The following is a 144,179-nucleotide window of genomic DNA, read 5'->3' as shown; positions in this document are numbered from 1 at the left end:
ACGTTAGCAGACTATTAGTTTGTACAGTGAATACTTTTAAGATGTGTACATAGACAACACTAAAGTATTTTTGGAATACTAAACATTAATTTAGAGGAATGTTGTAATTTTAATGAACTTTTTCTTAGAGTGGTTTTTTTTTAAACTTTTTCTGGTTAAAGAGTTTGTTGAGCTTTTTATTTCCCCGCTTTAAAAACTGAAAATGTCTGGGAATTTTTTTCCTTAAAATCTACAATGGTTTACTATGTTTTAAATCAAGTTTTGATATAATGTTTTCTATGAAAAAGATCACAGAATCAAAGAATCACAGAATTTACTCGGTTGGAAAGAGTTTTCATATCAAGTCCAAACTCTCACTTAACACCACCTTATCAACTAAACCATGGCACTGAGTGCCACATCCAGACTTTTTTAAAACACTTCTAGGGACAGAAACTCCATCACTCCCTGGGCAGCCCATTTCAATGTCCAATCACTCTCTGAAGAACTTTTTCCTAGTGTCCAGCCTAAATCTCCCCTGGCCCAGCTTAAGACTGTGTTCTCTTGTCCTGTCTCTGGTTCCCTGGGAGAAGAGGCCAGCCCCCACCTGGCTACAGCCTGCTTTCAGGTGGTTGTAGAGTGATGAGGTCTCCCCTGAGCCTCCTCTTCTCCAGGCTAAGCAACCCCAGCTCCCTTAGCTGCCCTTCACAGGACTTGTGTTCCAGACCCTTCACCAGCCTTACTGCCCTACTCTGGACATGCTCCAGCATCCCAGCATCCTTCCTAAACTGGGGCCCCAGAGCTGGACACAGCACTCAGGGTGTGGCCTCACCAGTGCCAGGTACAGGGGAAGGATGGATGGATGACCTCCCTGCTCCTGCTGGCCACACCATTGCTGATCCAGGCCAGGATGCCACTGGCCCTCTTGGGCACCTGGGCACTGGTTCACGTTCGGTCTGCTGTCCTTCAGTACCCCCAGGGCCTTTTCTGCCTGGCCACTGTCCAGCCACTCTGTCCCCAGCCTGTAGCACTGGATGGGGTTATTGTGACCAAAGTGTAGGACACAGCACTTGGTCCTGCTAAGCCTCATATTGCTGGATTTGGCCCATCTTTCCAGCCTGTCCAGGCCCCTCTGCAGAGCCCTACTACTCTCCAGCACACCAACACTCGCACCCAACTTGGTGTCATCTGCAAAATTTGCTGGTGGTGGACTCAATCCCCTCATCACTAGAAATATTAAAAATGACTGATCACAGCACTGATCCCTGATGGACACCACCAGAGACTGGCTGCCTACTGGATGCAATAACATTCACCACCACCCTCTGGGCCCAGCTGTCCACCCAGCTTTTAACCCAGCAAAGAGTGGATCTCAAACAATTAAAATTTTGATGCACTAGTACTGAATTTACAGCAGGCTTAGTGTTTTTCACTAATGACCTGTTTACGAAAGAATTAAGCCAAGACTTTCTTTTAAGCACGTGTTTAAGTCTCATTGACTACTGCTCTCAGAACCCTGCATATGCTTTCAAGACTTTCACTGCAGTAAGTCATAAATCAATTTGCAGGCTCATACAGGCTGACTATGAATGTATGTACAATTAGTCTCTTTTAAAGCCAAAGGAAATAATGAAAATGAACTGGTGGCATAATGAGCCCATTTACATGGAAGACATGTTGATTTCATCCCTATGCTGGCATCTTACACTGGGGACAGTGTTAATTCCCCATGCAACAGCTATCTTAAGCACCAACTGTCTGAAAGAAAGAAAAGATGGTAAAACCAAACAATAAACCCCCAACATATACCAAACTGAGAGAATCAACTGAGTTTTTTGGAGGAATTCCAAAGACAATTTTTTATTGCTGCTAGAGTGACAGTGCAGCTCAGTCACTGACCACGAGGAAAAATAAAAGCAGAAATACAGGAAGCAAACACAGGTGCCAAGTGACTGATGTCTCAGTAGGTAAACAGGCAAAAGGAAAGTTTCAAAAGAAAAACATTCAGAGCAGGGGTATGATCAGAGAGCCATGTGGATACACATGCACTGGCATGCTTCAGCCTACTTAGGCTTGGTTCCTGCAGTCCACAAGTCATTCTCTCCCTCCTCCCCTTCCCTGGGTGGCACCACTGTTTGTACAGCTGCGTGGTGAACACAGTCAGGGACCTAGACCCAGTAAAAAATGACCCACCAGAAACGGATCAGTTCCTCTTCTGATTTACTTCAGAGGCCCACAACTGGTTTTGCTGGCATGGCAGAGGTTATGATGTGGGAACAAGATTGTGCAGCTGAGGAGAGGAGAAGCTGTTGAGGGAAGCCCTATCAGCCACATAGCAGGGTCGCATCCCAGGGCTCGGAAAACTCTGTGTGGCTGTCCCTCCCCCACACTGCCCCCTCCCTGATAGTGTGTCTCTGCTACTGGAAGTCTTTTTTTTTTTTTTAATTTGGGCACATAAATCAGCATCCAGTGCCTAGAGCATGGAACTTGGTTTCCTATATTGTTCTATTCAGAGATAGAGGAATCTTTTTCAATTGCTGAAATATAGGCCTCTAAGTGTCCTCTGAAAATTCCAAAATAACATACCTGATCTCTGCCAGCTAGGTCCAGAAAGATATCTATCCATCACATCAGACATATCAGCCTTCTCTAGATGCTGTAGACAGCCAAAGGACCCTCAAATGGTGCTAGTCATCTATGTTTATGCAGCTGAACTTAATGTCCAAGGTGGCATGAAAACACCCAAACAGAAATTTTCAATTAGACCTCTACAAGTAGAAGCTCCCATGAGGCAATAGCACCATTCCATTGCCTATGTAGTATATGGATCATCTGCTTTTTGAGGTGCCTTCAGATCTTTATTTGTGGCTAGAAAATTCTCCACAGAACCTATGGGATACCTGTGCCTTTTAGAAGAGTAGTGGTCAGACAGGAAGTCCTAGGACATCTCAGATGGCAGGAGGCCCAAGTCAGCTAGACTCTACTCTTTGTTTAATTTTTTGTTGGCTCAGGATCAGTTTCCATTTATTCCTTCTTCAAATACTGTCAGTTCTTATCAGCATCTCCCTATTTATTTATGGCTAATGCAGATGATCATTATGGCCAATGCAATAGACATTGCATGGCCTTGCTCATGGGATTTGACTAGATGGTTTCCTTACATTCCAACAGTGCATGAGTTTTAATGGCCTTCATCAGTGTTTTATGTATTTCTTTGAAAAGGCACTAAAAAATTCCCCTCAGACTTGCTGAACTTTAAGGCACGAGAAAGAAAATGGATATAATCTGTTTCACCAGGTTTCTTACAATTAAATTAAGATGATAATTTCTTTTTAATCTGAAAGGGACCCTTAGAGAAGAAGGCAGACTATCTCAAGGAGCTGATTTGTCAGGTAGTAAAAACAAAATAAAACAAAAAAGCACAGTAGCCTTGTCACATTCCCATTACCTTTAACAAGTACTTTCATAAACCCATGGATTATGATCTTGTAATGAGACCTCTGCTACCAAAAATAACTGTGAAAAAGGGTAACTGAATGATGAACTACTGACATGCCTTTCTGAGGACCCACAGCTGCACTGCTTCTTTTGAAAAGACATGGGAACACGTCCTATAGATATCTAATTTAAGTCTCAAACACATTTAACTAGTGACTGTAAGGAGAGCCAGCATTTTCAATCATTGAATATTGTCTATTCTGACTACATTTTTTGTTATCCTGAGTTTATAAATTATATTAATCTCAAAACCTAAATTAAATATCCATACACACAAACTAAGCATTGGTGCCAGCATATGGAGCTTTCATCACATCTAGTTTTCACTCCTCACCCTTTCCAATTAACCTGAATATAGGATTTATTGAGGAATCCAAATTTTACCTTTTTATCTCAAGAAATAATTCCCCCACCATGACCAGTGCACACAGAGGAAACAATATGCAGCAGAAAAACAGGAAAATGGAAATAATGTAAGATGAAGAGTATCAGCTATGGGGAATCAGGGCAAAAGAAGATGTTTTCTGTTAGAATTCAGGCTGCTTTTAATGAGGGTCTTGTGAAATAGCTCATTCAAAGATCAGCATGGACAAGGCTACTGCAGCTTTCAGCTACTTGCAGGGTGTTCAGAGGCACATTGTCTCTTTTCAACCTTCAGTAACAAAATTCAAGTGATCTAAAACTGATAGTCTAATTCTGCATTTAAATGTAATTGTAATTTTATTTTATTTGTTTTTATCTTTTCTAAAGCACTCTAAGAGGTCCTAAAGAAAGGTGTTACACAATTGTAAGTGCTGGAGTGATTGACAGAGTATTTTACAACTGGCACTTATTATTCCTTTTATTAAGAATAAAGTGGCTTTTAGACTAAAAACAATAGGGTGAAAAGGGGTCTTTTATGCACTCATTATAAGTAGAAAATTGGAAGGAAAAAGTTGTAATAAAAAACCTAAATGATTTTGGCATGATATATGTTTCTTTCTTTGTATGTTCAGTACTATATACATCGAAACCACTGGACATACAATAGCCTTCTAGATGTGGAAGGGAAAATGGAAAGTGGAGATTAAAATTGCCAAAGTGCTGCAAGTAATAGCCATCTTTTCTTATTTTTGTTATGAGTAAAAAGAAGTCTTTATGCAGCAAAAAGGAATAACATTGTTATATTTTACCTTTGAATTTAAATTCAGAGGAAGTGACAGAGGACTTGAAGCAGATTGTCTATTATATGCTCTGTTCCAAGATGACAGATGATTGTTCCCCAAGTTGCTGTAAGGTTTTCCCTTCTGTTTTATTCAGTGCAATCCTCTTTTACCTAAAAATCAGCATGTGCCAAATGCCTGTGAACCTTCGGTCATTTTTGTAAATGCGATGCAGTTTCACAGAGACAGTTTTAAAATTTCACAGATTACCCAAGACAGCAGACCTTGGAATCTCCTGGATTAAACCTGCACTGGGTGGTGGTACTTATTTAATTCTGGATCACACTATATATTAATAAAAGCAATTGAATCCCCAGCTTGAACCCCCAGATTGCAAATGGCTTATTTACAGCTTTCTACTTAGTCCATTAGAGAGGGTTTTGTGGCTCTGTGTCAGGTGCAATTTCTCTGGTTAGCTCTTTCTGGAGTCACTGTCCCTACAACACCAAGGGTATTTCACACTCCAAGTCAGAGTCCTACAGTCCCTGGTTCTGGTGCAATTTGACCAGTTCAAGATCTGCAAGGACTTTCCAATCAAAAAAGGCAAACGTTCCCTGGTGAGAACATAGTCACTTATTCTAAGCCTTATGTTGAGATATGAAGGTCTCACTGTAATCTACTGGTGTGTCAGAATTTTGTGTCTGTGAAGTGAGTATACTCACCAAGCAGAGATGAAGGACCTTTCGTGTTTGATCAAGAGCATAAACCAACTTTAAATAAGTTCCTGTTTCATCTTGGAAAAGTTATTTGTCATGGCAAAGTGTATCGGTCAGCTGGACCTCAAACTTGTGCAACAGCAAAGTTGTTTGGACACAGAGAGGTAAATTTTCTGAGGAATCCTTGGTGTTGTGCCGTGGTTATGGCACAGCATTATGTAGGGTGTCATGGTGAGGGTTCTTCATGGCAGCTCTGGACTCTGCTTTCTCAGCAACTGATTGGTTTCACCCCCCATCAAAATCCAGGGACAAGTGAGGGAAAGGCTGGTAACATATTAAGCATAGCCAACAATAGAAACCTGAGATCAGTGCTTACATGACTTGACTTGACCTGACTTTGGTAAGTAACTAAATGTATCCAAGGACCTCATTTTTAGTGAAATAAGTATGATGAGTCTTCCACCTGTTACGCTGTTTTTGTCTTTTCAGAGCATAATCTTATGAGAACACGGATTTTTTGACACATATATGTACAATGACCAAACGTTGTAATTTGGACTCGATGGCCTAGGAAATCTTTCCCAATGCAATTCCAACCTGATATAAATAGCATACAATGTAAATAAGAAAATAATTCTCAAATCAAAATTTAGTTCTCGTTACCTATTAGGTTACTTTGATATAATAACACAAATATGGGGGAGATGGAAGAAGATTTCACTGGAAATTCTAGATCTTAAGGCACAGTGAAAAAGGCCTTTTCCCAAAATTTCTCTTAAAGAGTTTGTGTGGGGTTTTTTTAGTATTTTCAATATGGAAAATAAGAAGAAATGCATTATACCTTAAATATACTCTGTGTGAAGGAGAAAAGAGGAGAAAGGAGAGCAATAGTGACAAAGAGCCAGAGAGAAGGAGAGAACAGGAGATTAGTGAGGAAGAAAGAATGAAAGAATAAAGCGTTGAGAGGGAAGAAAGAGAAAGAAAACAGAAAGAAAATGAAAAAAACAACAAATATTTAAAAGTCAACCCTTTCCATTTTTATGTCTACCAGGAGTGTCAGGAATAGTAATTTATAAGAAAGAACGGATGACTACTGTGTATATAAGCACTCTCACCTTGAAAGTGTAATATTTATATTTGTCTCTTTCAGGAATCTTAATTATCTGAACTTAAACACTCTAGAATATCCCTAGACTGTATGAATCTGAGATGATTTCCATCCTCTGACAACAGAAAAACAGGCACAGCATATTCATTTAAAAGAATAAAAACAAAAATAGCCCTCATGACCAAATATTTTGTATAAATACTCCAAGGTGCTCTTGTTGGACAAGTTGCATAGAGGAGAAATTACTCCAAGAATAAATAGTACAGAAAATTTGTTATTTTCCACAAGGTTTAATTGTTCTTATTTTTCATGTCAAAGTCTTCATTGTTCAGGACCCATCTCTAGTAATATAAATTTATTTGAATAAGATGTTTTGTTGTAGCAGCACACATAAGATAATCTGTATTTAAAAGGCTGCAGATATCCCAGTAATACCTGCCATATTAGTCTACTTCTATTTGTGTATTGTGTTTATTTCCTAGGTGTTGGCCAGCCAAGAGTCTGACACAATCATTCTCTGAGATTTCATATCACTTCTCACCAACATTCCAGTTAATTTTGACAATATTTCATTATTTAGTCCCAGGCAAGTATCATAGAATGAGAAATGTACTGAAGGGAGAAAGAACATTCCCATGATGTAATATGCTGGAATAAATAAAAATAATAATTACCAATTATATGTTCTTTCTTAAAAAAAATGTTATAAGGCAGTTCAGTTTGCCTGCAACGTAATTAAACCATCTAAATTGTAATAAAAATCATTACAAATTCTAAACACTTTCTTAAAATTGAAACGTGTAAAGCAAATTGACATTTGATTCCCTAAAACCTTGGGATAAAATGCCTGATAAGATTCAGTAAAGAAACTTGATAGCCACAGGGTTAGAAATGCAGTACTGCCATGGATTAAAATTTGTTTTAAAAATCGAAAGGCAAGAATGGGAGTAAATGCTGAGTTTTTTGTGAAATTAGGCTATTTATTAGTGGTATTCCTAAGATCAGAACTAAAACCTGCACTGTTCATTACAGCTGTGAATAATTTAGGAGGATATGAATGCTGATGCTTATTGACAACCCCTGTTACCATCTATCTTACACAGCAAAATGTGGCTTTTTTATTCTTGAAGTCGTGTTTCTTCTCTTTCCTTCTCTACTAAGCCTTTCTTTGGTGGGCAGGGATTACCACTTGCCATCAGCTGTATGTCACAACTGGCTTCATCCTTACTGAAGCCTCAGCACAATTCCATTGTGGAGTGCTAATAGGCAGTATTAACTCTGGGCCATTAGCATATGCAACTCAGTACCAATCTTAAAAACCACTCAGTATTGGCAACAGTAATTCTTTAGATTTTTGGTAAGAATATGACAGAACCAGGTAACAAAAAATATACAACAGGAAAATACTAAGATACCATTGCACACAATGTAATGTTACATAATAATGCACAATTTAAAGGTAAAATATATCTTCCTTATAGAATTACTGTAAGTACTGTCAGGTCTAATTTTGAGAAAACAGTTATAGGAGAAAAATATTAGATTAAGGACAATTAAAAAGTCTTAGGCTGGGGGAGGAAATTTTCACAGAACAGATATTCCCTCCTAGGTTGATCCTGTGAAATACAGGGGAAGGACAATAAAGTTTAAGTATCTCAACAAATAGAAATTTTCATAGGTTTGAGTAGACCCAACCCTGTTAATGTCTCTGCATTCCAATCTATGGGGAATATGAGAATATCACCTTTGGAAACAGTAATAAAAGAACTGTTTCTATATTGCGGATGAGAGTGATCAGAAACCAGCAATTCCTCTTATTTGCACATGTATCTTAACAACGCATCTTCACACACTATTATATCATGAGGTCTTCCAAATAAGTCAGAAGAAAGGCTTCTAATGGATAAAAATTGTCAATTTGTCTTAGCATTGTCATATATTAGAAAAGCTGTTCCTAGAAGTGACAATTTATGTCAGCGCAGGACCCTGTGGGGGGAAAAAAACTTCTCCAACCTTAGACATTTCAAAATTCAGATAAATAAAATAATAGGAAATATTAACAAATCTTATAGCTTAATATTGCCCTATTGGTTCTGGTCATGATTTCCAAAAGTTTCTTCTCAAAAGATTTCACAGGGATTGTTGTTGGCTTTGGGTTGCTTAGGTAGGTGCACAGAATTGAAACTGTCCTTGTTTCGTTCATTGTGAAGCTCCTTGGAAAGGCTCTTTCTGTATCTGGGCATTCTCAAACTGGGCTGTGCATCCACAAAAAAGCTTCACCTGCAAATGGACAATATGCCTTTCTTTTTGTGAATTGTGCCAATCACTCCAAATTTGTTATCACCACCAGATTCACATGGTTTTCTTTTACCTGTATGTTTTCCTGTAAAATTGTTGCATTGTGCTAGCAGGAAGTGTCCATCAGTTTATATCTGTCCTCACTTTCATATGAAACAGAGGGTGTTCTGAAGTAAGTATAATTCTGCCATGAGTTGCTGGAGATAATAATATAATATAATAAAATATAATAAAATATAATAAAATATAATAAAATAAAATATAATATAATATAATATAATATAATATAATATAATATAATATAATATAATAATGTAATATAATTATATTATATTATATTATATTATATTATATTATATTATATTATATTATATTATATTATATTATATTTATTATATTCAACAGATTAAAAACATGTAAGTGTGCCATTCTACTGTCTAAAACTTCCAGCCTCTGTCACAAACCACATGTAAGTATGGCTGTGAACAAATCTAAACTTCACAGATAAAGAGACAAGAAAAATATCTGCTTACTCATAAAACTATTGCTTGCACTTACGAGAGAAAGGTGTGTGAGCCAGTGCAGTGATTATAGGTTTGAGCACAAGCCTTTTTCTCTGAGTTGCAATGCACTGGACAACCAGAATGAGGTACATACAGTGTCAAGCTCTGGAAGTGTGCTCTTTCCAAGGTTTTATCATTGGGGGGCTTTTAAAATTTTTATTACTACAACTACATTTTTGAGCCTTTGATCACCCCCAAAAGGGTAGGAAGGGCATATGAGCCCTTAGAGGCAAGTGCAATTGGGTCATAATTCTTTCTTTTCCAATTTTTACTTCCTTTTCCTTGTTATATAATCTTTATAGCAGAAAACTGTTCTTCCTCTTTCAATTTGCCTGTTATGTAGAGCAAATTATTTTAAATAATTTTTCATTCCATTATGTAAATGAAATTAAAAATATAGCAAATTGAATTGGAATTTCAACAGTGATGCTAGAGGAATTTCCATCTAAATCAAGATAATCAGAATTATTTTTATTTAAGAATAATTTTTACCTTTCAGATCCTTACCTTGTGTAATTTATACAGTGCTGGCCTCTATATCTTTGTAAAGGTTTAATTGCTCTTCAGGGGAGCAGTGTAGAGCAATTATACAAATGATACCAGATATCAACGATTTAAGTTATAAGGAAAGACTGAGAAAGTTGAGCATATTCTCAGTGGAAAAGAAGAGACTTCATGTAACCCAACTGAAGTTTTAAAAATTATGAAGACTGATAAAATTGATCCAAGCAGGCTCTTTACACTTGCAAGACCACAGAAGTTAGAAGACATGATCTAAAAATTAGAAAGTTTGGAACAAGAAATAAATGCTAAGGCATAACTATCTTACACAGAAGGATTAGAAGTGTATGGAATAAATTACTATAAAGGGCCCCTGAAGCAAGAAGCATCATGGAATTCAAGAGGGAATGAGATGAATTTCTAAACAAAAGGAGCGGATAGCGGGGTGGCAGAGGAAATATTCAAATGAAAATAAGGGAGACAATAAGAAAGAAGCAAGGAGAGCATAAGACCCTTTTCCTCTCATTTCTCTGATTCTTATTGCTGATACTGCTTTTTGGAAATTTATTTACTATTATCTAAAATAATGGGGGAACCCCATAGTACAAGTCAGTCAGTCTTTTGTCAGAGATTATTTTAAAACATTTGTTTCTGTACTTAGGGGGTTCCTGGATTCTAGACCCTGTCATCTTTGATGATAACTTTAAAATGGACCAGTTGTTGACCATAGCCTACTTAGACATATTGGAAAACTATGTATTAAGGAACCACCTGTCAATGAGACGTGGTCATACAAACTGATCAGATCTTTTCCCTTCCAGAGTTCCAGCTACTGCTGGCAAGTGCAAGTTATTGAAATACCCAGCACTCTTTTCCTGGGATATTGGTCTGCTTAGGAGCTGGAGTTCTCAGAGCTGCCTTTTACTAATAGACACAGTGAATGAAGCAACATGAAGTTTTTTTTCTAGAGAAAAGTCCAATTTATGAAATTCCAGTTTCCAACCATGGCTGCACATTTCAGACCCTACATGATAATTTACTGTATTCCCAGGAAACACCAGCAGAAATTTGAGGTTATCTTACAGATTCTGATTATATATGTTGTTTTAATTTTTCCTGTGACTGTGCAAACCAATAGGAAATAGCAAAAGTTCTGAAGCTGCACATACTCAGGAAGACATGGTTCCATTGATTTACTTTCAGACAGGTGTATTCAGAATGACAGCTTTAATTACACAGGAATGAATGGCTGGAAAGCCCAAATGCACCTAAGAAAACTTCTTGGGTTTCATTGTTGACTGATACCTACATCCACTTTTGAATCCTAATTATTTCTCAACAATATTAAATATTTAAAACCTAATTATTGCTCAGTTGCTCAATTCACTTCTAGTCTCCTCTACCTGTTTATAATTTTTACATATCATGCACGTTATCATGTCAGAAAAACCCAGCATGTGAACAATAACACATTGAAATCCTAGAGTTTGCCTAATTAATTGCCTTATAGCTTTCAGAAATGCACCAAAACTGACAAAAAGCTTGGTCTATATGGTAAATAGTAATAATATAATCTTTTTTGTTTTCTTGGGAAGTGGGGGATGTTTGAAAGGATTAGGCACTTACAGCTTGAATTTATTTTTTTTCTTGAAGAAAATGTACAGTTTTTTTCCTCTGCATTTTAAACATTAATTTCCAAGGTATCAACGGCTAATTATTCAGCAGTTACTTTAATGTTTCAGATAGGGAATAAGTAGCCTTGGGGAGAACATATCCTGCTTTTAAAGTCTAGCTATAGTAAAGGATTATTAGTAGAAGATATCCACTGCATATAATCATTGCTATTTCTTTCTATGTTCAAAGATGGAATGCAGAATGGGAAAATTAAATTTCATAAGAAAAAATAAAAACAAACCAACCTAATCTAGATGTTGCCTAATAGCCCTATGACCATCGTTGTGGTTCTGGAGTACAGAAGGATTTATTGCCATCAGTTGTCAACCCCAACTCATGCTGGGGGCGGTGGAAAGGGAAATTCATTTGCTCTTTCCTACCTGAGTCACACTGCAGAATCTTTCTTGACCCTGTCTGGTCTTTGGGGAAATCCTGAACTATTAGCTGGACAGCTGGCAGCAGCACAGGTTAGGGCCCTAAGGGAAGGCCTTGGAGCACCCCAATGGCAAGCTCTCTAGGCCCAGGACTACCAGAGGATTGCAAGTAAAGAAGAAAACTGAAATGATATTTCAAAGGAAAAATTAACACTTTCATGTGCTTATATAATGGATTACAGCCTCCCACAAAAGTAAGCCATCCAGGCGGTCCTTTGTAGCATGCACCTGTTACAAAACTGTTAAATGAGAAGTAACACACATCTAAATTCTGCTCAACAACAATCCTATTGGATTGTTTCCATGTGAAAAAAGAAATGTCAAATGACAGTGACAGCAACCCTCACTAGGAAATGGAATTCTTCCTAATCCTTGTAATGGACAACTCATGTCCTCTCCATTGCTCTGTCAGACAGAGAAAACAGCAGGGACCATGGCCCAGCTGCAGGTGCTTGGTCAAGCTGTGCCCCCTGATTCCATTTCCACTACATAGATTCTGGATCTCCTCTGGGGTCACTGAATGCCACAGTCATGAGACACGCTGATTACCTGGGGAGTGCTTTCCTCATTTCAAAGTTCATGAAATAATGTGAACACTTCTCCGCAGCCTCGCTGACTGGCAGGATTTTAGTCCAGCACAGGTTACTTATTTTCACACCTTCCCATGTGCGATTAGAACAAGCGGGTCTTTGGAGATTACAAAGGTGTTTGGGTTGTGTTGGAGGACTGTAGCATGGAAAAGAAGCTAGTTATGTTGTAAAGCTTTTCATACTCCCTTTTTGGGGTAGTCTCTGACCTGTGCTTGTTCTAAGGAAGTTTCTGGAGATGCTTGGGAAAGTGCTAGGTGGCAAAAGTTGAAAGTGTACAAGGCCATGAGTGACAGCGGGCCACAATTTAAGTCTGTGAACTGGACCTACTACAGCAGGAACTACCATAAAACCAAGATTACTTAAATATTTTCCTGGAATACTTCTGTGTATTCCATTTTGATATATGGTTTCCAACTTATGTCAGCATTCATTATTGTGTGGAGGTATTTTGGTTAAATATCTGTGAAAGAAAGCAAGCATTATAAGTTTAATAATAAAATACATCGGTAAAATCATAGCTATATCTGGTTTATAGCAACTGGTTTCCTTACATTTAGCTTACTAATGCAGACATAGCCTCTGAGTTTGGGATGGGAGTTCCAAGAGAGGAAAAAATCTCTGCTCAGATGTCTTTCCAAATTTGGACAAGGATTTCAGGTCAGGGTTGGAGCCTGCTTTTCCCTTCTGCTAGACCTTATGATATGTTGATTATAGAACCATAAAATTGTTTAGCTTGGACAAGACCTTTAAGACCAATAAGTCCAACCATAAACTTAATAGTGCCAAATCCTCCACTAAACTATGTCCCTAAATGCCACATATACATGATATTTAAATACCCCTGGGGATGATGACTTTACCACTTCCCTGGGTAGCCTGTTCCAGTGCTTGGCAGCTCTTTCTGTGAATAATTTTTTCCTAATATCCAATACAAATCTCCCTGGTGCAACTTGAGGCAATTTTCTCTTTCCCTATCACTTGTTACTTGGGAGAAGAGAATTGACGCCACCTTGCTATAACCCCCTTTCAGGCAGTTGTAGAGAGAGGTAAGGTCTCCTCCTATCATTCAAACTAAACATCTTTCTTCTAGTGAGGTGCCCAAAACTGAACACAAAATTCAAGGTACAGCCTCACTAGTGCTGAATACAGAGTGACAACCATTTCCCTAGTCCTGCTGTCCACACAATTTCTGACACAATCTGTGATGCCATTGATCTTCTTGGCCACCTTGGCACACTCTGGCTCAAGTTCACCTACCTGTTGACCAGCATCCCCAGGTCCTTTTCCAGCAGGCAGATTCCCAGCTACTCATCTCCCAGCTTGTAACACTGCATGTGGTTGTTGTGACCCAGCAACCACAGGTGCAGAACCCAGTATTTTGCCTTACTGAACCTCATACAGCTAACCTCAATCCATCAGTCCAGTCAGTCCAGATCTCTCTGTGGAGCCTTCCTGCCCTTCAGCAGATCAACACACCCACCTTGGTGTCATCTGCAAATGGAAGGAGCATCCTGTGTCCAGGCCATTAATAATATATAGAGTATAGAGTCCTGGTAGCCAGCCATCAGCTGTACTTTGTTCATCACCATTCTCTGCACGTTTTTATAGATATGTGCCCTTAGCTCATTTTGGGTCTCAGCTTGAGGGCTAGTGAAGACTCTTTTCCATGGAGCAGACGTTGCAGAGGAATGCAGGAGGGTAGTTGGATGCCTGTAACCCTCCTGTGATCCCCAAATAGTGGAAGAATCCTGCAAGGGGTCACCAAAGGACAAGGATCTTATACAGGATGCCAGAAAACAGGGGAAGACTGTTCCCCTCGCTGCTCCTGCGTCCACAGTTAGATTCATAAATCTAAAGCTTGAATAGAAATTTTGCTTTACGTTTTCCTGTGTTCTCACATCCATTCCCTCTTCCATTATAAACATTTATTAAATGGTGTAATGTCCAAATGACCATAATCTAACCATAATCTAAGGTACTAGAGTACCCTTCTAGTCTGAGAATCAACACATTGACACGTTGGTCTGTTTCTCTTTAATTACCTGACAAAGAGGAACGTAATGATACTATAAATGTAGAAGAAGTTGAATTTTTAGGAGTACTGGTTCTCCAATCTATTGTTAAGCAGCACATGTAAGTGTTTAGTATAGGCTGAGACTAATTTTCAATACGCAGCTTCCCTTGGGATATTTATATTCTTCCAATAAGCATAGAACTGTCCATCAAAAGTAACTTTATATACCCACACAGCACACACACATACGCACACACACACACACACAAAATCATTCAATCATTGCCACAAACTTTTTTGGGGTCTCTTCTCTGAAGAGCTGCAAATATGGGTAACATTTTCTCTGCACACTGTCCTGTTAAAGTAGGTGGGTGCTCATTTCAACAGGCAATTGTAATAGAAGTAATCATTTTTTAATTCCTTTTTTTCCCTGCCTTTCACTTTTGCAAACAGTTAAGTTAAAAATCTCTTTTCTGAGAGGTAGAAACTATTAATGCAAAGGGGGAAAAATAATTTCATAAGAGATGCTTCAGAGTCCAGCCTATTTTGATTTTCTTACTCAAATCATTTACTTCTAATTAGATAAGAGAACAAAAAAAAAAATTCCAAAGGGGAAAATACTTTTTTTTCCCCACAAATTGCTTCCATCGTTTCTGAACTCTGCTAAGCATTTTTAATAGATATGTGCCCTTAGCTCATCTTTTGCATGCTAACAATTTAATCTGAATACCAATATAGACACAAAATAAACGATTGTTTCCTGCCAGAGGTATCTGCAGAAGAAATCTTGGAGTAAAACATTGTCTTTGCAGCTCATTGTGTCTCTAATTAGACTGGAAGGAGGCAGAAGCTTGCTGGTGTCAGTCTGTGTTTAGCATGCCCTGGAGCTTCAAGCTCCTGTGGGTATCAAAGTGCACTAATTAAATGAGGGGTCCACAATACCGCACTAAACATCAGAGTGAGAGAAAGAGTCCAGTGTCCTCAGTGCCTTTGAGAATCCATGGCCCACGCTAATTACCCATTGTTGAATTGACTTCCCATTCTACAAGGAATGAATGGTGCCTCTCTCCCCCCCTTTCCCTGTCCTCCCCCTGCCTTCCCCCACACCCCCCCCCCGCCCTTAGATTTTACCATCTTTGCTTTGGCCGCCTAATTAATCTTATGGAAATCTCCCGAAGCCAGATTCCAGCAAGGTTGCCCCGATGTTTATAATTTGATTTGTGATGATAAAAGTGAAGACACCCGGTGATGGAACAGTGTCATTTCCAACACTCTTGAGAATCGAAGAGGCTATCAATCTTTCCCACGTGCATGGCAAACTGATATCCTAGAAAATTAACTTCAATTAATAACAGAAATCCCCAGACGCTCAGGGAAGTAGAGACGCTTTGAAAGAGAACCTTCAAAGATGTCTCTGGATTGTCTTTTATATGCAGGCTCTTCTTTTTATATAGAAGAGATTCTCAATAAGGGAACGTGTGGTGAAGGGGGGAGTTCCCCCTCTCCCCTTTTAATCTGAGCAAGATGAGGTAACATTTTATATTTAGTTTAGGAAGAAGTTAACCAAAGGTCTGTAGGTTAAATCTGTTTTTATTTCCTCTCTGTAGATAGGATTGGATAGAACAGGTTATGCTACACACATCACTGAAGAAAGAAAATGTAAAATAAAAGTGCTTTTACCATTATGCTCCACCCCCACACCCCCCACCACCCCCCCACCACTCCAAAAAAAAAAGTGCTAGGAAGTTAGGGGTTGGACTGCTTGTCATTGCCAGTTGTCTTTGCCTTGAAAGGTTTTGTGATCTAATGTGGAATATTCTATCAGGAAAAAGAGACTTGTTAAGGTTTTACATGTTCTAATAACTGCAATGACAAAGATAGTAAAGACTCTTGTAAAAGCCAGTCTAATTTCTGTGAAACTGTGCAACACATGAATTTTACTCTACAAATAATCTGCCATGTCTATATTTGTGAGTGGCATTTCTATATTGCTATTATTTGGACTAGTTGATAAGACTTCAGACAACTTCAGTTTGCTACTAGAAAAATAGAAATATATGTAACACTTCCTCACCTGCTACATCAAGAAACTCCTTGCTAAACAAAAAAAAAAAAAAAAAAACCCAAAAAAAAAAAAAACAAATGCACAAACTTTAAAACAAATTTCTGGTTTGGTTTGGAGATTTTTGTGTGTATGTCATAGAAACCAAATTAAAAATTCTGGTTAACAATTACTTTGAGGTGATGCATAAGCAAAACTTACTACCCTGTATCTTTCCTAATAATTTTCAAGGTACCATGAAACAAAGCTAAGGTACAGTCTTAGCTTAGCAGCAAGAATGGGTTAAGTTTATTGCATTTCAGGTTCTTGTTATAATCGCAGTCACGTGAATGAATTCATGTTGTGCCATTTCTTGCTCTCATTACAACCTTTGTTACGAGAATAAGGTATTAGGGTTTTAAAGCCTCATATATTCTGTGAATTATGTTAGTGTGCTGTACTACTTTGACCTTTTAAGTATTCTGTAATTTGATTGGCTGGTAATGCTAGTCCTTTTCCTGTTGACAGCCTCAATAACCTTTCAGACAAAAGTGGAATGGCAATGCAATCAAAATACAGAATATTTGAGGGTACAAAATACGTGGTATAAAGGATAGCTATAATTCTTTGGGAGAAGACAAAATTTTAATTCTTCTGGTGCTTAAAAATTGGGAAGTAAATAGAAAACAGAACCTATAATGCACTCCAAGGATAAATCTTAGGATAACACATCAGAGTGATAAGATGGGAATTTTTAAACTTACCTTGTGATATCTTTTGATATTTTCTTGGGTAACTCTACTTGTTTTAATATTGCCATATCATAAGAAATTTTATGATATGCAAGTTTTATTTCACATCATCAGTATTTAGATCTATTTTTTAATATTTTTATCAAATTTTGAAATCAGTAAATAAGTATACACTAAGACCGAACACCTGAATACTTTTTCAAGGTTAGCAGCGGTAAAACTAATTCATATATCATATGCCTGGTGTACAAAGTACCATGAAAACCTAAAAAAGTTTATGTCTGTTATTATTTGGCACTATCATTTGTACATTCACATCTGATGATTGGAGAAGGTTATCTAATTGTCAGAAACTGCAATTTGGGTCTGGGGTTTTTTTGAATGACACATTTTGTGTAAAAATTTCCCTCAATGAAAAATAGTACTAATTAGAATGAATACACACTTAGATTTTCATTTTATGAAAAAGAGAAAGCAAAATAATTTCACAGAACCTAGTAAACTTTAAACCAAAAAAAGCCAGTTCTTTTCTCCTAATGAATTCTTCCTCTGAATCCCAAATGAATTTTTCCCTGAAATCCTTGTTTATAAAAAAAAGTAAGTTTTTTTAAATCATCTGTAAATATATTTTTTCCTTCTTTTTAAACTGGTGGTTTTGGGGTGTTTTAGTTTTTTTCTTTTCAGGGCTTGTTTTTGTTTGGGTTTTTTTGTTTGTCTTTTGCTTTGTTTAGGGGTTGGTTGGTTGGTTGGTTGATTTTTGGGGAGTTTTTGGTGGTTTTTTGGTTTTTTAACCTTTAATAGAATTTTTATGGAGAGCCCACATAAACAGTGAAAAACCTTCAAGAAGATTTCTGATTTAATATCTTTTAAAATCTCTCCTGATGCTATGGCAAACCTAATTTGATATAATTTGAGGTTGACTTGCTGTAACTATACCTATAGGTAGATACAGTTTACCTCTTTTTTTTTGTTTTGCTATTTCAAGTACAAAGCTTTTTTGATTAGCAGTTGTAGCTAGCTTTCAGTTTTGTCCATGAACTCTGTATGAGGGTTGAAGTGGCATACAGTTTTAATGCCACTTCAGGGAATTCTTTCTTTCTCAATGAAGGAAATAAAAGAATGGATTCTTCTCTTTTCCATGAGGCCACTTACCAGGTGTATTTAGAGAAGGAAGGATCCTCTCAGGATTTGTAGATGAATGAGGCAGAAATTTCCAGCCACCTGAATTTTTGTATTCTTCAACTTGGCAAAGAACAACTTAGGTCAGCTCCAGGAACCACAGGTTAAAAATTTGAGGAACATTAAAGGGTGTACCATTGATTTCTACAGTGCATGTCTATGAAGAGAAAGACTTCAGATATATACCACTTTCAGCATATCCCCTTAGTATGATGTGGCAGATTTCACACAGCATAATGTGGAGCCAAAATAAGACAGATACACAAGTTGTTCAGTAAACTTCAGCCTTAGTTTTGTAGAGTTATTTGGAATCCTCTGAATAATCAACAGAAATGTCAGTAATAGAAAATATAACACCACATTATCAGTCTGTAAATTTTGGAATTTTAAAAGCCTGATCAATATTTTCTGGCATGATAATGTGACTAAGAAGTGGCAGCAAAATAATTTTCTCTCTGTATAATTCTGTAAGTCTCTCCAACTGATGTAGGTGTTTCTGTGGAAAGACTTAGCAGAGTTGTCCTCATCCTCATCAAAGGCATCTACTGCTCTTTGAAACATCCTGGATTATTTGAGACATTCAGGACTGGAAAAAGCCACACTAGAGGCGTTCTCTGAATTTAAACAATGGGGTGGGATTCCTTGCCTTGATGAAGATACTGAATTGTGGTCTTCACAGAAAGATCTTGATGGATGTCTGCTTTTGCAGTCAATGCATTCAAGAGTACAGTTCAGCTCCCCAAAGGAGGTTGCAGGGTGAGTAGAGTATGTAATAGGCTGTAGTGATTATTTGATTGTTTTGGCTAGGAACTCAAGTCAGGTTCCAACATATAGGTATCACAAACTGTTTCAGATACTTAATTTGGGACTGACATTGGCAATGGTTTTATATTTACACCTAGGACCACTTTTGCAAGAATGGAAGGAGTTATTGAGCCTCCATCAGTTTTTCTCATCATCACTGCTTTCCCATAGTGGTTACACCTTGACTTCCTTTTATTGATTAATTAGGCTGTTGTTTATCAGTATACAAATATTTATCAATATACAATCTATACACGTGGGCCATTTATTCTAATCTGAGCATGTTCATCTTACTACATAATTTAATACAGAATTTTTAAAAACAATTCTAATATGGATGTCAAATTACTTCTCTCAATAAAGTATCAGAATTATTTTTTTGAAGATACCAACATATTCAATGACTATGTGTTTTAGTATTGATGGAATTGACTCTTTCTTCTAATCTAAAACATGAATTTTCATGTCCAAATGCAATGTTTTCCCCATTTTGCCAGCAGGAGGTCACCTCCACTGAAATTAAGGCAGTTTAATAAACTGAAAATTAAATAAAAAGGAATAATGTGTTGTAGTAAAAAGCTTTATATTCAGTAAGATAACCACTGTACTGCATGTACTCCTTCTCTAAATTGCTTGTTCCTGTCCTCCAGAGGTCACCTGTAAGTAGTCTAGCAATTATATTCTAAACTTCATACTTTGTTCCCTTAACAACTACCAATTTATGTATTTTTCTGTGCTGGTATGTGATAATGCAAATCAGTTCCATGTAAGTAATGGGAACCTTGCAAGAAAATCTGGATCAATCTTTCTTCTCAAAACTGACTGTTGAAAGAACTTAGAGTCAAGAACTTCAGAAGTCAGTGAAGGCAGAAGACTCAGAATAGAGAAAGTGACCAACAGAACAAGACAATTCAAACACATTTCCTCTGACAGAATGGTTGCTTCATTCCTTTCTCATTTACATTAGGAACCAATCCACTCGTGTCATTGAAGTTATACTAATTAAAAAACAACCAACAAAAAACAACAAATTTGACTTTTCAATTGGCTTCAAATTGGACACTAAATTACATAATTTTTTGGTCCAGGGAAATTATCACCTACCTTTTCATTGACCCATCTGACGGATAAGTAATACCTCATATTACAGTTCAAAGAAAGAGGAAAGAAAACAAAAACAAAACCAAAACTATTTTGCATTTATTAGGAATTGGGACCTCGGCTCTGATCTTAGTTTCAGATAATAATATGGAGGTCAGAGACTTTATAGTCAGATAGTTCAGATGAAAGGTGAAGTTCCTAGATATATAAACAAGTTATCTAAGGGTAACATATTCCTGTGTACCCCTTGGTAACTTCAAAAGTTCATACCACTGGTCCATTCAGGCCTCATTACTCCCTATGACTCACTTTCTGAAGATCTGATTTGATAAGTGCACCATTCATAGCTGTGTTGAGGTGCACAAGTGGCCTCCACAACACAGTCAGGAAGACCTCATTTCGCCAACTTGATGCTTTTCAAGGTATTTTCTTCCATGCACAGAGACTGCCTTTGTATTTAAACCCATGATGTCTCCAGAGAAGTTACCCAGTTGCTCCATACATAACACATTCTTCACTGCCTTTCAGCAGTGAGAGAAAAACCTGAGCCTGTGGGATTAGAAGCACTTGCCCCCGCCTCTTCTGCCACTCTCTTCTGAAAAATATGTGTGTGCCCACAGGAACTGCTCCATCAGGAACACCTGTGATGCTTCACGTTGTGGGACTATGGACAACGGAAAACCGGTCGATATTTCACATTTGTCCCCGAAGAAGAAAAAATTCTCATCAAAAATTAGCAGATAAATCTCAGTAAAGGTGGATAAATTTCTCTTCCATCTACCCACACATAGCAGCACAGAAGTGCCATAATGTCAGAAGTCACACACCATTTTAAAAATAAAGGAGTACATGAGTCATGACAGCTGTGATAGACATTTTCACTTGTACTGATGAAGAATTAAAAGGCTGGAAATGTGGGGGTTTGAGTGTTTAATTCATATCCTTTTTTTTTTTTTTTTTACAATAGTTTTTTCAAACTATTTAATACTCTAGAAAATGTATTGCCCACTGAGTGTTCAAACTGGAGTACACAGCAACCACAGACACTTCACAAATAACTGCATTCTTGATGGGACACATAAGAATATAATCAGAAGTAAGGCCTATAGGAGGAGAAATAAGCTGAATTTTGTTAATGAAACAAACATTTTGGTTAGAACTACTGCCGCCAATCCTTGAAGTATCACTTTCAGGAAAAGCATTCTAAAATCAAAGATCAGAAGAGCTACAAGTTCAGGTGCTTATCACAGTCTCTAGGCATACTTATTCCGGCTTGCATCTTAATATCTACGATCCTTAAGCTGCAGTCCGTGCAAATAAAATTCTTTTCAAAATCAGAGAGTTCAGTGACCTTGTTTTGATAGTTACTTTCATAGACTTCTGTATTTGAAAAAACTCGACATTTTTTACTGCTTACCCAATTTCTGCTTCTCCATTGCAGTCCCAAACGAATCACATTGAAGGGAAGTATTTACTTAGTCATCTGTCAGGAAAGACCTCATCTGATTGCAGCTGTAAATGAGATCAGATCCGGCAAAATAAAATCAGTTGGCAAAACCATTTTACCAGTTAGGATTTGGAAAAAAAAAAAAAGTAAATCCATACCATAAAGCCATCTCTAAATTTTGCTGGATACTATGTGGAGACTATAGATGAATCGTGATGGGCCAGCTGTATGTTTCATGTTACATTCAGAACACCAAGATACTAAGTTTAAAACAGTCTGATTAATCCTGTTTCAGGTTGGACTTTAGAAAGTGACAAACTACCACTTTTAATCTTCAGACAATCCTTGATAAAACCTTTATTACATAAGCAAACAAAGCAGTTAAAACTTCTCAAAAGAGCATTAACTGGCAGGAAGAACAATTATAGGTGTTTTTATTCCTTTTCTTATGTAGAGTACTAAAGAGTTCCTCTTTTGTGGAAACTCTGAGGTTTTAATTGGAATAGAATAAAATATATTAAAGAGACAGTGACTTTAAGATATTCTGGAGGTGCAAAAGGGCAAAAAGGATTTCTTGGTATCAAAATCAGTTTCACTGAAACAATTACTCTTTGCATTTTTTTTTCCCATTGTGCCTTATTGTAAGTTCAACAAGTACACTATAATATCTCAGAATAGGTCCCTGTGACCCATTTGGTTTTCAAGTATTATCTTCCTGATGAATACCTCAATTTCATATTCTCTTCATCTCAAAATGTGCTAATCTGTATTTTTCTGCTTTGTCTCTCACCTATGTGAACCTATTTTTACTACATTTTACCAAATTTCATAGATCCTATATTATTTTTCTGTCCTTACGTTTACTTGCAGCATCTTTTAATTTTGTATAATTTTCAAATGTTAAGTCTTATTGATGTCGTTTAGAAGAATTAGAGTTAAACATAATTACATAACCTCTGTCTATAAAGTAAAGCTCCATGTTTATCAAACGACTCCAATCTAGTGCTAAGGTGATTGAAGAGCAATATCAATTCTCCTGCATCTCAATTCCAAAATGGAGGCATTGACAGGTTTAGAAAAAGTAAAGCAAATTTAGAACCAGGAGAGTAAGCAATGAACTCAGAATATCCACTATTACTATTTCTTCAATACAGTTTGGTGAAATGCAGTCATTCCCTGCCCAAGCACAAACCCATAAAGATTTTTACCTCCAGCTCAGACAAGAAGAAAGAGCCATGAGGTTTCCAAGGACAAGGGGGCAGTTTCAGAGACCTGGTTGTGCACAGATGCAGCAGTCAGCCCCCATCCATGTTCTAGACAAAGCAGCCCACAATAGAAGAAAGAATTACACATGAGCCTGGTTTTGAGCTTAGTTACATTAATAATACATTATCACATATCACAATAGCAATTGTTGGCATATGCTTTTCAGAAAACAAGGTTATTGCACATGGCTTTACAAAGAATTGAAAAGAGAAAAAGTTTCCTTCTGAGACTGTAAATTGATTGCAAAATATTCAGCCAATAATCTGCCTTTATATACTATGGCTGTTTTACTTAACATACTGAGATAATAAATATCTTCAGCTCAACTTCATACAAACATGACTTTACCACTGGAAACAAAAATTAACAAAGTAAATGAAAACTATCCCACAGAAGCACAGTGGTGTTTGAACATCAATTTGACAGGTACTGTAATTTCCCTGTTTAGGGGTTGTGAATATCATACAGGAGTATGCTGCTGCAACACTATAAGAATTCTCACAGAAGTCATCTGAAAAAGAAATGTTTTAGTACAAAGCAAAGATGGGATTGGAAGATGGATGCAGTCTGATGAATGTGAATGATGCTCCAAAACCATGACCTTGACTTATTTCTGTTTAACGCACATCTATTATTACCCAAACCAGTAACAAACAGGAAAGTTAAATCTGTAACAGATTCCCTCTAAGCAGTGCTATGTCATCAACACACATTTGTATGCAAGTCACTAGAATGAAAACATGTTTAGTTCTCATCTATGCCTTCCTTACCATTTTATGTCTAGGGAAAAGATGACAAAAGTGTGCACTACAGTCTTTGCAGATCCCTCTGTAGTAGAAGTCATGAATGCAAAAGATGACACACATTTTATTAATCTTCTCTCAACACCTTCTTTTATAATGTATTCAGACTTTTGCCTTTTCCATATTTAAATAGTAAAAAATGATTTGGGCAGTGAAGAAGGGCTGGGGGGGTGGTGGTGGGGCGGCAGCTGCAAGCTTTTTATTCTTTCCACAGAGATTTTTCCTTCTCATTCTGCTTGATAGTGTGCCAAGAGAGAAACTCATAAAGACACAAGCATTTGCTTCTTCTGCAGCATATCTCACTACTGAGGGAATAGGCCTTTGACTAAATTAATCTTCATCCTCAGAATACTCACTGCTGATGGCTATCAAAATTTTTAGAGTCTAGTATATACATACATACATGCATACATACATATATATATTCATCCCATTTATTATTTCCAGAAATTTGAGTCTCGTGTTAAACCTCATGTCTGAACTTGCCATAGAGAGCACAGTAACTCCACAGGCTTTGTGATTCCATAAGAGCACAGAAAAAGATGACAGCTTCTCTCCGTCAAAGGTCTCTTGCGGCAGATGGCAGCAGGCCATTTTTAAACAACACAGCTCCCTGGGAACACAACTGGTGATCTGCTTTGCAAGCTGGCATTCTCCATCCTAACACTAAATTCAAAGATAAAAGTCCATCCTGATTCTTACAGTCTCCTCCAGGAATCTGGAAAGTTATCTGAGAGATTCTACTTTCCCCTTCAGAAAGAAATGCCTCATACTACAAGCAAAAGATCGCAAGCCCTGGAAAATGAGGTCTTAAGGATCATGGGAGATCCTGTGAATTCATTCACAACAATCATGTAAACAAAAGGGGGTTTTGAAAATGAGGTGCCCATATTTTTTCAATTCAGCTGTCCTTAATGAACCCATTATTTTACACAAGTATGCGTCTATAGCTGACTAATGCACACAGGCATACACAAACCTATCAACTGCTTCAAGGCTGAGAAAAAAATAATAACAGAAATGTAGGATTTTTTACCTCCTTTTAAAAAGCTAAAGGGGATCCTTGGAGACATATGAGCCGTACGCACCTAGATAGACCAATAGACTTGCTGACTGGTTAGATAATATTCCTAATGCTTTATTTTTTTCTTGCAGGACTGGAAAAAAAGCACTGTTTAAAACAACACCAAACTTTGTTGAAATGCAGAATATGATGGCAGTTGCAACTGACCATGTTTTTAAAATATAGGTCTTAGATATTTAAAAATTGTTGGCTTACATTAGAAGTAACAGTCTGGGATTTTCCCATGTAAATTGTCTGTCTGAAATTGGCTAAACATTGCTAAGGATTGAAAGCTTTTAAAAACTCAATTTTTTGAATTACTTTTGGGAATAAATTATGATTCCCTATCACATTTCCTTATAAAGCAGGCATATGGTAAAATTAATATGGTGCAAATGAAACCTGGCAAGATTTAGATTAAATTCTAAGGGAAACAGAAAGTGAACGAACATGGAAATCAGCTTATAGTGTTTCAATCCCTTGTAAATTAAGAATGGAACAGACATTTGGAAGATTATTTAGGAAGCATGCTCTTCTGCATGAACTTCACTTAAAATCAACAGTCACTGTAGAGCACCTTCCAAAGTCCTTAACCACAGATATGAAGGGACTATCCTTTTAAGAGGCTGCAGTACTGTTCAAACAGAAAAGAATGCAACACTTCTGAATGAACACTTGGTCAGTGAAAATGATATGAATTTTAGACCCACAATGCCAGAAGAGAATCTGCTGAATCTGTTCAACCTTTCCCAAGTGAGTCAAAGAGCAAAAGTATTGTGAAATGTTCTTTTTCCTTCCTTGCCTCTTCCTTTTCACTCTCCCTGCCTCTTTTCATACCCCTCCTTCCTTCCTTCCTTCCTTCCTTCCTTCCTTCCTTCCTTCCTTCCTTCCTTCCTTCCTTCCTTCCTTCCTTCCTTCCTTCCTTCCTTCCTTCCTTCCTTCCTTCCTTCCTTCCTTCCTTCCTTCCTTCCTTCCTTCCTTCCTTCCTTCCTTCCTTCCTTCCTTCCTTCCTTCCTTCCTTCCTTCCTTCCTTCCTTCCTTCCTTCCTTCCTTCCTTCCTTCCTTCCTTCCTTCCTTCCTTCCTATGTAAAAAAAGATCCTGTGGCCATTGAATGAAATATGATATGACTGAAGCCAGACTCAAAAATTCTGGCTTCATTTTAAAAGGCACATTTACATCAGTCTGATGCACTTTGCTCTGACACAATTTGAAGTCCTGAACAAGAGAAGAGTTGACTTTGAAATGTGGTTTAGAAATATTTTTCAACATTTTCAAGAATCAGGAATGACTAGAACACAAAGCTGACAGCACATCCTCTAGATATTTGAAAAATATATACATATATTATATATAAATAATATATCTGAAAAAATACATATAATCTTCTTTTTCCTATTGTAATTTTATTTTAGGACATTAAATTCAGAAAAGAACTTCCCTGAGGCATTCAGGTTTTGGGACAGCTTCTGTGCATGCTGTTACTCAGCCACAATGTTTTTCCCAAAAGAAAAATCATGCCAACTTTCTTGCAGACACTCTGCAGGTTCTTGGACTGATCAGAGAGGAAAAACTAGGCCTTAGGGTCCTGTCATACCAGCAACAGGTTCGTAATACCTTTCCTAAAGTAGTAGTTTCTCTGGAATAAAGACAAGCCACTACAGAGACATAACCCAAGAGATTAATAGAGATTTTTGGGCCACAAATCATAAGACTTGCATCATATCAGGTTCATCTAATAACTCACTATTTAGAAGCAGAAGAGAGCAAGACTAATTGCCTTATAATATTTAACAGTTAATACAAATAATATTCTACTACATCAAAGGTGAATTCATACAGCAGTTAAGTATACAAATGACTTCTAATAAAGTGGTAATTTTTCTGTAGTGTATAAATGCAATCATATTAAATTCAAATCAGTGAAATGCTAATTCACTTTTTAATGAGTTCCTTTCCTATTTCATATTTTTAAGCAACTTTCAACTGGTTTGGTTAAGCACAGTTAATAAGATGAAAAGAGTGTTTTTTTAATTAACTCAGAGAAAATATTCCATTGTATATATGCGAGTTTTTAAGGCAATGTAAAGTATGATTAGAATTCAGGTTTTATTCTATTTCATCTTCTTGTGAGCTCTGGAATTTGAATACAGCTATCTGAGGCTGTAGAGGAGAGGTATCTTATTCTCTTCTCTGAAATTTTTGTTTCTGAGGAGAGCTCTTAGTTTTCCTTTCGGACATGACTGCATTATTCTTGGCCAGGACATATTCTTCTTTCTAATCCATGAGAAAGCAAAATGACTACAGCTCTTAAGCCTGGTTAGCCCACAAAACCTAAATGGGTCATTATGAACTTCTGCCATGACTCGCACATTGTACAAAGAGACAGAAGATAATTTTTGAGGTCCTACTAAGGCATGTGCCCTAATTCATAGGTATGCTGAAGAAAAATTGATTTCCCCAAAGCTTAGGAAGGATAACTTATACCCTCACATACCTCCACCAGTTTGCTTTCTGCAAGCCTGACTGAAAATTGGCCAGAATCAACTAAAATCTTGAAGCTGATTGCCATGGAATGTGTGATTATAGGACCATTATCAATCTAGGGATGAGAAAAACATGCTCATTAATTCCTATTCCACAAACACAAAAAAGTCCTTTTTCATATGTCATTCAGATCAGGCGTCAGAAGAATATCTACTCTTGATTTTCTCTGAACTATGGTCCTGGTCCACTACAGGAGTTGCATTGTGCAAGGGAGCAGAAGCTCACCCTTTTTTGTTAGATTACTGCTTGTTGCCAACTATCAGAGGATTCTCTAGAGAGAATAAAGTTGGGGTATCAGAGAGACCTGACAGAGTGCAGAGTCTTCCTATGTTTTCTCCAGCACAGCTGAGTTTAATAATTATTCAAAATAAAATGTAATACTTTAGAGTGAAAACTTATTTTTCCACATTCCTGATTTTCTCATGCCATTTGTGTATGAAGGTTTAGAATCACTGATTCAATTAAACTATAGATCTTATTCATATTTCACTGCTGTTGGACTTGAATCTGAAGTCCTCCCTGGTCACCCGTTAAAGAGTTTTAATGATTTGCAGTTTGAATGAAGGTCATTATATCATATCCCACATTACCTGCAGGTAATAAAATTATTTTCCTGCTTTGATTTTAGTTGAATACAATCTTCTAAGTGAAACTAGATATCAGAATGCCTTGCTTTGTCTAAATAGTAAACATAACCTATTATTTGTCAATTTTATTGTCATTAAATGTTCTTGTTACATAAACTCAACATTGTTTCATTTCATGCTCTCAGGCAACTGATCAAAATATTTTGGAATATCTTCAAAACTTGGAATATTTTTCCTGCAAGATGAGAGTCAGGATTCATGGTTTCTTTACACAGCAACTAAACTTTGCATGCCAGGAAACCTCAGTATTTTCACTGATTTTCAGCTTCCCTCCCTCCTTCAATCCTCATAAAAACTTGGTTTAAAAAAACTCCTCCAGGCTTCAAAATATTAGTATTTACTTGATTTAGGTTGTCATCTAATTCTGAAAAGGCAGATGTCTTGCAAGACTACTGGCATAATGTCACCACCATTTGTAGAATCCCTAAAAATCATCAGAAGAAGCTCTTTAGAAGTGGCTCTTTCTCCTCCTACAGCTAGCTGGCCCCTAGCATCTGTCTCCAGGAGCACCGTGGCTGAGTGTTTGGGTGGCACTCTGGAGTCAGCAAGCAGGTGAGATAATGTGCTCCAGAGCATCTGCGAAGTATTTGTCAATCAGATCTTCTGTTACCTAATACTTTTTAGCTAAACCTCAAGGATTGACAGCTGTGAACCTAAGCCTGCAATTTATGTTATTCCACATCCACTAGATGAATAATGATGCAGAGCTCCTTGTTTATTTGCTTATTCTGAAATCAGATCTTGTTTATTCTGCGCCCCTTTCTAGTCCTGATATATAACTAATTGCTGGCAGATGTGGCAAGTATCTAGGGCCAAGATATATTTGTTTGCACAGTCTGATTTTTGAGCCTCAACCAGTATCAGGCCATTGCAGCTGTTTTTTATCAAGATTCTGAGCACTGCAGAGAGTCCACCTGGCAAAACATGATTTGCCCATATGACCTTCACATGAAAGCTTTAAATGCAGCACTTCTGCTCGAAAAAATATTTAAAATATCTGAAAAAACCTAATTAAATTAACAAATGGAAGTGAAATGCTAATCAGTGTTTGTACATGTAAAAATTTCCCTGTGGTTCATATAAAACAGGGTGACAGTCTTATTTCTAATTTTGATTTAAAATCTGAACCGTATAATAAGGGTGCTAATTGTCTGAGACAATCTTTCCTTTAGCAAGCTAGCTAGTGTCTACATTTAATCATCTTGCTTGAAACAAAACAGAAAACTAGCATTTGTCTAATGCTTGGAAGAAAAGGAAAAACAACAGCAGCAGAAAAATAAATCAACATGAATCCAGTTTAGCTGGGTAATATCAAAACCTCTTTCTTTTCTGATGAGGATCACACTCTTTCACTTTGCCCAGATGACAAATTTCTCTTTGTGAGTTGTTTTTATGACTTTCTTCAATTTTTAAAAACAAATAAAAGATTAACATTGGAGTTAGCTTGTTTACTTTTAGCTAGAAGTTCTCTGAGCCACAGTAGTATTCAAGTTTTCAACTTCTCATGTTTTTTTATCAGTGGGTAATTTTAGTTGACTTGTTACATCCATCCAAAATATTTTAGGGAAGTAACACTGTGGAAGATTGTTTATTTGAAGTGGTAGTGAATAATCTGGAAACTCTGTGTCTATAAAATTGTGTTCACTAATTCAATAGAGAACCTGTATTTATTTTTGTTCTGTATTTCTTCTTTCACTGTCAAAAGCAAATCTGAAAAGAGGTACAGGCTATTTAGGATTATGTCAGCTTGTAGAGTGGAAATCATTCATGCTATATGACTGAAAACTTTCAATTTATTCTGATTTTAATAACACCTATAATTTCACCTATAATTGCTAAATTTAAAAAATTAATTAAAATACCACAAGCGCAGAATCACAGGACAAAATAGTAATGTGGAATCAATAAAAGATTTTCTCTTTTAACTTGTACCTTAAGTTCAGGCAACAATCAATATTTCTAAATTCACTCTGGAAATTTTTCCCTTCCCTTCCCTTCCCTTCCCTTCCCTTCCCTTCCCTTCCCTTCCCTTCCCTTCCCTTCCCTTCCCTTCCCTTCCCTTCCCTTCCCTTCCCTTCCCTTCCCTTCCCTTCCCTTCCCTGTTTGGAGGGGTAAATATTTGAATACTTATGCAAAATTAAGAAAGCAGATCTTTTGCCACTGTATTCCATACATTTCACAATAACACATTGTGAAAGAAATGCTACAGAAATGTCATAGGATCAGACAGAAAAGTAATTAGAAACAGGCTAAGAATTTGGACTCTCAGTTCATGACTTCTTCACTGATTATAATAGCTGCAGTTTTCCTCAAGATTAGAGCACCACAAAAAATTTTGTTACTTTAGACTTGAGTAACTTCCTAAAGATCCCAGTAGGTAAGTCTGGAGTTCATCAGGGAATTATGATTATCAGGGATGAGTTAGGCCCCGGTAGACTAGTACCTTTATTAGTGTCACAAAAGAAGAAATAATTACCACCTCCTGGTCTAGTAACACAGCCTTACCTGTAGGGGTTTGCCACCTGTATACCAGAAAGGACAACTAAGACAGACAAAAAGTCGCAGTTCCAAAACACTGCGGAATTTGGCTTTGGGAAGTTTCCATCAGGTCACTCTCCAGGTACATGAGGTCATTCCTTCATTCTCTCCCCTTCACTGCAGAGCAAGCACTGGGCTTTCCCAGAGCCAGCTGGCAGCATGGACCTGTCTGCAGAGACTGAGGTCCTCTAGGACACCTGCAGCTCCTCTGCTTGGCAAACTCTCTCCCCTGCCCCAAGCTGCTCTGCACTTCAGCACAGCAGCTCTGCACAACATATACTATGTCCTTCACATCAATTTCCTTGTAGAATATCCCATCTCTCCTTAAAGTGCAGAAAGTGCAGCTGACATGTGGACTAAATCCTTCTTCTATTGCGCATTTACAGCAGAAAAACTTTCAATTTGCCATGATCTGCCAATCCACTTCGGTGCTAAGCTCAGAGTAGAGTAAGAAACAGAAATACATGCTTACAAGGAAGCATGTTTGCCATTACTATTCCAATGTGTTACACTTTTTTACTTAAGTGTACTCTTAAAACATGAATACTTTAATTCTAACTTCATATGTCTGAGGAAAAGGGAAAAAGTGAGCTTCTCCTGGAGACCTGGACACAGTTGGTTTATGTGCACAAGGTGTTCATCCCTGGCCAGTTTAGCATGTCTGCCTAGGAGTACTTATTATAACAGGATACACCAGTCTATTTCTAAACCACTGAGTATGAGTGTAAATAGCACAGCACGTATCTTCACTTTTAAATGGATATGCCCTCACATATTCCAGAATGGCTTAGAGAATTTCCTCCTTCTTTGTGACTGAAAAAAATTAACTTTGTTCACTCTTATGCTAGAAGAAAATAATACAAAACCTCAGTAATTAAGTGTGTGACCCATAGAATTCCTTTTACTTTCATATTTTGTCCACAGTCCATGAAAAAATTGATGCTCTCTCAGGTAACATGCTTCTTTTTATCTACATACAACACATTGATCTCCTTTCAGTTTGGAGTTAGCTTGTTCCTTCTACTATCATTCCTGAAGTAACAAATGGTATTTTCATAGTCATGGTTAGTAATCAATATACACAACTGTCATTGATTTGAGTACAACCCTTTATCTAGAAAATCACCAATTTAGCAATTAAAAGAGATTCAGTTGGATTAGGTGGAACCCAGAGAAATATATTGCCTGGGAAATTTACCTAATCATGTTAAAACTAAGACAAAATAATTTAATTAGATAGCTTTTACAGAGGGAAATTTAGGCTTCTACCAACTTATAAAATGACCTCTCTGAAGAGTATATATCTTGAACTTTATGTATAAATGTACAATTATGGTTGCCAGACTTGGAAACCTACATAGAATGAAGTCTAAATTTCTTATTAACTTTTAAAATTTGTACTTAATGCAGACAATTCCATGTAAATATCAATATAATTTGGTATATTGCAAACTTCCATACTGAGAAGTCTGAGGTTTGCTTTTAAGCTTGAGGCCCCCACAGCATGCCTCATTCTGTGTGTTCCAGCTGCAGCTATCCTGCAAACACATGAGTTCCTTAGACCTGCACAACTCAGGCAAACAGGACTAGAAAATATATATTTCATAACCCTATACAGCAATACAAGCTGCAATAAATCACCTGAAAGTATTTAACCATATAATTCACACTCACTTTAAAGCCCCTTTGCCCTGCCAAAGATGTTTAAAGGGGCTTTAATAAAGCAGTGAATCAAGCCCGGTGACCAGCTGTAGTTTGGTATTTCCAAGCTTTTATCAGTTTTCACCGCAGCTTTCATGTTATTTTTAGAAACTGGCTGGAATCAGAACTCAAGTCTGAAGTTGTCTGGTTTTGCAGTGACTGATTTTGGCTCCATTTTCTTTATGACTGCAACTAAATAAATGCCACTGATTTTCCTCAGGCATCCTTTTTGTCTTTCTCATTACCATCGGGCTGCGCATATTCTGTAGCCATGGACTTGGTTCCAGGAGGGTCCAAAACAGTCTCCATTTCATTCACCATTTGTAGGAGCCTTTTTCTCCTGTTTAGCCAATAAATGGCTGCACATTTGGATGATGCCTCTGTGATCTGTATAGAGTTGCACAGCTGAAACATCCACACACAGTATCCCTTACACTCCCTTCAGTACAAGAGAAAGATGAATTTAGATTTCAGGGATACCAGGGGGCCACACAAAATACACAGCACCTTGCAAGAAAAAGAAGGATCTTTCTGCAAAGAGACACAGGCAAGTTCAGGGGAATGAGCAAATAGTTTTGCAGACTTACAACCGGAAAGGAAATGTTTTCCTTTCTCAGCATTGCAAAAAGAAAAATTCCTACACAAAGCCCAGCAATAGGGGCGTTTTGCCAGTTGAGGAATTTACAAATTCTCTCTTGAGTATTGTAATAATTCATTACTAAGGAGTGGCCACTGCTGACCATGAGACAAGTGGCCTAACTGTAAACCATAAGAAAGGGAAGAAGGAGGGCATAAGACTAAGAACTATCATTTCCAGGAGGCTCTCAAAATATGAAACACGTTGATATTGCTCAAAACTAACATCTGTTTCCAGCTGAAAAACTAGAAATACTATTTCAGGTAAAATAGTCAAAATACTTCAGTCAAAAAACTGATAATTTAGGAAAATCTTTTCCTTTTCGTTTTTAAAATATATTTTCCAACTGGTGGTTGCTTTTTTTCTGTTTGTTTGCTCTGTAAGAAATAAAGTGAAAGTAGTAGAAACTCTTCTACATCTTCAATATCTTTCAACTATCTTTGATTCTCTAATAGCAGATGCAAATTCTTCTATTTACTTTGCTTCTATTATAGTCTTAAACTATTACAGACACTATGATTCCAGGGAAGTTGCAACTCAAATTCTTTACTTAGGCACAGGCACAAAAGTAAGCTAGGCTGAACAGGGCCTACAAGTTTCAATACCAAAGAACAGTATGAGAGCTGATAGGAAAACAAAATCTACTTGGACTCCTTTTGGAAATGACACACACATTATGGGGATGATGCTCGATATTTATCCAGTGCAAAAAGTCTTCCTAGGAAAGAATACTTGAACAGCCCCAGTATTTTTACTAATTTAGTCTCATAATATCTGAATGAGTTAAATGTAACCACCAATTAATTCAAAACTCATGAGTTAGCCTACCTCCAGAGATTTTCTGCAGCTTGTCAGACTTAATTGTTTAGGGACATTACTACCCAAACAGCCCAGTCTCAAAGGTGCCGACTTACACTTTCTTCCTTTCCAAGCTGTTGATAGGTGAGTTTGTTCTACTAAAAATCACCATCACGTGTTTGACCTGCCTATACTACCAGTGAGTTTAATAGCATTTCTTGTTTCATGGCCACCAATGCATTTCCATTAGCAATGGGCAGGAGAAGGACATCTCTCTCTACAGGGTCTGGATCAGGCTGAGGCTGTAAGGTGAACCTGAAATATGGTCATACTCCCAAAAGCTAGTTATAGTAGTTGTGGTTGCACTGGTGTGAGTGGGTTATTGAAAGAAATTGTAGAAGGCAGTTTTAAGAAAAATGCTGGTCCTCAAAAGGCCTTGGCCTCTGGCTCTGTGGGAGGGTATTAACATTAGCTATCAAGATCTCCAAAGTATTACTGGGTGCAGCCTACTTAGGCAGAAGATCTAATCTCTGAGTTTCCTTGACCTTGTGATCTTTTACCTCAAGTGAAAGTCTGCATTCCATTTCAGAAATGTAAACATTATTAGTGCATATATGAAAGACCACCACTGCTCTACAATAGAAGATAAATAAATCCAGAAGGAATGCCCAAGGCTTAGACTGAATACCTGTATGTATCATTAACCAACATGTTACCACAAAGCAAAAATATTGTCTTTATTAGGCTATATGAAAACAAAGAATGGAGAGAGTTAAACTGAGAATATTGATGAGTTCAAAAAGTTTTATAAAATTTAACCTAGACACTGCTTTCAGAAACCTCAGCTGCTCACTTCACTTGCACGTATTCTACAGTTTTTATACATAGAAGTATATATGTATATTTAATCCTGTGTTTGGTCTGTCCAACATTTAATGATATTCCATATTTCTTCATTGTACACCAATATATTGCTACCATTGTGGGTGAGAACTATGTATATATGTATGTGCATCTGTCTAGCTGTCTCTTTATTTTTTGTATAAATCTGATGATTGATCTTTGTTTTCAACAGCTTTTGTTTCTTTACTCCTAAATCCATAACAGTATACATATTCTCCTCTCAAGAAATCACAAAAAATAAACAAACAAAGAAAAAAATAGAATATTTGATCTCTCAAAGAGGAGGAAAACCAGTCTCAGTGGAGCTGCGCCATAAAGAGACAGGGTCCTCACAGAGGCCACTCAGAAAGAGGAGTTTGCCTCAGTATCCTATGTCTGAACAGAGGTGTTTGAGGGGAGAAGCAAAGGTATCTCATCCCCCTTCACTTCTGGGCAGGCAGCAGTTCCATCAGTGCAGTGCAGATGTCAGCATTTCTTCTTATCCACACATATCTCCCATCTGCAGAGGTCTGGGAGGATTGACAAGAGGTGGTGAAACAGGTCCTTGGCCAGAGAACCTGCTGTGCTAGCCGTGCCCTTCCCATCTCATGAGGAGCCCCCACTGTGCCCAGCACTGCAGCCCATGTGCTCTGACTGGCCTGGCCAATACCTAGCTCAGCTCTGCTGGCCAGAAAGAGAACAGTGACAGAAGTACCTGATTTTTCAACAACTCTTCCTAAGGCCTCTTTAATTCTTATTTTCCTGATAGTCCCCTCTAGTTGCATTGCACTTACAGAGCCCACTGAATTTGGAGTAATGCTCTAATGACTCGCAGCCATTAAGTTAAATAATGGCTGCATTTGTGTAGCATGCTCATCACCGTGTCACCATGGTGACATCATCCCAAATTCCAGTCTATTCTACCAGTTTGGCCAAGCATCTTGGCATTGGTTTATGGCACCCGTTTGTCATGGATTTAGAGAAGCCTTTTTTCAGTTTTGCTGGGAAACGGGGAATCATACAGAATGCTGTAAATACTAAGGACACATACTAAATCGCCTAAGGGGGACCCACACACTCCAGGTGTTAAATATAGCATCCAGACCCTGCTCATTGCCACTTAATACCTTCTGAAGGCATCATTCTGATGTTACCTCAATGTCTGTAAGAACTGTTTAGGTTCAAGTAGCATTTGTATATTTAATTATATCACACATCCTTGGTGCTTTTAGATTCAAAACTAATTAGACAACATATTTCACCAGGGTATCTTTCCTCTAACATACAAAGCTCTGCTAATAAAATGCATCAGCTTGGGAACCTGAGAATGGAAAAATTGTTTTGGATTGAGTTTCTAACTTTTTTTCACTTGAGAAACGTTCGCAAAATACCAGGTGAAGGATGGATTTGAGGCATAGAAAAACTGACATAGTGGCCATCCTAGTTTATTTACTATTTTCAGCTCTGTTGTGGAGGAGTCAAAAATAACAGTGCTGCTCGGTAAATGCAAAGTGGTGCAAGCCAGGTGAAGACAGCAACTCTGTTTCCAAAAAGCTTAATTTCATAAGACATTTTGCTCTTCCAAGTATTCTGTGGTCACTGGCAAGAAACAAAAATGTTGCATCTCTTGCATGTTATATTAATGAAGCCAGAAGCTTTGTGTGTAGGGCGGTGTGCCCTGAAATAGTTTGAAAGTTTAGCCCTGATGCCCTCTGGAGTCAATTGATTCTGGGGGAGAAAAGGTAGGGCACTCTCAAGTTTTCAAACCTGGAATTTTTTTCCTGAAGTAGTGTTTGGAATAAACTGCTTACAGTAAATGACTGTAATACTGTGGGAGTTTTCATTGATAGAGGAATGTGTTTAAGGCACCCTGACATAAAAAATAAATCAGCTTTGACTTCAATTATTAAGTGCTAAAAGAGAGAAAAATGGGTGGGCTTCCTGCCTTTTGAGGACAAATATGTACGAAAAAGAAAAACATCACCATGGAAACCAAAGTATCGCCATAGTTTTTCATAAAGAAAAATGTTACAATGGAAACTTGTGTTCAGTGCAAAAACAAACAGCTTGAAACTAAGTTGAAGGTACCATTACAGCATTGTCAACCTCTTCAGCTTGGGCTCCTTTGCAGTTCATTTTCTTTTATCCGTCTTCTTGTGTTTCCCATCTGGATTACAATTACAATGTCATACTTCAACCTGCTGTCTAAGGTGAAAAGTTTATTATTTTTCCAGTTCAATAAAGAAAAACTTTAATAAAGATGAAAGGAAGATAAGCATCCAAAAATGGCTTTCTTCACCTGTGTTCAATCATAATGACAAAAGCTACTTAAATCAATTTTAAATATTAAACAAACATTAAAAAAAATTAAATTAAGGCACTAATCCTACAGGCACAGTTCTTCACGGGTTTAAACTTATAAATAACTTTACTGTTGTGACTAGTGTCTTTGTAAGCAGTGAGATGTTTGTGTGACTGTTTATTAGCAAGCTCGGGACTTCAATGGACGAGAACAGAAAATACAAAGCAGCTCAGAGATGTCATTAAATTATGTAATACATCAGAAAGGAGAAAACTGTAGGAAACTGAATATTTATCTATGGAAACTGCATTCACAAATGCTGTCAAAGACTATAACCTTCTGTTTGGTATATTTGCCCCACTGAAGACAGTTTCTTTGGTAAACAGAGATGATCAAGCATGTGCTAATTTGGAAGCAGTGTAAATGCCTTTCAGCAGGTCTCATTTGCCAAGACTATAAGTCAATTTGCCAAATCACTTTACCACAGCTGGGCAGCACAATGTTGCTAAATCTTACTTTCTTGGAGTCAAATCAAGAACCCATTACCCACAGGCAAGTAATGCTATTCTCCCAAGGAGTCCCTTTGGTTTTAATAGGACTCATTGTGTGAATGAATAATCAGAGAGGAATGTGAGCAGGAGGGTAAAAATCTGGCTGTTGAATCTCCTCTTTGCAAGCCAGGCGGACAGCCCAGGTAGGAGGGAGCTGTGGTTTTCCATGGCATTGTTCCCCCACCTATGAACCCACATGCCATGGGGCTTTTCAAATATCTTTATGATAACTTAGCTGACTTCCTATTAGTAACTATTCTATTTCTTCTCTACAGCATAGGAGTTCTTTGAATTACTATGGGCTATTATTTAAATGCATATTTAAATTCCTGCAGACAGGAGATTTTTAACCCCAATAGACTCAACTCCTCCATTAAATCTGTTTCAGAATTTCATGTCTATTTGGCTGCTGCACATACAGAAAAATCTGTGAGCAGTTATGAAATATATTATTTTTAAAATTAGGTTGTGGGTGTATCTGTGTATAAATGACCAGTAGAAAAAAATATGAGTTATCTGGCATTTTCACAATAGCTCTTAAAACTTCTCTGCCTTTAAAAGACTAATGACCTGAAAAATTTAATTTTAATTTTTTTTTTGTTTCATAAACTAAAAGAGGCATCTAATATAAGACCATTCCCATATCTTTCAATTATGCATTATTATAACAACTGAAACAATTTGCTTCCATTTTTTTTCTCTAGGCTAGTGACATTTGAGCTTTCAATCCTATAGTTTCATCCCAGAGAAAACTCTAGCTTTGGACTTACACAATGCACCCAACCTTAATTCCATGAACCAAGTTGTCCCATTGCAGTTAGCCTGTCTCACAAAGCAGAGAAGGTCACAGCATTGCATTCATGCTTAACTTTACTATAAGGACAATGCTGGGCACTCAAGCACATGTATATGTTTTTTTTCCAGTTCTCCTGTCTAAGTCTTTTTTACAGGATTGGACTTCTAATGGTTTAATCATAAAAATCTGAAACAAGGAGTTATAAATGAAAAATACGACATAAATGTACCCAGAGTGGCACAAATGGCATTATCATAGTAATCACACTAGATATTTTCAAGGAGAAAACAATATAATTCAAATCTTTCAACTGAGGAAAGAAAAAGAGTTAACTGAATAAAGTACTTCAGAGGATTGTAACTCACTTATGTTTTCATTTAAATACACATTAAGATTTTTCTAAAAAGGCCAAAGACAGTTTTTGTAACACCACATATGGATGTCAGCAGTGTATGCAAAATGGAGAGAGAACAGTTCATTCTCATTAGGTTTAGTGCCATATTTTTCTAGGTAAGATCAGCTGTAATAGTGGTATTTCATTGTGATTTTGAACCATTAATTTTCTCAATAAAAAGTGCTAGATTTTTAATAAATGGAAACCTCAGAATGCATGCATGTTCATGGTCAAGTGCCAAGCATTATTTAAAGAAGGCTATTGTAAGTCTACTTTTATTGTTCTTCACAGACCACCAGGATCAGATAGTGTGTGGCCTGCAGAGTAATTAGAGATTTACAAAGGATTCTCTGCTGGAACAGCATGCTCAGAAACAAAAGAAAATCTGATTTGTAAACAGCAAATACTCAAGGCAGGAATCTGTGCTGAAGTTCTGTCTCTCTATAGTCCATAAAAATAGATGAAAAATTATCATGTGAAAATGAGAGTGGTTATTGAAATTTTCTTCAGGTCACATAGCAGTGGAAATTGTATTCTTGATCATAGTATTTTGTCTAGGGATGAATGCCTGGTCCTTGTGCAGCTGATGAAGTTTCATTCCTTTTCCTCCCACTTCTCTCCAGGCTCCAGCACCAGGCAAGCCAATCTGAAGCCGAAATGCTGCTCTCCTCTGGTTGACCTGGACAGCTGTGCAGAGGAATACATGGTGCTTCTCCAAAAGCTGAACTAGGACATGTCATTGACCCTGTCGTCCCTAAATGTGATGATCTTGGCTCTCCCTCTTCAGCAGCTGATGCACAGCCAGAACATGCATGATGGATGTCTCTTGTCCATTTTTATCTGCACAGCTTTACCGAGTGGCAGGCCTGCTCCACTTCCTGGCTGCAGCATTGCTGCATCTCTTGGTAGAACAACCCCTGCCTGCAACAAGGGCTGTATCATTCTGGCAGCAAATTAAGGTCTTAACACCAACTCTGAAGGGCCATCAGAAACTTCTGTAGACACACTTTGTCTCATGCATTGCTGCTAATAGCACACTTAGTCCTTATCACCATCCCCCAGCAATGCTAAAGACACAATCTTATGTCACTGGAGGTATTTCCCTATTAAGTGTTCCCATCAACAGCAACACAAGAGACTCCAGGAAAATCCATATACCAATGCCTAATCAGGGACAGTGTTCAAGGTGACTTCAGAGGGCTGTACAGAGAGGAACATGGGCAGCCCATGCTTCCTATTACTGTCAGTTAAATAAAAGGATTTTAGTGTTTCTTGTAAACAAAGACTTGGGAATACAAACTAAAGTAGTGGCAATTCAAATCAAACATCCAGTCTGTACAGTTGAGAATCTGCTCCAGTGTACATATTTTTTTAAAGGCTATACCCACCCACAGGTTATAGGACTGCTAGGGTCAGAATGTATATCATTAAGGCACCATAGTCTGATGAATGGAATCATGCTGAAAAATATGCATGGCTTTTAACTATTTATTTATATTCCTCTTAATTTAAGTGAAAGTAAAAACCTGACAGACAGAATTATATCTGGTATAGATATGCACAGATTTGCTGACTCATTTGACTCATTAGCTGGGGACCTGGTCCACACTATTGCATTGTCAAGGAAAACATTTCATGTTGGTTTCATTATTATACCCAATGTATTTTTTGTAATGTGAAAACAAATTCCTTTTTCCTCTCCTCTCCTCTCCTCTCCTCTCCTCTCCTCTCCTCTCCTCTCCTCTCCTCTCCTCTCCTCTCCTCTCCTCTCCTCTCCTCTCCTCTCCTCTCCTCTCCTCTCCTCTCCTCTCCTCTCCTCTCCTCTCCTCTCCTCTCCTCTCCTCTCCTCTCCTCTCCTCTCCTCTCCTCTCCTCTCCTCTCCTCTCCTCTCCTCTCCTCTCCTCTCCTCTCCTCTCCTCTCCTCTCCTCTCCTCTCCTCTCTTAAAAATTTCCAGAAACACAAAATGCAACTTGTAAATAATTTCTGTCTTGGCAAGCTCTCATGCACTAACGGTTTACATATTGTTCTGATTAAGCAAGCTAAACATGGTACTAAGTATGCAGACGTGTTTCAACTCATGATGACAGCTTGTGTATGATTTACAGCATTGGCTGCTAAAGGCAGTTGTTCTGGTTCAATATTCCTATTTATTTATGCCAGCATTTTGCTGTAAACAAAGCCATTTATGTATCAGATGGCTACTGACAAAGAGTTTTTTTGAAAGTTTAGTGCCAAGAAATGTGCAGACATATATCCACAGTTTAAATAAGTATTCTGGCATTCTTTATGCATTTTTGGATTGAAATGAAACTGAAGAGAGATGTTTCTATAGGAATTCAGCAGTTCATTCTGTCTGATTCTCTTTCCTTCCTAAATTTATCTTTAAATATAAATTTAATGCCAACCCAACAGGCTGATAATATCCCAAACATGAAAACAATACAAAGTGATGGGTAAGGAGTCTCCACAGTTCAGTTCATACAGGGAAACAAGCCATCTCCAAATACTTCCTTAAAGTCAGAACTAATATCATGAGAATTTTGTTTCCCTACATTCACAGGGGATCTCAGCTGTAATATTATTCTCTTACTACCTCTTCAGACCTATACATAAACTGACTGATAGTTGGTGTTAATGTCTTTGTGAAGCAAAGTTCAAAATCGTTCTAATCTGCTGCAAAATCCTAACTGTGTGCCCAGAAGGCAATGTTCTGCTTTGCAGAGGCAGAACGGGTAACTTCCGCTAACAATTAATGACAAAATCTACCTTTTTTTAATGCAAAAAGTTTGTAATACTTTCAGCAAATGGGATGAAGGTGGACTCCGTCTCAAGCTCTCCATAGGTGTTGGAACTTGGACCTTTGGTGGTTACACATGGCCTATCACATCTAGTATTTCCCAGGCAAAGAAGTTTCTGCACACATAGACTTTTCTCCTTTCTGGGCTGGTTTTTGTAAAATTTAACCCACACTTCAGTAAAAAAGTCACTGATGAATACCTGACCTGATCCTGCCAAAATACATGCTTTTCCCTACCCAGTACCATTTTCATTTGAGCTTCTTACTTTGAAAACTTCTCTCTCCTTTTTTTATTTTACAAAATGCAAACATGTTGCCAGACCACACATGTTCTCCACAGCAACTTGAGAGAGGGACTACCTTCTGCCCTGGGTAAAGTGAATTTATAGATGATGGCCTTCTTCTTGGAAGCTGCCCTTGAACATTGACAGTTACAGTCTTTTCCAGAAATCACCACCAAAGCCATTGTGGGGTCTAACATTCCAAGAAACATCCTCCTGAAGAAGCAGTATAGAAGCCCTTGTGGGGACCAACAAGTAGAGAAATATCTTCCCAAAACATAGGATAACAGTTTGGCCAGCACTGCTGTTAAAGAACATCATCTACAAACATGCCATGCTGACCAGGGATGTTTTGCCCTATGTAAATGTAAAAGAAAACCTAAATCCCAAAAAACCCCAAAACCCAAAACCTTGGAAATCACAGACTCAGGCTCACTGAAAGCTAGAGCTACTACTGAGAGCAGGTGATGGGTCTGCAGAACAAGGACACTTCCAGAGATAATACAATCCTTTCTTATTTTCTTAATTTATAGTAATAGCCAAGCCAGAGTCTAGGAAAAGATGAACTAAAAATATTGAGGTCATGGGTCTATTTAATGCAGCAGTTAACAGCAATGGATTTATGAGACAAAATAAGGGGCACATACTCTGGGTCATGAGCTGAAGAAATGCTGCTCTATGTGTCTGCATGGCAGCTGTGTCCAGCTCTGCTGAAGACGTGGCAGCCCTTCCCCATCATTTACTAGCCTGGGATGTTTCCCCAGACAGGGAAGGATTGGGCCCTCAGCCTCTGGCATCACTTTGCAGTCCCTGCTCCAAAGCAGTAGTGGCTCTGCTCTGCCCCAGGAGATGGGCCAGAGCCACACAGCCTATTGGGCAGACACTTGTACTTAATGTATTTCTTATCCCTGATGCACACCAAAGGCAGCACAGCCCAGTGAACACACTGTGAATGGGGAAATCCGGATTCTGTGTATGACCACTCTGTCTCTCTGGATTCATTCCCTCTCCCTTCAGTACAAATGAATAATGAATCTGGTCTTTCTTTCCCCTTCTGTAAGCCCTAGCAGTAATGATAGCCCTCAGGCTACAATGATCCGTGTGGAACTACTGTAAATGATGGTGAAATTAACTGCAGTGAATGTCTACCAGGATTTCAAAACAAAAATGACCTCCTCATGCAGAAGGAGAAGATGAAGAAGGTTTCTTAACACTACCTTCCTTCTACATAATGGAAAGACACTTGCAGCCACTAGGCTCGGAGAAGTATGCAAACTTCTCATTCTCACAGGATTTCCATTAGTGAGGGAAGGAGGGATTTACCTCTCCACACTGAGTCAAGAAGGTGGTCACTGCAGGAAGGCTCCAAGTTTAGTGATCATGCTCTTCTATAAGCTAGTGGTTTTACTCCCAGTGTTGTCTTCTCTGATTTGAAAAATCTACTTCTTTCTTCACTTGAACACCTAAATTTAAACGCACAAATTGGTGAACTGAATAATTCAGCTCACCTCTGTAGTGATGAATCAACAGTGTCTCACCAGGTGCCAGCAGCTTCAATAAAGCAAGCCAACAGCCTCACAATATGTATCAGCCTACCAGAGCTTGGTCAGGGAGTCTGGCTCTGCAAAAGCCTTGCAGCACAAGTATCACGGTCCAGGTTTTGGTCTATTACAGATTTGAACACCACAAGTATCCTAAGAATTATGAGCACATAATTTTCTACTGCTTATCACCTGCAGTTTTATGTGCTTAGACAAACAGAATGCCAAGGGGCAACATTGGGCAGCGAGTATTCTACACTCACTCTGGAAATTTGGGAACAGTGAGGGAGATGAAGCTGGAAATTGAAAATAAGGCTCTTTAAAATCTTTGAAAAAAAGATGGTTTTGGTCATTGAACAAGAAATTTGGATTCATAAAAGGAATACTGAGAAACTCTTTGCTTTTTAAAATCCTGAGTGTGATCTCACAGGACTGTAAATAAGTAGTAACTCCTGTGAGATTTCCAGCTGCACTATAGTGTAAGTAGTATAAGTGAAATCAGAATCCAGACCTACACTAACATTTTAACAATCCCAATAAGATATTGTGAGTACTGTATAATCCCACCATAACACTACTTATCAGTTTGTTAGTAGAAAACAGACCTCACCTTGAATTCTCTCAGCATAGCCTGAGTGATATGATTATGGCTCCAGAACATTTCCTTACAGGGCTTTCTCGCTCAGTTCACAGTATTTTTTGATAGAGTATTCTGTCTTCTTTTTGTCTCCCAATTTTGGCCATGTTGTATCATCTTACTACTGCTAATTCAAACCCCTTTTTGTTTCCTTCCCACCCTTGCACAGTGTCTCCTTCTGTTTAGCAGGAATCTCCTCCCTTATTCTGACAAACTTCAGCATATTACTGTCAATGCTTTGTGGCAGTGTGTTCTTCTTTACCTCCCACATTCCCCACCCTGTGCTAAGAAGATTCTCTCCACCAGTCTTCCTCTACCATTCTTAGAAATCAGAAAATTCTCTCTATCCCATGGATCTTTATATACCGTTATAGCTGACATCAATTTGCCTTGCTGTGCTTTTCTCAAATACGATTTGCCTTGATCTTGGGGATGGGGTTGTGTTTGCGTTTTGTTCAGTTTGCTTCACGGCCTTTGCTTTTATTAACATAACATTATGTGAGTTGGATAGTGTTGTGCCTTATCTGTGTAGCAGGTATAAGGAATGCAACATCATTCAAGCATTGAAAACAGTAAGAATATAGTAAACAAAGAAGTTTGATTGGGCTTTTTTCCATAATAAGGTTACAGTAAAATAAATGGCTACCATAGTTAATATCCCGCTTTTTATTAAAAGAAAAATGCACGAGAAAGTGGAAGTAGTTATACACTAGAACTTTACTGTCAACTTATAGGGAAAAATATGCCTTTATTTCTCCCTCCCCTCCCCCCCCCAAAAAAAAGGAATAGAAATGACTGGAAAAGGGTTCACATTTGCAATTATGGCATCTAAGTATATACCAGATTCTAGGTGTCCTCAGGAGAGTCTGAAGTATCATGCTGCCTTTCTTTCGATAGTAAGGCTGTTTTTTACGGGGGCATATTGTCCTATCTGGTCAAATTTTCAACCTTTTGGAAGCCAAGGTGAAAGCCCAAACTTCTCTGCTATAGTATATCCATTGTGTATTAAAATATCCAGGATGATTCATTCAGTCAACCCAACATCTACTCATCAGCAGGAGAACAAGCTAAGGAGGCACTATATCTTTCTCTAGCACGCAGCTTAAAATGTGGCACTCCGATCGAAAAGGCAGAATTGTTCCTTTGAGTAAAATAATTACCGGGCGCAGGGCCGGCAAAGCTGTGACGAGAGAGACCTCTAGCGGCGGCAGCGCCGCGCCGGCCGGGCCCGCCGCCTCCAGCTCCGCACCGCTCCGCACGGCACGGCCCGGCTGCCAGCCGGACCGCACGCACCGCACAGCACCGCACGGCTGCCAGCCGGACCGCACCGCACCGCTCCGCACGGCACGGCCCGGCTGCCAGCCGGACCGCACGCACCGCATCGCACAGCACGGCACGGCTGCCAGCCGGGCCGCACCGCACAGCACGGCACGGCACGGCAGCCAGCCGGACCGCACCGCACCGCACAGCACGGCACGGCTGCCAGCCGGACCGCACGCACCCTACCGCACCGCACCGCTGCCAGCCGAACCGCACCGCACAGCACAGCATCGAACCGCTGCGAACCGCGCCGCACCGCCCTGCACGCACAGCTCCGCACCGAACTGCCCCGCACCGCACCGCACCGCACAGAACCGCCCCGCTCCCGCCGCCCCGCACCGCCCTGCACGCACAGCTCCGCACCGAACCGCCCGCTCCGCACCGCACAGAACCGCCCCGCTCCCGCCGCCCCGCACCGCCCCGCACCGCACTGCTCCCCACTGCCCCGCACCGCCCCGTACCGCACCGCACTGCTCCCCACTGCCCCGCACCGCCCCGCTCCCCTCCCAACCGCACCGAACTCCACACTCCGCAACAGCCCGTACAAAACACCGCACCACACCGCGCCTGCCGCACCCCCCGAGCTCTCCCCCGTGCGGAGGGGCTGCGGTCCTCTGCGGGAATGGCCACCGGCATCCCGCTGCTACTACAGGCTAGAGGGACAAAAGTGCCTTTCTCTCCGTTTCAGGCTTTAATTTACCACGTTCTGCAGCAGTGCGCCGTGGGACGTGACATTAGAAACTAAAGTTGCTATAAACCCCACGAGACTTTTTAAAAATATAAAATATTTCAAGTCAGAGAAAATTTGGGTAGTCTTACTGCTCCTGTTACTTGAGACCCTTGAGCTACTTAAGAGAAGAATTTGGAAAAATACAGGGGATGCAACTTAGGTTCTCCCCAATAAGAAAGTGTTGTCACACCTTAGTAATTTCGTATATTTATATCCTGTTGCTTTACTTGTTTATGGGAGGTATCTTGTTTATTTTTTCAATTTCTTTTTCGTCTTAGCAGCCCAAATGACAACTACTTGTGTCAAGGCATTTGCAGCTACACTATTGAAAGTCTCATCTCACAGTCTTTCTTCTGGATGTACGGATCCTGCTGCTGCCATGTCTGTAAGCATGGTGTTGTGTCCATGGGACAGCTCAGTTGTCATGCCCAATGAAAAGAGTCTGCACAATTAGGCCCAAAGTGTGTGAAACCTAGCAAAATGTTAATAATATTAATCAGAGCTATTTTTTGTTTTAATAAGCTGATTGAAAATAATGCAAGGGCAGAGAGAGAGGGGACATGCACTGTGTATTAAGTGCAGGTTATCGAAAAGAAACTTGTCTCTGGATTATGTACAGTTTCACTTGACTGAAGCTTCATGGAAGATTAAGCGTCTTTTGTTCTCTGTGCTGTTTCACATAGATCAGTTGATGATGTGCAGAATAATTTTAACCACATATTAAACAGCGGTTAATCTAAGATAAGGAGATGAGCAAATATGAAGAGTGAATAGTGTTTTTAGTGTTAATGCTAATTAGAGAAGGAGCAAGCAGTTAATCAGAAATTTAAACTCTTTGTGCAGGGTTCTCAAAAATAAAGGTTTAAAGAGAAGGCCTGTTTACTATCACAGTGTTTACCAGCCAGTCTGCCATGTGGTACACATAATTTATAAAGGAATCAATCACTCCTCTCTGATTATGGAGAATAATAACACTGAAGGGACTGATTTCTGGAGCTGCTGCAGACATGGAAAATACAATAGGCAGAAGGTGTTAAAATCCAGGACACTGTGTCAAAGAGTTTTGAGTATTAAGCTATTTGCGTAGGATTTTTAACAGGAAAAGGAGGTGGAGCTGTGGAGTTCTGCAGCATACAAAAATAACACATTGTATTCTCCTTAATTTATGGTATTTCCAAAATATTACACTTCAGGCTTTTGCTGGCTTCACAGGAGAGCCCTTCATTGCCTTTTCTCTTGTAAAGATTTAATTGATCTCTTTTGAGGCTAGGAGAGATCTAACATTGTGCAGATCTATTTTTATTTTCAGCTTTTGCCTTAATCCCCTTCATACACCTTTAATTTCTTCATTTGTGTTAAGTAAGCTGTCCCAGATAGGTGAAGATGATGGGATTTCTTGACCCCATTCATCACACAGGTTATTCACAGTTCTGTCATGAATTTTACCAACAGTTCTCAACAATTTTCCAAGACAACCCACTTGTTACTTGTGCATAGGTATTTCAGCAAGCCCATGAATCAGACAGCTGGAACTTTGGAATTTGCAATGAGAGCATTTATCTTTTTCAATAGGTTTCATTTTAATAACATAAAGTTTATTCATATAGCTTTGTTTTCTAGATGACAATAGTACATCACCAAGGAAACGAGTACATGGTGCTTTGGGTTAGCAAGAACACTAAAAAGGGAGTAAAACCTCAATTTCTGTTTTCTCTTTTCTTTTGGAAGACAAAAGACAAGTTAATGGTATAGTTTATATGCTATATTATCTCCTCTCAGCCACCTGTTTTTTTTTTTTGTTTGGATCACATTTACTTATATGGTGTATCTTCAATTTTCATTTTCCATCCTTCAAATGTTTATTGCATGAAAACAAGTCTTATCAATCAGTTTCTTGAATATATTGCTTATGGCAGAAGAACTACAGCGTCTACTTTAGTGAATAACTTCATCATCTTTGCCTCATCATCTCTGATCAGATAGGTGTCTGGGCTACTTTTCCCCTGTAGGTGGACTCCTCTCTAAATATTATTTAGAGTATTGCTGGAGGTGGTCTACTGCAGAAATTTATTTGGCACTGCAATCTTTGTGCATAAAATATGTGCTGATCTTTTATACATGAAAAGATTCATTGCTAGTCCTGCAAAAATGTTTAAAAATTGAGGAAAGATACCATATTGGGGAGGAGCAGGAAGAAAATGGTTAACCAAGTGTAATTTACCAATCAATCCAACAAAGAGGCACATGGTTTCAATTTTCTTACTGAAATTGAATTACTGATTTAGAACAGGTTGGCAGGGTAAAACCATTTCATATGTAGCCATCCAATACTCCCTCCCTTTCTTTTTCATCTCCAAGTACATGTGGCAAGTTCAGAGATTGTCTTCTGGAATTTAGGAATCCCAAACCAAAGGATTCTCTCACTGTGCTATTTTTTCACACTTTTATTTTTCATTTTCTGATACTACAAACATATAGAATATTTTAAAGTTAAAATAGAGAATGATTTTGCTTACTTTTTGACTACATTTTTCTTTAACATCTGTAAAGGCAAACTCTGTTCTTATGCCCCTCAAATGAGAGGAATATGTGAGAGAGTATACTTTTTAGGGAAATAGGTTAACCATGTACATCATCATTACATGACTTGTCAGGGAAAACACCTAGAAAATATTTTTATCCTTTTTATCACTATTAAAACCACCAGGCACAAATATTCCAGTGTAAACATGAAAGAATGCCTCAGTAATCATTAAATTTATGTTAGTGTTATTGCGCACCTAAAAATATCTTTAAACATCTGGGCAATATTTTGTGGCATTCCCAAACCTCTGCTTCTCTGTCTCCCTGGTCTGTATGTGCTTCACATGCTTGCACCACAGAAGTGAGACATTTGCTTGCAAGGTGTGCTCAGCTGTTTCTGAGGCTATTGCTGTTCACCTTCTCTACAGCCTCTGCAGAGCTTTACTTCACTCAAGTGAAGCTGATTTTCCTCGCACCTGAGTCCACTCTTGGATTTCCTGCTAAGAGGCCTGAAGAGTGACTACCAATGTCTGAAGTGTGGCTTCACCTCAAATTCCTGTAGCTGTTTTGCAAACAAGGTTATGCCAACACACACTGTTTCCTTTCATGAGCATGCACATACCTTCCAAATTCATGGTGGTCCTCAGATACTCAGAGCACTTTTCAAAATCCATGTCCTCCTCCTCTTGGAATTGTTGGTTTAGCTATGGTTTGCAATAAATTTTGTGGAGACACAAGCTGGAAGGTCCCAGACAAGAAGGGAAAGGGCATGCAGTGAGAATGAACTAATAGTGACAGCTGAGAAAAGACCTCCCAGCTTGTTCAACAGAATCACAGAATCACAGAACTGTTGGACAAGCTGAGTTGGAAGGGTCCCACGATGATCATCGAATCCAGCTCATGGCCCTGCACATGACATCCCCAAAAGCCACACCAAAGTCCATTAAAAGAATAGATGCAAAGTCATTACTGCACAGGCTTTATTCCCTTACCTCCCTGACTCATCATAACAGGCAACATCATAGACAGGGTGTCTGAGCTTCAGAATACAGAATCAGAATTTTTACTGGAAATAAACAAAATAGAGCGAGGAGAAAAATAAGATCGGAGCTCACAAACAATAGATTGAAAGCTGAAGAGTTATTTTTCAAATTCATTCTTTTATTAATGCCCCTCCTTAATATCTATATGAATAGGTTTTTTTCATAAACTACAGAGTGACTGAATAATAATTTTCACTAATTCAGTCTGGGAGAAGGAACCATTATGTCTTGCAAACAATCGTTGGCATGAAAGAAAAACAGTACAGGTGAGGTAAAACATGTGGGAACAGACAATTGGCTCAATTATGTTTTGATAATCCATATAAAACTTGGGACTTAAAATACCACTGTAGAAACCAGGACGGTGAACTAATTCCCAAATGAACAAAAGCTAGGGGCACTTTTGTGACCAATTATTGTAAGTGATTTGTTCTAATATATATTAGTATTTTCCCAGGTAGATTTAACAATATGAAAAGATGAACAAAATTACTCTCATAATAACATGCATCCTTAACCTGATGGATAACATTTCTTATTTACTTCATCTAATACTTCATTAACTCAATGAGTGCTTCCAAGTTCCAAAAATTAATACTTCCCGTGGTTAGAGTATTTTAGACAAAGGATCTGAGAACAAAAATGAGTAAGTACATTGAAACTAAGAGAGAAAATAAAAGAGAAGGGTCAGGAATAGAAGCCATAATGCAGCTGGTTCCATGAGATGCTGCTGTCACCCTAATGCTTTATCTGACTTGGGTTTGTCTCCTCCTAATTTTTTTAAGTATTAGAAAGTAATTTTAGCCTTAGCTAGAAGACTGCATTTCTAGACAACCCTGACAACGACTATTATTTCTGTTGATTTCTGTAGACATCTGGAATTATTGAAAAATTCATGGATCATTATACAGGTATATTTATTTTTTTTTCCTGTATTATAAAGCTTCCCCTGTGGTAACAGAAAACAAAATTATTCATAAATATAAATTATGGTGGATTTTAGTGAAACTCAGAAACCTTAGTTTTATATATATATATACTTTCAAAACCTTGAAGAGGATATTCTCCCTAAAGGTGGAATGAGTATTTATTTTTTAACAAAATGTATTTTCAGCAGGGCTTTCTAAATTTAAATACACTCTATAATCAATTTGAACTGTGAGGTGTGCAAATGTAAATAGAATTTCATCGCATAAAAAACCATATTTGGTTCGTGAAAAGTCCTGCTCATGAATGAGAAGATACACGCAAATGAAATGCTGAATTGGAAGCATGAGGAATTCAAAATCTGCCTTCCAGACTGACCCACAGACATAAAGTTCTGCTCTGAGACCCTTAGAGGGAAATTTGCCACTTGTCATATTACAGTCATGAGTACTCTTTATTTTTCAGGTTTTACTGAACATGTTGAAGATACTCATGAGCTGTTTTGGCAGATACTTACTGATGCAGTTTAAGTCTTCTGTTAGCTATAGTCTTTAGTCATTTTAGTACACTGAGAACTAATATCCAAGTCTGTCAGTCTCATTTTGCATTACAAATCATTTGTAGTTTTATAACTGTCATTTCCAAGGACATCTGGAAAAGATGGATTTATGAAAGGTTATCGTGCATTCTAAGGAGGCCAGGAATTAGCATGACTTTGTAAAGGCTCTTGTAAATTGAGCAGCAGCCATCACTGGCAATAAGCTGTTTTCTGCTCCAGTCAAGTATCTTTATTTAAATATTAAGGAAGAGGTGTGACCTTTGGCCTTAAAGATGACTATGATACAGCAATAGCACAATCTATTAGCTGTCAATGAAGTATTATGGCCCTGGCTCTCTCAAGACACCTATTTGTGGACAGTGTTATAATAACCCTTCCATTAGGCATCCCCAAGGCAAATAACCTTGGCTTTAACAGAGTCAGTTTAAAATTCCTTGGAGTAACATTAAGAGAATATCTGGTTTGTGTCAGTTTAGGATCAACTACCAGCATTAGTCCCATTCTGTAAATTGTAAGTAGCTGTGGATTTATTAGAATTTTTTTTTATACATGCCCACAGGTAAATATTAAATACAAAGAATGTGAAAACTCATATTGCTTTCTACTTCCTACATGGAATATATATAGATTAATGGACATCTGACAGGTTGGAGCATTTTAAAACCAGATCCATTTTCTACTGTATACATTTAATTTCTTTTGTTGATGAAAATTACACAGTGCCACTAGAATTAGATTGCACTGGAAAAAAAAGAAATAAAACAGTAAAAGCAATAAAAAGTAGTCTAGATAACATTCTTGTGAGTTGATATGTTCTGCTATATAAATTGTTAGGTACAATAGGATTAGAGTTCTATCTTAAAAGCCAATAAATTTTCGCATGCCATGTCTTGTTTGCCACTGCTGCATTTTGATCTCAAGGTGTCAGTATATTTAATACTCAAGATTCAGATCAAGACAAAGTATTTTCAAACTTATGTGGGATGTTCAGAACAAGTCTTTTCTTCATGTCTCCTTTGTTGTTTAGACAAAATAAATCTGTTTATTCCCCCTCCATTATCAGCTGAACACCCTTGAAAACTACAAGATATTCTCTCCATATATAAAATCTGCTAAGGTTGTGTTTTGCACCTTGTGCAAAAGAACATCTCTAAAGTTGCCTTTCCTCAGAGGTAACAATCAAGGTAAACTCCATTTAAATATTTTTAAAAAAATAGATGTACATGCAAATAGTAAAAAAAAAAAAAAAAAAAAAACCACTAAAAATCCTATTAACATTTCAAATATTTTGGCCAGTATCCTGGCTATAGTGTTTCTTCTGAATCCAGCTTTAATGCCTTACACAAATGGCATTTGAAACACGAACTACTGAATGTGCTTGCAGTTCTGAAATCAGAATCTTGTCTGGTTCTGTAAGTATAGCTTCTGTAAAACTTCATTTTTTGTTGATTTTCAGCAGTGGAATATAATTCCTCAGACAGGAATAAAAGCATACATGTGGTGGGGAACCACATGAGCTGTCCCCCAGCAAGATTCTGTGCCTCCACGTCACCTCCCTGTCCCCAGAAGAGCTTTGATGGAGCCAAGACAGTAATGGATCCCCTCCAGCCACAACCCCCAGGAGTCCTCTGCTCAAGGAAGGTTTACACATTGCAGAAGAAGAAAGCATCTGAATTAAAATACCTCAGTGCTAAATTGGCCAGTTCTCTCTGCTAGTTTTGAAGAGTCCCCTCACCACCTGCAGTTCTTGACCTCCTTAGAGGGTTTTACAGGAGAAAGACGAATAAAGGGAAAAAAAAAACTGTGGAGGCAATAGCCTACCATGCTGTGATCCATCTTCTAATGGGTGCATTGGGATTTATCCCCTTGCCTGACAAAGGCAGACAAGACAACTTGTACTTGTACGTGGGTCAAGACTGGAAACACTCGAAACTGTCAGTGCAGATTCATGCTACAGCCAAGAATATTTGGCTCTTTTACAAGGGCCATCACTACTCTGGGCAACATGGGCTTCAGGATTAATATTTTCAGCTTGGAAGCTCTGTTTTTCCCCCAACAGGTCGTGGCATGATAGACAGTCCCTGCAAGGCATAGAAGATCCTGAATCAGACTGGACAATTCAAAAATGTTCAGCAGGTATTTTGACCTTGACATTCTCAGAGTTAAAAGCTGTGGGTCCAAAAAGTACAGCACGGTGAAAGATGCACTCACCTTTCTTGTGACACTGACAAGCTTATCACAAACCACTGCTAGGGAGCTCCACACAGTTACAAAGCAAACAGTTAAGTTGAGGATTGCAGCAGTTGTTTTCAAGAGTTCAGTTCTCACATATTGCACACTATGAAGGCAATTTTCGCTCTCAATAAAGGGCACTTGACTTTTGGTTCATTCTCCCTTTAGCACTCCTCTTACACTGATATTGGATACAAAGCCATTTTCTTTCATAGGGCAATACATGGCAGAATCTAGGATGTAATTTAAGGGGCTCTATTGATATCATAAATTACAACAAGTCTGCTGAAGCAGTTTATGAATGGCAGTAAAACCTGAAACTGAACTACATCATTAGAATCATCCATTGCATACATGTATTATTATTTATAATACAGACCTAAGTATCCCTGCATTTTATAGACAAAGGAGATAATGCAGGACCTTGCACTAAATGGGAACAGGGCTTCCACAACCTTCTTGATAGCAGATGTGCTCTAACAATGGAATAGAAAACTGATATAACTTTATGAAGTTACTTCATAAATGAGAAAAGAAACAAGTCTTGGAAAGTGTGATACTGCTGCAAGGCTTATTATGAGATCAGTTCGTCATGCTGCTCTCTGAGTAACATCTTAACTCCAGATACCGGCAGATTGAATTTGAGGGGGGACATTTAGGACCTTAATTATTTCTTTACACAAAATCTGTGTCCATATTTTTCCATATATTCCAGAAGTCTGTTTTGGCTGTAAACCACATCACTGTCTCTCTTTCTACTTTTAAATTATTTGGCTGCTACTGGCATCTAGCAAAAAATGATTTTACAATACAGTTAAGGAAAGAAAGAAAGAAAATTAAAAAGCTACCATCCCACTGAAACAGTCTATGTATAGTCCCAAATCACTTGCTCTCAGTTTGCTTGAGAACTTAGTTCTCAAAAATGAAGTAATTCATAGCCAGTATTCAAACTTCAGACCCCTGCTTCAGGAAATGGCCTTTGAAGGGGAAAGTCCAAAGAGGCATATTTTTGCAAATATTTTAGTCTGTAATTTACTTAATTCTCTGCTTTACTTCACTGTTCAAAACAGGACATGAGACTGATGGTTGCAGAAATAACCATATTTTTCTTAACTATCCAAAAACTTATCTTGAAAGTGCAAGCATGAACCCTTATTTAGAAGGAAATCCTCAGTTGAGCCAACATGCTCTTGATGCAAAATCTGGTCCCACCAGCAAGGTTCTCAACAGACCATGAGCACCTCCTAACAACAATAAGAGTGCCTGAAGCCAACAACCATCCAGTTTGGGACTTCAGGGGTCTGAGGCAACCAAATATCTATTTCTTACTGGATTTCAATACACTGAGCATCAAAACTAAATTAGCTCTTCTGAAGGATCAAAGGGCAAATATGTTTATTTAATTCCCATGCTTGGTAATTTTAAGATCAAAATATATAAAAACCCAATCTGGCCTTTTGAAATAATCACATAAATAATTGTCCCCAGTAATGTATTCACATTCTTTCAGATCTACCAACATGTGAAAGCACTGACTGGTCTGGCAGGTTCGCTGGGAGCTGCAGCTACTCTCTGAGAAGCAGGAGGAGCTGATGGTCCTCACACTTCCACCAGCCTCTTGGGGAAGAACAGCAGTGAAGAAGGGAGGGGAGAATATTTTTTATCTTTTAGAATAAGGAATAATTTGAAGAGGGAGAGAATAATGTGGGCAAGAAGGGATACTCATAACTTACCCTACTGAAAGCTGTAAATACCCTGAAATAAGCTCCCCCTTTTCCTTTGGGAAGGGACAGGTTCTGCCAGAGCCCAGCCTGGTACTCCTCTGCCGGTTTCTCAGGATATTTGCCCTTGAGCAGAGATCTTCCTTTGGGTGTACCAAATCCCATTTGTGACATTTTGGGATCAACAATGTATCTTCCTTTGGTTTTCCATGCTCCTTAACTTCAGTTGTCTCATGTTTTGCTTTCACTTGCCCGGAGGATTCTCTGCCCACTACAAAAGAGCAAGTCAAATTTAAAGTAGTTTGGAGTGTAAATTTCCAAGTGGAGACACTGCCCCTTGGGTGCTTATTGCAGAAGCAGGTTCTCTGGTCCATGCTTAAAATTGATCATGCTTACTTTACTTTGCAGTAACATGAAATTGCTTTTTGTCAGTTTGTTTTTATAGCAAGCTAGCTCTGTATATTAACTGTTCTACAGTAGAAACTATTTTCCAGAGGAAATGATGGAATGGTATTTCTGCAATTAGTTTTGTTATTGCCTTCATTTTCCAAGTGATTCTTTAGAAATCCAATTTTTTTTTTTTGAGGTTTCTCTCCTTAATGATGACATGAGGTGCCCATGTCACAGAAAATTTAATTGATAAAAAGATATTATGTTAAGAATTTCTAAGGTTGCCATGTTATGTTTTAAAAATAAACATTTCCTTTAAGTCAACCTACTCCTGGAATAGTATGTAAAATTCTTTAGCTAATATATTTTTGCCAAATTCTGAGTATGAAACTTAAACAGTTTTGAATCTTTGGGAACTGAAGACAGGCTCGTTAGAAGTAAATACAATGTACAAACTTGTTTTTCAGTAAAATGCTTAAAAATAAAACCAAGCAAAACTCCTGTTAACCACGATTAACAAAATTAATGTTCTCAGTGGGTTTGTAGGAGGGAGTGCTCTTGGTCTGAGATTTTGGCTGCCCTCTTGCCCAAATCTCCTTGGACAAAAAGTCTGGGAGGTCTGCAGAAGAGCTCAAGTATGTTGCCAAATCCTGGCTTGTATCATGGGCCAATACCAGATTGTGTAATGTCAGTATTATACTTAGAGATTTTGAACCTGTTGGATGTCAGCAGGATTGAAAAGTGACCCAGCTCTGAATTTGAGGAAGGAGGATTAGAAGCCCTGTGACCAGCCATCCAAAGAATAAATCCTGATGGAAAGTGAGACAGGGAAGAGGTGTCCTTCCCTGGAGAGATGGGACCGTGGGGCTCACCACCAGAGGCTTGTTTCATTTGAATCTTCTGGCAGTGGGACTGGTGGCACAATGGAGCAAATACTGTCCCTGCTGCCTCAGTTTCACAGACATGTGGTCCTGAGACATACCAGAGGTATTTTTGTGGTGATTTAGACCACATAAATGTTACATTCTAGAATTCTAGAAGCCTGAAAGTAAATTTCTAATCCAAGGAGTATGTTTTAAAAATTCAAAAGCACTTTGAAGAGCCTCTACTTTTTGAATGGTTCCTCTTTTGCAAACAAAACATCCATTTAGAAATATTTATGCATTGATTCCAAGAAATTAATAGATATGATATCACTTGAATCAAGGCCCTTCACAGAAAACTCTGTTTATTGCCTCCTTTCACAGAGAGGAAAGTTTCCAACAGTAATGTGTCTGCTAATCACAGCAATCTGTGGTGTGTAGCTTTCTTGACAACCTAGCATAAAAAAAAAAAACCAAAAACAAAACCAAAAAAACTCCACAAAATTTCAATAACTGAAAATTAACATCTTAAGTCCCTCCTGGAAATCAAAGGGAAAAGGTCTCAAGTCTAGGTCTAGGTGCTAATGCAAGGACTGATAGGTTTTCCAAGGAGGCAAGATAATTAAGATAATTTGCCAGTGAAATCTTTTGAGATTCAACCCTGATATATGCTGCCGTAAAATCAGAAAGTAAATATAAGAGTCAGGAAACTTCATGGCAGGTGAGGATGCCAACATCTTAAAGTGCACGAATTAAATTAATGTATTAAACACAATCTTAGCACTTAAGTACATATGCTTAGATACAGGATCTTATTTGGGCAGGAAAATGCAGTTTGGAGAGACTGAGATTTTATATCTCAGTGACATTTGAAAAAAACTCACTGGTTATTTCTATGATTTGAGGCATTTCCCCTTCTTATACAAAGTGTTGTCTTGAACTGATAAGCATATGAATCTCTTTGTCTATACTACTGTTTAATCTGCTTGTTCATAACCCAGCTTCTTATTCCATTATAATGCTTGAATGATTCACATGCAATGTTTCGAATCCACTTTTCCTATCTTGTGAAACTTTTTAACGAAATGTTAGCATTTGCAGGCACCAGATGTTTTGACATAAGGAGAAGCAATATGTAAATTTTAATCCATGGTAGGAACAATAGCCTGGAGGCACCTTCTTCTTATTACATGAATCATATACTTAACCACAATGTGGTGGATTATATCAAAATCATCACCACTCTGAATATAGAACACTTGTCTTGTGGTTGCCAATTAATGAAACTGGTATATATTTAACTTGATGGGTACCAGTGATTTAACCAATAAGCCTTGGCATACTTCACTGCTGCAGTCTCCTTTATAATTAGACTTTTGATCTGATTATTATCACAACTTCATACATTTTCCTCTAATCTCCCATTGGCTGTCATCACAAATGATGCTGACATTAAATCTGTTTTTCTGTCAGTTGCAAATGTCACTACTTTTAATCAGGCAGTGTATCGCATAGGGTTTTTATAATCTCTGAAATAACTTCTGATTTTATTTTCTGATGTTGTTTATTTAATCATTAAGCATCTGAGTCCTAAACAGGATAAGCATTGCCTTTCTACAAAGCAAAGTGGGGGCTTTCAGTCCCTTCACAAAGGAGCTGAGTACCTTTTATGGTCAAATCCTAAGTACATAATAAATATGGAAAAAAGAAAAGCTTCTTTCCATAGATAATCACTGAACTTTAAATAATATTTATAATAATAATAAATTTTAATACTGATAGGGGTGTCTTAATTATTTGACAAAATAAAGGGACTGAAGAAATCTTTAGTACAAGTAAACTGTTTATCTGATGCACACAAAAAATGAGCACTGTTTTACATGAAATGATAAACTATTACAAAGCTAGTTGAAATTTGTACTACTACTCAACAACTTTTACATCATTTCATGCACAGAAAGCACCAAACATCCTCTAAAGAAGGCAGCATTTTGATATTAGGAATTCAAAATGAAATCCGAATCCTTAACTACTTTAAGTGAGTATCTTTTAGTGCCAAATGCTACCTAATTACCAGCTTTAAAAAATGTTTTACATCTTAGAATACAATATTCTGTTTATCCTAGATTGTCTGGGGAACATCTAGTACATTAAAAGGTTTTTGTAGACTTCTTAGTGATTTAACTGATATCATCATGCCTGCTAGCAATTTTGCAACATTCTGAAAACACTTTCCATAAATCAAAGCCTTAGCAGCAGGAATAAGCAGATGGCAGGAGACCATATTAAAGAATGTATCAATTATTTTTATTAATGGGATGCTACTGGATCATGATGTATAATAATGGACTAAATGTTTAGCTGTTGTGAAGTATTTTGTCTGTTAGGTATCTCAGATGTTCTTACTGGATGTTACTAGATTGCCTTTCAGTGGCATTTTTGAGGGTCTGGACAGTGAAGTTTCACAAGGGACATATAAAAAGATGTTTTCATTTCAGTCCTTTAATTATACTCATACAATAAACATAAAATGCCAGCAAGTATAAAATGTAATTGTAAAAAGATTGCATATATAGTGCGTAATAAAGTACATTCTGTCTGCATAAAATGACTTAGAAAACAAGATACTCTATGGTTAACAATGAAAAATAGCAATTATTATAAAAATATTCTACAGTCTCATAATAGCAATGTAAATGCCTTTACTTATCTAAGAGACTTAACATAATTTTAAATTACAATAATTTTACATCCTCCATTTATATATACAGTTTTATTAAATTCAGAAAGCATTATAATATCAATGTTCTTATTAAGATTAAGCAACTGAATTATATTTAGTTATTTTGTTATATAAAGCAACTGTGTTTCTGTTTGTTATAACTGTTTGCACTTACTGTACCTTTTCACACTATCCATGCTATGCACAATGAAATAATTTAATTTTCTTTTCTTAGGATAGCATCTATATCCATGTCATGAATTAAACAGAATGCTAATATTTCAACTCCCTTTCCTTTTGTTTAATTATCAGTCTGCTGTTTTGTGGATTCTGTAGGAATATGTCCACCATCTTGGAAGAGCTGTTACTGAAAATAAGTAATAACTCCTCATTTAATACATTTTGACAAAAATAGCCAGTTCTTCTACCCCCTGCCCTGCTTGAGGTGAAGATCTGTAATATTTTTAATTCTGTTCTAGGCACAGAGCCACAGGCATATTATGCATTTCCTTCATAAGATTTCACTAAACAGATCTCTGCTGGAAATAACTAAAAATTGTATTTTTCTTACACCACAACTCAGCCCAATAAAACTTGCATGGACAGCAAAGAATTTCTGTCTGACAGAAAATGTCAGGATTTGTCCCTGTAGTTATGAAATCCCTTTCCTTTGCAGAAGCTGGGAGGACTGGGCTTGGCTCTGCCCCAGAAGTCCTCTCAGCTTCGCAGCATTGATCCCAAGTCTGTGGTAGGAGAGGCAGAGTTTACTTCAGAAAGTCTGGGATGTGACTCCCAGCACGTGCATCTCCTAAGTACCTTCAGTAGCATCTATTAATTCCCAGAATGTCCTAGTCTGGTTTTGCAGTCTGTACCACCATTTAATTTCAAGGATGAGCCTGTCTTCCAGGTTATAATTAGTAGCTGAAATACTAATTATGTTGACTTCCTACTAGGAAAGAATGCAACGTTGGTGAAAAACCATTGCTGTAGTAAACACCTAGGAGGGTTGATGGATTTATTGTTTTGGGCAATGGAGCTGGGGGTTTTGTGTGAAGAAAGACAGCCTCAATATGTTTAATGATAGATGCAATACAGTGCCTTGCAAAAAGAGCATTGACTAGCTTAAGCTTCTCAGGCAAGGAGAGAGAGAAAAATTCTGGTGCCTTAGACTGAAGCAATTGTCAGAAGAATGAAAATCAACTTTAAAACATTTAATGGATGCACTAGAATGTTATTTTAGAACAGTGCTTATAAAAGTGATGAAATTCAGGATGTTATTTAAAGTCAGTATAGTTCAGAAGTATGGTCTAACTCACATGTAAAAGTTCAATGGGAAAATCATGTAATACATTCATATTTAATTTCTTTTTTTCCATTATGAGCAATCCACACTGGTGTATTTAAAACTAATGTAGTAGAAACTGCAGTACAAGGATGAATGGCATTTGATATTAACCAAATAACCCTTCCTTTCATCTCCTGAAATGGACAATACTCATATTAGGCTAGACATAATATGGGCATAAAAGTTACTTTTAATTCATCATGTTTTGTATTCAGATGTCAATATTAGCAATTGTCTTTGACAAAACTTTGACAAAGTGGCTCCTTTTTTAATTAACCCAATTAAAATGGCGGTCAGTCCTATACCCGGTTATCTTTGGTTAATACTTGTTTGTCTTTATGACATTCTATAAAAACAAAAAAATGTGAAAAAAAATAACCAAAAACAAAAAACCCCCACCAAAATTAAAAAGCTAAACCAAGCAAAACAAAAAAATAAAAACACAAACAAAAACACCAAAACAAAATAAAATTACCAGAACATGTCTGTTGTCTCTTTATTTATCCATGAAGTGTGAGTGTATCAAAGCCTCTCCAAATGGTCAGGTCTGTGCTTACAGGTCACCTTACATCCAAGTAGTTTGCACAAACTCATAGAAAACCTTGAGATTCCTAAAATTATAAATATTCTTGTGAAATTGGACACACCATCATCTTTCATAGCTACCTGAGTGTGATTCATTATCCAGCTGCTAATTTTCCAATTATGAAACTATTGTGACACTGCCAGAGTTGGTCAGACAAGTGCTATGGCCTGGCAGGAACACAAACCTCACAATGACTGTTAGGAGGGCCCAGGAACCAACAACAAAAGAGGCAATTGTAATAAACAATTGCTCTGGTTTTGGATAGTATACTTTTAAAAACTTAAAATGTTCATGCAAAAAGTAGTCCACTTTAATCTCTTCTTACTGTTTCCAAACCTGTGACAGTTCTGAAGTGAAGCAGGCTCAGTGACAGCAAAACTAATGCACAGTTTTGAAACATATTTTGGATCATTACAGAACTCCTGTGGTGGTTTCAGCTGGGGTAGAGTTAATTTCCTTCACAGTGGCTAGTATGGGGCTGTATTGTGGATTTGTGCTGGACAGAGATGTTTTTGCTGGTGCTGAGCAGGGCTTACACAGAGCCAAGGCCTTTCTGCTTTTCATACTGACACATTGGCAAGGAAGTTGGGAGTGCATGGGAGGTTGGGAGGACACAACCATGACAGGTGACCCCAAGGGATATTCCACACCATATCAAATCATGCTTAGTATATAAAGTGGGAGAAGAAGGAGGAGGGTGGAGATTTTGGAGTGATGGCATTTGGCTTCCCAGGTCACCATTATGTGTGATGGGGCTCTGTTCTCCTCGAGGTGCTGCAACACCTGCCTGCCCATGGGAAGCAGTGACCTAATTCCTTGTTTTGCTTCACTTGTGTGCACAGCTTTGCTTTCCCTATTAAACTGTCTTTATCTTAACCCAAGAGCCTTCCAGATTTTACCCTTCCAATTCTCTCCCCAGTCACTCTGGCCAGGCAGTGGCTGAGTGGCTGCATCCATAACTACTCCCTAATGTGATCTTTTGGCTTTGATTGAGGAAGAGCTATGAAGAACCTGTTCCAGTTTGTTTTCCTATGTTTTAATATTACAATTGGAATGATTGCTCTTAATGTTCTTTAGGAGTGTACATCACTCTCCAGAATTTCACTATGTGTAGAAGTAAGTTTTCTGAATGCCCCCTCCCAGCAAGCTGGTTATGAGAGGTAGTGCATCACATCAGTGTTTCTGAATATTGCCTTCAGTTTGACAAGTCTTCCTTCCAAGCTTTTCTGCAGGGAGTCCAAAGGCAAATATGAAATTAAATTCTTCTTGTTTAGAGTGCATGCAATGGGAATCTTGTAATTTCTCTCTGCTTCCAAATGGATCAAAAACACATGTACAGATTGAGTCCCTTTGCAAAAACTTCACTGTGCTTCAAAGGACACTGAAAGTGTCATCCAGCAGCCCAGTATTGTATCTGAATTCCAATTTCTTCCATATAAAAAAGGACACCGTTTGAATATTCTTGGAATAAATAGCTGACATAGCACTGTAACAAGTAGTGCTTGTTTTAAATTGTGCTAAGTGTAACGTGGAGTGTCTGTGCTGTCTTGTACATCCACACAGTCTTTCTGCTGTAATGCTGTGTCTTTTTCTGTCTGAGTTCATTTGAATCACTGTCATTATTTTAGTTTCCATTTTTCTTCTGTGTCATTAAAATAGATACTTAAAGGATTGTTCTTTTTCTACAAATGAAATTAAAAAAAATCAACTAAAGGCATTCCATACAGAGCTTAATGGATTTTCTCCTTTTAAAGAGAAGTGCACACAGTTTAGACTTCATGCTTGTGTGAAAGCATTACTATTGGATGTTTTTTCACTTTCTGTAATACCTCTACAGTTCCCAGCTTAAATAGTTCTCTGTTGCTTCACATTTTGTAGAATTTTGAGTTATAAAAAAAATAAAGAAATTAGCAAATGACTAAATCTCATATTTGTACCAGAGAAATGTGTAAGCAGACTGAAACGAGTTTGAATGCAGTTTTGCAGCATGAATATTTCTTTTTTGGTAACAATTTTCATAGTACTGATAAAAGTCATGAAGTGATAGTAAAAATATTCCCAGTGAAGAGAGATTTATGCAAATGTTGGCTGTGAACAGAGGGTGAATTTGGGGCAGAGTGATGTGGGTTCATGTCCATCTTATTTTCTTGTGAAGTAAGGGCTGATTGAAATCCTTATAATGTAGTAATTGATTTTTACAGTGTCTCTCCTTATAGGTATTTAAAATAAGAGCAAACACCATGCTTACTAAGTCTTTTAAAAAGTGTTAAGAGAAGTATAAGACCCTTTCTGCTTTTATAAATCATCTCCATCATCTGTGCTAAAGCTGCTTCTCCTGCTGCTTTCTTTTGATGCAGCTGGAGATGTGGAGGACAAGAGTGGGTCTGTTCCGAATGGCGACACTGTGTCATCCAATAAAATTTCCTCTAGTCGTTGTTCTTCTTTTAAAGCCGCGCTGAAGGACAAATCCGTGAAGTGTGAAAGGGGATCAGAAAAGGCTGTAGATCCATCGCAGACATCAGAATTTTGTCCATGTACCAGAGGCATTTGTTGAGAGTAGTCTACAGAGTTCTCCTCTGGGTAAGACTGTTGTTTGATGACTTGTGCAGCTAAATCAACAGCACTGAGCGAAGACATGACTGGGAGGCCATGTGCACGTGCCTGGATCTCCAGTTCCTAACATTTAAAACAAAAAACAACTTTAAAAGACAAAACAGTCTCTTCAGAACAATTACAGAAAGTATACAAATCATGCATGAAAATTTATTATACCTGTTGCCCAGTTGTGAGATTAAATTTTAAAATATTGATTTTTTTATCTAAGAAAATTTGCCAAGTGTTTTTATGTTCCTCTTTGTAGTTAAGCAACTATTCTATGGGACCAGAATAGGTAGGACAGCCTCTCTAAAACCATTGCATACTGAATCCAATGAAGGTAGCAAAAAAATGTTGAAACTTTAAGTTCATTATAAAACTTTTGTCTGGAGAAAAAGAAGATTCTTTACTTGATAATGTCTATATTATACAGATATATAAGTAAATCAACATATGTAATGTCACTCTTGGGCCGAGGCCGGGGCAGGAACAGGCGAGAGCAGGATCATAGAAAAGCAAAGAAGGCGTTATTGAAAAGAACCGCGCAGTTTTGTAGAATGGTACGATAGATTCTATTCTATTGGCTAACTAACAGAAACATCTTTCTCACACACTGTCCTTGAGAGGAACAGAAAAATAAAGTAGAAAAACACCACCTGCAAACTGTTTACAGTCTGCAATTTATCACATCTTTCTAGCTCCTTAAAACTTCTCACAAGCCGCTGTGCTGTGAGAAACGCTTGCCATTTCTCTCTCTGTCCCATGGCATCCACAATGCAAGATGATCGGTTTTATCCCTATCTACCCATCCCATCTCCATAGATGTGTGTCTATATTAGAATCTTGCTTTTTAAGCCATGAAGGACTATATTCTACCTCTCAGTGTCAAAAGCAGATATAACATAAGACAGTCTTACAGAGGAGTGTAATGCATTGAATAGTTTGAAAGGGGAAATTAAGATACTGAAGGGAACTTTGTGACCAGTATTGATTTTTGGCTGCAGGAATATATTTATTTACTTTTTTTTTGTCTTTGTTTCTAACACATGCATAATGAAATTGTATGTACAAATACTTTATTACTTCTCCACTAGTTACTTTATGTAAAGTATAATTATCAAAGAAATTTCCTAGAAATCTAAAGAATACCCCCTCCCCAATATACACAGAAATAAAAAGGCAAAGTCAATTTATTCTTAATAAACGTAATTTGAGGAAAAATTATATAGATTAACAAAATTTAATGGGGGATAAGTACTGAGAAATCTTTGTAGTTCGTGGCAACGCTTATACAAACCTGAATTCGGAGCAGAAGTCTTCTGTTAGCATGCTCTAATTTCTTCTGCCTGTGTTCTAATTCTCTGGCTCTCTGTTGTTCTTTTTGTAGCCACTTGATGTACTCCACCGATGCTTTTAAAATAGTTCCTTTGTTCCAGCGCATATCACTGCAGAATGTAGAGATAACCTTTTCACAATTGTGCATGTCAGCAGAATTCATAAGAACTTACAAAATCTTTTACATTAATATGAAATAATGATTTACATGACTATTATTCACTCTTAGATATTATTGCTTCTGAATGGAAATTTTAATAGAATAGTTAAGAAGCCCTTATATAGTAAAATTAATCCCAGAATGAAAATAAGTGTCAAAAGAAAGTAATAAAGTGACTTTTTGTGGGAGAGCTAAATGCAATATCATGATTCTACCATTACAGTTTTTATATTTTTAGTGAAAATTGCTTTTATTATTAACTCTGAGATTAAAATCTATGTGCAGTATTTCTGCATTAATGAACTAGGAAATATACATTACTGAGGACTTAAGCCTAAATTTTTAAAGATCGTTTTGAATATACTACTCCTTTTACCTGACTTACTAATGAGCTTGCTCTTATGCTGGGAGAGAAAAAAACGATCTGTGCTGAATGCCACTCCTCATTGATGACAGGCCAGAAAAATCACACTTTCATAATCATAATGAATAGGGAATGACAAAAATCATGTTCAAAAATCTTGAAACAATTTAAAAAAACAAGTTTAAATCTACAGCTACATGCAGACCCCAAATCAAAATAAAAGCTTTGCAAAAAAATTAGATTAAACCTGCACATTATTCAGGAAATCATGATTTGACTTCCAGCTTACAAACAGCCTCACTAGCAACAAAACACTTGATCAAATTAAACGGTCCAAAGATTTTCATGTATCCATTTATCAAATTTTCATGCATTCCTTTAAGTAAGGTATTGGAACAAGAACTAATTTTGCTAAAAATATTTAATTTCTCATACATTTCATTATTTTATGATACAGGATGGGTTCACTGCATTAAATATACAGTTATATGGGTTTTATCCAAACTATCTACTTCACTTCAAGTTTCTTAGGCTGAGCAGAAGGTTGATCAAGCTTCTCATCCCGAACCAACACAAAGCTATTGTTAGAACAAGTAAGAATCTCATGTTGGGAGGGACAAGCATTTTGTCAATACTTCTTCCAAAGACCTATATTTACATACTGTCATTTATGGAGAAAAAAAAAATTATATGCTCAGCTATTGTCACTTTCCCTTATTCATAGAATCATAGAATATGCTGAGTTGGAAAGCACCCATCAGGATTGGTGAGTCCAACTCCTGGCCTTGCACTGGATACCCAAGAGTCCACCATGTCACACCATGTGTCTGAGAGCATTTTCCAAACACTGCTTAATTCTGCCAGGCATGGAGCTATAACCACTTCCCTGGAGAACCTGTTTCCAGTGCTCAGGTACCCACTGGGTGAAAACCTTGTCCTGATATCCAACCTAAACCTCCCCTGACTCAGCGTCATGTCATTTCCTTGAGTCCCATCACTGGTCATGAGAATGAAGAGATCAGTGCCTGCCCCTCCAGGTTCCCTCATGAAGCTAAGCACCTTTAGAGATACCTGCAGTTATTTATCTTCTGAAGGTGTAGTGCAAAAGCCAGGCAGGTACAGGATTTAGGGACACAGACCACTCACATTTTCCAGATGCTTTAGTACGGACAAAACCTTATGGAGCTGATAACTTTAAGACACTAAGAAGAATATGCAAAATTATTTGTGATAAAGCATCACAGTGTTTAACCGTGCCATAGGATTCAGGTAATTTGCTAGAAATTTGGGAGTAACTTTTTTTTTGATCCAAGAGTGCTCAAATTCAAATGTCAGTTATCTCTGGACAACTTACAAACTGTGAGGCTCCTGAATACAGGGACCTCACCTCCTCTCAGTGCTGCAGGCCAGAAATGCATAGCTTTTGGGATTAAAGGTTGAGGAGGTTAGAGAGAAAATAATTGTTGTCTACAACCCTACTGTCTACAGAGCCAAAACATAATTGGGTATGTATTCTGATTTAGACATTGCCTGGTCAAAAAGCTAGAGCAGAGGTGGGACTGGGATCCAAGAGCAGAATACATCTCTCCCATGATGGCTGAATCATTTCTTGGCAGTTCCTCTGCCTTCTCCTTCCTGTCCCTGTACCTCTTGAGCAGGTGAGAGGACAGAATTTCTTGCCAGTATCCCATAGGCTTCCTCCTAGGAGAGGACTTTCTCCTCTCAAATGGCTTACCTATTTTCAAACTGTAAAGGTTAAGGAAGCTTTTAGTATGCGTGTTTTCTGGACAATCTTTGACTGCCATCATCATGTCACAGTTTCGTTTTCTTCACACCTCTTTGGAAAGTTAGGGAAAATACTGAGAGGTGCCTGTTTATGACTAAATTGCAGTGGAGTTTGAAAGGCAGTAAAATGTCTGTCTGTCCATGCCAGACCACTCATGAATAAATAAGCTAAATAAAATAAATAAAGTTATCATAACAATAACTTTTCAAACAGGAATTATCCACTGCCATCTCAGATATGAGCTGTATATGCTATATGGAGAAATACAATCTGCCTTGACAAGGAAGTTTAGTCTCTAAGAAGTGCTAAAAACAAAACTAAGACAGGTTTGAAACGATGGTCCAAACCTAAAGATAGAATACTATGAAATTAGAAATTAATCCCCAGCTAAAAAAATGGAAATAATTGAGGAAATGTAACAGCAGCAGAAAAAATTTTAATATATCACATATTTAGAAAATATTTCATAGTGTTTTCATAAAAGAATTCATGAATTCAAAATAAGAGAAAATTATTTTTGGTTGATTTTTCTGATTGACATATGAATAAGTCATGTATTCATGACTGTATTTGGAATATTTTTTAATTCAATTAAGTCATGTTACACTTAATATCATCTTGAGATATGGCTTACTTTTAGTTCATGTTTAGTTTTTATTTTTATGGCAATTCTTTTTCATAGTTTTGAATAAATCTTCACTGAGAGACTAATGCCTGGATTCAAACTGCCAGAGAGATGGACCTGGTCAGCTTTTGCATGAGATACAGATGGATAGATATCTCTTGTGGTAATCTGAGAGACAAAACTGTAAAGGAGAGCTAGGATAAAAATGCAGAGGTTCTTATTGCTATTTAAGAGACTGTTCTTTAACCTGTGTACACGTGTGTATGTATCTGTGTGTGTGTGCCTACCCCACATGTGGTTCTACATCACTTCTCATACGTACACACACTGGTTAAATGAAGAATATTCTTATTAAATGAAGAATATTGAAGTTGAACCTTCCAGTGTCTGAAGGCAACAGAGCAAAGGAACAGCTGATGGCCTTAGAAGTCAACATGTATTTCACTTTGTGTCTCTCTTCACCAGGATCTAAGGAAAATCCTGGAGGTGTCTGTGCTGAGTCTGCATCACAGGCACTCTCCATCCACTGTAGCCCAGAGACAGCAGTCCAGGACAGTGCTGAAGAGCAGCAGAGGCTCTATGCAGATGTGCAGGGCTGGAAGAGCAACAGTGCAACTGGTGAGGATGAAGGCAAATTTGGGCTGGTAAAGGTGAGATTCCTGCATACCAACAGGCTGAAGTGCATCTAGCTCTACATACCAGGCAGGAAAGCAGATTCATCTTTGATGGGAAGAAAAAGCAACTCAACATTTGAAAATAGATTTACTCAAAGCACAGGAAGTACATAAGAGGAATTCAGAAACCCTCTGATCAGTTATTTGGTTTCTGTTTTTTCTCTGAAAACAATTCAAAATTGTGTGTAAATAAAACTACCTGAAAAGTTATAAAAATGTCACTAGGAAATCATAGTTTTTGCTTTTTTAAAGATTTTTAGATTGCTCTTAGAGATAAAAACTGAAATGAAAAACCCTACAAAGACATTTTTAGAACCTTTAAAAATTGAGGAATCACTATCAGTTGATACTAATTTAACTGGAAGTTTCTGTATGTAAACAGACAAAATACTTGCATTCTTAACTGTTTTGGTTCTAAAAGCTTAGCTGTAGACCTACTGATCTTCAGATATGGCAGGAATTCTTTTCTTCATTTTGATGTTTCAGTTCTATTAATTTGCTTTGGTCTGGGTTTTGTTGTTGTTGTTGTTGTTGGTTGGTTGGTTGGTTGTTTGTTTTGGTGGGGGTTTGGGGGTTTTTTTGGCATTTGTTTTTCTTAGTCATGATTTTTATTAAATGCATGCATGGCACCATCCTGTAAATACTGAAATACATGGGAAATTTTACATTCAAGCCAAATCTTTTGAGAGCAGTAAATGTTTTGCCAGTCTGTTTTGCTTCTTTGTTTCTGTGTGTCTGTGTGGTAGAGTAATTTGAAGTTTCTATCAATCCACAGATATGCTAGTGTGTTTAATTAACAGAGGCTTACTGAAAATAACAAGATTTTTATGGAAAATTAAAAAACAAAGTAAAAAACACATTATGTTTTATTAGTCTCTGAATCCTGTCTCCTCTTATCATCTGAATCTCTCTACAAAACTCAAACGCCCAGAACAAAACATGTAGCTCTCACCAAGTAGAGTTTCCTATATTGGAGAAATGAAACATGGAAAAGAGACTGATCTTCAGCTCATTTCCATTAATTTAACTTTGTTGCAGTCAAAAGAGCTTCACTAGGTTACAGAAGTTGAACTCCTGTAGGAAGGATGGGAGCACCTGGTCAACTAAGATTAGAACTAATTAGTAAAAGCAGTGTTTGAGAGAGTGTGATAGTTCCAGAGTTTGCCAGACACAGGCCAGTTGCTAATAACAAATGCATTTGCAAAGTTGAAACTGTGTTTGCAGAACACTTCTTTCCCTGTTTCTGAGAAATTAGCTTTAAACTAAAGAAATTTGCTCAAATCAGTATTTGGAAGGACTTTGTCCTTGTTTTGAGGACTTGCACAAGTGTGAAGTGTTTTATTCTGAAAGAGGCAGCAAGTTTCCACTTTATAACAGCATGAGTGTGCACAAGCTTTTCCTTTGCAAGGAATGCATTTGTGCTGGCTGCTAGAGGGTCTGTGCACAGACAGCACAGAGGTCAGGCACACGTAGATGCAGAGAGCAGAAAGGAAAGAGTGAGAGCAACCCACTGCTTCTGCCCAAATCCTCGGCAGTTCTTGTAACATTCCAGCTCTGGAACATTACCAGAATTCTTTTTTCTCATTTAGCTTTCTGGCAATTTAAGTCCGACTGTCATTAAACTGTTCTTGTGTAGGCATTGCCAGACTCCATCACAGAAAGGAATCCTGTTAACCACCTAAAAGGTGGATTCTGAAAGATTGAACACAAATAGAAAGGCAGATATAATTAAAGGAGCAGGTTATGAGTTTTTCAGCAAAATATGACTGAGTATTTCTGGCATTTTTAAATTCTATTTTTAATTTTTGTTCTTTAAAACTGATTTGCATTTCTGAATCATCTAGCACTTGGATATCTAAGCATTGAAAGTTAAACAAAAGAGTCATAGTTCTTTGTAACTTACACTTATCTTCATTTTCTAATGCTGATGAAGTGAACTTAAAACACCCATTCATTTATGTAATGTAATCCACACTTTTCATCATTAAATTAAGAAAAAAAGAAAAAAGTGAAAAGAATAGGGATTTAATCCAGTCAAAAGAAAGTCCCTGCAGAAGCTCTGCAGGAGCCAAACAAGCTCACTACATAACCAACAAAACAAAAGTGAAATAAAAACCCCACACAGCACTTCTAAGAAATATAAATCACAAAAGGTTTCCAAATGGCATAAAAAAATGTCCTTTTCTGCTTCTGATTCTGAATGTAATCTTCTTGAAGCAAGCCATCTGGGACAGGCATGCTAACCACAATGGCTTAGTTATAGTAGTATTTGCTCTTCAATGCAGAGGCTGATTTTCTTCACTGTCATTAGTCTAAGCATCAGTAAGCTTTCTCCTTTTACAACTAAGTTTCCACTTTAAGAAGAATCTTCTAAAATCAATATGAGGCAAAAATGCTATGTGTGATAAAATGTTACAGATACAGTATTGTAAGCCATGATAAATCTCTTTCTTTCAAAGAAGAGGGGGCAGACTGGGGGCACAGTAAGGTGTTATGAAGTAAAAAGCAAGAACTGAAAGAGAGAATAAGGATGCTGAGTTATGATTTGGCAAAACAAGACCATACCAAAAGGTAATAATAATGTTGATCTGCTTAGCCAACAAAATAACATGCTCAAATTAATATATTTCTGTCTAAAAATACAAATACAAAAAAAAAATTTAAAACTACTTACATTTCTTTGAATTAATTTATCCTTGCACTAAGCTATAGCAAAATTGTGTTGCAAACTGGTTTTTCAAAAGCCCTGCAGGTTTTGATGCCTTTTTTTTTCTTAGCACCAACTTAAAAGCTTTTCAGTAGGCCTGCTTTCCAAAGGAGTACTGATTATCAGCCTTTTGAAGACAGCAGTCTTCAGAATGTGAGATGCTTAAGTTCACCTTGTGCTTTTGTAAACATAAACCACTCTGGGTCTGGTCACACTGCTGAACTCAGCCATGGGTTTGCAAATTAAAACAAGCTAAGGCAATGATTTCAGAATCTATACTTGAAACTTTTTCATCAGGCAACAACACCAAAAACTGAGGGTGAAGTCCATCATCCACTTACTGGAGCAAAACTGCAGGTCCAGGTAAATCATTTTAAGAACAGTGATTACTCTAGGTATTAATGTTTTGATTAAGTTCACAAAGTCAACCTGAATCCAGACCAGAACATGTAAGTGAAACACCTTTATAGGCAATCAAAAAGTGCAACTGGAATTTATACCCCATGCCCCTCTCTAACTGCAGTATTACCAGTTTCTATTTTTGCTTTATAGCTGCAAACCAACAGTGCCATCCACTGTTTTTCTGAGAAATCTTTCAATTACTTGCCCAAATGGTATTGAAGATTGAAGATGCACCAGCAAAATTAAAACACTTCTATCATTTTCTGTTTGCAATGGATCACATGTCCAAAACTTTATTTAGGTACTTAAATCACTTTTTACTTTAATACAGCTTTAACACCTAATTCCATATTAATAACAAAAAACCATGCCCATTTATCCAATCTTTGGTGGATGCTACAGAAGGGGCCGAGTTTGTGAATTCTCTAAAATGGATGCAGTATGTTAACTTTCTCTCTGGTGGCTTCACTTCAAATAAAACCAACCTTCTACTTGTGCAAGTCTCACACGGCTTTGTATTGTTGCAGAAATCCTTAATGTTATCAAAAGTTTCTTAGTCCTAAGGTTAAAAAAGCTGAAATATCAATAGATATTTTCATTTGAAGTATCATGCACATCTGTATTGAAATGCAAATGACAAAGACAAAATCTGTATAATCAATTTTATGGAAGTTACAATCATGCTGCTGCATTGTCTTAAGTCTTCCCTGAGCAACAAGAGAAATCTAAGGCTGAAGTTCTGCATTAAAAATCACTCTGAATTGTTATTGTTAATCCTGCAATGGGCTTTTCTCCAAGGCAGCTTTTTTCCTGCTGATGACAAATATAAGCTTTAAGGGAATGCACATATAGTTCAAGCAATATGCATTTTGTGTTTCTGTAAGTATATGCATTAGTATAAAATGATATTATTATAGCAATTATAGCAATTATTACTTTTATCCTTGCAGTCCTTTTAGGACTGGTGCTTTCCCTACACTGAGTTGAGGACTTTTGAAAAATACTCAGTCTACAGACTCTTAAATTGATTTTTTTTTTCTCTTAGTCAGAGGGCAGACAGTGACAACATAAATTTTGTGTTATCCCACTAGAGGGCCATGACAAGAGCTGAAAGCACCAATACTTCCTTCTCCAGAGACACCACACAATTGTGCTCTGAGACAGAGATGGACTTTCTGTTGTTTGGTTTATCTTTTGTTTGTTTGTTTGTTTGTTTTTCCCTTTAAGTGGCAGTTTCTCTTAAACACCCTGAAATTGCTTTCATATTTTAATGCTTTCACATAGGTTTTTCAACAGGCACGAGCTGATCTGAGCCAGCGACCTGGTATGGAAGATTTTGTATCCCAGTTCTCAATCCTATAGCCAGTATACACAACTGTCTCTTCTCCTGTATTAATACCATAAACATTATTATAGGAAAGACAGTAGAACTCACGGATCATTAGACTTGGGGATGAGTGTGCCAAGCTCCTTGATTCGGTAATTAATATTATACCTTCTTCTTCTCTCAACTGTTAAAAAGAAACATTTACTATTTTTACACTGAAATGTTTTTGGGGAAATTACACATAAAATATTTTAATTAGTTAAAAACATATTAGTCAATATACAAAAAAAATCTTCCTCAAACAGCAGTCCCAACATGAGCTCCTACCTGTCTCTGACTTACTCTCAGGACAAACTCTATCATTAGTACCATCTGTATCTTACCTTAACTACAGGGTTTTCCTCCATTCAATTTCTAGAGAGTGAAATAGTCACATATTGTCTAAATGTGAGCTAACATTTCTTTTTTCCTGATGTTTATGTATTCTGTCTCCACCATGCTCCTGCAGAACAGAGATTTCAGCTTAGTGGAGTCTTGCTGCTGACTCCAACAGGGGTACAAGACAATTCGTCCAGCAATTGATATTTTGGCAGAACTCCTGTTACAAATCACAAGGTAACAGCTTCATTATCCCTTATTTACAACAACCAGCATTTAAAACCACAGAGAGTATATAACTACAGCTGTATCTCCTCCCTGAAACAGAGTAAGATTATGTCCCAAAGCCACTTTACCCCTGTACATCTTTCTTTTGGTGATGGACAGCACAAAAAAATATTTATGAACACTTTTAAAACATAGAAAAAAAATTTTAAAAACCACCATGGTTTAAACTATGAAATATATTTTTTGGATTTAAATTTATGCTTCTCCTTAGACAAGCTATGTAGGGTATCTTGGTTCACTTTGTACTTTAGTTAGAAGGAAAAAAAAGAAAATTAATCTCCTAAAATTAATACCCCCCCTGCATGCTCTCAGTTCACTTTACCAACATTGTACTGGTATCCAGGCTGGTGTATGTGATCCTTCAGAACCTTCACATTTTTCTAGTAGATAGGTCCAGAGAACATGCCATTGCTTTGGGGAATTTCTTGTATATAATTTTGGCACAGAAAGTGCATTCAGTGAGAATGTAGTCCCATTAGGGTACTGCTGAGTGTCAGAGACCAGCAGTCTCTACTGCTGTCCAACTAAGCTCACTTTGTGAGCTCACACTTCTGTCCACTGCCTCCACTTTAACTCTGTCCAAATCTCACTGAATACGCAGAATTCAGCTTTTCTTCGTCACTAACATCACTCTGAGCTCTTTCTCTTGTCCTTTGCCCCTTGGAAGACCTTACCTTGGCTCAAGACATCAATGCCACTATACTCTGTCAGCCCAGCCCTGGCCAGCCTAGCACATGGGCAGAATGGATACGTGCTCTGTGTCTGGAGACGTGCACTTAAAGTCTAATGGCCTAATTTTGAATACAAATACAAAAGCCCAGTAGAGCTAAGTTGTAAGGGTCCAGCCAAGGGCATCCTAGTGGGTCTTCCAAGGCTGACTTCAATCTTCTTGTAGTCATATGAGCATGTCACTTTCAGTCTCAGCCCCACCACCTGGATCACTTTTAGTCCTCTTCTTCCTCTATATAAAATGCTTCCTGTCTATGTGAGGCCCCTAGGTTTGTGCAGCAGTCAGTTATTTCCTCCCTAGCAGATTCAAGCTCCAGGATCAACCTGAGTGTTATTATTCACTCTGATGAAGTACTCTACCTTGGTGGGATGCATTATCTTGTCTTGCTTCCTATAGGAACAGGAATTTCACTTAACAAATTAAAGCATGTCAGGTTTCTTGGTGATGATTCACACATTCAGAAGACAGGGTTATAATCCTCCTGAGTGTACTGCTCAGTGAGCCCCTGCATCTCATTGGAATGAATGTGCTGCATCTTGTAGGAGAGCCCAGTGTACAAAAACACAGAGCAACTGGAAAATTTAGAAGATATATTTCAGTTGCTTTGGAAAAATAATGGCACGGCAAACTAAATTGAAGAACTTTCTTTAACTATACTGTCCCATGGCACAATAGCTGCTGTTTAATTAAGATTTACTGTGGAAAAATCTGTAAGATATTAATCAAAAAGTGGTCAACTAAGCATTAGCGATAAAACAAGGCAATGAAAAAATATCCTTAAAAGTGAACACTTGCAGAATTCTTTTGTCTTTATATTTTTGCATTTTTTTTCCTGAAAAAAAATTTTCCAGTGTCAATGAGTTAGCGGGGGAGATTTTAAGCTTGGAAACATGCTGCAATAGAACTTTCCTGCTGTGTGCCTGTAACCTTTCCAGAGATATCCTGAGTTATCAGTAATATTTCAAGAATCAAATTTTACATGAGCCAAATCAGAAAATTATTTTTCAAACTACATGGACAGGATTATAATATAACATTCTTTGTTTGGAAGCAAAAAACCCCAAAGTTAAGAAACATTAGGCAATGTTTTAAACTCTGTCTGTTGCATGAAGGGGTTCCACTTCTTAAATCAAAACCCCTTTTCATGTTTTCATTCAATACACCATCTTTCAAAAGAACATTTTTGCAGTGTATTTATTACTCCTTGTTATGAGAATGTACAAGAACATTTCTGTGAAACGCAGGCCTTAATTCCACCTTAAAATTGAAAGTTCATATAATTCCAATCAACTTTCAAGAACTGATTTTTCAGGCCATCACTAAGACACCTGATTCCCTTAAAAGAGTCAATCACACTGATAAAGCCTTCCTATGCAATGCATGATTATGCCCAAGCCTTTAGATAGTAGAGCTATGTCCAGGGAGCCTTTGAGCTCTGCAGCACACACCTGGAGCCAAGCCAAAACAGATGCTGCCTGTCTGCAGTGGCCTTCAGTTTAGTTGCCAGTGGTGAGGGAAAGTTCTCAGACATTTCTTCTGTGATCAGGAAGGACCATGATAAGCCACAGCAAACAGTGGAGGCAATAGTGAGACATGGCATCCCTGATGTATCTATGATGAGCCTCCCTGGTAGCTCCAGATAACCCCTACCCAGCCCCTTTCTTAGTCCAGCAAGACTCCCCATTTCTGCCCTAACAAGACAGAGAGCACCTGCATTGGCATTTCAGAGATTATGTGCTAGCAACACGTCTAAAAATCTTCATGGTCTGCCTGTAACCCACAAAAAAAAAAAATTACAGACAGATATAAGGATGCCTTCTGGAAATTCTAAGTAGCAGAAGATTGTCCACAGCGATGGCTAGCACATTGTGCCAGTGGATGTACACTTTCAGGTATGTAATTTCATGCCAGTAAAGCCATATATCCCTCTCTGGTTGCTGGAAATCAAATAGCCAGAGAAACAAGACAGAAGTAAGATAATAAAGATATAAATAGTGGCTATTAAGTAATTACTAATTTAGGTTTAAATTCATAGAATCATGGAATATCACAAGTTGGAAGTGATTCATAAGGATCATTGAATCCAACTCCCATACTATTTCTGTTGGAAGTACTGGAAAGGAGAACTTGAAAATTTTAATTGCTTTATTCAACACTTTCCAAAAAGAATCCTACAGCCTTTTCCTTTCAAATTATGCTTTACAGGGAAAAATGGGTAATTTTATGGGCAATCTCCCATTAATGAAACTGATTTTTTTTTCTATTCTATATAAACTAAAATGGTTTTTATCTTTGTAATTCTAATATTTAGACACTGAACAATGAATTTCACTGTTCTAAGACTGTTCCTCTAAAACCAACATGCTGTTCATCTGTACATATCTGCACTCTTATCCATAAAGGAAAAAGAAGTGTATCCCAGATGACAGGAGTTATGGGGCTTGTGTGGCAGTCAGAACACTGGTGAGTCTCACAAAGTCCTGCACTGATCTCCTTCAGTCACATACAATTTCAATAACTTTAAGAGCTTAGCAACCACTTAAAAGTCATCTGATACAAATTTTTTTCCTACCCCATCACCCATAAAGTGATACAGCCTCTTGCTTTGGCACTTCAGTAAATAAGGTGTGAAGACTGGGTTTACAGTGTTGTTTTTCTCACAACCTGCCTCCTTTCTTGTCTGCTTTGCACTGCAATTCTTAGAGAAAACATCAAGTGGGCTACTGTGAAAAAATAATAGCAGGAGATTATATGGAAATAAATTAACTGCAATATGCAAAGTATTTTGAAAGACAAATGTCAGAGACGGAAATTAATTTCAGCAAAGAAAACTTTATGGTCAGCTGTTTTTGTAGTCTGAGTTGGCCTGCTGAGAGGCTGGCCTAGAAGAAGAGCAGAGATGTGGTAGCTAATGTACCTGGGTTTTGCATTCTCCATGCATTCCATTTAATGAGATGGAAGAGGAACATGTACTTACTGAGATTGTGGTTATCCTTTTTTTGTCTCTCCTTTGCCATTGCTCTTGTATCTGCTTCTGACAGAAAGTAAAATTTATTAAAATACTCCTTAAGATGCAATTCCAGTACTTCTTTCATCTTTTGAAAATGGCTTCTTGTCACAAAGACCAGACTTCCAGTCCTTTTACTGCATTCCTTTTTTTATTATTAAAACAGATCATAGGCAAATCTTTATTCTACCAGTACTAAATTTTGAGCAAGTCTGGCAGGTTGCTTTACATTTTTTATGGCACTTTCTTTTACATTTAAGAATGTAGAAATGCTGTGGAGGGGTATTTTTCTCCAATTTCCTGTATTTTACATCAGGATAAAACTTACAATACACTAAGGTGAATATGGATTTTCTATATCCCATAATGCAAGAGTTAATCAGATTTGTAAGATATTGAATAAACTCACTGTTTCCTCTGAGTGACATTAATAAACTGTACATGATTTTTAGCATTCTTTGGATTAATTGACTGTAACTTTTAAAGTTTGTAATCCACTAATATAGCTTTACCTTGAATAGCCTTATTGTAAAGTTTTAAAAGAACTATTTGTTCTACCCTGGAACAAATTTAATGGATGATAATTTATTTATGTTGTTGGTCAGAAGCCAACATGTAGAAGAATATACTGTTTTCTAAATTATTAAGGTTTTTTTAGAAGCACAATGTTCATAAAAACAGGGGGCAAACAGGGGTTTTCTGAATTTCTAAAAAGAAGAACAGAAAGAAAACATTTTTCATTTATCTTTGTTCTTTTCCTTAAATGAAACCACAGACTGAAAATTCTCAGGAATTTAATTTTGGATATATTTTTCATGGATAGGTTTCAACTTTTAAGACACACACCATCACTTATGCAGTTATATACTAAAATCTCAGAGTTCTTTTACCTGTGAGCTCCCTTTTTACTGGTAGGTTAGCTGGGCAAGAAGCATTTGTGAGACCCATATTAGCTGGTGCCATTCCCTGGTCACTGTTATATATATCCAAAATGCTGCTAGATAGCTTGAGGGGTAGGGAAGGAAAGAAGAATAAGGAAAAACAAAAATTAAAATAAGTAAAAGACTTAAAAGATTTTTTTAAAAACTGATGCATGCAAGGAGCAAATATCTTTGGATATGAGTCTGGTTTTCTTTAGAAAGAGTATATGTACATATATCTAAAGGGAAGGATTCCTGTTACACAATATTAACTAAAATTGAAAGCAAAGAGTCACTGTCTGCCATTTTTCTACAGGTGCCATTTTTGTGGGCTTCAGATCTACAGTGATGCCAAGATATGAGCCACGGCGTCTGTTTTGCAATTGCTTCCAAATTGCATCTTCTAAATCCAGTGTTGCCATGTCTGCACTTCAAATTCCATTAGGCCAAAAGTCAACTTTCCCATGCTGATTTTGACCATACTCCCCAGAATGATTTTTTTGACCACAACTCTAAACTCTGAATTGGTACTTCATACAGGGCCTGGTCCAGCAATATGTTCAGGGACCTAGTTATATGTAATAGTTAAAACTAGAGTGGGTAGAACTTCAGAGAACATGCTTTGAGGAAAGAAACTGTACTGTTGTCAGGATAGACCAGATAACCTAATGGTTTTAACATGCATAACCATGTATACCAGTATCCTTATTCCCTAAAAAAATATAGTAAAATATTTTTTAAATAAGCCCATAGAATGCACACTAAGAAAAGTAAGGCTGAAGTATGTGGATTTCAGTTAACTGTACAATTGCCTTTATTTGCCTTTATATATATGAAATAACTGTAAAATATGCAAAAGTTTACTGAAGAACAGTTCAGGCTTTGCTCATTTTCTATGACCCCATGACCAACCTTTTAGCATTGATCCTTTGCAGTAATAGAAAAACACTTTTGGTTTTTTAATCATGCATATAAAATTTGTGCTGAAATCTTTGGGGTTTTTTTGTGGTCAGCACTCAAGGATTTAGAGACTGAGTTTGGGTCCACATGGCCAAGATAACAGAAATCCAAAAGTAAACAAAAGAAAAACAACAAAACCCCAAAAAGAATTAAAGAGTGGGTGAAAAATATGTGGGTACAAACACTAACATGAGGCAGTAAAGCATGAAAGGAAATTAGGAGTTATTTAAGAAAATTGTTTTTCATAGACAAGAAAATGTGTTATTACAGATTTGCCCATCAGCTATGGATCCTGAAACAACCTGGAATTTTCCAGGCAGGTAATCAAGACACCAACCATAGGTCTGCTGGGAACCAGCTTTTTTCAGAGTCTTGTAATTTCTCTTTTTGTAGAGACTGTGAGCTTCATCCCAAGTTACTTTGAATGGAGACAATTTTCCAAATTACTTGCTCAGTGTGAAGTTGTTCCATGGCAGTGCTCCCTGTATTTTATGTTAAAACTGAAATTTTAAATTAGTTTTTTTTTTAAATAATGATTTTATTAAATTAACTAATAACTTTACTAGATCATCTGAGAATCTAGTTTGAGTTAAAGCGTCCCAGTTCTATTACAAACTATGAAATGAAGCAATCAGAATTCTTATTGAACATATATAAATAAATAACCTGCTCATTTTTAAACTAGAGCTTTATTAGGGAAATTGAAAATTCTTGAATACCCTTATAAATCACAACACCAAGTCAGTTTTAAAAATCTGCTTATATATTTGATCTCTCAATGAAAATACTTTTTTAAAGAATATTTGGAATTCAGATGAGTATTACTCAGAACAAGCTACGTTTAAGATGCAGGATTTCAATGCTAAGAGCATTCTCACATAAGGTATCCTTGTTTCATTTGAGGGGTAAACTGACAAGTATCAAGAATTCACTGTAGTTTTACCCTTGCATTTTCTTTGTTCCAGTGATGTGAACAAAGACATTACAAGAGTGAACTCATATTAGCTCTCATCATATTTAATTACTTCCTACATTCATGTAAATGAATTTGGTTTATTCAAATGATAGGAAAACAGAATGACATAAAAAATTGAGAGTCAATGTGACTCCTACACTCCTACACCTCCAGGTTCCAGAGGACTTTGGCAAGGCTGTTATATGATTTAGGCTACTGTTTTTGTGAAATGCTAGGGAATAGTCACCACTGAAAATAATATAATCTAGAAAATAATCTAACAAATGAGAAATACATATCTGTCATTCTTTATGTAGTTCACACAGCTGTGTACATAAGTTCAATAATTTGCATGACACTGGTGGCAATCTTCAATTTAGTAGATTATCAATACCATTAATGAAAAAAACAGGCTTGTAAACCACAGCTTGACACAAACATGAGATACTTAATTGATTAGTTCTATTTTTCAGACAGAAATTCAAATTTATCATTGAAAGACAGTTAAATTTCTAAAGACTATACACAAAGGTGTGAATTTAAATGACTATGTCCAAATCCAAGAGAAAATTTCATGACTGGCCAATTTAGCTGGCAAGGAAAAAATAATACCAGCACACCTCAAAGTTCAAAATTGTGTGACCATTCAACAGAGCATGAGTAAATCCAACTTTAAACCACAGGCAGACATTTCAGCTGAATTCAATTGCACGGTTGGTGAAGGCAATTCCATACAACTGCTGGACACTCCCCTCCCTTGCCTGGCTGATGATGCTGTGCCTGCTGCCCCCCAGGACAGGGTTGGCCCTCCTGGCTGCCAGGGCACTGCTGGCTCACATCCAACTGGCCACTGACCAGGACCCCAAGGTCCCTTTCCATGGCACTGCTTTCCAGTGTCTCATTCCTCACTTTGTACACCATGCAGAGTTGCCCCATCCCAGGTGCAGAATTCAAGACTTCTTTGTTAAGCTTCATCCACTTACTGTCCAGCCCCCTAATTTGTCTGCTTGCAGTGTATCTCTGACAAATGTACCATACCACCTTTTTTCATGCAGATGCTCTCCAGCATTCTTCCCCTTGTCATTTCACAATATTTACCGGCCATTAGGAAAATCACCACTCCATATGATGAAGATGAAAATGAAGCCCAAAGCCAAGGCATTCAACTGCTGATGAGTACAATCCTATCATCTCACTAATTAGGAGGATTGACATAAGCATTACTCCAGGAGGGATGGGCAGGGAAGAAGAGACAGTGGAGTAGCTCTGTATTTTAGGGAGTGTTTTGATTGTCTAGAGCTTAATGATGGGGATGCTAAGGTTGAATGTTTATGGGTAAGAATCAAGGGAGAGGCCAGCAAGTCAGTTTTCCTAGCTGGACTTTGTGGTAGACCACCCAACCAGGATGAAGAGGCAACTGAAATATTCTATAAGCAGCTGAGAGAAGAATTGCTGTTGCTGGCCCTTGTTCCTGAGGGGACTTCAACTTACCAGAGGCTGTCTGGAAGTACAACAGCTTAGAGGAAACAACAGTGCAGAAGATCCCTGGAGTGTGCAACAGCTATTTTCTTGACACAGCTAGTGAGCAAACCAGCAAGGGAAGGTGACCAATGGATCTGCTGTTTGTGAATAGACAGCGCTTGTACAGATGTGCCAGCTCCAGGCCACATTGGGCACAGTTATCATAAAACAATAAAGTTTTTAAGTCTTGGGGAAGTAAAGAGAAGGGTCAGCAAGGCTTGGATTTTCAGAGGGCAGACTTTGGCGTGTTCAGGATACTGGTTGAGGCAGTCGTGAAGGAGAAAGGAGTCTAGGAAGGCTGGACCATGAAAGAAATGCTAAAGGAGCAGGACCAAGAAATCTTCATGGGTGAAAAGATGAGCCAGTGAGGAAGACTGGCCTGGCTGAACAGAGAGCTTGGGCTGGAACTGAGGGGGACAAAGCATAGTGGAAGAAGAGGCAGGCAACTCAAGAGGAAGCAACGATATTGTGAGTTTATGCAGGGAGAAAATTAGAAGGCCCAAAACCTAATTAGAACTTAATCTGACTATTGCTGTAAAATGAAAACTGTTTCTATAAACAAATCAGCAACAAAAAGAGGGATAAGGAGAATTTCCCTGATTGTATTGGATATAGGAGAAAATACAGTGACAAAGGATGAGGAAAAGGCTGAAGTACTTAATGCCTTCTTTGCCTCTGCCTACTTGTTCCTTGGGAACCCAGCTACCCGACCTGGGAGACAGAGCAGAATGAAGAGCTCACAATCCAAGGGAAATGGGGAGTGACCTGCTGTACCACTCAAACACACACAGGTTCATGAGGCCAGACAGGATGCACCTGAGGGCCCTGAGGGAGCTGGCAGAAGAGCTCACTGAGCCATCTGAGTCATTTACCAGAAGTCCTGACTAGCTGAGGAGATCACAGTTATTGGAGTGAACGTGATGCCCATCTACAAGGTGAGCCAGAAGGAAGATGGAGGAACTACAGGTCTGCCATCTTGACACAGGTGACAAGAAATGTTATGGAAAGTTAGTGCCAATTGCACTAGCAACTGTCCCTTTCTTCTGTGAATTTAGCAGAAATCTGAATTATATTGCAATGGCCATTATGACAGATAAGTGGCTTTGTGGATATGGCCACTGGTGGTCTCCCTTTGACACACTCATTCATAGTTAACACAAAAAATCTGCTATGAATTAGTGTGCAAGGAATAATTCTATGTGTCAGGATTCAGGATCAGGAGAAGAAATAGAGAGTGATTAATGTGACCTGTTTTTGACACTTGAGTGTGTCCAAATGAACTGAATGATCTCTGTCTCTTATTCTTGACTCCGAAGAAAGTTTAGGGTGAATGTTGCAGGCCGCCCATGTGTACTTTCCCAGGAAATCTCACTGGGCTCCTACTGTGAAAATTTCATAATAAACTCTTACTTTAAAAATCACATAAGAAAGACTTCCTTTAAAATTAATCATTTTTCTGATTACCAGAGACTTTTATAATATACAGTCAAAAAATGTGTCAAAGTATTTTGTTGAAACTGTCTACCTGAATTTGCTCTGCATTGATATCAAGTACAGAAAGTTCCAAGGAATTTCTTTGCTATTGTTATTGAACACTGAGAGCAATCTTATAGTAGAAATTGGCCAATTTTGATACAACACGAGGAAACATACCTGTCTGACAAAACAGGAAGTTCTTTTAGAAATGTAGACATCTGTAGGCAACTAATTTTCAAATTATAAAATCAAAATATATAGCACAATATCTCATAGAAATTGTGAGTCAAAATGTACCTAGCTGTTTGGATGTGTACCAAAATCCCATACATCATAATGCAATTGCTTAGAGAATCGTTTAAACAGAGAAAGTTTTTGCAGCACTGAGGCTTCAAATAGCTTCCAGGCCTACATTAAAAGATAAGTTTATATATATATACATACACACATAATTTCACAAAAATTCCACACAATGTTACTAAAGGTACAAATCACTTAAACTTGTACAGTTATGCAATATGTATACAGTGATGATTTTACAATTCTATAGCACTGTAAAACTTGATGAATTCCAAAACACTTTAAAAAATCCAGCTGATTCCACCATATCAAAAGCATTCTGTTGTTTTCAATTTAGATGTGGAAACACAGACATTTGGGTATGAAAATTCCTAGCAAATCATTTATCTTGCAGGTGTCATATTGGTTCACACCTGTGTTGTTCTGAGAAGTCCTTGTAAGTCCCATAATTTCCAACCTTGTATTCATGATACTTATATTTATGTATATGTATCTAGGAATTTAAATGCAAGCAGCTCATAAGGAATGAGAACAGAAATATTAAAAATAGCAGAATATTCCCACTTCTGAAATACAACCAGCTTTGGACAAAAGATCAACAACCTTCAGCACAGCAAATGGTTAACTGGGAATAACCAGTGACAATGTACCACAGGAAGAGAATAATACAATTTCTAATTAAAACTGCAAGGAGCATTGAAGAAAGCAGGCTGTAATTAACAAAGTTAGCATTTGGCAAGGACACTGGGGTTAACATTCTTCCTTTTGTATAAAGTGTCATGGGATCTTCAATGCCTGTGTGCAAAGACTGGAACATGAGAATTTCCATTCATGGGGCTCAGTCCTGAATGATACTCAACTTTGAAGTTTTGACCAATTATAAAAGCAAACTTCAGCTGGACTACCTGAGTGAATACACCTCACAGGCGCCTGTGACCTTGTGCTTGCTGACAGTGTCCAAGGGAAGTACTGTGGAGGTTCAGTACTTGGGTCTGATCTGCTGTGCAGGCAGGATTGTGCAGCAAATACTAAGGGTTTTTTTAACAGCATGGATGACTAGCAATGAACAGCTTTGATCACAATTTGCAGTCTCTAATACCAAGTTTGGGGGCATTTTATAAAGGAAAACATTCCACGAAAGACATTGCCTTATTAAAGGAAGTTATGTGGTATTCCAAATCTTATAGCATGATAGCTGTTGGTAAATATCATGTCATTTTAGGGAAGACTTAGCATTTCCATATTTTTCAAGAGATGGATTTTGAAAGCAGCAATAAAATGTAGTGATACAGGTTGTCTATGCCCATTCACTTCTAGTCCCTGAACAGGTCTATTGCACAACAGTGTTCACTTGCATGATCCCATATTATTTATGTATTTTTCCATTTTGGCTAATCTTTGCACAAGGTGTTGTGCAAAGAAAGAATTTGAAGAAATTTGCACACTTGAATTTTCTTGCAATAAAATTCAAGTCTGTAGGGATCATGGTTGTATCACAGTCAGTGTTGCACAGCTAGAAAATAACAGCCCAACCCTTCTCCAAAGCTAGAATTTTCTTAATTTGAGAATTCTGCTGAAAATGGTAATGCCCACTCTGGACTAAAAAGCATTTCCCAGACATTGAGTTCATTTAACATATTATTACATAATCAAGTTCAAGAGCCAATAATGCTCTATCTAAAATCAATTAGGTTTTACATCCCCAATATTTTTATTTGGAGTGTGTTAAAAAAGTTGATTGATTGCAAATAATTTTCAAAAAACTTATCTTTTATTTCTATTTGTAGACAAATTTTATTTTGTTTTGTGTTCCTTTAACACATATGTCACTGTTTAATGTCCCCACCACAGGTGACTACTGGGAGTGAACATAGCCTTGAGACTTGGCTTTGCTAAATTGGACAGGCCATGATTCTTCAGACAGACTTCCCATGCAATGATATGTTCTAAGAGCCTCTCTGAACCTTTTCTGCTTTGAATTAGTTTTTCTGAAGGGCGTACAGCTTTTTTTTGCCTATAGCATTCAAAGAGTTTCGTGCCCAGTGAATTCCACACTGGATATTTCCTCATGTCTCTTGGAAATCAGTCTCATGATGGATACTAGGGTCATATTTATCTCCTTTATGCAGTCCCATCATTTTGATGGCTTATAGTTATCCCCTGAACAACTAATGTAACCAGATCTTTTTCTGTCATATCCAGTTAATGAGTTCTCAGCTTACTGCAGACATTCCTGTTATTAGTATTTAAATGAATGACCTTCCACTCAGTACTATTACATTCCTCCCATTTAGACTATTCTGTCATCACAGTCATATAATTCTTCCTCTATGATATCTTCATTCTTCTTTGTATTGGCAATATTTTTACTTTTGCTACCTAAGTAAATTTCATGAGCATAAATGTATCTTTGTACCTTTTTGTTCCAAGATCACTAATGAAAATGTTAGGTAAACTGAGATCATGGATTGGTTATTGGTTCACTTCATTAATATATTTTTTATTTTAAACAGAAAAACTTTATTGTCTCTTTAGCTTGCTCCTTAGCCTGAAAGGAATTCTGTTCAGCTACTTTCTAACTAACCTGTGCTGCCTTTTACTAAAATGTGTTCACACACAAGGTTGTCAACAGCAAACCTTGGATATGCAGGACTAGCCAAGGGATGTCACTACTCAAGGATGACAGAGTGTGTTTATCTTTAAAAAGCAGACTTCTGACATGTTCTAGTTGTCTAAAATGGCCAAACCCTAGGATATCAAGAGCTTTTCATCAAAGGTATCTGGACTGTCCTGGCAGGCCCAAACAGTTATCAGCTAGCCTGCTTTCCCTTGAGGAGCCTGCAAACAAACAGCAGGATAGACCGTGCTGTTATCCAGCTGCAGTTTCTCCAAGGGGCTCACGTCCTCACAGTCACACTCACAAGCCCAAGTGCGATTAGAAAGGTCAGGATGTCCCCAGAGAAGACAAAGGTCATGACCAGACTGCCTCTACCACACATCTTCATTCTGCCTGGATCAGAAGTGCTCATGAAAAGAGGCAAGTGGGAAGCAAGTTGCAGAAACTTCCTTTGCTATCCTTCTTTCTGCAGTTAATAACTGCGGACAAACAAGGCACCAAGTGTGCCCGTTTCCTGCAGTAGCGGTGTGGGACACGTTTCTACAGCAGCTGCTGTGCCATGCAGACCCTTCTGAGGATTGCTGACCCTATTACACATGGTCAGAGGGCCTGAACTGCACCTGCAGACTTGGCAAACCTCACAGGGAACTGCTACACATGCGGCTTTACTTGTCACAAGAAGAGAGAGACTACGTAGCTGCTTAACCTGAAAGGCTGAGTAGTGTACCTGCAAAAGAAAATTTGTTTTGGTTCTTGGTAAAAACTGGCTCTTGGTCAGACTGCATCTAAAACAAGAGATTAGTGCAATATTTTATCATTTCCCCCCCTAAATATATCCCACTTAAATCATGTTTTCACGAGCTTAATCAATAGCAACGCTTCAAGGAACAGTTTTGTAAAATGAGGCTACTTCTTCTTAGCCACAAAAAAAAAATGAGCATCTATCTACTTCAATGTGTTTCTTGCCTAATCATTTTAATTAAAGGAAAAAAAAAACCAAAAAGTAGGAATTTTGCACAATGTTTACATTATTATCCCACACATGCATCCCAAATACAAAAATCTCAATGTGGAATTGTGTCCACAGTTCATTTCACATATGTCCTAAAAGTTTGTGTTTGTGATACTGGGGTACCAAACATAAAAACACAGTTGATTGCTTGTCATGCCTTTACAATTTATTCATGACAGGTAAACAAAATCGTTTTTCAATCTCTCAAGTTCATAGATTGAACTCAAAATGTGCACTGAATTTGGCCAAATAGTGAGTTGATCAATAAATGTATATTAACACATATTAACAAATCCATTTTCTAAATAACAATACCTGGTATAATGGGTGTTTGCAGGTTTTGACAAGGGGAAAACTGGGGCAGTTCTTATATCTTCAGTGTGTGTTTTAATAAGTTGTGACTTTTCATCTTTTCAAATATATTGCAGACAGGATGTGTAATCTTGCCAATGCAAGTACTGCACTGGAAAGACTAGGGTTCAGCTTTCTTTCTCAGTTGCTGTGCTGCTTGAAGTTGAACATAAGCTGTGTTATCCTTTTTATTTGTAAGGATGTGTTTGCACTATCAACTGCCAAAGAAGTTGTAGCATACTGTTCTCAGAATCTAGAAGATCCCATTTACAGCTAAATATTCTTGTTCTTTTTGCCATTGCAATGCAAAATACTTATATTTGAGTACAAATGGTCTTCAGCAATAACGATTCAAAAATGTTCCAGTTTCCCTTTTTATTATGCAAGGAGACTAGCAGCAAATACTATCCTTCTCAGATTTGTTTTCGTCCAAAAAAATTGTATCCCCTTCTATATTTATCTATAACAAGTTTCATAATTACACAATCCTCAACCAGGGACTTCATGTTCAGATTTATTATATCAGAAATTATATATTATGCATGAAAACTGGTTCATTTTTTATCGTCCAATAATGATCATCAAGATGGTGCATTATTCATCAGAGAAAAATGAACTCTCTTCATATTCCAGTCATAGTACATTTCTGCCCTGATCATATACTTAGAAGTCCATTGTCTAGATAAATGTCTGATCAAATATGACCAAGCAAAGGAATTTTCTGGAGAATCAACCCTTTGCATGACATATATGCTCTTTCAGTTACTACCTTTTAATTAATTGTATGTTTTTAGCTCTTTCTTACTTTTCTGATCACAAAATTAACAGACACATTCCAGAAGTTAAGTGATGCTGTGATAATGTCATCATCCAACTTGCAGCTGGAAATCAATTCATAAGAGCACTGCCCACTAAACCCCAAGTTCTGAAAACAAAAGAGGCCAATTAAATTATAGACCTGATAGCTATTTTACTATTATTTCAGAAGTAACACCAGCTAATGCACTAATTCCTGCTTCCACCTTACTTCAATTTTGTTGGATCAGCATGTAAATGCATATATCAAATCATTTAAATTCTTCCTCTAAAAACAATGAGAAGCACAAGGAAAAGTGCAAAGAATTAAGGCTGAAGGAGAAGTGAAAAATACATTTATTTATATCATATACTTGCTATATTTTATGCTTTATATTATGTCCTCTGAGATGTCATCTAACACCTAAGCCTCTGAACACATTGCAGTAAGGTGTCAGTGTTCTAGTGTTTCCACAAGAGTGTTCCATGCAGAGTTTAATTTTGGTTTAAAATCCTTTCTGTAGTGTTTGATTTCAGATAAATTCAAAAATGCATATTTCTAGTGTAAATATAAATATGTATAAATATAAATTTAAATATAGCGTAAATAGTCAGCTACTTAATAAAATACTTTGCACATATATTAAAGGTCCTTGAAGGCCTAGGCTGATGGAAAAGGAAGTGCTATGATCATTAAAGTTGTACTTTTGGAAGTGTATTTATCAAAATGGATTTCAAGAAGTCCTTGCTTTCCACAAGCTACTTTTGCCTGGCAGTAAAAAGCTTGACTGCGCCTGAAGAACAAATTAGCCACCATTAGTGCCTCTGAGCTCACAAGTCTTTTATTCAACCTATGTAAATGCCATTGAAAGAAATTCGTAAAGTTTCTCTCCTTTCTTCTAAAGAAGGCATCATAACCTGCATGCTGCAGACAGCAGTGAGCTAAATATAATTTTCTTCATGGCCTGCCACGTCCTAAGGACTTCAAGTCTTGCATTGCAAGACAACACAAGATGCAGCAGAGGCTTTGGGATAAAAAAAATCTTCCTGGTGGCCCCAAACAGCAGGAATTTGCTGGTAGATCCTGCTACACAGGGGCTTGGAATTAATAAGGAATGAATATTGGGAGAGTTAGAAACCTGTTTTAACTATCCTTTTCTCTTACTACTGTTAAACAAATGTTAAGGTTTGAGATAAAGACCATGTTTCTAAAAGGTACTTGCATACAAACAACTGTATATTTTTGAATAAAACTTTCATTTCTGTCTGTTTACCTTTTAGAAAGAGGAAACCAGAGAGGAAGAAAGAAAATTTCCCTTAGTTTCAGAGTTATGGAAATTTTACTACAGTTGCATGAAAATTTAATCTTTTGGCTCCCTTTAGCCAGAGTTCTACCCCCAAAATAGAGGAGGATTAGAAGACATTGGTCTGTTAGTGTGCCAGAGACAGAGCCGAGATTTTTGCTCATTTTGCACAGCTTTTGAATGCTGCAGCTGTGTTAAAGTAGATCACAGTTCTTCTCCTGACCCAAAGTAATGCCTGCTCTTTTCTCTGAAGACCTTTTCTACAGCATGAGGTAAATTGTGCAGGCAAGAGGGCTGTACACTGCCCATTTCCACCTCAAACTACTAAATTGTGTGAAATACCAAAAGCAAACCTTCATCTGACATTAGTATGACATTCAAAACAGCAGTGGCAGTGATAACAAAAGATACTTCCAGCTGCAGGAAACAGGCCTGAGGAGTTCTGAATTTGTGCTTTTCATAGTTAGTTTTTTTGCAACTGAAGCAACTGAAAGACACAATTTCCTACCTAACACTTTTATAGTATTGAAGGAATACAAAGAAAATATTTGCTCACCAGTTTTACTTTTGAGGCGTCTATTATTTCCTCAATAGCTACTGACTGTTCCTTCTCCTTCATTTTTCTTTTTCGTTAAACATGTAAATGATACCAGAGAGTGCTAGGCAGAAGTTTATATACTTAGGTGAACTTTGACTCTTCCTTGGACTTTAAGACTAATCTAGTGTAGAATGTGATTGACAAAGCATTTTCATTGATGTTATGCAGCCTTTTCAACTAACATTCAAGTTAGCCAACCTAAGCAAATGAGGTTGTTAATGTTTACTCCGGCCCTTTCTCTAAAATGGTTTTGAACTTCAGCAGATTTTATTAACTTATAAGGGTTGCCAAATTACATCAGTATTCACTAAATAAAAAGTACTCTTGATTATGCAGTAGGGGGCTGCCTAGATCAGCAATGCTAAATGCACCTCTAGTGGAAAGCTGGCTTTACTTCATGACTGAATAATTGCAACACTTGTTGAATAAAACACTTTGGAGTATACCTACTTGAATTTCTTCCTTTTGTATGATTCCTGAGAATGGGACAGACAGCAGCTTTTGCAATCCATCCAGATGATCACCATCAATATTTAACAAATAACTAATACAAATACAAATTATTAATGTCATGATGAGAAACTGTGACTTCAAAGACCTTGTAACAGCAGTGAGATTTTGCAGAGAGAGTGAACCATGCTTTTACTAATAAATAGTGTCTCCCTAAAATCAAACGCAGAGTTAACAGATTTAATCAGAACTTTATACCAGCTGCAGTTGATAGAATCAAAAAAATTAAAGAAGGAAAACATCTATCTGTGCTATTCTGATCTAACTTCTGCTCCATACCTGTAAAATGCAAGGTTTTTTCCCAAATGCCAAAGGACCAAAACAAATACAAGCAAGCCATGCAGCCACTGAGGATTTTCTCCACAAGCCCTTTTCCTGCAAGAGTGGCAGAAGGGAAGCAATCCCACTGACTTGACTCCCAAGCAGACTGGAAATAAGCAGTAGCTCCCAGTCTTGGTAAAGTACTGAACTATGAGCGTATGAAATGAAGGTGAAGCAGTGAAGACTCAGAAGATCCCTGAAGAGGTGACCCCTTGCAAGGCACCACCTTTACAGAGTATTGCCACCTTTCCCCTGCCCAGCTGTTTCCCCAGTTCACAGCTGGCACAAGCCCTGACTTCTAGCATGCCCAGGTGCTTTGGCTTCCCTTCTCTGGTACTGGTTTAATTCTTCTTTTCTCAATGGTCTTGCTGCTAAGGTCATTCAAGGGCATAGTTAAAGAAAATATTTCTTAAATATTACAAATAAATCATAGTATAATAGAATGTTAATGGGTTGTTACGGACCTTAAAAACCATATGGTACCAACCCCCCCTTCCATGGGCAGGGACATCTTCCACCAAACCAGGTTACTCAAGGCCCTAATCAAACCTGGCCTTGAACACTGCTGGGGTTGGGGCACCCACAATTTCCCTGGGCAACCCCTTCCAATGTCTCACCACTCTCACAGTAAACAGTTTCTTCCTACATCATCAGGGAAACCGTTTTTTCTTGGCTTTATTTGGTACTGGATGTGGAAAAAATTGAATTAAAAGATTTTTCATTAAATAGCTTTCAATTTTCTTCCAATCTGAAATTAACTGCTCCATTTAGTTTAGTCATTCAGTATTGACTACTCCAGCAACATGGAGCTGAACTGATTCAACATACCAGCAGCTGGGCCTCTCCTGGTGGCTTTTTGAAATCCAATTTCATGGTAGTGCTGTGCTTGAAGCATTGCTCTGCAACTACTTAGCTCTCATTGACAGCCATCTAACTGCTACAGAACCTCTCGCCCCAGGTTTCTTCAAAAATAGCGCTGGAAGCTCGTGTTTTGTGCACCAGAAAAAAAGGCAACTTAGAATCCTTGAAAACGTTCACAAGATTAAATTATTTTTCTTGCTGGTGCACCCAGGTCTGTGCAAGAGAGGCCCATGCTATTGCAGAACATGAACTTCCTCTCACTGCATCCTCATTCCAAGCCATCAATGTCCTAATGCTTTTGACATAAGTAAGTTTTAGAGGACTGCATGTCAAGTAGAGAGCATTATCCCAGTTGTGCAGTGATTATTTGGACTGCAACAGTTATTTCTGAATGAAATTACTGGTAAATTGCCAACTGTTTTCCTACAGATCTCCATTGTGGTTGCTAGATTACTGGGTCTACTAGTGAGTCCTAGGGCTGTATATGTGTATTATCAAAACAAAACAGCATTTAGTACAAAGAAGTGATTCATAAGATCACACACTGCTAAATCACACCTTGAAAAGCAGAGAAATCCTATTTTTTAACTCTGCTCTTTCCTCTCTTCCCTGTGACTAATGCTCTGAACGTCTGCTTTAAAATGTTTCTTAAATTTTTTTCTTTGCTGATGTTAAAAGCAATGTAGAGCAGAGCTTTTTCCTACCTGCCCTGAACTATTAATGATGGTGTAATAAATGCTTTGTATTAACAGACCTAAACATCTACACTTCCTGTGTTCTGAACATTTGGAAGTACTAATATACTTAAAACTCACTACAGAATGTTAAATAGCCAGAAAGGATTTTGAATAAGAATGGACTTCTGATAAAAATGAAAAGTATTTATTTTTTAAATGTCTGTCACCATATCTGATCTACATGACAGTAGTTTACTTCTAAAACTCACTCATATATTATTTGTTTCATTTTTTTTTAATGATTCTTATATGGTCAGGAATAAACCCACTGCTCCTAATATATACTTAGAGAAAAAATATTGTCTTATAATAAACAAATACTCTGCTGTCTGTTAATTAAAATTTCATAAAACTAAATTATTACAACAGGGACTTTAAATTGATCCCATCTTCAATAGTGTCTTTTTTTAATTAAATCTTGCTTTCTCCATAATGAACAAACAGTTGTCATTACATGATAATTCATAAGAATAGTTATGGTTTTATTTCAGTTATGCTTTATGAACAAAGATATAATTTGGTTTACAAATTCCTTCAGAGGAATCAAGACCTCTTGCATGTAGGGAAAACTAGTTTTACATTTTAACTGAACTGCTAAAAGATTGTTATAAAAAGTAAGTTTCTGCCATTAGGGTATTCTGAAGATCAATATAAAGACAGCCAGAATATTCCCTAGTTTAAGCAATTCTTAAGTGACCACCCAAAACCAGACAGTTTCATGAAATTGTAAATTTGGGTCCAAACACAAGCCAGATAATCCACTCATCAGAAGCTGGAATTATTTTAATGAGAGATGGAGGAATGTCCTTATTTTCACTTCTCTGATTCTACTAATGCATAACTGTAATTCATTAATTCAGGGTCAGACAATGAGCCTTTGAGCAATTATTCACATGAGTGGTCTCACAGAATTCAATGTCTTCATTTAATGTGCCGTTAAAATGGTACATGGGTGCATTTAACTAAAACAAACATTAGTTCGCTGCAACACACAACAGGTTGCACTGTAAAAAGTGGAAAGATTACTCAGCCACTGAGTAAGCCATTGAGAACACTGAGACAGAAAATTGGCATCATGAACTTATCTTTTTCAAGAAAAGATTTTGCTGAAAAAGTACCTGAGTCTTTTACCACATTCTGAAAACCAAGTCGGTCCATTTCAGAATTTCAGAGACTGCTCTGCACAGTTTGCAAAATCAGGACAAGTCCCAAGTAAGGAAAGTCTGAAAAGAAATTCTAGAAATACTTAGGAATTATGCTGGAGAATTTTAAAGAGAAAGCCAAAATCAGCCAGATACAGAGGCAACTCAGTCTCATCTGTAATCCCACTTATTCTATGTTTGTGTCAGCCACCACAGCGGGCACCTTGTGCAGATATCAGAGCTACGATGGGTCCTTGTTGAAGTACAGCACAAACCCAGTACATCTCAGGGAAATTAGATGTTCTCTTATTCTTGATCATGCCTCCTAGACCACTACTCTTGTAATACATACATGTTTGGCTCAGATCAAGAAGTTTCATTATGTTCGAGATGATAATGAAAAACTGGATATAGAAAAATTATTTTCTACCTGTATCTCTACCTTTCTGTATTGCACAGCTTATGACCAAAATTTTGCTGGCAAATTTAGGATGTTGCCTGAAAGATGGCTTAAAACCAAGTGGCATGAGCTAAATTCCTGAGACCACCTCCATATGCCTAATTCTTTTCATATTTTTAATGTATACAATGGTAAAAGAGAAGGGAGCAGAGACACCACTCAATTTCCTCACGCCAATGCAGTTTGCCTGTCTTGCTGAAGGCAGGCTTTATTTTGCCACAGTATTGAACAGAGCAATTTGGAAATGTGTGCTACTCCCTGGCTTACCTATCAGCCTGCTGATTTCCTCAGCACAAATGAAAATCCAAATACTATTACTTGTCCCAGAGGCACTTCAAGAGTCCCAAATTTTTGCAAGTACAATACCATCAAGGTCTAAAAGACATTGCAGATTTTCTTCCTCATCAAGAGTAAGGTGTTCAATAAATTTTAGAGACAAATGTCCTTCAAGGCTGAAGATAAAGCCTAATGAACCTGGAATTAGGACAGATTAACATCATCCAATTTTAAAAGGTTTTGAAGGGAGTATGACTTCAACCCAAAACCCAGAATTCATGCCTCTCATCATCATCCCACACTATCCTACCACAAATTATCCTCCCTTGCTCACATTAACTTGAGCCAAAATATTAATTCACTCCCTAGGGACCACTTCTTTGCTATGTTCTGTACAGACATATGTGTCAATCAGTCCAGCTGCAATAGTTCTGTAGCTGGCATGCAAATAGCAGGTGTTCATGGAAATGGTAATTGGCATTTATGCTGGACTGTGGAGTGGGCAACACAGAAAGTAGAGGTCTGGTCTCCTGAGATATTTTTGGAGCGAGGGAAGTTCTGTAAGTTGGAAAAAGCTGTTCCCCAGAGGGTGGTAAAGAGCAAGCACCTGACTGTATCCTGGCATGCCCTGGGTGGATTGCCAAAGCCTGGGACAATCCTCCTGCCTTCATCAGGGTGAAGTTCCCTTCTATCGGTGTACAGTTTAAAGCCCTGAGGAAAAAGAGTTCTGGACATCAGCTAGGGCAGAGAGGACAACATGCATCCTTCTGTAAAGTGCATTACAGGTATTGATATGTATTTCTTTCATAAATAATAACACTCCTTGTGCTTTTGTGTCCAGAAAAGCTCCATCCTTCCTCTTCAAATATGTAACATATATGGAAACATAAATAGTCTTTGTTAGTCCTCTCACGTTTATCAGCAAAGAGACATCATAAAAATGAAGTTTGTTACATTAATTCTTGTGAAGAAGTCACATTCCTTTTATTTGTCCTTGAAATTATTCAACTAAATGCAACTTGTCTGTATGAAAATCCAGAACTAGAGCCTTGCTTCAGGATAAGACACTGGAGAAACCACTATACCACAGAAGCCATTACATGGGGATGTTCTGACTTTTGTTTCAATTGAGGTATAAGGATCTTTAAGCAAGGCTTTAAATAGCCTTCTCAGGGTCCAGAGACTTTTTAATCCTTATTATTTTTAGCACTGCAGAGACATCAGTAACTCCAATGGATTATGCACCAGCCATCTTGCTGGGCTAGAACCCCAAATGCTATTCAGACCACTTAAAACAACTATGTATCACCACACTGGTACCCTTCTCTGAAATAATTATTGACAAAAAGGCAATCGACTGAAGAGAAAGAACAGTCCACTGATACTATTCCTTAGTCTCTGAACTGTGATGTGCTTGAATCACTCAAAGAAGCTTTCTAGCATAAAAATCAAGATGAAATTCAACAAAATACTTACAGTTCTTTGCATTAGTAAAGGAGTTTCAGAACAACCTATCCCTTCATCATTAAAATTTGATTCCATATTGATTATGTCTTCAATAACTTCTTCCATCTGATAAAATATTATTTTAAGACAAATCAGTACAAATAATAAGAGAAAAAAGTTATTTTTTAAAATACAAAGAATTAAACTTGAATATCTATTACAGCAATAAAACAATTTCAGAAGTTTATATCTTATAATTCAAACACTTCTATACAATATTCACATTTTTTACTTCTTGTGAACACAGTTGTGGTTTAGTGAGACACATCTTTCTCTTAAACACCAGGCCATGCCCATATTTAACCCCTTATTGCAGCACCATGATCAGATGACAGGAGTGCATTGTTGAGCTGTAACTGTGACCTGTCATCTTGCTCAAATGTCATCTTGACCACAGTGCACTGCTGCATTGGTGCAGGAAGACTGAAAGGAACCAGTGATTCTGCAACTGTGTGAGTCACTCCAGGTTTGGTGTTACATGCTGCCCTCTTGGGCAGGTAGAGGTTTCCTTGTTTAGCAGTACACTGGATACTTTTCCAGACAGCCTTCTGGCCTCTCTTTTTATCTAATCTGAGCCAAAAATTACTGAGGCAGATGGAATAGCTTAATAATTACTTGGGATGAAACAATGAGTACTTTGAAGGCCTAGAGATACATACAGATTTGGGCAAAGTACAACATGAGTTTTCAATGATAATTATAGTCAAGTTCCATTCATGATATAATTTTGGGAGATATCCCATGATAAGCATGCCACTTTTAACTCTGTTATCTGCAGTTCTTGGGAGCTGAAGAAGTTGTGGATGGCAATGAAAGTATCACAAAGACATGGGACCTTTCACCACAGACTTTTTGGCTACATGGCCCAGCAGAGCTCATACATACATTCCCCTCTCTCTCTAAAACCAGAGAACACAGAACTACTGTGCCAGGAGTTGTGCCCAGACTTATCTAGGAAAGCACCATCAGGGCCAAAATGATACCAAGAAATGCTGGCAGTTAAGCAATATGAAGGAGTGCAGTTTACTGCACCAACCTGGTTGTTGGCTCTCTATTATTTACTTATATACCTATACCTCTTAATCCCAGGGCACACCCACATTAAGAAATTCCACTGCAGCAATCCATCCCCCTGAGTCTGAGTTGAGATTGTCCAAATCATTGCAAAGCTGCCAGGATCTTGCCAGTGCCAGGTATCACTGTCCCAGTCTTCACCAGGGTGGAGAGGGGTACGGGGCAGGCTCCTGATCAGACCCAAAATGCCTGAGAACAGTTTCAGCACACTGCACTTTGCCAGCGTGGAGGTGGTCACATAGGTGTCCACAAAGGCCATTTAAAATAGCATTTTAAAGCAGCTCCACTAATCCATAAACCTGACTCAAAATGTCAGTTGTCAAGGCAGAAGAAATGGAGAGGCCCCAGATGAACTCTGCAGGAAGCTTTATGGGCTCCCTCATGCTTGGCTACATTACATCCAAATGCTCAAATGAGTCATGGTGTATTTGTAAGATTCTTCTGTTCTGTTAAAGTTCAAGACATGATACAGCATCTCCATTTCTCATTTCTGTAGGAATTCCCCTCTTACCTAATAAACAGTCTCTTTTGAAATCTGTTGAAGTATTAAAAGCCATAATGACCTACATCTCACACTGGCTAAGAATCTGATATTGTGTTATAGCTGAACCTCTATTAAAATCAATGGTGGCACTAAAGTTAGCATATCTTTGCCAATTTACTCAAGATAACCCACATAAAACTATAGCAGTAACTGAAAAATGAATGAGCGATTTTTAGAGTTATGTATTGAAGGTAATCTGTACTTAACATTTTTTTAATGCAACTAGGTTAATACCTTCAGACAGAAACAACTCCCATCTGAAAAAAAGGATGTTTTTCTTTGCAAAGTGCATATTCAGAAAATGAATATGATGCATATGTAAAAAGATGCGTATGAATATGTACGTACATACATTTACGTATACATATGTACATGTACATATGTATATTTACATATACATATGTACATACACATGTACATGTACATATGGACATGTACGTATGTACATATGTACATATACATGTACATATGGACATACGTACATATACATATACATGTGTAAAAAGATGCAACAGCAAATTTTATCTGGCAGCAGTCTAAAAGCTTGATCCTGCAGTATTCACAGACACACGAGGGAACAACCCGCATAATTCAAGAAAGCAAGTGCCATCACCCCTTGAAAGTTAAGAAAGTCATGTCTTGCCCACTTCTAGTGCAAGGTGGGTGATGTAACATTTTTGTAGAAGCAGACAGAGCCCAGTTCCCCTTTCTCCACGCAGCCCCGCCCTACCGCATTTTCGTGTTGTCCCCCGAGGGCCAGCAGCTTGGTGACAGCGCTGTCCGTGCCGCTGGCCGGGGGCATGTGGCCGCTCCGCAGGATGGAGCTCACCCCCACCGGCTGCACCGCGTGCGAGTGCGACAGGGAGAGCGTCTGGCTGGACAGCTTGGTGTCGAGGGTCAGGTACTGCTTCACCTGGTGCCTCTGGCTCTGCTGGATGTGGTATCTAGACTGGTTTTCCAAGTGTGTTTGTACCTGGGAAGGAATAGAAATAATTGCTGGAGTTTCAAGTTGCTGGTATCAGTATTTATACATATGCTCACTTAAAAATATTTCAAATCAATAGATTCATTTTTAATAACACTTGGATATAATTATTAATTTTTTTTCAGTTTTACACAGACATTTTTTATTTCTTTACCATTTTTACCTTACACAAGTGAGCAAACACTCTGAATAATTATAAAGAAAAACAGAATTTGAAAAGATAACTGGGTTCCTGAGAAAAGATCAAAAATATGCTACACATTTTTCTCAATTAAAAGTGATCTCTCTTGAGAACACTGCAATCAAATCCATAGGCATATATGAGCTCTAAAAGTAATATTTACTCTTTTGTATATGAAAGGGTAAATAAATGCACAGAGAAATATCATCCAACCCATTTTAAATAGCAGCAGTAGACATTCATTCACACCTCAATCCACAATTGTCTCACCTGGTAATAAGTACAGTCACCAGAATGAGACATTGCTGTACTTTGGCAATAGAGTCCAAGCTGTAGTTCTGAAAGACTGCTCACTGTCCACAAGCTGTGCAGGCTTCTTGAAGTGCCTCTTGAGGACAGAGTGGTCCTGTTTTAGTGGACTGAGCTTCATAAATTGAGTGGTCATGCCAAAATGGCTGATTGAGTAAGACTTTGGGCCATCCTTTGATTATAGAGATTGACAGCTGCCACTTCAAACAGCTCCCATTTCAGATCAATGTCACATTCCTGCAATTTAACTACCAGAGGAGCACTGCATACACAAACCTTACTGTCATTTCAGCCCTGTGACTCTCTTCTTTTCCTATGGCATGACTGGTAACAAATGTCTTATCATAAATTTTTCTCAAGTGGTCTCTGTAAGCTATTATTTGTTAAATAATAGCAAGAATTGCTTTGAAAACTTTGAAGACTTTTTCCTGAAAAATATTTGGTCATTTAAGCAAACTCCTTTTTGATTCCCCTAAAATACATAAGTAGAGACAGATAGCCATAAAAGCAATTTTCATCTGAAGAATTCATGTTTCCGTACATACTGCAAAACCTACTTCATTTTAATCATTATAGTATAATTTTAATTATGTTTCTTAAAACTAATTTCTTTAAACTAAATTAATATAAAAAAGACTAAGTCATGCAGTAATGAATATGAGATTTATTATTTTGATGTAAACCCTAAAGTTATTAAATAATATTCCATTAAAATACTGGTATAGAATCTTACATACACTGTTTGGATAATATATAAGGTTGCAAAATTTTCATGTATATTTGGGATTTGCTAATAACATTATTTGTCTTAACTTAGATTTTTGTGATAGTTTTAGAAAGTGCATAATGCACTGTTAGTTTAAGCTCTGATTTATCGTGCGTAAGGATACATGTAAAATCATAAATAATTCAGATACTTATGCATCTATTTAGTCCTTCATAATTAAGCTCATATTGAAAATTAGATACTCAAGCATTTTCTTAAATGATAATCCAATGAAATTTATTGCATGCCACTTTAACCATAATATTATTTTTGGGCAAAATCAAATATATTAAGGGAAAACTAATATGTCCCACTGGAAGGCTGGAGCAAGGATTCTCCGTGTACCCTCACTGTCTGCTGCTCTTTCAGAAGCTTCCATGGACAATTCATGGTTGTGCTGCACTCCACACTCCCTGGCAGAATCCCCACAGGGTGACACTACCCACAGCCTTGCAGTAGCTAAACTGATGGAGATCTTTCCAGCAGTGCAGAACTCTGCAATCAACAGCTTTGAAAACACAGATTCTTTATGTGGCATAAATGGCAGCTGGATCAACACAGTTGCATTTACTGCATTTCACCCCTACTAATGTTTTATCTTTAGTGAAGTTGATGAACTCCTGGTAACAAGCAATGAATTTCTGCCCTAGATTTTCTACAGGTCTATCTGAAGTACAAAATCAAGAATATCGCATAGCTTTAAATTAAATGGGAAACAAGAAAATTGCAGTGTTCAAGATCTAGACCACCTTGTTTTCAATGTGTTTTTAATAAGGAATTTTTATAGGTCTGCTACAAGAAAACTGCTGAAAAGTCAATGGGATGCTTTTTTTCCCTCTGGGCCCCAGATTGCTAGTGGCAGACCAAAATCTCTGCGCATCCTGTTTTCTTAGTGAACCACCACAGGGCCATCCCACTGGGCAAAGGGAAGACCTGTGTAAGACATTCAGCTAACTGCTAATTAGGTAAAAAACAGTTTATCAGAAGTGCTTTTTTAGTGTGATAATCTTTCAGTGATTATATCCTGTCCTGAACTTACACAGGCAGAAAAAGAATTAAAGCTTTGCTGACAGGATCTATGCTGCTGTGGTTTTGCAAACCTCTCCACCCTTTTACTGTGCCAGTTACAGTCATTACAAAGCAGAATCTTTGAGGTTAAAAATAGATCTATGCCCTGATTTTCATCTTTATATATTCTAAATAAGTCTTAATACTCACTGCTAAAGTAAAGCACTTTTTAAACTCAAACCACAATGTAAAGACAAAGCAGAATGGGAAACCTATTTTTATAATCATATTGTTAATGTACAATAAAAGTGAAGAGAGGGGAGGGGAAATTCATACTTTGAGAATGGAATATTGAGTTTTCAAGTCAAGCTCTTAAAAAGTAGAATTTATTTTTAAATCTGTGCATATAATATGTGTGAATTAGGAGTAAAAACACAAATCTTCATCATTTTATAAAACCAGATAGTCCAGTATCTCATTCCAAGTATGACTGATTTATTCTCCATTGGGATGTTGCATGACTTCTTTTATATCTTTTATCAGTGGTATGAAGGTAAGTTTCAACTTAGATTTTCTGAATATTGCAGTTGACTTTAACTCTTTTAAGTAAGCATTGCAAAATTTCAAATGTTAAACTTTGACCTGATTTTGAGTTTCCTTCTAATGGTGCACAAGGAGCAGTTAAGCCCTGGCACACCCAGTTGCCCTGAGAGGCTGTGGAATCTCCATCCTTGGAGATTTTCAACACTTTTCTGGACAAGGCCCTGAGAACCTGAAGAAGCAAAAGAAATCTAAAAACAGACAGGCAAATTTGAACTGATAGCCTATATAGAGAAACTATGAATAACCATTACCAATTCTGGTGAAAAAAAGGATGGTGTCAGGTTAGAAGTTCAGTGAAATAAATGTAAAAAAGCAAAAGACTGAAAGATCAGTTCCACATAAAGTAATCTCACAAGTAAAATGACCAAGATCAACATAGACTTAGCAGCTTAGAGGCCTTAATTGTGGGCATGTTTTAGACCCACGAAACACAATCCTTCTCAAAAAAAAAATTTTAAAAAAAGATTTTCCGGAGTAGAAGAATTTTTAAATTTTTCCCAATTATCTAAATATGGTATCCTCCAGCAGTGCTGGGAGATCAATTTTCCAATTTAGATTCTTTTGAGGAATTCCCATAATCTGTGACAATATTTTACCAGAGTTTATGCGGAATTTTAAGATTCAGATGTTGATGCTGATTCACCTTTTACTGCCACAACAGTTTGAATATAGGGTTACCTCCTTTTTTGTCTCCGTGGGTCAATGAATATTTAATCCTTTGTTTAAAGCAGAAAAGCATGAAGGAAGACCCTGAAATGCTTTCAGGATAGTGCATCCAATAATCTGGCACATCTGTGGAGCCTCGGTTCACATCTCTAAAAACAATTTAGCAGTGTGATTTGAAAAAGCAGATCTTCGAGCTCTCAGCAGACCATTTTCTCTTAAATGCCTTTCTGCCATCCTATTCTTTTGTGAGATGGATGGCCTTGCTTGTTGGTATACCTGATTCCTATTAATATCTAGCAAAAAATAGGTACTCAGTGACCACCTAATGATCCAGACCCTGACTCAGACAAACCTCAGACACAGCCCAGGGTTTAGTGTTGTTCTACTGGTACGCCTGCTCTAGCCCATGGTGTAGTGGCTTACCTGGCCCTTCCTGCCAAGTGCTCCTGATATCACATCTGCAAAGTGTAACAAGGTGATGAAGTTGTGCAGATGAAGTGCTGGTTCTCCTCCCAGACATTGTCTTGCAGCAACTGTAGCCATGTACTTTAAATGCTAATTATCTAAGATTTTTTGAGGAATGAAGGACAGCATGAAATCTAGCAGCTAATAGATTATCCACTCCCTTCTAGGCATTGCTTTTGTTTAATATCTGGCTTTCCTAAACACAGTGAATTTAAAGTCTACTCAGAACCAGAAACTTCAAGCATGAAGGGAATCAAAAGCATCCAAAACAAATGCAAATATTATAACTCCACCAGTTCCACAAAGCCAAAACAGAAATGAAAACTTTGAGATGGATTTTGTAATCCAGAAAAAGATCCCAATGCACAGGAAACTGACTGTGCCTATTTCTATTTTATATCTCACTGACAAGCCAGTTCTGGGAACAAGAACATAACAGCCTTTCAGAATTACAGATGCATATTCAGACTTCTTCAATTGCTCTTTCTAATTTGAGCACACATCATCATGTTGTAACACTGCAGTACAGTTGTGTAACATCTTTTCCCATATTCGCACTGTTTGCTTTCATTTCTCATATGTTGCACAATGGCATAGCTAGACTTTGAGTAGTTTATTTACATAAACTCTTTTACTTCACAATTTGCTGATGGAATTTTTCTTCTGCTAGTAAAAGAACATATAGCATGTCAAATTTAAGAAAAAATACCTATTTGGGGGACCTAAAGAAGGAATGAACAATGCCACTGATGTTCCATTAAGCAGTAGTGCTACATCTTTCTTGATGTTCCACCAAGAGCAAGCAGGTGACATCTGTATTCCCTGGCTGCTTAGCTCAACATCATTCCCGAGAGAAATAATAGGAAAACTGAAAAGAGATTCAATTAATAAATTATTAAAATATAGGAATATAATTAATGCTAGTCAACATAGTTCTGTGAAAAATAAGCCTTGTCAAACAAATCTACTTCTGCTCTTTGATGAGATTTTAAGTTAGGTTGCCAAAGGTAACGATGTAGGTATAATACACTTCAACTTTTGTGTGCCTTTTGACTTAGTATCACTCAATATTCTAATTAAAAATATAGCACTGCACAGTATCAATAAAGCCTGTTTTAACTGGATTAAGCGTTGGCTGATGAACATGCATAAGAGAGAGATCAGCAAAGGCTCGGCATCTGAAAGAGGGGCTGTTCGTTCTTGTATTACTCAATTTTACCATCAGCAATTGAGACTAATGAAAAATAAAACAAACTTAAAAGCATAAATATTTTTAGACTAGTGTTCCCAATCGAAGTAATACAAATCTGCATATACTGGAGGAAGAAATGCAGGATGCAACAATGAAGTAAACACCTCAAGCAATGAGTCTGTAAAGAACTCGGGGTCATAACATAAGCCAGCAACTCAGCAGGAGTGTCCCACTGATGCTATAGGAAGAAAGAAAAAATGGCATAAAGAAGGTAGTGAATAGGAACCTGGCTTTACTCTGCTTTTTTTTTATGGCTCAGAAGAGATAAATAATGGAAGCCTAAAAATATTTCTACCCTAAATATTTTTGAAACACTGTTGAAAAGTACAAAGTATGTAGAAAAGAACTATGAAAGTAATTGAGACTGAGCAAAAGGTATTTCAATGAAAGCTTAAAGAAGCTCAGTTATGTTCTTGGTGTCAGTTTGTGAAAAAAAACTGTGAAATTCATGGGACATTCTGAATGTGAAAGCTATCACAAAAAGCCACAAGTTGAAGTGAGACATAGCAGAAATTGTGTGCATAAACAGTGAAGTACTCAAAAGGAAGTGCTCTAACTACTGTTTCCTTCAAACAAACCATCAATGACTTTCTGGGAGAGATAGAATATCCAAATCCAAGGCATACTTTTATCAAACACATTCTTGAACTTAAAGCTGAGTAGTAAGGTAGTAACTGAATTCAATACAAAAGTCCATGATTTTAGAGGAATTAGAATGAGGGGTCAAATAACTCTGGCTGTGTTTAGATTTTATGGGGTTTTGGACCTGAGAGCTGGCTATTTTAATGGCAACCTTTGATATAAATTAACTCTGAATTTAAAAAATGCTTAAACATCTGCTACAAAATAATATGCTTAAAGATGATCATACTGGAAAGAACTCAGCAGACTTCCCTGGAGTTTGCCATTTATACTGGATATTAATTTGTTTCAGTATTTTTAATAGCTTTTGAAGAAAAATTTTTCACCCTGATAGGATTGCATCATTCATCATCAATCCTGAACACAACAGCTCTCTGCAAATGAGTGATGGGACTTCATGTTCTTTTCAGCCACTGTACTAGAAAATAAGCATTTAATTATCCACTCTTAATTATTAAAATGTTCCATAAGTACCCAGAAATTTTAATTCCATTTTAAGATAAGAAACACAGTCACAATACAGACTATTTTTGCTCCATATCTTAGGACTTTCAAATGTATTTTAAAGGTTAGGGGAAAAAAGCATTTTTAGTTATGAAATAATCCTTTTTAACATCTATTACAAATGAATATCAGTTGTTTGTTTCTCCTGCTCTCTTTATTAAACTTTTTGAGGAAAAAATATTAGTAAAATTATTTAATAGCTAAATGAAAATTCAATTTAATTTAGGAATTATACACTTCTGTTCTATCCCAAAGACTATCACCAAATACTGTAGCTGTTCACTTTAATGTTTAGTTTATAAAAGCATGTGTGATTATGCCAATTAATTACTTAAGCTAAACACAGTAATTAATTTTTAAATGTGAATATTTTTCCTATAGGAACTTTGATCTGACTAGATGAGACCTTCCCATTAATATGCATGAAGAAAGAATAGGAAAGACATGTAGTCTGGAAACTTACAGCTGTGTTTTGTTTCTGCATTCTGTAGTAGCTTTCAAGTTAAGAAAACATTTTCATGTGACTCTAATGCACTATTTTTCATTTATTTAACCTTTGGCATCATATTCATCAGGAACTTGTGCATTTTCTTTCAAGGGTGAAGGGACTGAAGAAGAAACATTTAAAAGTTCGTTAACAAAGACCACCTCTTCAACAATGACTACTTCTTGGGTATTTTGGTGTCTCAATATCTAAAAATAGCTGATAAAGGTGGGCTAGGGTGGGAGTAATTGGAAATTCTCCATCACACTTCCAAGTACTATGAAAGCAAGAGGAATGTGGGAGCAAAACAACTGCAAAACAGACTTTTCAGAAATCAGTGTTGGGTAAGAAAACTTTCTTTGCACAGCATAGGCAGCAGAACGGTGTTTCTCTCAGGAGGAGGAAGGCAGCAGAGCTCTCAGAGCCGTGGCTAATAGAAGCTGGATCTTTCAGCTAACCATTTCCTGACAAATCCCCATGCAGGCACTGGGATTTTGATAACATTTCCCCATTGTGGCATTCTCTAGCACTCGCTGAACATTGATGGAGCTCAGTCCTTTCAGGTATTCCTCTGTGCTAACCTCCTTGTGCAATCAGAAATGAGTTGGGGGAAGCCAACTACCTGCACTGAGCAACTACAGAGACATTATCAAAGAGAGCACTTCCATTTGCACCCGTGTACCTGAGACACTCTTGGCTTCTTAATTGAACTCCTGCAGTTAAGATACACACAGCTCTGATGGCTCCTTATCCATCACCAGCTTGACTTCTGAAGAAAGGATCCCTAAGGTCTTAAGGCCAGCTTGTCATGTTTTAAAATAACAATGAGTCTCGATGACTTTGTGGTCTTCACTGGTAGAAAAGAATCAAGTTTTTAACATTGGACTATAAAAACATCTTATAAAGTTAAGCAAAGCAAACTACAGGAAGTATTTTTACAAAACCATCCCTTTGATTTAACTTGGAATTTAAGCTGAAAATCTAAACTGTGAATGAAACCAACCACTACAGGTAATAGGCCACACAAGCATAACAATGGCTCACAATCAAATTAAGAAACCCCAGCTAATATCCTTACTTTGACTCTGCACCCTGACCCTGTCCGTGCTCTCACTGATTCATGAAATCTGTGAATATAATAAATCTTTACTGTTCCAGTTTCTCTTTACTGTTGGTGTTATTACAGGATAGTGAATATGACTACAGCATTTCAAGAATGTGAAGAAACTTTTTGTATGGCGAGCTACATTTAAAGAGCTAGGTCCTGATACTGATACCTTTATTTAACTACTTGTCTCTGCCTCCAGAAGTTATTCAAATTAGGTCAGTTACTAAGTTGCTATTAAATGGAGAAGAGCATACCACAACCAGATTCAAAGAAAATCAGTTTTGAGTATAGAAAGCCCAATCATCTCTTTTTGAATTAAAAAATATTAGTGTCAGTGAATTTCCAACAATGTGGATTGTTCAGTCCTTGCAGGAGAAACAAAATAGCAACATTAAAAGTTCTGTATTTGTCAACTCCAATGACTAGCACAGACCCATAGAAATAGCAGTTATAATAGCAGTTAATTACAGTTATAGCAGCATGGAAAGTCTGTAACCAGGATGATGTACTTTATTCAACAGTTCAGGATTTTCTGGTAAATGTCATACATCTAAAAAAATCTACTCCAAAATATAGGACTCATATACCACAGGCTAATAGACAATAAGTAAAATTCTTGAGGACACAAAAGCTTGTATTTTGATTTCAGCCTTTTTAACCATTTAACTTCCAGTGAAAGCACTCAGGGAAGACAAAAGATGACTGTATTATAAACACCCATATAGTCTCTTTTGTTATCCATCTGTAAAGTTTGTAATATAGGTCTGACATTGGAGAAATGCAGTTGGTATGTGTACCACATTTATGTGTAACAATAATTTCAAAATACTTTGGTTTGCTCTTTGATTTTTAATTTTTTTTTTCATGCAGCAGCTATAATTTTTTCAATTTTGTCTCACTTTAAAGGTTAAGAGAACTCAGAAAGGAGTCAGCCTTAAAAAGTACAAGGAGAGATCATGAAGTAACAATTTTGTCATTGTTTACTGTACACTTTTTCTGGCTCCCCAGCTGAGCAGACTGTATCTTTTGAGATTAAGTGATGGCAGTATTATCCCTCTTGTTCAGTTACATCCAGCAAAACAGTCCTTGAAGCTAGTGCTAAAAGAAGTGTTTTTCTGGTATGTAAAGATATGGACATCAACTATAACGTGTTAGAAAAGTACTGATGGTAAAACTGTAATAGTAGAAAACAGTACTTTCACATTTGAGTATGTGTCTGAGGGAGGAGCGTCTTTTTGTCCTTACTTCCTCACTCCTTTGGACTCCATTGGTTTGGCAGTGCGAGCCGAAGAAAATTTCAAAGCCTGAATCCAGTAAACCTATCTCTGGTGTGCTATTCTTCCACAAAAATAAAGTTTAAAAAGTTTAGTCATTTTGGATAAAATCACTGTGTTTGCCTGGTTCTAATATGAGAGACTCATTAATGTATGCCAAGGGGACTACATCAACATCGTCAAAAAAAGAAGAAGCCATTGGTTGAAAAGCATGGTCAGTTTGTTAAAAGTGGTGACAATTTCACCACCAGATGACAGCACTGCTTATTACTACACTTTTTTTGTGTGTGTTTCACTCCTCCCGCATTTTGACAACAAAATGTAAAGAAATATGCACCCCCAGCCCACGCACTGCAAGAGCAGAGGAAATAAAGCCAGTGCCATAAGGTGGTTTGGTGAGACTGTCACATCAGGGAGGCTGATCTGTTGGACAAGATATTTTAAGCCTGTGAAGGGTTATAGCTCCTCTAAAGGCACAGAAAAAACTAGCCTCAGTCTGAGAAATGTGCCTTCTATTTCTATTTCCTCAGCCTCAGAATGATAAAGAGGGCAAGGGGGGAAGATTTCAAAGTAGGCATCTTAGGTTCAGCTTCACAACACGATTTTTGTGAAGTCAAGGCAGCAACATCATTTTAAGCCAGCTTAGGATCTGGCCACAGAGTGTGCTTTCATACAAAGCGAGCAGATTGGGTTAGCTGACAGCAGTAGGTGATGTTTCCGTCAAAAACAGGAATGGCACTTCAAGGAGAGCTATATGACAAAAAAGTAAAAAAAAAAGCTTATCAGCTGGTAAAAGAATTTTTAAAAATCTACCTGGCCTATTTTGTGTCCAAATATGTTTTCTGACTCTCAGTGGCAATGAGTCTGAGTGTGTTCATGGCCCAAGGATGCTGCTGACATGCTGTTCACAGGGTTAGCAAAATTAACTTCATTACCTGAATGTCAGCCAGAAGTCTCTGTACTCCTTTGGCAATACACTTCCACTTATGGATTGAGAGTAGTAGCAGTGGATTTACAATGCATTAAGCATGTCACCCTTAAAATACTTTAATAACTTCAAAGAATTTGTGTTTGTCACTATTCTTAAAAATAAGAGTTAAATAAAGAGCTTAGCTGTAAATGAAAAAACGCCTAATATTACCAGAAGTTATCATGAATATAAATGTTCACTTAAAAATTTGTAATTGACTTTGAGAATAGTTGCTGAACCGTAATTTTGTATGTTTGGATCAGAAAACATGCATTTCAGACTAACACTGATGAGCATCTGCTGAAGGCAAGCAAAAAATTTATTTGGGGAGGACTTACAGCATGCAAAGCTCCAAACACTTCAGTTTTGCTGTACTCTGCAGTTGACAGAAAAGCTCACAAAAATAGCATAATTGGTACTTTCAGTACTGAACTGAGAAAGCAGTCTTGCCTTTTGATGTGAATTTAAACTAATCTTAGTTCACAATATGTTCCATTCAGCACTAACTCAATTAGTAAAACAAAAAAAATTGAAATGTCAATACCATTTCTAATATGCAACATATCAAAATTCAGCTTTTACATTCTGAAATCAGCCTTTAAAAAAACCTTAGAACCAGAACTGCTGTAAAAACACCATAAATAGAATCCAGTCAACCTAACAGAAACAATCACATGTTCTTCAGTGTCAGAGGTATACTCTGCAGTATTTCCATCTCAATTTAGGTACAGCAAACATTTTTGCACTCAGTAGAGGCTGTAGAATAGGAGTTGGAAAAAAAATATTAGGCTAAGCTCAAACTATTTAACAGTTTCCAACTAATAGCCACTAAAAGTGTTCAATAACAAAAGTTGATTGATTTTACTGGGATTAATCAAGAGAAACTCCCACTTAGTTTAAATGAGAGTTCTGTGTGAATATGGAATTAAAGCTTACTACTGGTAAGCCATTATTAAGAGCATTACTTATAAGCTGTATTATACAGAACAAGTCTTTCAAATTAAACAATCCTAATGTGGAAAGGAATGTACAACTTAAAAAGTTGTTAGAGTTGCCTAGAAAAATTATTGTGATATCTGTGTACCTGTGAGAAATATTTTTAGTTGAAAGAAAGAATATTTAATAACAAGAGCTATTATAAAGAGTCTTTAGTATTTTGCCACAGAACTTTCATCAGGAAAATGTCACAGTGTTTGCACAGCACCAAAATGGTGTTCTGTGAATGTTAATGCTAAGATTTAGCAACTGAGTTTATTAGTATTAACAAATTTATTTAATTATCAAGTGAGTTAATTAGCATTTTGCAGCATAATCAGTAGGCCTTGTTACAGAGAGAAGGTAAATTCTAGTCTCTGCAGTCTGGCTTAAGAAGCTGGCAGATAAAACTGTGATTCCACAAGCACAAAATAAAGTATGAATCAATTAGCCTGATTTTTATCAGGAAGCTAAAAGTACAGAAATATTGATTGGCCAGCATCATCACTTACCTGCAGTGCCTGGACTTCTATCAGTTTTATCACCTCTACACAACAGCATCGCCCAGAGCCTGGGCACCCAAACACAGAACAGCAAAGAAGAAAAGAGTAGTACAAATCTGGCCATGAATAATGGATGTCTATGTATATCCAGTCAGTTTGAGGGGAAGAAAGGAGAAATGGTTCATAAGGGCATTTCCTTAACTCTGGCTGGAATTTCAGTCAAAGAGGAAGAAACGGTACAGAACTTTAAAGGAAAGAAACTTCCTATCTGTGTCTTAAATGCATTATTAGCTGAAGAATATGAGCTAGAAGAAATCAATAGCATAACAGTATGGCTGTGTTAGCAGTTTCCTTCAATCTTTTTTGTCATTATGTCATCACTGTTGCCGTTCAAAAGCCCACACAGCCTAAATGCTTTGTGACACACAACTCTTCCTATCGTAGCCTTTTGTTATTATTGTAATCCGGAATGAGATAACTACCTTCAACATCAGACACTGCAAACACTGGAGATATTCTCAAGTTCACAATCACAGTTTATTCAGCACTGTCTCAAAGTTGTTTAACAGAATTCACTGAGATTTACTCAGGCTCATCACATTTTTGTTAGCTGGATGCAGAGCATATATCTAAGACAGTTAAATTTTGGTAATACTCTTTTTTTTCTCACTCAAGTCCAGATTTTATCCTTACATTAGATTTTACATACAGATTTTATCCATACATAGTGGCCCTCAGGACCATCCTACTGAATTAGCAGATAGATAAGTGCTTGTCAGAGTGAGGAAGGCATTCTTACAGAGAACTAACACAAAGTACAGCATAGGTAAACATGGCTTCAGACTATAGCTGTGCTGATGTCTGAGATTTTCTTTCCTTTTTATTGCTCCTTTGACCACACATGCATGAGTGCACAGCCCACAATTAGTCAGGATGATCTCTTTATTATGCAGGAGTATCCTTCTCTAAAGACTACAAAATCCCACTACTTGAAGTGTAAAATTGCTGCTGTCCTTCCTCACTGCTGGATTTCCAGCAGAAGAATTTAGCTTGTCACATTAATCCATGAGTCTCCAGCCCAGCTAATTTAACTTACATTTTCAACGATTTTCATTTAGACTACTAAAGTTTCATATTCACATCCAAAATACTATTTAAATTATTGTTGATTTTCTCTATTCAAAAGCATTTATAGTGCTGTTCAGTGGAAATTTACATTTTGCAAGGTAAATGAAAAAGTCCTTTTCCCCTGTCAGATCACTGTAAATTTTGAATAAAAAACTAACCATAGTAGTATCAACAAAGAATTCTCAAGTCACCTGAGATTTGCAGATGGCATTATCCTCCTATTTACTGGAAAGCTTTGAGGCAATGCTCAGAGTAGCTGGAAGAGGAGGATATGCTGACTCAAGATGAGTAGCCACAAAAGAACTGGGTTTAATACAATTACAAAAGAGGAAACCACTATGAACAATTAAAAATGGAAAATTTAGACCATCTAGAATAAGCTGATAATGTAAGCAGGAAAAAAAATAGGCCTTCATAAAAATCTATCAGAATACAAAGCAATAGAAAAAACATTAAGATCAGTTTCTACTTAGAAGGCATTTTGGGTCTCGCTCTATTCCTAACCATAAGATTTGAGAGCAAAAATAAAGCCCCTGAAAAAAAAAAAAAAAAAAAGCAGAATAAAACTAATGTCCTGGCTACAGCTGAGACAAATGTCTTCTCAGCAGCTGGTACAGAGCTGTGCTTTGGATTAAGTCTGAGGATAATGTAGATAATACACAGATGTTTTAGATGTGGCTAAGCAGTAGCTACTCTAAGTCAGGGACTTTTCAGTGTCTCGTGCTCAGCCAGTGAAGAGCTGCACAAGAAGCTGGGAGGGACTATGGCCAGGACAGCTGACATGAAGTGGCCAAAAGAATATTCCACACCACAAAACACCATGCCTAGTATATAAACTTGGGAGATTTACCTGCAGGGGAGAGCCAGTTGTGGCTCAGAGACAGCATCATTCAGCAAGTGGTGAGCAACCACATTGTGCATCACTTGTCTTGGGTTTTATCTCCCTCTCTCCCTCTCCTTTCTATTACAATTATCAGAAGTAGTGTTAGTATTGTTGTTCTTGTGGATTTTATTATCTTTTATTTGCTTTATTTATTAAACTTTCTTTATGTCAACCCATGAGTTGTATTTTCTTTTCTTTCCTTTCTGATTTTCCTCCCCTTCCCATCACTGGGTGGTAGGGGAAGGGGAAGTGAGCAAGCAGCTACGTGGTATTTAGTTGCCTGCTGGGGTTAAACCACAGCAACTATAAAGGAAAACAAAGATTAGTCTGTCATCATAATGAAAACTAAACAGCCTTAACAGAATAAAAGAAAAACTGGATAAGAGAAGACTTCTGTGTATTTGTTCAGAACAAAGGGCCCTGATGTTAGACATGAAGCTCAAAACACCACAGGAGTATATCAACCAGAAAGTTCTTTGCCAGCATGAGCTGGGAATCATATAAAAGACTAACAGCAAAACAAGAAACAGTCATATTCGCAGTAGGGGTTTTGATCATCTTATGGATCCAAACAATGAGGCTGTTTTGTTGCTAAGGTTTTCTGCAAGGTGGTAAATTTTGGCTAGACAGAGGATGGGCAGGCAAATAATGTTAAGATTTTATTGCTTCATTAAAGAAAATGTCAGCCTATCTATCTCACAAACAAGACAGTACCAGCAGCATGGCTATACTGCTAAGAGGACGCACACAGAAACTTATTTGAAACAAATTTTATGTCAAAGAAAGAAAAGTGTGTGTCCACTGTGTAAAAACTACTCTGGATAGGAGGGGAATAGTGTTGCATGGAAGAGAAGTCCTGGGAAGAAATTATTGGTTTTTACTAACTGCAAATATTGAGCAGTAAGTGACCTGGTAATTTTGTTTTTTGGCTGAGGACTCATTAAGAGTCACAGAAAATTCCAGTAAACATTTTAATCTTGATTCCTGCATACAGATCCCAATTTCAGTGTATGGGGTGTCCAGTAGTCCTAGGATTTAGACCACAGTAAAGAGAATTCTATGTTGGAAGACATATCAATTTCCTAAACCTACTTTTAAAGTCCACCATTTGAGAGGTCTGATATAAGGCACTCTGGGATGTGGCAGATAGAGATGTGACAGAGAAAAAAAGTCTGCACAGCAGCAAGACAAGTTAAAATGATTCATGGTGCCCATGGCTGCTGTACAGTAAAATTCTAAGTCATTTTCCTGTAGGCTTCAGATGTGGACACTGTCTCTGAAGATAATGTGCGGAGGGTAGGCAAAAGAGAAAGGCTGGTAGGAAGAGAATTGTGGCAAGTGTCCTGCACAGCCGCAGGAAATAAAGTCTGCATATAACTCATCACATGTAGAGATGGTTTACAGCCTGATCACTGACACAAATTACATGTTCTGTGTTACAGATGAACAGTAAAATCAATCAGTGTTAAAATAGGGTATGTAGAGTATTGCAGATGAAAAATGGGAGGGATCTAAAGGTTCTCTACTAGATCAACAGATGTTGAAGTCCTAGGCCCGTGTCTCCTTCCTCCTACGTCTGAACTCAATATCTTTAGCAACACAGAGAACTCAGAAGGTGGACACAAAAGCAGTAAGTATTTAATAAATATTTATTCTCAATTATTTCTTCAATTTTTCTGTTCTTTTACAACTTTTTATAATTGCATAGATCTTGATTCCACAGATAAATAGGAGGGATTTTTTACCTACTTATTTCCAATTCCCAAATTTCCCTGTTAACTAGTAGCTTACTTTATCTCTATTTCCATCCATCTCGTTGAAGGTGGGATGGTGAAAGTGTTGGTTTCGGTTTTATCACTGCTTATAGGTACAAGATATCCTTACCCTTGCTAATACCTTTCTAGGCCCTCATCCTACAACTACTCAGAGTTTCCATTGTATCTTGTGAAGGGCTTTCACTGATTTCAGGGAAAATAGTCATATGGACAATTGCTTGTAGGACTGGAGCTTTAATGAGTAATTTTCCAGAGCATGCTGCATTAGCAAAGTATGAAAAAAGTCTTTAAGAAGTGTACCATGCTTCAGTTCTGTGAAAAAGAAGTAATATTCTATCCCTATTTACATTGCTGAGGATTGATCATGCAACTTTGAATAGCCAAACAATATGTATGTCTTGGAAGAAGCAAGACAACTGGCATTTCTTGGCTTAAGTTAACATTTTTTAATCACCAGACCATGATGTGTCTCCACTACGCTAGGTTCTTCTTGAATGCAGCAAAACAGTCATGCCATTCACTGGAAAATCACTCTTTCACAGTACTTGCCAGTACCTTAAATTACAGTGGATTGGCACTCAAGAGTGCTGTGTATTCCCTGCCTTTGCTACATTTTCCCTACGCGACCTTGAGCTAAACTTTGAATCTCTTTTCCTTGATAAATTTGAATAACTCTATCTATTTATCACTATTAGTATATCTTTTTCATCTCAGAAAATTCTGAGGGCAACAACTATTCTAGTCCCCTTGGGACAAAGTCACCACCTCTTCACAGGGATCTCGAGTTGAAACAATTCTTATCCTTCTACAGCCATTACTACTACTACCACCACCGATAATAATACCTTACTTATTTGCAGTAAAAAACAAAAAACAGATTAAGCAACTTTATTTTTCAAAATACAATGTGAGACTCTGAGACTAAATATAAAAATTCAGTCTTTTCTCTTGCATAATAACCTATAAATCCCTGTTAAGAAATTGATAGTTTATAGACAAGAATAGACAGGCAAATACTTTCTTGCCACTGTAAGATTTATTCTTCCAGTTTATCAGAAAATTAATTGTTATGTCACAAGAAAATTCACAGCAGCCAAGATATTTTTTTGTTTTTTAACTAATAAAATATTATCATATTTTCTCTAAAATATATACAATATTTTCATCTATAAGGACTTCAAAAGAGTATATAAAACTCTAGATATAGCTTGTCGTTTTGTCCTTTTACTGATAGAACATGATGTTCCTATCCTTAACTAGAAATGTCTTCTCTGCTCATGTTTATGCAAAACAGATTTTTTGGAAGAGAAGTAAAAAAAGGTACTGCAACATCAGAAGGAAACATCAAAGGACTAGTGGCAACATCTTAAGGCTTTTATCAAAGTAGTGAGGGAATGCATTAAAGCAACAACATACGTAGCGTACAAATGATAGGTCTATCAAATTCAACAGTACGTCTGATTAATATAGAGGACACATTTTTGCATGCATTCTTTGTTTTAAAAGAAAGAGTTTATCAGTGGTTTTGCTTGCAAAACCATGAGAGAAAAAAATGTTTATACATGGGTCTTTAGGTTGTGTCATCTAATGTAGCTGCAGTGGAGCCACGGGCCGCCATGCCCACTTACACCTGATGACAAGTTACACTTCTTATAATTTTCAAAGTCTCTGTCTGCAGCACACAAAAAGTATTTTGGGCTTTTTATTCCCTTTCACTTTTATACCTATATGAGGGCTGTGTAAGACTTGGGACTACAACTAGTGGGACTTGGCCTAATGAATAAGAGGTGTCGATAGTTCTAGTAGCTCAGAATAAGTCTGTTATGAAATGGAGGAGCATGTCCACAAAATACCTTTCTGTCAATTCTGTCAATTTTTCCCAAAAAATGTTTCAAGAGTCTCTAAGTTGGCTTCACTTATTAGGGAAATGCTGTTATTTTTTTTTTCCTTTTTTACCCTAAAAGTTATATTTAGAAGCTTTTTTTTTTACAAGCAGCACCACCACGTGATAAATTCCACAACTAAATTATAGCCGCACCTTTACCCTTAACCTCTGAGTGGAGCCCAGCTGCCTCTTGAGCTCAAATTCATGTGTTTTGCAGCCTACTGTAGGAAAAAACCTAGGTTATGAATCTAGCCCAGGAAGGCATGGCTTCACTCCCAAACCTTGCAGTAGTGGTCAGCTTCAAAGCCCAGAGAAGCCCAGCACCCAACACCACAGCTTTTGGTCCCAGCAAGCCCATCAAACGCTCCTAATATTTCACTAATGCTGCCATTACTATGCAAAAATGCTTAGTGCATTGATGGATAATAAACATTCACAAGTTTTACAACTAAAATAACTGAAGAGCTCCTACACAACTGGTTCAGCCACAATTAAGATTAAAGCCTAGTTCTATGTGCCTGTGCACACCACAGCTGATCAGGCAATGCCTAATTTGAAGACACCTGCTACTCCTTTCCCCTCACCATCCTCCCTGCCAAATGAGACCTCTGTTCCTGAGCACAGAGCAAAGACAGAGAGACATTTCGAGCATTCAAGCATTTAATTTAAATTTTTTATTCTAACTGAAAGTTAGTAGTGGTAAATTAGGAACTTCTAAATAAGAGTTCTCTCAACTCATTTTACTTTAATGTTTCAACATTCAGTTATGAATATTCCTCACTTGCACAAATTGTGCACATCTGTAGGCATATTAAGTGAAGCTCAAAGACTTTGAAATTTTTTTTTAATATATTTATATGATATTTTTCATTTCCTTCATGCTTTTCCTTGTACTGTTTGACAAAAATGAGCAAAACAACAATGGTGCACCCAGACTTTCAGCAGCTGCTAAATATGTATATATTTGAAGCTATCTTATTGAATTTCATTTAATAAATTTGTTGAATTTTTAAAGATATAAAATCAAGACTGTCCTCAGTGACACACAGGGTTTTTTTGTCAGTTTCAGGCACAGTCTGCTAACATAAAAATGGAACATAGCTTAAAATAAAATCTAATTGAAATTGTATGAATCAGAAATTGCAATGTGGAGAAAAATAATGAACCAATGGAATTAAATTGAAAGATCTTTAAACATAAAGTCCTTTGTAAAATACTGATAGAAAAATATTTGTGCATAAAAAATAGCTTAAACAAGATTCAAACAAACAGAAAATAAATTGTTTCCATTCTTTTCTGACATAATTAATTATGGTAATTCCAGAAATTGAATTTACAAGAATAAAGTTTTATCATTATGCATGAAGAAGTTACATTATTAAATATAACAGGAAATCTACACTTTGACTTTAACCCTGTAGAAAGGCTTTTTATCATTTAAGTATGATTTGAAGGAGGGAAACATTCTCCTGCATCTTTCTGTGTTCTGTTTCATCTTTAATTTAACCCTTTGAGCATTTTGCAGAATGAACAGAATTCATGCGCATCAAAGAAAAAGATAATTTTGATTAATTCAGTTTGGTTAAAAAGTAGAGGTATTTTAATGTGCTATCATGTTAGCAACTATAAAGATAAGCTAAATTCTTATTGGTGTTTATAACTGGTTGGACATTTTTTTGCAAAGACATCACTGTAAAGCAAGAGAAACTGCAGACCTGATCAAACATCTGCAGGCACAGAGGCAACTCATACCCTCCCTTCACCTCTGGGAGCCCAGGCTCTCCCAAAATTATTTACTCCTGGGAAGAGAAAGACAGTATTTAGGTTCTGTCTTTTCTCAGGACTTATTTTCAGAAAAAGTGACTTTCTTTCCAGCTGTTAAACAGCTCATGGGTGCCCTGAGCAGCAGCCAGATCATCCACTCTGAGGGGGAGCAGAAAGCAGCCCAGAGACACTAGACAGGTATGTGGCAGAGTCAATCTCAGTTGCCTGCAGGTCCCTAAAGAGAACAGGAAACTCTCACTGTGTACCAGCTTCACCCCCTCAAGACATTACTACTTGAGGGGGTCTTGAGCAGCCAGATAACAGCAGCAGGAATTATGTTACCCCAAAGGTCCTGCAACATTCCTGGAAACAGAGCTTGAAAATTTTCCACACTGCAGTGGAAAGGTTTTGTCATCATTAAATATATTAAAGCTGTTGGGCTACAGATGCTATCAATTACATGGTTCTGAAGTTATCTCATATGAGTAAGGTAAATGACCATCCTTATTTTGAATGCTGGTCACATTGCCTGAGACCATGACTTATTATAACTCATTTCATTGAACACTGAGTTATAGTATCTGAGTATCTGAATCTCTTTAATAAAGTTTCTATGGCATCATAATTTACACAACAAAGATTTGAGCTGTCTTTACTGAACTTCTGCCAAAAAGATAGCCTAGTATTAGAAACTAAAACTGAACAGAGTCCTTCCTTAGTCTGAGTTAACAGTGGATTCTAAGAAAAAGTAGTCTGAGTCATGCTGTTATTGCTCAAAGTCATTATACTTCACTTTCCTATTTTTGGTCCTTTTTTAAAATAGATATCAAGCCCAGAGAATGAAAATTTATGAATGCTGAGATGAAGAAGAAGATTGACTTCTTTTATTAGAAGACCATCTTTAGAACAGAGAGGCAACATGTACTTGATTCACAAGTTAAATTTTGTGTAAATAAACATCTGGACTACGGATGTTTTTAAAATTTATTAATACCTTGGGTTTTTATTCCATTTGCCACATCATTCCTAGTCTTCATCTTTTAAGTCTGCCCATCTCATTCATGTTTGTAAATTATTCTCATGTTATTTCTGCATTCTGTCCATTTTTCCCCCAGTGTGAAACATATCTCATGTTGAATGCTGTCAATACATTTCACTGAAGGCTTGCATTCACATTTGCATACCGTTTATGATGCTGCTAAAGCAATTGCAGTTCTGCAAAAAACAGTAGAAATTATAAAAGAATATTTCATGTTTCTCAATATATTGATTACATTTATGGAATTTGTGAAGAGATGTAATATTGTCAACAGAATGGAAGTTATGAAAAGAAAAAGTAGAAAGTGATATCAAAATTATTTCCACATTTTGAATCCATAAACAATGTGGTAGAGGTTTTGAATTTCCACTTAAAACACTGTCATGATCAGTTCATATAATACTCATTAAAAACTCAAATTTTCCTGTTTATTTGGCCATATTCAAATGAGTACAACTGAGAGCATATGTAGTAAAATCTGTTGCTGAACTTGTTTGCTGTAGAATTGTGTTTGATGTATTGCTTCCCTTAAACACTCTCTGAAATTTGTTGTAAAACACACTGAAATTTTTTTGTGGTTTTTTTCTTTGTTTGTTTGGGTTTTTTTGTTGTTTTTTTTTAAGGCCTGATTATCTTGCAAAATGCCCTGCACTTCCTCTTCCAGAATAGGCTGAGAAGTCTGACAAGTGTCTCCTCATGCTTTGGTCTCCCCTTCTCCATCCCAAACTTTCAGCTATTGCTTAAGACTGTGACTTAACAAGAAAGTTCAGAGCAGTATGACAAAATCAATAACACACTCGATTAAAATTGATCCAAGATCCATGGTGAAGAGCTTTATCTTAGGACAGTGAGGGTGCATTCCTATGCAATGACTGAGGGACTGGATCCTTCTGACAGATGAAGTGCCTCTAACACAGCTTGTGTAGCCATTTAGACTTAATGAATCCCTAAGTAAAGTTTTATCTGAGTTTGGTTGGACTTACTTTAATAGACCATAATTACTCTTAATTTCAAAGTCACAATTCATTAAATACCCAAAAAAGGGGAAAATTATTTTGCACTACAATATATGACTTCATCCCCTAAAGACTTTGTAGCACATGCAGCCATTGCAGGGAGTTGAAGAGGGGGATCCCCTTGTGTAAAGGCAAACAGCTGGATTGAACACCTTCTGAAGAAGCAATACTTTGAAACATTATGTGAAACTGAGGAAAACAATATGTACCTCCTGCGAGATGTCTAGCCTGAGACTTAAGAAGCAGCTTCCCCTATCCTAATTTAATTTTTCCTGAAATAAACATTAAACCAGCAGGTTTTGAACCCACCTATATAGTCTCTGCCAAGATGAAAAGTTAACAGATCCCAACGGGTATGGCTGCTTGATCAGCAAGGTTATTTTGTGCTTCACTCTGCTGGGCTTTGCAAGTGCTCTTTACTGAACCGTGGTATAATTATCGCTTGCAGAAAGGAGTTTGTTCAGTTCCCAGCCCTGTGTTGACAACAGCCTGCAGCCCTGTGTTTGCACAGCTCAGCAGAATCTGTCCCATTGGTACAAGGCCAGTGACAGGCAGATTTAACCACAATATTGACCAGCCCTGCTTACCTTTCATCTAGATGGGCAACGTACCGGTACCGTCCCAAGAAGCCTTCCAACAAAAAAGAATGACTGTGAAACAAATCCTGGCCCCTTGCTCGCCTGCTCCTCACTTACTGCTTCAAGGTGGCTTCACAGCACAACCCTCCTATGCCTTTTTGCCAAAGCATCCTCACAGTGTTCCTGTAGCTTTTGGAGCAGGGAAAGCAACCGCCTGGGAAAGCTCACTGTCTCGTGTCCTGGCAACACAACTCTATCAAAGTGAAGCAGCTTAGAGCAGCAGATTAAAACAAAAAACACCAGGACAACACACAGCTCAAGGGAAACTTTGCCTTTTACCAACCTGGTTTAGAAACTTCTGATTTGCACCTTTGTTTTCTTAAATACATTACACTTACAATTAGGTACACCCTCACACCTGCATTCACCCAACGTGACCAGTCACCCTGGAGAGAATACAGACATGTGTCTCCTGTAAACAAGTGTTATTCCTCATATTTGTCATCTCCTGATCAGCAGAGGTGTTGGGGGTTCCTGACATTGGGGAACACATAGCAGGTCAACATGAAGAGAAAATTATAGCTTCAAATATAACATTGTTATATTTTTAAAAATTTTTTTTTTTTTTTGCTATGTTTCTTTCATACAAATTCATGTCAGATCCAGAAGGCAAGTTTTGGATTTTAAACTAAATTAGAGAATTGTGTCCTGATTATGTCTAAAATAGGCAAGTGATTGCTCTGTGTCAGATCTTGCTTCTCCACAACAATAACAACTGGCTCAGCCCACGTGTCAATCTCTTAGAATGACACAGATTAGATGAGCTAACCAGAAGCAGCTTTAGTTTATTATTTGAGATAAATAACTGTGGAATTTTTAAGTTAATCTTGATTTAAATTAGGCATCTAAATTAGCATTCAGTCCTGTCAGTTGTCACAGTAGTGCCAGAACACATTTATGCATAACTCTCCAAAAGTCAGTTGCTCTGCTCAGCATTTCAGGAAGCATACTGACTTTGATGTGAAAGTATACATTCAGGATAATCTTGTGAGAACCACAAAAGTGACTAAAGAATGCCAGTCTCCACTGATCTTATTGTAGACCATGCTCTCAGGCCTTGAAAATTCATTTACGTTTTGGACATCCAAATTTGAGAGATTTGTCCATGGCTGTGGAGGCAAAAAGACCAAGTATCATTAATTGTAATTATAAGTTAGGGGGACAGAGGGGCATTATTAAGGTTTTGTTTTAGATCAGTGGGTTTTATTTCCCTTTCCCTTGGTGACAAATTGCCTATATTTAAAATCAAGTTTTTATGGCAGAGAGCTTAGTTGTGAATGAATTTAGCTGTCTATACATCCATAAACATGAACTTAACATTTGTACATACAATCATTAAAGCCACTATAGTTCTAAAAATATATTTAATAATTAAATATAAAATAAATCAGTGAAAGCAGTAAAACTGCACAATGAAAAAGTGTGCTGTCATGTGAATAGTATTTGAATAGAGCCTTGCTCTGAATTAATCATCAAAACTTCCACTGAACTCCACTGAAGCTTTGTGTAAATAAGCAGTAAAAATCATGTACTCTTTCTGTAGTACAACAAGTTTAATTTTAGAGAACAGTGAAATCAAACCTTCTTGTCTCCTCAGAAAGCAGTTTATTAAGTTAAGGGTCTAACTTAAAGCCCGTTAGCTATGGTACAACACTATGGCTATAGAAGTAAAAGGGTTTAATTGTAATGTGGTCCAAATAGTGAAGGCATTGAACTAACTTTTTAACCAGGGCGTTCCTGCCACAAAAATACACTGCAGCATCAATGGCAGTTAAGATACAAGAACTAAAATTGATTGTTAATGACGACACCATTGAGCCCTGTTGTGCAGTTCTGCTCTCACACACGCTCACTCAACAGGCAGGAGCTATTGGGGGGATTCTTGGTCACCACCACTGCGAGGTCCTGCATCCTCTCCTGCAGTCCCTGAACCCAGGTTAGCTCCTGCCAGCTGGTTTTCCCCAGCACAGAAGTAGAATAATCCCTGGAGTTGGACAGCCAGTACTCACCCCAGCTCCTCAGCCATAGCGCAGCGGGCAGACATGACCAGGCAGTGGAGGTCAGTAACGCCAAGAGAAGCAAGCACAGGGGTTTCACAGCTCCTGCTTCCCTTCCCATGAAGGGTGGGGACAAAGTTTGCTTCATAAGGAACTACTAAAAATTTGCTTCTGTATTTGACTTTCATAGGCTGTTACAGACAGGGCAAAGTTTGCATAACACCACCTTCTTCTCACAAACAAACACTTTTTTTGAAGTGAGGTGGAAGCTTTAGGTATTATTTTAACAGTTTAAAATTCTGAAAAATATATGAGAAAACCTGTCCCAGAAGCTATAGCATAATAATATTCATAATATATACATATCTAGACAAAATTAATACAAGATGAGATGACGCTTTCATCACAATAGGGAGACTCAAGAAAAGAACTTGAATATGGATCAAGGCTTTCTGTATTTTGTAGGGAAACTCTGGTTTATGTGGTGTTGAAGACACATTTTTCACCCCAGATTCTGATTAAAAACTTCTGTGATCAGGATAGGCTCAGATAATGCGATTAATTCCTCCAAATTACGAATAACTAGAAATCATGTTAAGACCCCTAAACTTTTTTTTTTTTAAATTCTTACAGTACTAATTATATACTATACCCTTAAGGGAGGCAATTTTTCCTCTTGAAAGCCTAGTTTTAACACTGCTGTAAGTGCTATGGGCACATTCAAATACTTTCCAACATAGGAGTTGCATCCACTGCATTTTCTCTTGCACTGTATTATTCTCTGTGTAATATTAAAGGATTTACCTAACTCTTCATGAGAGGCAAGTATTGGAGGACACCAGTAATGACAAATGAGGTATAATTAGCATGGCATTTTCCTGGTTTACTTGTTCTTTACTTGAAAGCTACAAAAATACTTTGAAAGTTCTCACAAACAAGTTCTTATTCCATTGCACAAAACCAGATGCAAGGAGTTCACAATTTCAAACAGCAGTTCACAATTTCAAACAGCAGTTCACAATTTTTAGCAACAACGCTGGGAGAAGTTAATAACACCTCTGATATCACCAAGCAGGGAAGAGATCCAATACCAAAAGCTGTTCAGGGACCAAAAACGTCAGACAGACATAACACTTGGACACTGAAACAGAGCTGCCTTACCAAGTGCTGAAGATGTCATTGCTATCCTCACAGCAAAAATTTAAAAAGAGATACTAGGACATCTACTTGCCTTTCCCTGAGATCTACTCATTTGAACCTCCAGCCAGAAAAAATGCTTGCAGGTGGTATAAAAACCATCATGGAAGAGACCAAGAGGCAAAAGACACAAAAAAATGAAGGCCTGGCCCTAAGGGGGGAGGGGAGAGATGTCTTAGCCACACTTCTTGGTTGGGCAAGACACATTAGCAGATCTAATATCTAAAGCATTCTCCTCAATTGTTTCCTGTTTTTGTCTTCCACCTCAGTAATTTCCATGAGAAGTGGCTGGTCAGGATTCTTTTTTCAGCATCCTTGTGCCCTTCCACATCCTGCCATCCTTTTCCCCGAGATCCAGACATGATTTCTTGTTCTTTTGTATAAGCAATACACTTTGCAAAGGAGGTACAAACATTATTGATTACAGGGGTCAGCTCCTTTCCAAAGCTAAAAATATTTCCTTTAATCACTGTTAAAGAAATAATTAAATTTAAATGCCATTATTGTAATATATTCCTGCTATATAAACCTTTTACCTAATAATCTCAGAGGGCTTTGTCATGGTCAATATCGTTATCTTTGGAAGACTTGGTAATAAATTTGGTAAATGAAAGTTTAGGAATGAAGCTTTGATGTACAGATTGTAATCCCTGAGTCTAGTTACTGCCATCCTATACTTTTCCCTTTATGGTACCTAGGGATTTGAGAAAAAAATACTATTTTCTCTCCCAGACCAATTCAGCCCATGTTTTGCTAATAGTTCCTGTAAGGCTCTGTGCAGTGCCAAATAAACCATACCAAGTTAAGATTAAAAAAAATACAGCAAAGAAGAATCTGGATTTTGCAAAGTTTGCAGCCTTTGAGATTTTCAAGCACATCATATCAGCCAAATGAAGACCCTGCTTCAGAAAGTGTCCGGATCTTAGTCAAAGACTCCTAAGGTTGCACTGAAATGCCTTTTCTTTCAGAGAACAGCGATTTGAACGGAAGCTCAGCACTTCCCTGACCGCAGGCCAGCATGAATCCAGCCCCTGGGTCCCTTCCTATGGGAACACTAGGCAGAGAGACCCTTTTCAAAGGAGGTCAGCCTTTGAAACACGAACTGACCTTCAGCAACCAAGACTCCCTTCTCTTTTGCAGGCTTTGTGCACTCTCTATTAGAAAGCAATGCAATGAGTTGTATTTTAATTCTCATCTGCTAAACGTCCTTAAAAGTCTGGAGCTGTTCCTGTTCTCACTAAAAGACAGGAACTGAGCATGTTTGAGAAACACAACTGTCCCTCAGCTCCATTTCCCATTTACAGTTACTTCTGCTACCAAACCAAATCCATTTTTAGTGCTTAAGAGTCTTTTTGACAATCATAAGTAGAAAGTGTCAGCTCCCTGTGCATTTCAGGGAAACTTTCTGTGGTTCAAAAGGATCCAGGCTGCTGCACAGACACATGCAGCTTTCTGCCTTTTCTCTGGAGTGCAGCTGCTTGCAGGAATGGGAGAGCAGGGAACAGGCTTCTACTGTTGTCACTTCCATCAGAGAGAAGAAAAGCAGAGGGTACCTGATGGAAAGAATGCCCTCAAGGGGATCCAGGTCCCACAGTCCAGCCTAGGATCCAGACTTGTATCCAGCTGCTACAGCCAGAACTCCAACCCTAAATAAAGATTGTCTTCTTTTCCTAGTCACAAAAAGGGCAGCTATTTAGTTAAGCCCCACATCATAAACACATTGTGATATCCAAAGTGAGAGTAGCACTTTTCCCTGCAAGAGCATCTCCTTTTTTATGGAGGCTGATAGGTGAGAAAATGGAAAAGTTTTCAATTCATTTAAAATTGAGTGACGGAGCTTTCTAAATCAATATTGGTGCCCTCAAATCTCAGGCAAAAAAAATCTGTCAAAGGAAGAGAATGGCTGTACTCATCATTCTAGCCATCAAAGTTATTTTGATCAAGTCTGTGTGTATTTTTAATAACGATTTTCCTTCTCCCCCAAAGTCTTGTTATTCACTTGAAGGCAAAATTATACAAAAAGAGGAGCAACTTTCTGAAAAAATGTAAGAACCTCTGAGACAAGATCAATCAGTATTTTGTCAACTCAGGAACTTGAAATATATGTGCGACAGAAAGCACTTGGAGTACGGCTCTTCACAATACAAGTAGTTTTTAAATATTTATTTTAACAACATATAATAGTGGCAAGACTAAAAAATCACAGTTTACTCTTTCTTTGCCATACTTAAAAGTTATTATTGTGAGGATATATAGATATATATATATATATATATATTCATGGCATTCTTGTCCTAGTGTGAACAGATGGAAAAGACTTCCTCAGTGCTATGAAAAGCCTCAGAAAGAACTGCATTTTGAACTTAACAATTCTGAAATACTCTCAAAGTGTTTCATGTATCATCTCAGTCATGCTGAGATTTTCACAAGAAACCTCTGCCAAAACCACTTGGAATCACAAAGAGCAGAGAGCAAACATTCTGACTAACAGCTTTGTCACACTCAGCTTGGAGCATCGTTCCCAGTGCAAAGCAGTGTTTTAAAACAAACATTTAAAGTTTTTTAAAATTCCAGGAAGTGTTGCTTAGAATTCATCAGAAGATAACTATTCAATTTAACTCTAATGAAGCCTTTCCTGAGCTGCAGTACTTTTGCCTATAGCACAAGCAAAGCTATTGATAAGGCACGTGTTCTAATGGAGGAACATGTGTAATAGAAGACAACAGCAAAGAACAACCACGCACAGATCAGTGACATCATTATGTCAAACAGCATGACTGCACTTAAATGGCTGAGGCTGTTTGTCATGCACCACATTGTTGCATTTATAGCTGCATTTATACACTGGTAATTCACATGTGTATTTGAATATTTAATATATAATTGTCATTCACTGAAATACGACTGAAATGAAAATTAAATACCACAAGTTGTATCAGAAAATTTTTCTCTAATTTTATTATTACTCAATATCCTACTGTATGATTTCACAATCATAAAACATAGTCCTCTTGAAATTAAATTCTGCATAAAGTTCATTCAGGCTCTTTCAGATCAACAGTGGTATAATGGAGATCAGAATCTGATCTGTAAGACTCAGACAGAAAATAGTTGCAGACTATCTCCTCACAGATTGTCAAAGGAAATGGGTAGTTTTTACGTTGTTGCGTATGATAATAAGGAGCACAGTTGGCTATTTAAAACATTTACACCATTTTGTCTATTTGCTGTGAACCTAAGTTCAGAATAACATCATTAACCAAGAAGAAAAATAATTTTGCACCCAACTGTGCTTATAAGTAAGCTTATAAATTTAAACTACTTCTCAAATTTCTCAAATACTAAACCAAAAGGACAGTTTTTAGCTAAAGCGCTACACAGATTTTAACCATAAATGCAATTGTATTTACTGCAGTGGTTAGAGTATAACAATATTTACTAGGGAGAAGTGACCATGGCAAAATGACAGCAGAGAAAAAATACATATCATTCACTCTTTGAAGATGACTTCTCTAATATCCTCTTTCTTCTTCTTCTTCTGTTCTTTATCAAAAGCCATTCCAATTAATTAAGTATGTTCTGAACAGTTATATCAACCTTCTACAACAGCATTTACACTAGAAATAAGCAGAACAGTGGAGATTCCATTTCTGATTTCAGGAAAGAAAAACAAACCAAACAAACAAACAAACAAACTCAAACCCTCAAGTAAAATTTTGCAGATCAGAAAGATATTTTAAAAGATTCAAAATAATAAATTTTCCCTTTACTTCAATGCCGCCAAAACAGGGAGAGAAAAGTCTCTAAACTGTCTCCATTAGTATGCAAATAATGTCATGTACATGTGACTCATGATGTCAGGAATTCTGTTTCATTTCTTACAGCTGAAGGAACAGAATATGGATGTTGCTGCTGTAGCATGTTTGTAGGGAGCTGTACGTACCTGCCCGTACCAGCTGTATTCCAGCATCGTAACCTCGGCGAACACCAGGTCTTAGGAAACTCAGAGCAAATTCGTGGATACCAACTGTTTCATGTAAGACAAAGCCTGGGACTATGCTGCTACTTTCCCTTTCAAGGGAGTGTGCTACACTCTACAACTTTTGCTTAGCCACCAGCACTGTTACAATCATAGCTTTGTTGAAGTGTTGTGCTCTTGCAGCTAAAACCTGTTGATAATGAACCTGAACCCATTATTTTGAGTCAATGAATTGAAAGAAATAGGGCAAAGAATGAAAGCCACAGGGCCAATTACCAGCATTCTTTGATGTATTACTTGCTAGCACCCACCAAATCACTTTGTGTCTTTGTCTTGATCCCCTCTGTTATTCATTAATTATTCTGGAAGGGTTAGAGTTCAGATAGCTAATTGCACAGACAGTCTTACTTGGTGGGGATTCTCCCTACACTGACACTTTCCCCAGCTGTGCCCAGCCACCTTGCATTATGCCAATTAATCCAATTCTTGGCATTTTTGTACAGTCCTCCAGGCTCTTTTAAAGCTTTGCCTAAAATGTTTTTCTCAGGCTTGTAAACAGAGACTGAAGGAAGGTTTGTGAACTGGACAGATAATGTTTACAACTGTCTTGTTCTTTCTTTGTGGAGGTCACTGGCCCTAGTGACACTTTTTTCCTCCCCATATGCCTGTTGCTTTATTTACAAGCATGGCGTCTAGTATTCATTTTCAATTTGTAGGAATAAGAATTATTTTAAAATATTTAATTTTCAATTTCATTTTTTTCCGTGCCCTTACGCACTCTTCACTTTTGTCAGAAGTGATCTTTGCTAAATTGAGAGGTAGATACCACTTTACCTTTAAAGAGACAATTTCTAGGAGAGTGGTGTTCTAGTTAACAAAAGGAAAATACCTAATTTCTTTGTTGGTCTTAGTGCTAGGAATATTTCCATGTAGAAAATTTTGTACCAAAGAAGGAATGTATTTTAATAATGAGAATACAAAAAAGGGAAATAAAACCTTGACTGTTCTGTGAGGTCAAAGCTCAGGCTCCTGTTCACAAACTCAGAACTGTTGATGGGTTTCAAGTTTCAGAAAAAGCAACTTAGGACTCATTGTTTTCACTCAAAATGGGGAAGATTATGTCTGTTTTCTCAGCTTGGTCACTCATTATATGTTTGGTATTCTTCTGCCACAGATGCCCAAATTCCTGCTCCAACAACCCTTGAAATTAGTAAATTTGGACTATAGTTTGGGGGCACAAATCAGAAGGGACAGAATTAGGACCAAGCCTAATCACAATTAGATATACCCTATTTTTTAGGTAGTTACACTGCAGGCAATTTCAGGTCCTCATAGACACTTCTGTGTGTCTGGGAACTGTGTAATCAATGGCTTTACCTGAAAAGTTGGAATGTAAAGAAAAGAGGTCCTCAGAGAGTACTGTGAGCTGAAGTATGCACAGGCAAGAAGTCCTTTAAGAAAGCAGTCACCAAAATAACCAGGAAACAGCAGCCACAGAGAACACCCTCTAATTATTTTAAATTATTATTAGCACTACCTAAGTAATTATCCAACTATGTAATTATTCTTTTCCAGAGACACCAGTTAGCTAATAAAATTGTACTGGAGACCTTAAAGTGCATACTAGAAATTTATCCCAGGAATGTCATCCTCAAATTACCCAGAACAGATAATACAATGAGTGAAATGTGAATGCTGAAGTTCAAGGTAGGGAGGAAAAATAAGGTTTTGCAATAAATCTGTTTTTAAAAAATTAGCAGTGTTTTAGCACTTCAGGTGATCTGACTGCTAATCTCCATTTGCAGATAAGAGAAATCCAATATCCTTCAAGCAACCAGGTCAAAAGAACAGTTCAATAATTACAGGAGTCTTACATTAGAATCTGTAAAACACCCAGGAGCATAGGTTAGTTGAGGAAGATTAAAGAAAGAAAGTTTGTTTATAGATTTCATTTTTCTGCCACAAGAATCTAAATAAGCTTAAGATGGTGCTTTTTCCCCTGTACAAAGTCCAAATAGAAAGTTACTAACCACAGCTCTGTGTGACAAGTTATAGTTTGCATATGTATTCGGAACCACTCAAGCTCCATCTTCAGGTGAACAATGTGCAAAATATTTCTGTTAGTCCAAACAAAATACAATCTCCAACCACACTCCATAGACTGACGTGTTGACTGGACTAATTCAAACTCATCAGCCATGAATTTGGACTTATTAAGTGTTCCATTTAAACTCAGCTCTTTTAGCATCCAAACTAAAAAGCAGAGAGGTCTGTGAAGTAATTTGCTTTTCATAGTTGTGTCCATGCAGAAAATACGGAACTTTTGGACTCCATAAATTGACTTTTTTCCTCATTAAATATAGCCTGAACATAAGGTTTTGTCTCATTAATATGTAATTCAGATAAAGCAGGTGTAAATTAATTTCTCTTGAAAGAAGTGCAATTTTAACATCTGAAAATAATATAATCGCCTTTATACAAATAGGAGAATGCTGTCTAAATCCAAAGCAGAAGAGTACTTTACATCAATGGTGTAAATGTACACTCTGTGTACTTTACATCAGTGGTGCAAATGTACGCTGGGCTTGTGATAATATAGTCAAAAATTCAACAGAATAAACATTCCCAAGTAATCATTCCTTAAAAGAGAGATTTATGCTAAATCCATAAACCACCAAAATTGGTTTTGTAAAATCCAGCCTCCAAATTCTGAGTGCCTTGATAATGCTGAGTATATCACATAAATGGAGAGCCACCACACATTGTGTTACCAGGAGCTGTGCTGAGGAGTGTTTGTGCCAGGCAGAGGAGGTAGGAAGACCTCTGATCCTCTGGGATCTTACCTCAGGATGCTGCTCACAGAAGACTAGACCCATTCCAGCATGTGGCTGCTCTCTCCCAGTAGTTTCTTCTCTCTCCCTTGAAAAACGTGTCTGCTACAATTCTTACAGTGTTGTTAAACTGAGGCAATATTTTCAGGGGCATCTGACCACACAAGTTGACACCTCACTCAGCTGGAACCCATCACAGCATTTAAAGCAGAGATTAAATAACCCATTCTGGGCAAGACAGTGGAGAATTTACAGTTTCTATGCACAAGATAATTTCTATATGCCAGTTTCCTAAATTTCTACATATTGCTTTTCTACACTGAAGAAGCCAATTAAATTTACTTTGTACAGAGTCCTAATTTTTCAGGTAGATTTCATTTTTACAGGAATATTTTAGGACCCCCAGAGCTAAGAATGTCTCTTTATTTCAGAGAACTGAGAACATTTTGTTTCAGATATAGCTTCAACTATTTTTTAATGCAGAAAAGTAAAATACCAGCCAAAGTATTTAAACAAACATACAGCTTCAGTATCTGCATTGAATGATTACTGCTATCCTTTCCACTTTTTTTTTCTATACTGCTGGATTTGACATTGAAACTTTTAAAGTTTAAGATGTGCTTTCTGTCAATAAAGTCTTTTAAAGCTGTAAGGCCCTTAAGGAAGTAGCTCGCTATGTCTGTATAATGTTCTGCACACTGGGGCACTGATCTGGTGGAACAAATCAGAATTATCCAATAACTTCTGACTACAACCTGTTTCAGTCACAGTAGAGGCTTCTGAAAATGCTCTGTTGCTGCAGTCAATATCAGCCCCTTACAACTTCCACAGGAGCAGCCCAGTGCAAAGGTCTGTCACAAGTCCCATATCACGTGTGGTGGCTAAGTTTGGAAGTCTTCTAGACTCTTTCCTATATGTCCAAACCTGTATGAAATGTAAATTATTTTCTTCCTGAGAAATCAGGAGGAACAGGAACCCATATTATTATAGCTTACAGTTTAATATTCAACTTCTACATCAGAACACTAATAAAAGGCCACCATGAACCACAACATAAGCTGAACTTGCACTAGATATGAAATACAGCAGGGAACAGAAATAGGAGTTGATTGCCTACAGGAACAATTGATTTGAGCTTGAAAAAAAGCACAAACAGCAACAAAAGTGCTTAGAGAAAAAGTAGCTATTCTCAACTAGATTTTTAACTGCATGTAAAATATTTTGCCCTGGCAGACTAAAACCTGAGCATCTAAACTCTGTAAGAACTGAACAGTATTAAGCTAAAAATTACCTCTTTTTCCAAAGTGGAAACAAGTTAGATCTCTTGTCAATAATGATAAATAAAATACATAAAGAGTTCTATCAAACTATTTCTTCATTTCATTTAAAATGCTGCCGTCCAAGGCCAGATGTGTGTTAAATACAGCAAGATTGATTCTGAAATTATTCACATTAATTCATCTTTCTACTTTCAGTAATACAATCCAGAAATTGTGCTTTTGCCCTGGGAATTGCATCTTATTTTTAGATTCTCTCTCTTTTCCAGTAAGCAGGATATCTTTTTTGAACAGTAGAAAAAGCCTATTTTTCTCATTTTAAATTATTGGTATTGATTAGGAACTTTGCCTGAAAAATAAGTACAGGAATAATGATGATGATGATGATGATGATGATGATCATCATCATCATCATCATCATCATTACCAATATTATATATTTCCCATGAACTTTTCTGCATCGAAAAGGACTTCACTGAAGTAGATTAGAGATCTCAAGTGTTCAGATAATAAGGGTATCTATTGAAACACTGCAAGCTTAGCAAAAAACTAGAAAACCTTGTTCAAAATTCAACACACCAGGCAAAAAGCACTGATTTGTTACACTACCCTAAAAACCTGTAGTGCAGAAATAGACACAGAGGATCAGCCTCAAAATGAGTGTGAGCTGAAATATGATAAATAAAATACTTCCATAGTGTCTCTTACAATGAGAACTTTACTTTACACAGTATTATTTGAATGTTCCATATGAACAAGCTCTTCCATGAATAGTGAAACAAATAAACTGCTGTTTCCCAGAGATTCTGCTTTATTTCCCTTAAAGCTTTCCCTCCCAAGATTCCAAGTTACCCAGTTTGGATTGTTGTCCATGATCACTGCGCTGCACTTTCCAAGAGGTGATCACACCCCCTGCCAGGGAAGGGAGCTTTCAGCAGACGGGCTCCTGAGCCCAAATAAACCCAAGCATCCCCACTCATCTGCTGCCCTTGCTCATTACTCTGCAGACTCATTAAGAGCTGTCTTTTCCCATTGTACAGTTTATGCTTTTTCCCCCATCTGCCTGTGGATTAGTGTGACACCTCAATGCAGTTCTGTTGAAACTGGACTGCTGGAGCAAAAACATTGAGGTGGAAGGAAAGAAAGGTTTATGAGGAGCAAACAGACAGAAACAGCCATCAAAACATGCCACATTTCTTTAGGAAGCTATGCTAAAAATGATCAGATATTGCTGCCTTGGGAAAGCGATGGATGGCACTTTGAGCTTCCCAGAACACTGTTTCATGCTGAGGCATATTCAAAAGGTTTTTATTTATTGAATACAGAACAACCTAAGGAATTACTCGTCCTATAGGAGATAACAAAAAAATCTAGATTTCTATAGTATACCCCCTTATTAAAACAAAAATCGAATATATTTATTGATTCTGAGTTTGCAGGAATTTCAGGAATTTTAATCCAAAACTCTCAACTGATTTCAGAGAAGTTACAAAGTCACAGTGGTATCCTTTGGATCCCACAAAAAGCTACAAGACCTCACATCTACAACGATATGAAGATGAGACAATACAGAAGGAATGGAATAATGTTCTTGCTCTTTCAACAGTTATTTTTAAAAAATATTGTATTTTCTCATAGTATGAAGAAATCTTGTGAAACAACTCTACAATTTTAATATTGATTGAAAGGCAGAAAACAGGTATGATAGGAAATATGACTTCACTGGGTTGAATATGTAGTACATGTTGAAGGCAAAAAAGGATGGCATGTAGGAGCAATGGCATGTAGGAGAAAAGGGGTAGTGAGGAGAAAAAAACTGATGCAGTAAAACTGATATTAAAAACAGTGGAGGTGAAACAAAGTATAAAACCTTTTGAAAATCAGACTTGAATCAGTCTACACTAAAGTGGATTTCAAGCAGATGATCAGAAGCTCCAATCATTTTTTTTAAGTTTCTGAAGCAGGATTTTCTCAAATTATACCATCAGCGTCTCATGCGATCTAGTTTCTGACTATTATCTAATAATTGAAATTGCAGTGACTTGCATACTGAAAGACATTGAATTAAAAATGTATATTGTATTTGTGGATGTCTTGAAGAGCACCATTTAATATTTCACCTGGAATATTCCCTTTTCAGTGAGTATTTCAGAAATACTTTCTGAAAGAGCTAATGCACATTATGAACTAAGGAGCCACCAAGTAATCAAATGAACTGAATCACTGCATACAGCCAACACTGGCAGCAAGGAAGCTGCATAAAAAATTATGCTTATATTTGGAGGAACACCATGAAGCTAAAAAGAAAATCCACATTCATCTTCCCACTGTGAAAAAAGTAATTGTAGAAAAAATAATTGATAATGTTCTTCAGATTAAGTAGCTGCATATTGTTGACACTTCAGAGAGTTTAGGTATTACTGATGAAAAGCAAAAATTATATATTCACCTGTTTGCTGTGTAATTAACTCACTAATTAACTGAAATCATGGAGATTGCATTTCCCAGTCATAAAGCCATTTTTGGGAATATCAGCTTAATGTGCCTCATCTAAGCACCTGACCTAGTGCAAATGTGTTAAACAGTGTATCACAGCTACCTCAACAGCAATCATAGGCTGCTTGTCTGTTTGATTACCAGGTGCTTATTTCTGTAATAAAACATTATGAATGAGAAGGGAGCAGACATTTGAGAGCACTAGTTCAGGGCTCATATGCATATTTATGGTGTAATATCCAGTGAAGTGACAATGGACCACTCCTCACAGCTTTTGACATTGATATATACACTTCCACACATACGTATAGAATGTCTTTTAAGCAGGTATATCTATGCTTACAGGGAGTCATAGGTATATCTATATATTAAGTGTACCAAATTATCAGGGGAAAAGGGTTGAAAAGAGCCTATTCCTTCTAGTAGATTCTCTTATTATTTTTGAGAACAAGTCCAGTTAAGCCTCATTTCCTCCAAGTCTAAATTCTACGGATAAGGCTTTAGTATGTTTTTTTTAATCAATGGGCATAATGCAGAAAAAGATGTTTCTATCTGCAGCAGATCATCACATTTTTAGAAGCAATACTGCTGCTATCACAAGAGTGGCCCATTAACTGGAGCACAGCAGTGAGGGAATCACTTCTGAAATGTCATCAGCAGTTCTTTTGGTAGAAACTGTGCTTAAAATAGCTCTGTACACACTGAGGCCTGACTTGATATAAAGATTTCAAATAAGAGCACAGAAAAGGTTCATGGTTTTGTTTGGGGCTTTTTCATTTTACATGTGTTCAATTTTATTCAAAAAGACACAGGGTTCTAAAGAGCTGGATTCCCCTTAAGTTTTATTGCCTATGATCCAAAATAATACCTTCCATAGCACGTTTTTTAATAATGCTTTAAATACAAATCAGTGGAGTGTCTGGTCAGACCAAGTCTCTTGAAAGTATCACTGGCTGGAATGCTTTAAAAATGTTTTCAAGCTATTTTTCTATCTGAACACAGAATGATTCTTCATGTAAAATTCTGCTTCTGTAGGCTGGATGTAAAGCTCAATAAAGTCAAAAAGCCATCAGTGGGTTTTGAAATTGGTCCCAGGTCTTTTGGTTTACAGGTGGCAATCCTTAACCAGCCTGCAGGGAAGTGATATTTGTTTAACTGCAGAACTACTGTAGAATTTTTTTACGTTGTGGATATACAAGATAGTTAACACACAACATCTAATATGAAATATTTTGTGTTTGATATCAGAAGACATCAGGTTACCAATTCATCTTGACTACCAGTGGTCAGTGTAAGATAAGCACAATGTCAGGCAGGTCACAGAGCTCTCTATATCACTATCCTAAAAGATACTTTGGCATCTCACAGTCATTTGTAGAGCAGTATTTGTTGTAATCCTGCTGTGAAAGAATGAAATACACATTACTGACTTGAAGGGGAGAAAAGACTTCGTGATTCACTCGGCTATAAGAGAAGTGGACTCAGTCTCTAGAGGAAGATCATCTGGGTTGCAAGAAGAATAGTTCCATGGTTACCTGTTACACAAAGACATTAAAGACTCAGGTGCAATTTCCTACCTGAACTTGAGTCCCTGGATAATTTTGAGCATTCATCACAAGTGACATTCATCTCTAAGAGGAATTTTTCTAGTCTACATTATGAAAAAGTCTGTCTTTTGGACAATAGGAAGAGAAAGGATCTCCAGAAAGTGAATCACTTTCAGATACCCCTGGGAGACTTCATAAAAAAGCAGGAATTTTTTTTTCATTCCTCTGGACATGCTCCTCTCTTATGGTTCATCACAGAAGGAGACTTGGGCAATGAGCTTTAATTAGATGCCTATTATTTACATGACTAAAAAGCTGGATCCGTGTAGGCATTTATGGAAGCTAAACCTTGTATTATGAGGAAACGAATTTGTGTCTCTGCAAAAAAATTTTCACCTGCAAGATATGACACCTTCCTCACAGTCAGACTGTGGAGGGTGAAACATTACAATTTATGTGATATTGTCAAATTGCCAGTGGAGGCCAGAAAATTGCTGCTGGAGTCAATGACCCCCAACCCCCAAAAGGCATGAACTGAATGCTAGTATTCAAATCTTGTTGGCATTTTTACTAACTGAAGAAAAAATCTAGAGGGAAGTAATCCTGGAGTTTGAATGAACTAGATGATTCTTTAAGCATTATGTATGAAATATATTTTAACTATCAATATTATCACTTAAGCCACAAAATCTTCATTTTCAGTGCTACAAAGTGGATGACATTGTTTATTTGTATGCAGTTCAATTGAATTTTTCAAGGCAAAATTCTCACCAAGTCAGTTGGAGGTTGTAGTAGCAACATTTTTTTTCATTCTCTGTGTATTAGATACCATAGTTTATCTCAGGACTTAATAAAATCTATTTTTTTAGTTATTCACACCCTTTATTCTGTAACTATAGTCTGCCTCTTTTGATATTAGAAAGGCAGGACACAGTTCAATTGTTAATGGTCCAGATATGAACAAAAAGTAGAGTTTGTTCTTTAGAAATGTATCTATCTATGATTTTTAAGAGCACTAATGATGAAAGTTGTAAGCTTATATTTACCATGCAGTTCCAACCCAAGTATTAGTTTCATAATCTTTTGCCATAAAAAAAAAAAAAGAAAGAAACCTTTTGTTTGCTTTAGAGAGCAATAGAGTTTCTTCTGAATAAGGAATTGACTGCAGCTACAGTTGTGTCAATGCACCTCACAGAGCTACCAGGCCTTTGTGGAGCTACTTTTGGTCTGAACTTGCAAGGTCTCTGAAGGTAACAAACTCTGAAGTAAATTAATATAAAGTAATAATGGAGAAAATTTGCAAATAAATAAAAAATGTTGGTTATCTGGGCATTTGTCTGAAATCATAGTACACAGAGCAAGTGCTTAGAATCAAATATCTGAGTTTGGAAACAGATTTGCTACCATTGCTATTTAAGCATTTTGGTCAAATGGTCAGTTTAGACTATCATCAGTATTCATAAGATAGAAAACACTTTCAACAGAAAAAATAATCAATTGTTATCACAATTTGTCTTCTCTAATGTAAAGTGAGTCATGGAAAGGCAGTATGTCAAGCCATGTCCACTTTGCTGGTTTCAGTGTTGTTCTCCCTAATTTTTCATATCTTCTTTGCTTTCTTTCCGTATTGTGATCACTTTGCTTGTTTACTCTGACTTCCAACATTACCTCTCATCATTTTTCTTCCTCTCAAACCTTTTTTTCACATGTTTTTTGTGATAGTTCAACAACAAGATACAGCTCTGAAATGATTCCTGCATTCTGGTCTCTCTTTAGTTTGATATCAAATGACTGATTATAGAAATCCCAAGGGAATAAGAGTGAATATGTTCTATGGGTATGAATAAAGACAGAGCCTGTAATTCCCAATGTATAAAATTCAAAAAAATAGACAAAATAAAACCTGGAGAAATTCTTTGTTAACTGGTGTTCCAAATACTGTTTAGTCAGGGGTAGAAATTACTTCCAAAGCCACTAAGTCAACGGGCATTTTTCTTTTAATTTCTTTGACCTTTGAAAAAATTTACCATTTGTGTCTTTGAAAAAATGTACAAATAAATGTACTTGATTAGGGATCTGATATCAAAGGGATCATCTTTGTCCTGGGTGGTCTTTGTCCTTATTTTCCATCATAAGCAATTAATCCACCATTGTGTGCATATCTTATGAGATGTTCTGCCTTAAAAGCAGAGTAATTTAAAAAGTACTCAAATTCAAAACATCATCTTAAACTACAGTTATCTGTAAAAGGCTAAGTGGAAGATTTGGAACAAAATAGCTCCTGGGTTAGAGTCTCGTATGCTGTATTAACCTTGAGCAAAATTTTACAGTGCGGGTACTTAACCTACAAGGAAAATTTCATAATGGGAATACTGAGAAACCTGTGGCTATAACCAGTACTACTGGGCCCCAGTATAATATTTCATTTACATTTCTTACAAAGCAATTTTTGTCAATCTTGCTGCATGAATGAAAAATCTCATCCCATAGTCTCCAATTCACTACCCTCATGAACTCATAAAAAGGTCTTTTAACCACTGCTGTGATTTTCAAGTGGAAATAATAAAATGGCAAGAGTTAAATATTAATATTCAGTTCTTACTCTGTGCTTTTCTTTGATACCAATTACATCTTGAACTTCACCTAACTCAAAAAGACTGCAGACTTCTCTCAATTAGCAGTAATAGGATTAATACATAGCTTTGGAATTGAAGATTTAAATAGCAAAAAAAAAAAAAAAACTTGGCAAATGTACACTACATGTACCAAATTAATCTCAAAATAAATATGCAGCCTTGGGTGAAATAAGTGGGATGTGGAATGCTAGAGATGTGGGGGTTATTGTGGTTTTTCTGCTCCCTTGACAACCTCTGCAGGTAGCATTGCTTTGAAAATTATCATGGCTGTGGAATAACAGTACCTTTTCTTCCTTATGTGTATGGCCACTAGAAAGTTGCTGCAATTCACTACAGGTATACTCCTTTGTACAGCACCAAAGCTTATTCTGTTGATTAGAGTTTCCTCCATTACCACTTTTTATGGTTCTCAGCTTTGTGAGTTTCAAGCAATCTCACAGATTCAAATAATTGCATTTAAATAGCTGTCTCCTGAGAAAGGATAAAATATTTGGTGAAAAGTGTTAGATGGACAAAAGTGTTTCTATACCACAGAATGAACAGCAGGCAACTGACTTTATGGAATATAATTCTTGGATTCCTTTACTCGTGTTGAGTTGTTTGTGGTTTATTTTGTATTTGCATTTGATGGGCAATGATTGAGTTAATTCTCTCTGCATTTTGAGGAACAACCTGTACATTGCATGATACAATGGCCTGAACTGTAGATGACTCTGTTTTAAGGTTTGCATTTGATGTCTGAAAAAAACATTGTAATATCCTAAAATTCCCTGTCAAATCAAAAAATACTGATGTCAGTTATAAAGAGCTGTTTATATTCTTTACTCAGAGGAAAATACGAGATACTCAATCATGTTCTACTGACCAAAGCTCCTACAGCAGAACATCTGAAGTGTAACTAAACCAATACAGAACCAGCTGTGAGTCAGGACAGATGGAATTGACAAGTTCAGTTTTTTATTTCCTTCCATCTAGTGCAGAAATCAAGACCACAGTTGATCACAGGTTTCTGTTGACAATAACCATGTGCTTCATTTCTGGAAAAATGCACTTCAGGAAATACCAGAGAATGACTAAGGGCCCCTTTTCAAAATAGTACAGGAAGATGCTACACAGATTTGCAATGAGCATGCATATTTCAGAAGTCTGGCCCTAGAATAATGACTGATAACGAAAAGAAAAGAAAAGAAAAGAAAAGAAAAGAAAAGAAAAGAAAAGAAAAGAAAAGAAAAGAAAAGAAAAGAAAAGAAAAGAAAAGAAAAGAAAAGAAAAGAAAAGAAAAGAAAAGAAAAGAAAAGAAAAAAGAAAAGAAAAGAAAAGAAAAGAAAAGAAAAGAAAAGAAAAGAAAAGAAAAGAAAAGAAAAGAAAAGAAAAGAAAAGAAAAAAGAAAAGAAAAGAAAAGAAAAGAAAAGAAAAGAAAAGAAAAGAAAAGAAAAGAAAAGAAAAGAAAAGAAAAGAAAAGAAAAGAAAAGAAAAGAAAAGAAAAGAAAAGAAAAGAAAAGAAAAGAAAAGAAAAGAAAAGAAAAGAAAAGAAAAGAAAAGAAAAGAAAAGAAAAGAAAAGAAAAAAGAAAAAAGAAAAGAAAGAGAAGTACCTTCCCGGGTAAAGTTGATATTTGCTTTATACTTCAGTTAACTAAGAACAAATTTTCCTGGGAGTCAATATAGCAGCAATCATTATGAGGAAAGACTGTAGTCAAGATCACAACAGAGATCAACAAATGTTCAGAATAAAAGGAGCAGAAACACCATCATGTGAAAAGTGTGAGATCTCTTAAATCCTATTGGTGTCAGCCTCTCGTTCTGCTGGACTTGCAGGTAACCACAGATAAAACATAATATCTTGGCACTATTGCAATCATATTTCAGTTTGATTTCAGCTACCTGTAGAGGCTATTTGGAGCTTCCATTCACTTCAATATGTTCCTCTCTCACTCCAACAAAAGAAGTTAACCCAAAATCAATTGATCTATACATTTTAATGATTCAATCTTTTATTTGTAGCTCAAACTTTTAATATCCCACCTACCAAAAAATAAAATTACTTTCCCAAGTTTTGAAGTGCTGGTGTCCACAAGTTCTAGATGTTTGCTCAGAAATAAATAATACATGGAAGTTAATTCAATTATAATATAGGTACTAATTAACCTAATCTTGTTTGGTACTGCTCAGAAAATAGACAGGATCATCTGTGGCAAGCATACTGAACTTTGGGAGATGGTTGGAAATATTCTTGAAAGAATAGATGAGATGCATTGCCACTAGAGCTAGGCTGGAAAATGGCAGCTGAGATAAGCAAAATTCTCCCTCTACACAGATGGATCACAACATAGCCCAGAGGTGTCCAGCATAGCCAAAATGAAAATCTCACTTAAATCTTCCTAGAGGTTGATTTAAAATTTCCCTTTATAAAGCAGAGGATCACCTAATAACATTTTCTGATGTGTCCAGATACAGAGATGGCCAACACATGAAAAATATGGACTGTAGAAGTTGATCTGGACAGGACTGAAACTGATGATCTGCATTTTGGTGAGGAGCAGGGAAGGATGGGATGAACTTGCAGGCTGTAGCCATTTAGAGATGGTTGTCATTCTTTATGAAGATTAAGGACTTGTAGCTTTGCATTCCTACATTAATCCAAAGGCCAGCCGATGTACAAGCTGCCAGAGTATAGACTTCCAGACACTGCACTTTTTATCAGAGCCTTGAGCAAAATGAACTCCCATTTCTACACTGCACTTTTCTGGCTTTACTCTGTGAACATTAATGGCAGATATGCAAAACTGACTTTAAATTTCTCTAGAAAATATTTGAGAACAAAAAGAACAATAATGAGCACAGTTGAAGAGGATTCTCTCATGCAGCCAGTGGCCAGTTTACTTGCATATTGAAAGAATATAACTATATGAATGCTTTTCAAACTTAGAAAACTCTTATAGTTCAAAGTAAGAGTCATGCACATATAACTTGCTTAAGAAGATCTATACATGTTTCAGAGCAAATGTAAGGCTCACAGAATAGTGAATGAGGGGGTTTTTTTATTCTAAATATCTTCATATTTTTGAAAAGAAAACAAATAATCCTGATTTTTTCCTAGGGAAATAAGGGAACCATACACACTATATGGGATTTTAGCCTAGCATCCTGTGATTTACATATTTTTCTATAAAATTTGGAGTTGATTTGAAGTCACAAGTAAATCAACTGTAGTTAAAATTATAACTTTTTCCCTGTTATGTCCAAGTCTGATCTATGTCATCAGTTCTCACTTCTATGACTAATATAAAACTCAGACACAATTTCCAGTTGGAAAGGAAACTATTCTGCCATGTCTTCTTCCGTTATTTTTTAGCTCAGTGACAATTCTGATATCCAAAGTGGCAACTAATTGCCTTGACAATTAAATAGTATTGCCACAGTACAGCCTTTATGCATTGGTCCTAATAAATGTCAGATGAAGCTCAACTACTCACTTCAGCAGATGCTAATTTAAACTGAACACTACCAGCTATTCAGAGGGAGAATTTTTGCTTTAAATAAGATTAATCTCAGAAACTAAGGGTGGGATTCCCTCTTATAAAAAAGGCCATTTGTTATTCATTAAATCTGAATTACTGGTTTAACAAACACTTGTATAAGTATCATTAATATTATCTGTTATGTAATTACTAATGCGGCATATAATACTTAATATCTCAGTCAGGTCTCTTCAAAATTCAATTACTATAGCTCTTGTCATAGAGACTAGCACTGCTCTTTTAAAGCTCCTTTTTTTCCCTAGTGACCCTTCAGCTTGACTACTTCGTCCTTGGCTGCCATTTGTCAGTTCAGGAATTGTATGACTGTCAAGTGAAGTGTAGATTTATCTTGGAATCCTGACACCCATCATGATCCTCCCCTTCCCACTGAAATCAGTAGGAAGCTGGGAATCCTGTTATGCTTTTAATCCTGGGCCAGTATTTCAAAACATGCTGATCTCTTTCCAAGTTTGTGGAACTTCTCTTTGCAGCAACTGACAATAAACTGAGTCTCCTTCCATTAACACTGGAAAAGCCTGAATGCCCTCAAGGTAGAGATAGCCATGTTTGCACCTTTGTTCTCTACTTTACAATTGCAAAGTCTTTGTTAATTCTGTTTGGGACCTGTTCATGTTCTCCATGGAAAGGAAAATAAAAGTTTATCTCTTGCAAATGGGTTCCTCCCCTACTTGCACCACTCACTGAGCAGCACAGGGTTGTCCAAAGAAAAGTTTTACGGGACCCTCTCAAGCTATCATTTCATTCATAAAATTGATACACTTAGGAATGGTGGTGGACTCTGAGCCCAGAAGTCATGGAAGAGTTCATCTTTTTGTTGTTGAAGCCTTTGACAACTAGAAGAATGCAGATGTTTGCAAAATGCTGGTTTTGAACAGTCCCAGGACCCTGTAACTTCCAAGCCTCGGGGAGGGGCAGCATTCATAGGCATAGGCTAAAACTGTGCCTGGGACTCTCCTAACAGCAGGACTGCCTGGACATGTCCTAGGCATAGTTAAATATACAAGTGTGGACAGACAGCTCACTACTGGTTGGGGTTCTGAGCTGAGAATACATGGGAAGAAATCAGGACACCCTGTGATTAAACCATGACTGGTTCTCTTCTTACATCTGCCTTCCACACTTTGTCTACTTCATATCAAGAATCACTGCAGACTTCAAAAAGAACCACCCTTACAATAGGCAGCTTCAAGTCTTTAAAAGGTTGTTACCTGCAATTCTAATTTTGAGACTAAAATCAAATTTTGATTCAGCATTAATGCTCTCTCCAGCTACTGAAGGCGATGGACCTGCTGAACATACTCTCTGAATCACAGTTACATCAGTGATTTCCATACCACAGGAATTATCACACAGAAGTAGGTTAACAGCTGTGCTCAGATGTGTAGAGGTGTGTGCAAGAATAGACATAGCAAAAATAAAAAAGTCTAAAAAAATGAAAAAAAATTATGAGGTATATGGGAGAAAGAATAGAGACTGTGGACTTTAGACACTGTAGGGTTAAAAAGATGAAGTCTGTGAAATGTGAAAAAGAGAAGATATATTATGAAAGTCTACAAAATAATGAGTGAGCCTGAGGATCTTACACAGATCTCTCTATTTATTTCCTACTTACTCATCTCTTTTGGTCTCCATTCTGCTCCTCCTCTTTCTAGATCTTCCAAAATGCATTTTGTTCTTTTTCCTAATTCCCTTTTCCCTGTTATTTATGTACACCTTCATGTAATTTTCCACCTTTCCTCTTTTCTATATGCTTCTTCTCATGATAGAAATAGTAATACAAAATCTAAGTATTTTCTTGATGTAAATAAATGTAAGTATTATTTAAAAAAATAAAAATATTATAGTGAACAGAGCTAAAAAGTAACATATTTTAAGTGACTGCCATGAAAAAATCTGCAGAGGCAGAGAGCCCTGCTGCTGCAAACTGCTTCAGCAAAAAGTCTAGGAAGACTTAAGCATAACAACCTCAATTACTATACTGTGGTAGTTTAACATAAAATTAAATTTTAACCCTCAAGCATCATCTCATAAGCTAATTCAAGTGGAATCAAGAAATTTTGAGAATTCTATACTTTCTCTGAAGCAAAAAAAAAAAAAATAGACGTGGAATGTATTTGACAGTGTTTACGACAAAATGCAGATGCCTACATCCAAGCTAATTATCTAGATGATTTTTTTTTCAGTCCACAGGGTGAAAAATGTCACTTGGAGGTCTTAATTCAAAGTACATGCTTAAGAAAAGCCAGATAAATGGGA

At 37.2% G+C, this 144,179-nt stretch overlaps 1 protein-coding gene across 1 annotated transcript; it reads right to left on the bottom strand.

Moving 5' to 3' along the window:
* Positions 1 to 63,277: 63,277 nt before the first annotated feature.
* TFEC (transcription factor EC) lies at positions 63,278 to 127,653 on the bottom strand (the record flags this gene model as incomplete). The annotated part of the gene is given in 10 exon segments (XM_084206925.1): positions 63,278 to 63,658; positions 64,875 to 65,022; positions 73,066 to 73,141; positions 77,331 to 77,387; positions 78,251 to 78,365; positions 95,953 to 96,048; positions 98,331 to 98,573; positions 127,561 to 127,598; positions 127,601 to 127,625; positions 127,627 to 127,653. Coding segments are annotated over 10 exon segments (1,206 nt in total).
* Positions 127,654 to 144,179: the final 16,526 nt, after the last annotated feature.

Source organism: Fringilla coelebs (genome assembly GCF_963513975.1).
Source record: "Fringilla coelebs genome assembly, chromosome: 5".
Classification (NCBI taxonomy): Eukaryota; Metazoa; Chordata; class Aves; order Passeriformes; family Fringillidae; genus Fringilla; species Fringilla coelebs.
Note: the sequence above shows the minus strand (reverse complement) of the source record. Positions and strands in the feature narration are given on the sequence as shown.